Genomic DNA, 144,179 nt, shown 5'->3' with positions numbered 1-144,179 from the left:
GTTGGCATCTGTATAAAATGTACGAACTCCAGATATGGGCTTTTCCCGTACAATTCGAGGCAAGATCCAATCAGCTCTCTTTATAAGATCAATTCTATCGCTTTTGGGATATTTGCTGTTAATTTCTCCCAAAAAATTACTGCAAGCTCTTTGCCAAGGTTCACTTTCTATCCATAATTTTTCAAGGTACAACAATTTCTGCTGGGTCTATTCCTGCTAATTGACAAAGTCTCAATTTTCCTTTCCAAATCAAGTCAGAGATTTTTTCCACATAAGTTTTTAATGTTTTGTTTGGTTTATTTGGTAAAAATATCCATTCTAATATAATATCTTCCCTCTGCATTAATATTCCTGTAGGAGAATGCCTAGAAGGTAAAATAACCAAAATGCAATCCAGCTTTGGATCGATACGATCCACGTGCCCTTCATGTACTTTCTTTTCTACCAAGGCCAATTCTTTCTCAGCTTCAGGTGATAACTCTCTTGGACTGTTTAAGTCCTTGTCACCTTCTAAGGTTTTGAACAAATTATGCAGTTCGTCATTTTTTACCCCAACAGTAGTTCGTAGATGCGAAATATCTCCAAATAATCTTTGAAAGTCATTAAGAGTCTGTAGTCTATCTTTCCTAATTTGCACCTTTTGGGGTCTAATTTTTTGTAGCTCTATTTTATATCCTAAATAATTAATAGAATCTCCTCTTTGTATCTTTTCAGGAGCAATTTGTAATCCCCAGCAAAGCAAAATTTTCTTTACCTCTTCAAACATTCTTTCTAAAGTATCTGCATTTGAGTCAGCTAGTAAAATATCATCCATATAATGATAAATTATAGATTTAGGAAATTTTTTACGTATCACTTCCAATGGCTGTTGTACAAAATATTGGCACAGAGTTGGGCTATTCAACATTCCTTGTGGGAGGACCCTCCATTGAAATCTTTTAACTGGTTGAGAATTATTATAAGTAGGCACTGTGAAAGCAAATCTTTATTATTTTAGAAGAGTTATGACATACCATGTACATGACCCCCCGCTTTTGAGTGTGGAAAATATTTTAGTTAAATAATGTGTCCAAACGTGTCTGGAGGGTTATTTTGTTCACTAAACTTCTGTTGGCTTTCTTATTATAGTCCATATAGTTATTTAAGACTCTTACGATATGACATTAAGTATTTCTCATTTGTTCAGTTTTTTGTTATTTAAAATATGTCCACCTAAATTTAGGTATAGCAATCATAATATAAATATAATTTCCTCACTTAGTGTTCCTTGGAGTACTTAATTCACTTAGTATTCTCTTAGCTGTGAGCTTCAAGCGTAGTTTGAAAGTGCCATTAACCTTTAAGACCAATTCTAATCTGCGGTGTAAACTGCTAACACCCCAAGTTGAGTCCCTCAAGTTCTGACAGGGATGTTTAATGGAGGACGTGCGGGTGAGCCTGTCAAATAATGCACTTGGATATGCAAGTCTGGACCTCAGAACAGTTTCAACTGCAGGTACACGTCTTGTTTAATCTACTCTCTGCCATAATAAAGGCCGTAAACTGGGCTGTGGAAGACGGCTCAGCAGGTGGAGCAATAACCAGGAAACCCGACCACCTGAGTTCCCTCTCTGTAACCCACCTGAATGGCATCTATGGCAAGATGGGAGGTGGACACAGAATTGCCTGGAAGCTTGCCAGCCAGCTAGCCTCCACTGTGCAGCACAGCAGCAGAAACAAGAGACCCTGGTTCCTAAGCTGGAAGGAGAGCTGACTTCCCAGAGCTGATCCTCTGACCTCCACACATGCACACCTGCACTCACACACACAGAAGCACATGTGTATACCATGAACTGAGTGCCTTCAAGAGGAATTTGTTTTGTCACAGTCTTGAAAATGATTTTGGAGTCAGATATCATGGGGGCCAGAAGGTTGCTGTCTAGGGAGGGTACTCTCAGGTTGCAGATGGCCATACTCTTGCTGAATCCTCAGGTGGTTGAACGATCTCATTTTGAGATTGCCAGCCCTATGAGACTATGACCTCATTTCACCTAAGTCTCCATCAGCTTTATCTCCAAATATGGCCGTTTGCATTAGGGGTTAAGTTCCGACCTCTGAAAGGGGAACACACCTAGGTACTAATGGTCAGACTTTAGACAGTGTCTGCAGTTAAAGAATGCTTGAGATCAAGGACACAGAGAAGGAACAGCAAAGACCTGGCACCGGCATTTCCCAGGAATTCACAAGGAACCAATGAAGTGAATGCCTGGGAGGAGGGTTTCAAGGGGACATTCTGAATACTGTCCACTCTTGCCAACCTGCCTGTCACTCTTCACAAGTAGAAAGGTCAGTGGGAGCTTAGTGATCACTGAAGCTGGAGGACCAAACCCAGAACAGAATTGTTGAAGTACGAATGTGTGGTGGAAACTTAGAATCCGGAGAATATATGAGTTTTGAAGATTTTGACTCCGAAGGAGCCTGAGAAATGATAGCACAATAGGTGGAGGGGACTGAAAAGTTTAAAGGAAGGTTTTGTTTTTGTGTTCAAGGTTAGAGGCTTAACTGGAGCATTTCCTCAAGATAGCTCATAAACAGCAAACAAGAATCAGATACAGAAAGCAAATAACACACTAGGAATGGGCAAAATATTATGTAAATTTTTTTTTTTTTTTTTTTGAGGAAGAGGAGGAGGAGGGTTCTTTTGTCAGGCTGTCCTGGAGCTCACAGAGACCTTCTGCCTCTCAAGTTACTGGGACTAAAGGTGTGTGCTACCACACTCTGTAACACCCTCTTCTGACCTCAGCAGGTACCCACACTTACACATGCACATATTCACACAGACACATACATAGAATTTACTAAAAAGTAAATCTATTTTTAATTGCTACTAATTATTTGGGAAATACCAGGCAGTACTAGTAATCTAATGAAAATTTAAGACAAAGATATTGATCTTTATAGTTTTAATGTCAGAATCTAAACCAATGTGTTCTTTTGTTTTTCAAGGTTGGAATACACACTAAAGCATGGTTTATTGCTGGTATCTTCATGCTGGTGACGGTACAAGTGTCCTTCTGGGGGATTCTGCAACACTTGGTGCATTTCACACAACCTGAACTTCAAAAACTTATTATGAGGTCAAATCTTAATGTATTTGCTATTACTACTATTGACTGACTTAAATCATAAACATATTAAGTGTTTTTTATGTTTTACTTTCTGTAGGATTCTTTGGATGGTCCCAATATACAGTTTAGATAGTGTAAGTATGTTTCATTGTATTACATTAAGAATTCTTGGGCTGGAGAGATAGCTCATTGGTAAAGAGTACTTTGCTCTTCTAGAGGACCCAGGTTCAATTCCCAGCACCCACATGGCAGCTCACAACTATAATTCCAGTCCCAGGGAACCCAATTTCTGATCTCTGTAGGCACTAGGCATGAACATAGCACATATGCATACATGTAGGCAAAATACTCATGCACATAAAATAATAAAGTAAATAAATCTTTTTAAAAAATCTTTTATGACACCTTTTTTTCTGGTTTTCTGAAACAGGGTTTTTCCATGTAGCCCTGGCTGTCCTGGAACTCATACTGTAGACCAGGCTGGCCTCATACTCAGAGACCCACCTGCCTCTGTCTCCCCAGTGAGTTGCTGGAATCAAAGGCGAGCACCGCCGCCGCCACCACCACCTTGCTTCTCTTCTGACACTTAACTATGCTTACTAAAGAATGCTTAATAGCCAGGCAGCAGTGGCACATGCCTTTAATCCCAGCACTCGGGAGGCAGAGCCAGGTAGATCTCTATGAGTTCAAGGCCAGCCTGGTCTACAGAGCAACATCCAGGACAGGCACCAAAACTACACAGAGAAAGCCTGTATCAAAAAACCAAAAAAAAAAAAATGCTTAATAAAGTAATAAACACAAAATATTGACTTTTAAAAAGAGATTGATAGTGAAATTTTTCATTTTTTTTGTGTTTTTGTTTTTTTTTTTTTTTGGTTTTTTTTTTTTGAGACAGGGTTTCTCTGTGTAGCCCTGGCTGTCCTGGAACTAACCCTGGAGACCAGGCTAGACTCAAACTCAGAGATCCTCCTGCCTCTGCCACCTGAGTGCTGGGATCAAAGGTATGTACCACCACAACCCAGATTTTTCTTTCTTTCTGTTTTTACTTATTATTTGTTTTTATATTTTTGAGACAGGGTCTCACTATGTAGTTCTGGCTGTCCTGGAACTCACTATGTAGAGCAGGTTGGACCCGAACTCACAGAGAGCCCCCTGCCTCTGTTTCCCAAGTGCTGGGATTAAAGCCATGCACCACTGCAACTGGCCAAGTTCACTTATTTTAGTGTTGGTAAGGAAGATATTATAATGAAAAATGCAGATATTTCAAATATTTTTAATATGTAGCTGTTTTCCTTGCTCGCTTGCTTAAATTTAAGATTAGGCTCTTAATCTTTTAAAGAATGAAATATTGTAATTACCCTCATCCATACGTAGCCACAAGAGAATACTTTCCCACCCCAGGCATCAAAATGTACTGATGCTCAATTCCCTTATATAAAATGGTTAGCATCAGCATAGTGTGTCCCCCTGTCCTTATGGTCAGCTCTAGATGGTTTATGACACCTGATAGAATATCAGTGCCGTAGGCAGGTAAGAGGACCTCCATGAGTTCGAGGCCAGAGTGCAGACCTGGGGTCAGGGGCTGTTACAAATATTTCTGCTCCAGGGTTGGCTGAACCCATAGATGCAGACTCTCATAAGGATGCTGATTGTTCACTATCATGCTTTTTAGTTACTAAGTCTTTTATTTGTACCCCACCCCACCCCAAAAAAGAAAATAAAAGGAAAAAAACACTTTCCACAGTAGACACAACTAAAGAAAATGGCTTTAGCCAGATGTGGTGTTGCATGCCTTTAATCCCATCACTCAGGTGGAACTCTTAAGTTGGAGGCCAGCCTGGTCTACATAGTGAGTTCCAGAACACCCAGGTTACATAGACCCTATCAGGGGAAAAAAAAAAAAGAAAAGAAAAAAGAAACAAATGCCTTCAGTAGCATTTTCTGAATCAGTAGCATTTCTCTTTAACATCTGTGCTTTTCCATAGTGGTTGGCCTTAAAATTCCCCAAAGTTGGAATATATGCCGATACCTGTAGAGACTGCTATGAAGCTTACACCATTTATAACTTTATGACCTTCCTTACCAATAATTTAACAATTCGGATCCCGAATATAATGTTACACCTGGAAGCAAAAGATCAGCAACAGCATCCCATTCCACTCTGCTGCTGTCCACCATTGGCGATAGGAGAGTAAGTGTGTTTGGTTTTGATGGGCCTCTGTGTGGGTCTTAAATATCAGTCAGCTCTCTGCAAGGGGTGGGGACAGTAGGCAGAGCCCTTACGCTATGTAGCACGAAATACAGTTTGAAAGATAATAAAATACATTTTTACAATGTACATGTTGAGAGGTTTTTTTTTGTTGTTGTTTTTTGTTTTTTTTGTTTTTATTTTTACATTGCTTACCCCAATAGAAAAGTTCATCAATGTAATGAGGGAGAAAACCTTAGAAAATGTTTAATCAGCATCTTTTTTACAGTTGGGAATTGAAGCCTAAATGATCATGCACATGATCACGCAGCTAATTGTCTTGTACTTGTCTCCCTGCTGAGACAAAGTCACTGACAAAAGCAACTTAGGAACACAGTTGAGGGTGCAGTCCCTTATGGTGGGAAAGGCACGTGGCAGGTGCATGATGTCATACTGCATCTGCTGTCAGGAAGCAGAGAGGAAAGCCAGAACACAGCTCAATGCCTCGTGTTCAGTCCAGGGCCCCAGCCTGTGGATGGCCGCCCACCCTCAGGGTGGTTTGCCTTGTCCCAGGAAATCTTTCTGTAAACACATTCACCAGGAAGCTGTATCCTAAATGTCAATGCTTTATACACATGCATGTGCACAAGCTCACAGTTCATTTGTGCCTCCGTTTTTCTCCTGTGTTAGTTAGAGCCATCACTATCAATTCTATCAGCAAAGTTCCTGAGATAATCAGTTTTATTTGACTCACAGACTCAGGTCATTTGGTCCTGTTGGTTTGCAGTGTATCATGGCAAGAGTGGGAAACAGGAAAAGACCAAGGTCCCAGCACCTTCTTCTGTTCCTTCTGTTCTGGGTTGCACTATAGTGGAGCTGAAGGGAGGCTTTAGGAGATAAAGTTATTAAATATTTTCAAAATGGTCTTCAGATTTCCATGTTGCCACCACATTCTTACCCTACTATCATTTAGGAGGACGGAATTGGCAGGATTCAATATAATTAGTGTCAGCTGTCAGCGTGATTTTAATTTGGAGGCTTTGCCATGTTCTGATGCCACTGAATAGTTGAGATGTTATGTTCTCTTTCTTCTGCAGAACGCTGCTCTTTCGATGCAAATTGGGAGTCCTGCAGTACACTGTGATCAGACCAATTACCACTCTTATAGCATTGTAAGTATGGCCTTCCCTTAGCTTTTTTTCTTTTATCTTCATGATACATGACTGGGAATATAGCTCAGTTGATAAGTGTATTTGCCTTGTATGCACAAAGCCCTGGGTTTAATTCTCAACAAGACAGAAAACAAGTGTAGTGATTCATGGCAAATAATCCTAGCACTTGAAGGTAGAGGCAGAAGAATTGAGAGTTTAATGCCAGACTAGGCCCTGTCTTAAAAACTAATCTATATTCTTAAATGGAAAAAACAAATAGAAAAACAATGTTGATTAATAGTGTAAATATGTATATAAAAGCTGGATTCCATTACAATGAACAATGCAAAGGATTGCCACGATTTTCACATTCTTTGAGAGCAGACTATACAACACATCAGAAAAACCAAAATTAGGCTTACTAAAGTAAACAGACTTACTGAAGTAAACAGATTTTACTAAAGTAAACAGACTCTAAATTTTAAGTGTTGCTACCACTACACCTTAAGAATGTGTTCAGGGCTGGAGAGTACTCAGTGGAGCACTCAGTGTTAACAGCACTTGGTACTCTAGCAGAGGTTTAGTGAAATCTAGTTCCAGAGTATCCAGTGCCCTTTTCTGGTCACCAAGGGCATTGCATGCACATTGTGCACAGGTATACATGCAGGTAAAACATTCACATGCATAAAATAAGTCTCTAAAGTGTACATATTAAGATAAGGTTTACTTGGTCAGTCATAAAGTTTATTTTTGCCATTTTTAAGGATATGTGAAATGGTTGGTGTCTACAATGAAGGGAAATGTGGTTTCTCCAATGCAAGGACTTACTTGGTTATAATAAATAATTTTTCAGAAGTGTTAAGTAAATCATCATTCTTCTTAATTGTACTAAATTTGTTTCTGTTGCTAAATATTATCAGGCACTATTTCTTGAGGAAAAATTACCTTTTACTTTGTACATGGAACTTGAAACAGCTTTAATGTATACCTTTATACAATATAGAAGTACAGTAATATGTTCATGAATGATTTGGTGACTTACATGCAGAGCTGTTTGCTCTTGTGACCCCACAGCCTTGTGGGGATAAGCATGATGTGCCTTCTAAATAAACAAAACATAATGCAATAGACCTATTCATTAAGAGGGAAAAGTCTAATTGGCATGAGAGGAGAGAGTTTAAATAAAAATGGAAGAGTTCACCAGGTGGTGGTGGCTCACACCTTAATTGGGAGGCAGAGGCTGGCAGATCTCTTAGTTCGAGGCCAACTGGTCTACATACAGATTGAGTTCCAGGATAGCCATGGCTACACAGAGAAAGCCTGTCTCAAAAACCCAAATAAATAAGCAAACAAAACAGCAAAAATTTAAATCTCTGGTCTATATTTAAAATTAAAGGAAAATTAAAAATGACTTTTTTTTTTCAAAAAAAAAATGAGTGCTGTTCTAGGAACTGAAAGGCTCTCTTAAGCTGAAGTGTATTTCATTTAAAGTCTTTTGGATAGTGCTTTTTACAGTACAGTAACAAACATTTCTAATACATAAATTATTAGAAGTTTATGATGGAACCGAGCATGGCATTACATGCCTTTAATCCCAGAATTTGGGAGGCAGAGGCAGGCAGATCTCTGAGTTTGAGGCCAGCCTGATCTACAAAGTGAGTTTCAGGATAGCTAGGGCTACACAGAGAAACCCTTTCTCAAAACACCAAAAACCCATCTCTCAGCTCACTGCAGGAGCACGGGGTTTACAGATGTGCACCACCATGCCAGCCTTCCCTGGCTCCTGTGACTCTAACTCAGGTCCTCACACTTGTGCAGCAAGTGCTTTACACACCGAGCCCCCTCCCGAGCCCCTAATTGCATAAACAGTTGGTCATTTCATGATCTAGATTTGACATTTACCTTTTTCTTGACATATAGGCAATCAGTCTTTATAGCTGTGTTGGTTAGGGTGGGAGTGATTTCTGAAAAGCGTACGTGGGAATGGCAGAGTGCGGAAGCTGTGGCCATGGGCCTGCAGGTAAGTAGTGCTGTCAGTGAACTCAAGAGGTTTTACTGTTTAAGCTGTTTGACACAGTGTTGCCCCAAATATCCAAACAGTGAGCAAGACTGTTAGCTTGCTCTATGGTGAGGAACAGGAGCCCTAGAGAAATGGCCCATAGGTACTGATTGTGTAATGGTTTTATTCCTGGTCTACATATATCTGCATGTTTCCTTTCAGTCCTTGGGAAACAGATTAAGAAATACTTGACTGAGGGAGGGCAAAAGAGATGTAAACCTTGGTTTGTCATGTTTTGAAGTGGAAAAAATGTTGAAATATGAATATAATCTGGATTATATTTTAAAAGTTGACACCCTATATAACTTTGAAAATGTTAGCATTTTGAAAAACTAGATTTAAAGCCAAAGATGATAAATATTTTTGTGGCTGTTGTAGGATTTTTTAATATGCCTGGAAATGCTTCTCATGGCCATTGCCCATTACCATTCTCCTACAAACCCTACGTGCAAGAGGCAGAGCTCAAGAAGGCTCTTGCTTTGGCTGTTTCCTGGCCATGTGGCATGTGTCAGATGTCAGAGGGATGTTTCTCAACAAGTAAGACGCCTGGGTAAGTAACAGCTGTTTAACTTCTGTTAGTGTGAGTGTGTCTATTGGGGAGGGGGAGCGTCTGCATGTGCAGGGAAGGTCAGAGGTGAACCTCGGGTGTGGCCCCTCAGGAGCTGTTCAGTTTGGGTTTTGGAACAGAGTCTCTCACTGTCTTGAGGCTCACAGATTGAGCTAGGATCGCTGTCCAGAGGGCCCCAGGTATCCAACTCTGTCTAGCTAGCACAGGGTCTGCAAGCATGCCCAGCTTTGGACCTCTGCTGAGGACTGAACTCAGGTCCTCAATTTTGTGTGGCAAGCACTTTGCAGATTGAGGTATCACCCCAACCCAAATACATAAGATTTACTCTAGTAATTTAAGAAATAAGAACATACTTAAAGCAGTACCATGATACAGGCTCTTCAAATTTGGGGAGGACAAAGAGCAGAACTATTTTTAGAATGGTAAAATTAACTTTTGGCTAATAAGTTTATATTGTCTTAAAGGGAAAACAATGAGAGGGCATAGCAACAAAAAAATGAGCCCTGACCAGTGACCTTACCACCTGCAGCCTCACGACTTCTTGCACGTAGCCCTTCACCTGCACGTCCCCCTTCACCTGCGCGTATGGCACGTCATGCACCCCTTCCCTCCTTCCTGCCCCCTCTCCTGCTATATACCCCTTGCTGAGGAGAATAAAATTTGCAGCTTGATCAGAACACGCTGTCTTGCTGTCGTCCTTTCGTGTCTCACCCGTCCCTCTCATTCTCTCCCGCAGGTGGGTCGCCCCCGTTGACACCCCGCTGGCCGGGGCATCAGGCCTTTGGACACTCGATTACTTTATTGTAATCCAAGTCATGTGAAGACATTGTCATTGATATCCCAGAAGAACAGGAACCTCCTGATACAGGCCAACATCGAGACTTAGAAGACACAGATACTTCACAGGATGCACTTTCGGAGGCCAACCTATGTGAAAATGTAATTATTAATATCCCAGAAGAGCAGAAGGAGCCCCTTGACTAATAAATTTACATATTATCTTAAAGGGAGAACAATGAAATGTTATCCATAAAAAAAAAAAGTTTTCCTGAAGACTCGGAACATTCTGAACACACAAGTTTGCTTTCCTGATCATCACAAAAAAGTGTAAGATGGAGGAATAAGTATCTCCTGTTGCTGGCTTCAAAGTTGGAGGAGACAGATCAATAGCAAGTGTTATGCCCACATCATGAGCCCCTCAGAGACCACCAGGAGTCTGAGTTCATATACAAAAGCAAAGAGCCTTTATTGCAAGCTTGAGCTTGGGCTCTCTGTCTCTTCCAACACAGCGGTTGGATCAGGGAAAGCCCTGAGCTCAGTTATGGCAGGGTTTTTAAAGAGTAAAGGATTGGGGGGGTAGGGGAATTCCAGATTCAGATGGGGTTTGAACTCCTGACTGGGCAGGAGTGGGCACAGAAGTCTTGTCAAACAAGGATTGATACTGGCATTGCTGCAAGGAAATTAGCAACTGATATACAAGTGATGTGAGCTGTCCTTAATGTTCTGGAGCATCTAGTACTTGTTTGTCTCAATTCTGATTGGTCCCCCACAGGGTACAGTTTGTGGCTTTTCCTGGTTATTGTAATGGTGAGGCCTAGTCCCAGTATTGTTAGTCTGCAGCCTATCATGGCTTCACTAATGTTAAGTTAGGCCTCTTCACAAGGAGTGTGTACATTCTCTGAAAACTTTGAACTGTCGGCAGCTGTTGTCCAGAAGGGAAGGAACAGGGTTCTAACAATGACTCCAGTGAACAAGAAGAGGAAATCTCCCCTAGAGCATCCAGAAAATAACACAGTGCTGTCAACCTCTTGTTTTCAGCCCTCTGAGACCCATTGCCCCAGATTCTGACTTCTGCAACAAGGAAATAAAATGAACAAACATTTAAGCCACTAAGTCAGTGGTTTTTATTATGACAGCAGAAAAAATTACAAGCAAGCAAGATACCGTGTCCCTCAAGTCTTTCTTCCTGGGGACAACTCTGAGAATGTGGGAGCATTGAAAGCTCTGACTGATTTTTATCCTGACCTAGAGATGGTTCCAGGAAATGACCAAGTTGGAAAGGAAAACACAAGCCAGTGTTCCCCTCTTTTCCTCTTTTTCCAGGAGAGGAACATGGGAAGTACACAGCAGAACATATACTGTACAAGATATTAGTTGTTTCTCCATGACTGCAACAAAATCCTGATGCAGAAAGACTTAACATGAAGAAAGCTTTTGGCTCACAGTTTCTGAGGGTTCCATGGCTGCTGGACTCCATGAACTCGGGAAGAACATCAAGAAGCAGAGGGAGGAGACACAAACTGAGAAGAAGTGTAACCATCAAGGCATGTCCCCAAGCACCCTACTTCTGCCAGCCAGGTTCCACTTCCAAAAGTTCCACAGCTTCCCACAGTAGCACTGCCAATAAGGAGAGCGCTTAATCACTCACATTTCCTATAGAAAGAAGAACAAGTAGACTCAAAGAGAAAGCCTGTCTCAAAAACCAAGAAGAAGGAGGAGGAAGAGGAGAAGGAGAAAGAGGAAGAGAAGAAGGAGGAGGAAGAGGAGGAGGAGGAGTCAAATCCAACCCTTATCTACAGAGGGAAGATGTTCCATAAACAGGTATTGTTTGCACTAGCTAAGCCTGGTGGACTCCATTCACAGCATGGAACACACAGAGCACTCACTTCCAAATGCAGGACACATGTGCACACACTCATGTCACGTAAATGAGACCATTCAGGATGTATGCTTATGTGTTTACTTACACAAGGGCACTCAGCAGCCCAACATATGTGAGAAAAGTAAAGGCAAAACTTCCACCTCCAAAGAGCATTCTCCTCATAGTTGAAGACAAAACTCACTCTTCACATTAGCACAAAACCCTCCCTCTAATCTTTTGTGAGAGCCAAAGTCACATTTCGGTTTTTGTTTTGTTTTGTTTTGTTGCGTGGTTGGTTTTTGAGACAGAGTTTCTTTGTGTAGTTTTTTTGGTGCCTGTCCTGGATCTCACTCTGTAGACCAGGCTGCCCTTGAACTCACAGAGATCTGCCTGGTTCTGCCTCCTGAGTGCTGGGATTAAATTCCCCTAAACAAGTTTGGTTGACCTAACTGCACTGGATGTGCTTGATCATGTGGGCAAGAGGCATGCAGACAGGAAGTGCATCAGGATGTATGCTTGCCCTGATTGGACATAGGCAAGAGGTACACAGGGAGGAAGTAGTATGTCAAGCTATATGCTTGCCACTGACTGGACCTGATGGGAAATACTGTGGCCTTATGGGTTTGTCTTTTTAAGCCTCTGCAAAATGTGACTCCTGGCCATTTTCTGGAAATCCAGGAATGGACCTGGCCAGAGTCCATTGTCCTAGTCAGTGTCTAATTAAAGCTTGCTTCAAATTTGGCTCAAAATTGTGGTAGTGGTCTTATTCTCCTCCGGCAGGATTAACATCTCCCCTTGCTTGTACAAGTCAAAGATTTCTTTGGGGGTCACCATGTAATGCACAAATAACATTTCATTTTTATTTAAAATCATAAAAATTTTCAGTATAACTTTTTCATTTCTCATGTTGTTTTTTTTTATAATATACGGAATCATCATCCTTGTCACAAAAACTTTTCCTCTCAACTTTTCTAGGTAACATAATTTCTGCTAAGTTAATAGGATTTTTCCCAAATCAGATGTGATGGCTCAAATCTGCAATTCCAGCCCTCGGGAGGCTAAGGCAGGAGAATTACAATGCTTGAGACCAGCCTGAGATACAGAATGAGACCCTGTCTCAAGACACACACACAGGGTCGGGGGGTTCGTTTTCATTTCTTTTAGCCTGCACCTTGATGCTTGACAAGTGTCACTTAAATTGGTCTGAAGACAAAACGCTGATGGAAATAAATAAGAGCTGGGCTGTAGTTAGTGCTCAGTCGGTAAAGCAGTCGTCCAGCACACGTGAAGCACCAGGTGCAATCCCAGCACTGCATGAACTGCCCTTGGCGCTGCGGCCCTGTAACCCCAGGACTTGGGAGATAGAGAAGGATCAGAAGTTCAAGGATCTTGGATATGTAGCAAGTTTGAGGTCAGCCTGGGATACAAGGGAGCCAGAAAGAGAGAGGAGGGAAGGGGAGAGGAGAGGACAGGAGCAGAAAGGAAGGGAAGGAAGGAAGAAGGCTGGAAAGCCGTCATGAGAGTACTAATTTTTACACGAGGTAATTTATTACTACAGTAGGTTGTTTACACCTTCACAGTATCCCATCCTCAGCTAATCACCTTCATTACAGAAATCTACCGGGCAGGAGAAGGCACTTTGTCAGTTTTGTTGTGAGGAAACTAGAGAAGCCGATAGTCACGGATCCAGTATCTCTAGTAGCACACCTTGAGGATAAGGGCAAGGGAAATTCAAATATTCATTTAAATATTTGTCTCAGAGGTTTAACCAAGGAACAAACAAAACCCAGGGTAAAAGTGCGTGTGCCGGGGAAGTGAACCAGAGGAAAAACTGGAAAAGTAAAGCTTGTAAAGCATAGGAAGCCATCAGAAACTGTTCAGATAAGTTCTGCGAATGTGGGGATGGTGTCTGGAATGAAGAAATCAAGACCAAGGAGAAGCATAAATCCAGGTCAGAAACACAGGCGACTGACCTAGGATTACAGCTCCCAGTGTGTGTGCCGACAGAACACAGGCTGCTGGAGCTCACAGAAGTGTCTGAGATACTTTAATCTGTATCTTAAATTTTGGAAAACAGATACAGCTGTCACAGAATACACAAATGTCTACAATTAAACTGTGTGGGCATGCATACTTTTCCCTTCCTTTTTCTTCTGAGGGCTGAAATACCTAAGAAATAGAATAGTTAGGTATCTTTGCTATCACTGCTGGGTGTAATTACACACCTTTAATCCCAGCACTTGGATGGCAGAGGCAGGCAGATCTCTGAGTTCAAGGCCAGCCTGGTCTACAGAGTAAGCTCTAGGACAGCCAGGGCTGTATACAGACAGACTCTCTCTCTCTCTCTCTCTCTCTCTCTCTCTCTCTCTCTCTCTCTCTCTCTTTGTGTCTCTCTATTTCTCTCTCTCTCTAGTATAATATTATATTATATTAATGTAATATTATATATATATATAATATTTCTTTGCTGAGGATATGGGGGGATCAGAACTTCTACATTAGAAACATGCTAGGCAAGGGCAAAGATGCAGCTACTCAGGTGAGAATTAGAAGATTTCATGGGAAACCAGAGTAGAACAAAAGCAAGGGGCCAGGGCCTCCAGCCTCTATGTACCGAGGGACACAGCTGAGGCCTTTATTCTCAGCCCTGGCTTTACAGGCCCTTGTTCTCTCTCTCTGAATTCATCACAGAGCCCTGTAAAGTCAGCAGATCTTGCTTTAAAATCAGTGACTATCAACTGTGGGGCATGGTGGCACACACTTTTAATCCTAGCCCTGAGGAAGCAGAAACAGGTGGGTGTCTGTGAGTTCCAGGACAGTGTGGACTACACAGAGAGACTGTCAAGAATGAAAGGGAAAAATAAAGAAAAGGAAGGAAGGAAGAGAAGAAGGAAGGAAGGGAGGGAGGGAGGAAAGAGGGAGAGAGGGAGGGAAGGAGGGAAGGAAGGAAGGGTGAGGGAAAGAAGGAAGGAAGGAAGGGAGGGAGGGAGGGAGGGAGGGAGGGAGGAAGGAAGGAAGGAAGGAAGGACATCTTCAAAATAAAGCAGAGCCTTTATGAGTGAACATATTTAAATGAAAAACTCACTATTTCTGATTTCTCTGTTGCTGTCTAGATGTTTCATCAAAAATGAATTCCAGCTCAAAAACACATGCAGAGTCACGTCTGCATCTGACACCTTTGTCTCTTCATTGCCTTGGTTTTTAATAATGGCTCTTAATAATTCAAGAATTTTAGCTTTTTCTGAGAAACTCACAGTCTAAGAAAAACAGACAAACATTTAATGGCGGTAACAAAACATGAAGGATGGTGCTAGAGCATTTGAGACAGCTTTCAGAAATTATGTTAAAAATGGTCTTCCATGAGAAAGAACGGGGAAGATGACTGCAGGCAGCAATGAGTGTGTGTGGCTGAACATACAGAAACAGCCCCTGCTAGACTGTCATTTCCAAGAAGTAAATAGTAATGACATTTGGTTACAGAGCAAGAGTTTCTCTTATTTTCTGAACTTTAACAATACACAAGGTATTCACTAAAGATTAGGAATTCCTCCTAACCAGCTGTTTTAGTTTCGACCACACAAAATTTGTAGTGCCCCTTTAAGGAAAAGTTGCAAAATAGAGATCATGGAGGAATAGGGAAAAAGACTGTGGAAGTCAGTCTCCAGGCTCTGGGTCACAGTGTGACAAGAATACACTATTCCATCTGTATCTCTGGGAGACTCGGGACCGCAGCATTTTGCCCACGTGGCCAAAAGGCAGAATTTCCCTGGTTGCAGATGATGACAAACCAAATATTTAAACATCAAGCAGACTCCAAGGTCAGAGAAAACAGCTAATGTTTGGGCAAATCAATCACTTGAAACTTCTCATCTGTGAAACAGAAAACTGCCTGTCTCTCGGTACTTTTGTGCAGATCAACTCATATTGTTGCTACATGACCACACGTGTTCAGTAACCAAGCAAGAGGCTTAGTCATCCCTTATGTCCTATATAATCCCTGAGCTGCATGGTGGTGTAATTTACACAGTGTGATCACGCAGTCTATGTGCACGCATGGCAGAGCTCCTAAGGCCAAATGTTCACGTGCAGGGGCATCCATAAAAAGCAGGTCACAGACTCCTCCCCTCTTCTTCTCCTTCTTCCTCTCTCTCCATGCATAACCTTCCATAGGCCTAAAGCACATTCCCCTCTGTTCCTTCTCCTAATAAACTCCTACAGTGGGTTTTGTCATACCTCCTGGCTTTTCTCTCACAGCAAACAGTGCTGCTTAATGAATAATACAGCACCACATAAAACTAACACTTGTAGGTAAAGAATGTAGGATAGTGTTGATGACGATATAGGCCATATATATTTGTCGCGTCCGCCTCGACCAGCAAGGAAGACGCAACCCCAGGCTCTTCTCCAAGCAGTTTATTCAGGAACCTTGAACAATCTTCTGACCCCGGGGAAAGCCATCTTCTTATCTCTCCTCCTCTCACTCTCACTCTCTCTCTCTCTCTCTCTCTCTCTCTCTCTCTCTCTCTCACTCACTCTCACTCTCTCACTTACTTCTTGGGAAAGCCAGCCCATGCCCTTTATAGCCACTGGGCAATCAACCCCGTAGTGCCACGTGGACAATGCCGATAGGGTCAGACATATGCAAGCAAGCCAGATTAGGTCCAGGTGCGCGGAAGCAAGCCAGAGCCTAGCCTTAGCCAAATAAGGAGCACCTGCCATCGGGAAGGCGGAAGCCGGATGCCGGCGCCATCTTTGTGGCGCGGCAGTACACGGCTCTCTACAGCACTGTGTTATTTTCTAGGGGAGAATTCCTCTTCTTGTTCACTGGAGTCATTGTTAGAACCTTGTTCCTTCCTTTCTGGACAACAGCTGCCGACAGTTCAAAGCTTTCAGAGAATGCACACAATGTAAGTAAATTGGTTGCAACTCGGTGGGTTTAGTCCTGGGTTTTGGCACCAACAATGTAAGTAAATTGGTTGCAACAACTCTGGGGAAAGGTGTCCTGACTACCTGGGGAGTCAGGCAACACCTTGAGCTGCTTAGGACAACTCTGATGGTTGAAATGCAAGGAGACAGTTCAACCCTGGAGGGTGAGGTATCCCGGACACCTTGAGCTGCTCAGAACAACAGCTCTGCCCTGAAGGTGTCCCAGACACCTGGAGCTGTTTAGCACAGCTCTGACGGCTGGAACTGCAAAGAAGCAGCCCAACCCCAGAAGGGAAATTTTCTGACTTCTCGGGAGAGTCAGGCCTGGAACTGCTTCAGCAGGGAAGGGTATCTTGACTGTTCTAGGAAGTCAAGGTATGCCTGGTGTGATTGGGGGATGGTGTCCCCGCAGTATATAGCAATCCTGCCCCTCTCTGGAAGAGGTGCTACATCTGAGCTTTGCTCAGCTCCCACTTAAGGGGCCTTCCTAGCAGAGCTCTGCTTCTCTGGCCTAAGATGTTGATTCTTTTGCTTCACTCTATACAAAGGGAAACCCCCTGGAGAAATGTAGCAATCTCCTCCGGCTCAGGAGAAAAGTATTACTTTTCAGCTCTCTCTTGATCTGTCCACTGGGGGACTCTGCAAAGAGCTGTTTAGCTCCTCCTTGCTCTGCTCTTTCAGCTCTCCCTTGTTTTGTCCACTGAGGGACATCTCAGCAAGGATCTTCTCTACGCCAGTGAATGAAGATCTTCTCACCCAAAAATCTTTCAAGAAAGAAATTTATTTGGGAGCTGGAGAGATGGCTCAGAGGTTAAGAGGATTGGCTGCTCTTCCAGAAGTCCTGAGTTCAATTCCCAGCAACCACAACCATCTATAATGGGATCTGCTGCCCTCTTCTGGCATGCAGGCAGGAAACTGTACATATATAATAAATAAGTCTAAAAAAAAAAGATTTATTTGAGAAGAAGGAGTCTAGGAGAGTAGCTGCCTCTACCAGGGTGGAGAGAGCAGCCTTTTTTCTAACTGACCAGGCATGGCAGTTTACATAGGAAATCTTGGGGGTGGAGTCAAACAGAGGCCTAACTTAACGTTAGTGCAGACATGATAGGCTGCGGACTAACAATACTGGGACTAGGCCTCACCATTACAATAACCAGGAAAAGCCACAAACTGTACTCTGTGGGAGACCAATCAGAATTGAGACAAACAAGTACTAGATGCTCCAGAACATTAAGGAGAGCTTACATCACTTGTATATCAGTTGCTAATTTCCTTGCACACCAGTATCAATCCTTGTTTGACAAGACTTCTGTGCCCCACTCCTGCCCAATTGGGAGTTCAACCCCCATCTGAATCTGGAATTCCCCTACCCCCAATCCTTTACTCCTTAAAATCCCTGCCACAACTGCTCTCCCTGATCCAGCCACTGTGTTGGAACAGACAGAGAACCCAAGCTCAAGCTTGCAATAAAGGCTCTTTGCTTTTGTATATGAACTCAGACTCCTGGTGGTCTCTGGGGGGCTCATGATGTGGGCATAACACTTGCTATTGATCTTTCTCCCCGAGCTTTGAAGCCAGCAACAGGAGATACTTATTGCTCCATCTTACTTACTTACGTACTGCTCTGTTTTTATTTTTGAGACAGGGTCTCATTATGTGGGTCCTGGATATACTGGAACTCACCACATAGATCAGGCTGCCCTTAAACTCATGGATATCTACCTGCCTCTGCCTCCTGAGTGCTGGGATTAAAAGTGTTTGCCACCACGTCTGGGATTTTACTTATTTGTTTTATTTGTGTGTGTGTGTGTGTGTGTGTGTGTGTGTGTGCGCGTGCGTGTGTGTGTGTGTGTGTGTGTGTGTGTGTGTGTGTGTGTGTGTGTGTATTATGTCCACATACCACAGTGCATTGGTGGAAGCCAGAGGACAACTTGGGGGTGGGGGGATTGGGTCTCTCCTTCTGCTATGTGGGTCCCAAGGATCAGACTGAAGCTTGGTGGCAAGTGTCTTTATCCTGGGAACCATGTCCTGGCTTCATATCTTGAGGTTCCTAATCAACCTGCAAAATCCTTTTTGTCCTGAAAGATAACATAGTCACATGTGCAGAAATCTTTGGAGATTCATTGTTCAGTCTAACACACCTAGTGACATTCAAAATGATGTGACTCGGAAACAGTCTTCAACTTCTATCCCTCTGCCAGCACTCAGCTGTATATGTGATGTGTCATCATCCAGGCTCTGTGCCCTGTGCATTCACTGGGAAGTGTCTGGGGCTGGAGAGATGGCTCAGCCATTAAAGGCTAGGCTCACAGCCAAGAAGTGTCTAAAAACAACTCTTTCATAGCATACAGGATAAGAGGAGGGACACAGTTAAAGGGAAGGGGATGAGTAGAGTTTTCTTTCTTCTCCCTAGATGGAAGAATACAGCAACTCATGATCCTGCTGAAATGTTGCTCGGGAAGAATCAGTAGAGCAAAGAGCTACTGGGTCGGCTACTGAAATTAGCCCTCGCCTCTGTTCTTCCCTTCTGCTGTAGTAAAAGATTTGGCGAAACACATGACTACCTTGCAGCCAAGCTTCTGGATAGCATTGGGTTGCCCTGGTCCGCTTGCTCCTGATAACTGGGAGGGAGGTCGAGGCAGCCAGCTGTGTGGGCTTCATGCTGCATTCTGGGTTCCCTGTTCAGAAACTGTTGGCACTGGTGACTTCTTGAGTTGACTCAGGAAACTCTTCTGTTAGCAATGAGCTTCACTCCCTCCTAATCTCCTAGTCAGACCCTGGAAGAGGAAGTTCAGACGCTTTGCTGCAAATACTGGGACAGGGCATTTTCAGTGAGTTTCCCCTGACACCCAGACAACACAGGGGAAATGCTGCCACGTTTGTATTTCCTCATTATAATGATGGGAAACCGAACTTTTAGGGGGGCAGGTGGCAGAGCCTAGCTACAGAGTCAAACAATTATGTTTACTACAATGTGGTATAGAGAAAGAATGGTAATGAGAATGCTATGAAGCACAATCAATGGCCGGCCCACCGAAGATCCGCTTTTCACAGGAGAAGGAATAGCTTGAGATCTGCCTTGCAGTAGCTCAGAACTAAGCACATGTACAGACAGGTGAAGGCCAGATGCGACTGCTGAGGAGCCCTGCACACATACACATGTGCACACACACCATCAAAATTGATAAAGATTTGATTTGAACAAGAGAGACCTCTTAATTAAAAGAAGTGATAGTTCATCAACCAGTATGACCATTCAATTTAAATTAACTTATACCACTAACAAATGCTTTTCATTTGGTCAGATATAACTTGCCAAAATGGAACCTCCCCAAAGTTAGGCTTGGGGAAAGGTTTTTGTTTTTGTCTTTCAGGAGAATGAAAGCTAAGGAATCAAGAACACTGGACACATGAGACATCTGACCAAAAAGGACAAATCATCCAGAAAAAAATGGCCCAAGAAAAAGAGTAAATTGACCTACTGGTATATCACATATAAAGTTTCCTAAGTCTTCCTAAATGTTTGTTTCTGCTCTTCTCTAAAGACATTTAACACAAATGGTCTTTATGAAGTCCCAGTTCAATTAAAAATTAAAGCTGACTTTGGAGTTGGAGCATGGCTCTTTCCTTCTCTAACCCCAAGCATGCTTGTTAAAAGAAAATGCAAAATCTCTGTATCATGTCAGAAGAGCCATCTGATATGGGACAGAAGAAAACCAAAATTAAGGGACTATTCTTTTTTTTTTTTGGTTTTTCGAGACAGGGTTTCTCTGTGTAGCTTTGCGCCTCTCCTGGAACTCACTTGGTAGCCCAGGCTGGCCTCGAACTCACAGAGATCCGCCTGGCTCTGCCTCCCGAGTGCTGGGATTAAAGGCGTGCACCACCACCGCCCGGCAGGGACTATTCTATTGCCACTCATCTCCTAATTCTTTGGTTCTATTTTTGATTCTTTAAAACTTTTCTTAAGGTATGAATTTTATATCAAAATTCATAAGATATATATACATATATATTGAGCTTTTGTTATGATATTAATGGTCCTATAGAGTACTAACTAATTCTAGAAAAAAGGCTTCATCCAGCTGCCTATACATGTTTTTGTGTTTGAGTCTCTATCAGTTTTCTGCAGGGAATCATGACCAGGCCTAACAGCAAATTTGAAGTCTCCATAAAGATGATGGGGCCCCACAACAACAATTCCATCAGGACAATGATAATACCACTAAGCTCACAAACACCACCCAAAGATTGGCTTTGGACTACAAACTTCTCAGGACAATTTTGAGATGGCTAGCTGAGATGATCCAGCTTCACAGACTATTCAATTGAGGACTTCAGACAAGCCCTGCACTTTTGCATTATGCAGAGACTGGACAACAAAAGATACAGCTACCTCTCCCAGAACTTGAAAATTAACACAAAATTTTCTTTTCAGGATCCCCTAAAGATGCCTTTGCCCTGCTGCGGGCCACAGGAATATATCATAAGAACTCAGCTGGTTATGGCAAAGTCCCTACCTGGAGGGATCAAGGATTTCCTCCAGAGGAAGCCAAATCCCAAGGAGTTTTTGGTGTTACTTGGCTTGTCATATATCAGCTGTCTTCTGTTATGAAAATCATGTGTGCCTTCATAGTTTTCCCAATTGACTTTTCCCTAAGAAGGGCTAACAGTGTGGACTGATCACTCTCTGGACATACACATTCAAGGTATTTGGAGAACAGCCTCAGGAAAGGCTTTCTCTCCCTTGGCCACTTTCCTTTTTTTTTTTTTTTTTTTTTTTTTTTCTTTTTTCTTTTTTTTAGATTTATTATGTATACAGTGTTCTGCCTGCAGGCCAGAAGAGGGCACCAGATCTCATTACAGATGGTTGTGAGCCACCATGTGGTTGCTGGGAATTGAACTCAGGACCTTAGGAAGAGCAGCCAGTGCTCTTAACCGCTGAGCCATCTCTCCAGCCCCCCTTGGCCACTTTCAAGGACTAGCAGTAATAACAATTCACATGCAAGTCTCCTGATTTAAGATAAATTCCACAAGGAGACACCGCCTAGGTCAGGTGGACCTTAAGTAATAGCTTTACACAATTTAGCTCAGACCCTCCTTTCTTACAGCCTTACTAACTTTATAGACCTTTAACTCTTTACCTAACCACTTCTAGGAATATTTAGATAACTTTCTGTGCTGACAGCTATGCTCAGCCAGAACCCCAGTTCAAGCCTCCCTGTAATTATCATCATTGGCAGCATCTGGCCAGGTCCATCCCCAGATGGAGGAAAGTACCTTATCAGAGATACCTCTGTACTCTTTAAGAACAGACTTAAGCATCCAGGCTACCCGTTTGAGAAGGCCTGGCGGATGTGCCAATTAAGCTTTACTTCCTCCTTTTCCAAACCTTACCTCTAGTTCCAGATCTCCCTTTAACTATCATCAGAGGCATCTAGCTGTACACAGGTTGCCTAGCGACTGAGCACACTTTCCCCCACCCTGCAGAAAAAACGGCAGATAGCTTGGACAGATAGGAGCCACAGGAAAAAAGAAGACAGTTTTATTTTCTCCCATTGACCTAGCAACTTATAGATTCTTAACATTTTCTACCAATCACGTTTAAGACTATAGTTGAGCACATAAGATTCTCTCTTCTTAGATATTACCTGAATTTAGCCTTTAGTTAATTCATTTCCTCATTAGTCACTTCCCTTTGGGGTTGCAAATGATAATTAACAGTTATTGCCTCTCAATGTGATTCTTATCACCCCTCCGTTTGACCCTGGAAGCCTGGCTTTATATACCAGGACTCCCAGGGCACAGAGGACGTATAAGAGAAAAGAGAATGGAAGAACTAGATGGGTGAGAACTTGAGAGGAACAAACTGAGATGGGAAAGAACTAGACTGAGGCCGGGCGGTGGTGGCGCACGCCTTTGATCCCAGCACTCGGGAGGCAGAGCCAGGCGGATCTCTGTGAGTTCGAGGCCAGCCTGGGCTACCAAGTGAGTTCCAGGAGAGGCACAAAGCTACACAGAGAAACCCTGTCTCGAAAAACCAAAAAAAAAAAAAAAGAGAACTAGATTGAAGGGCTAGAAGAGAGTACTAGAGGAATGAGATGGAAAATGAGGAAGAGTCAGATGGGGAAGTACTAGCTGGGCAAGAACAAGATGAAAAGGACCTAGATGAGGCAGAGTTAAGATGAGAGAATTAAGATAGAACTTAGAGGGAGCAGTAGATAAATATAGAGAGAAATCAGGCAAGAAAGGAGGTAGGTACCAGAACAGAACTGAAGCTGTGTAGATAGGATGTTATGCCAGAGGAATTAAACCAAGTGGACTAGAGAGCTCAGTGTGCTGACATTCTATTTCCTGAAAATAGTCCTCGCCGTTAGTAGTTCTCTCTCCTGAGCCCCTGGGATGTATAATATTAAGGCTGGTCCCTCTAATATTATACAGGATGCCCCTAAACAGCAGGAAGTAATTTTAAGAACACAACGCCCACATTCCCAAGACTTTTTGGTTTTTCAATGGGTTTTGGATAATTGTCATTGTTTAGGATAGTTGGTTACAAGTTTTTATTGTTAATGGTCAGTAAAAAAGTTAAAGAAAGGAGATTATATTTAAGGTTGTTTGAAAAAAAGGAAAAGAAAGAAAAAAAGAGGATATAGATAAGAGGTAGATTATTTAATCTACTCTGATAAAAAAGATATAGAGATGATAGAATAAAGGGTAGATTATTGAATCTACTCTGAAAAGAAAAAAGAGAGGATATATATATGGTATAGACAAAAAGGTAGATTATTGAATCTACTTTTAAAAGGCAACTACTAGTTTTAAATATTTTACATTGGATTGGATTTTGTATATTGTATACAAATTAGTATATTGATACCAATTTGAGATTGACTTTGTTAGAATATATTGTACATATATTTCTGATCTTGCTCAAGGTATTGTACCTATACAGTTCACTTAACAATGTAATGCAATTTGCTAACCCTTGAAAGTTATTATTACCAACTTACTAGGATATAAAGAAATGAAAGGAGGTTTGGGGATTTAGCTCAGTGGTAGAGTGCTTGCCTAGCAAGCGCAAGGTCCTGGGTTTGATCCTCAGCTAAAAAGAAAAAAAGAAAGAAAAAAGAAATGAAAGTTAGTAATGGAACTTATAGTCATATTAGGTATATTTTCAGGTCAAGCAGAGATATATTTTAGATAGACAGGTCATCTTCAAACCCTTCAGAGATCTACAGAATATGGCATTTAAGATGTTTTAATAACATAGTTTTGTTTTTTTTTTTATGACTATGAGACATGTCTGCTCCTGGCAGAACCAATCTACTTCAGAGAAAATGATGGACATTGAAGAAAATTCATATGGAGTTTGCTTTCTTTGGGGCACAAGTTAGCCACTGGGCAAGAAAGCGCCCTCACATCAACTGCTGACAGGATGCTGTCCAAAATGGATGAACAGGACACAAAAGAAAGGACTGTCTATCCTTGCCAAGACAAAGTAGAAAAGGTCTTTAGAAAATCCTGCTTCACAAATGAGTCTGTCAGATATGCTAAGCCTGTAGGCCAAAGATGATGCACCAATGTTGCGGAGAAACCTCGGGTGATTGTCCAGGCAGCTGGCTTTTTCTATCATAACTCACATTTTTCGGAAGTTGCTTGTTTGCACTTCCTGTTTTACTAAGTAATATTATTTCCTTCTCCAGTCTCTGAGGGAGTTGAAGGTTAGAAAGTTATAATTTTCCATGTTAAGAAATTCAGAAAAGAAACTCACTAGAGGTGTTAAGTGTAGAAGTTTGAAAGACATCAAAAGATAGTTTTTCATTGGTAATACAAGTTAGGATAGAAAGTGAATTAGGTACATTCTGGACTCACCAAAATAGGATAGATAATGAAGTATTTTCTCTGAATTTGTCAATGCAAATGGACTAGACACTGTTGATGTATTTATTGCTTGTATATATTGTATATAGTAATTGTACTTATTGTATATAGTTTTTCTTATATTAGTCATAACTTTATTTTTATTTTAGACAAAATAGGGGAGATGTGGTGATGTATTGTGTCCCCAATATATTGTGCAACCTAATAAAGTTTATCTGAGGATCAGAGGAAAAAGCCAGCCACTATAGTAAACATAGAGGTCAGGCAGTGGTAGCACATGCCTTTCATCCTATCACTCGGGAGGCAGAGATCCATCTGGATCACTGTGAGTTCAAGGCCACACTGGGAACAGACCCAGGGTGGTGGTGCATACCTTTAATCTCAGCACTAACCATAAAGATCTGGAGGTCTACACAGACAGACAAGAAGTGACAGAGCTGGGCAGGAAGAGAAAGTGATGTAGCTGGGCGGAGAGAGGAAGTGAGATGGCAGAACAGAAAGGCATATAGGCGTGGGTATACAGGAAGTAGGTCTCTTTGGAGGCTGAGGTGTCAGTGAGGTGAGGTTGTCTGTGGCTTTTCCTATTCCTCTGATCTCTCAGGTTTTCACCCCCATATCTGGTTCTGGGTTTTTATTAATAAGACCGTTTAGCAATTCATGCTACAGTTGCCCTCAGTGTTTTCCCTGCCTTTTAATTCTTTACCTGGCAGGGAAAACGAACCCCTCTAGACTCCTAGACTGTATCAGTCTCACTAAATTGCTCTGACCAACCTTGAATTTACTTTGTAGCCATGTTGGCCTCAAATTTTTGATTCTCTAGCCTCAACTTCCTGAGTAGCTAGGATTACAGGCCTATGCCTCAAGATCCGCAACAATTTTCTCCTGTTTCATTCCCTCCTTTCTTCATGTATGTACATGTACTATGTCAGGTCCCCTGGAAATGGAGTGACAGAGAGTTGTCAGCTGCCATGTGGGTGCTGGGAACTGAAGCCAGGTCCTCTGCAAGAGCAGCCAGTACTCTTAACCAAGGAGCCGTCTCTCCATCTTTCTTGTTTGGGGTGGATACTGGGGGTGAAACCTAGGGTTTTCAAATGCTAGGCAACCATTATTCTCTCTAAACTACATCTCCAGCCCATGCCTTTGTATCCTATAGTGTGTCTGTGAATGTCTGTGCAATATGCAGCAAATAGCTTCTGCGTCTGATCGCATCTGAATGACTGTAGAGTGCTGGGGTGACCAAGGCAACCTCAAGTCAACGATTTCCCTGTTTTAATCTTTTAGATCTATTTTATGTATATGCATGTTTTGCCTGCATGCATGTAGGTGCACCATGTGTGTGACTGGTGCCAGGGCAGATGTGAAAAGGGGATCAGACTCCCGAACTAGTTACAAGTACTTGTGGCCACCATGTAAATATGAGAAACTGAACCTGGGTCCTCTGCAATAGTAGCAAGTGCTCTTAACCACCAGAGCCAACTTTCCAGCACCCCCACCCCCCACCCAATGGTTCCCTTTCCAAAAAAAGAAAAGAAAAGAGAATTGTATTTGTTCACTGTGTGCGCATACACACTTTTGCATACCAAGCCACTCCTGGGGAAGTCAGAGGAGTCAGTTCATTCTTTCCACTATAAGGCTCCCAAGGACTGGACCCAGCCTGTCAGGCTTGGTAGGAAGTATCTTTACCTGCTAAGCTATTTCAGTGGCCCTCTTTTTTCTACCAGTACTGTGTATCGAACTTCAAGGCCTCCCAAACATTAAACAGGCACTTCTGCATTGGTTTACAGCCTCAACCTGTAGCAGTCCCTCAGGCCTTAGCACAATTGACTCCATGATGGAAGTACCATTCAGGCACTTAGACAGAACATAAACCCAGCACATAGACAACACCACCTGCCAAAAATAAAAACAAAGACCCAATCCATCAAAGTGCACAGTTCTTCTCTGAATGAACTAACCTTGTTTTTTGGCTCCCGTTTTTGTTAACTGAAATACGTCAACCCAGGATATGTTTTTTGTGTTTAGAAGCTCACCCTGAGAAAGGCTCAGGGCTACAGTGGGATCCTGAAACCCTGCTAATAAAGACTTCCTATTGGTTTAAACCCATGTCCAAGGAGTCTTCTCTGGCAGTGCTGAGTTGTGACTGTTTCTATGTCTCTGTTGACTGTGAGTGGCTGTCTACAGACGTAAACTCTCTGTGAATGGAAGTATTTGTGACACCTTTCCTCCTTCCTCCCCCCCTTCCTTCCATCTTGGAAATAAAACTCAGCACCTTGAACAGGTGTAGCAGCCATCCTACCAGTGAACTGCAATCTCAGCGCAGTCTATGAAGTTTAAAACATGTCTTTTTTTTTTTTTTTTTTTTTTTTTTGGTTTTTCGAGACAGGGTTTCTCTGTGTAGCGTTGCACCTTTTCCTGGAACTCAGTTGGTAGCCCAGGCTGGCCTCGAACTCACAGAGATCCGCCTGGCTCTGCCTCCCGAGTGCTGGGATTAAAGGCGTGCGCCACTACCGCCCGGCTTAAAACATTTCTTAAAAGAGTTCTTTATAGCTGGGTGTGGAGGTAGAGGGGTGTGGTGGAAGAGGCCACCAAATTACCACCAAATTACCACCACTTTTATAAAAACTTTATTATTAGCTAGTCTCTTGTGTAACATTTACACAACACACACACACACACACACACACACACAGTTCAGAAGGCAACACGTTAAATAAGCACAGTTTCAATATAACTGTGATCATGAAATCTGCATCACACAAACCGATTTCCTTGAGAGCAGTGTGTAAGTCCAGCTGACCTTACTTCTTAAAATAAGTGCTCACATCTTAGAGTCAGTTATAATAACCAACCAGCATTTCAACAGCAAGAAGCATTTCTGGAAGCTTACTTTCCCCATTAAGACCAGGAGATACTTTATGCTCATTTAAAATACTTCAGGATCTGAGAGCAGTAAAGGAAGAACCAAGTAGAGACCCTTGCACTGGAGCAGGACCACCCAGGGTGCATGTCACACACTCCCGGGCCCTGGGTTCTAGCTCTAGTACCATTAAAGACAAACGGACTCTTAGCACCGAGCCATTTCTCTGTACATAGGAACTGTGACCCTCATGCTGGGATCTGACCCAGGGCTGTGTGATAGGCAAACACTCCAGGCACATTCCACAGTCATAACCCAATTTTCTAACATCTGTCATGAACTAAAATGAAATTTTGTTCCCCAATATCTTTTTCAACTGAAAGTAGCTAACTTTTGTGTATGTTTCATAAGGTTTACTTTTAGTATCTGTCTAAATGCCAATGGGAAGACCAAACTATGTCCACCGGGTTTAGAGTGTTTCCAGTCCTTTCTTATAATGGGCATTACATCCCAGAAGGCAAGAACACTTCTACCATTTCTTTAGAGTACATTCCCAGAAAAAAGACTGCTGGTCATGGAGATGAACATGAGAGAAAGCTCTGGAGACAGACCTCATTTATTTCCGTTATAAACTTCTTCCTTCCTTCCTTCCCTCTCTCCCTCTTTCTCTTTTTTCTTTCTCCTCTCTCTCTCTCTCTCTCTCTCTCTCTCTCTCTCTCTCTCTCTCTCTCTCTCCCTCCTTCCTCCCTTCCTCCCTCCCTCCCTCCCTCTCTCTCTCTCTCTCTCCCTCTCTCTCTCTCTCTCTTTCTTTCGTGTTTTGAGACAAGGTTTCTCTGTATAGCCCTGGCTGTCCTGGAACTCACTTTGTAGACCAGGCTGGCCTCAAACTCAGAGATCTGCCTGCCTCTGCCTCCCAAGTGCTGGGATTAAAGGTGTGCACCACCACTGCCTGGTGAACTCTTCTGTTTTTATTTAAACTCTATTCTCTCATGCCAATTAGACTTTTTCCTCTCACTGAATAGGCCGATTGCATTATGTTTTGTTTGTTTAGAAGGCACACCATGCTTATCCCCACAAGGCTGTGTGGTCACAAGAGCAAACAGCTCTGCATGTAAGTCACCAAATCATTCATGAACATATTACTGTACTTCTATATTGTATAAAGGTATACATTAAAGCTGTTTCAAGTTCCATGGACAAAGTAAAAGGTAATTTTTTTCTCAAGAAATAGTGTCTGATAATATTTAGCAACAGAAACAAATTTAGTACAATTAAGAAGAATGATGATTTACTTACTAGTTGTGACAAATAATTTATTATAACCAAGTAAGTCCTTGCACTGGAGAAACCAAATTTCCCTTCATCGTAGACACCAACCATCTCACATACCCTTAAAAATGGCAAAAATCAACTTTATGACTGACCAAGTAAACCCGTATCTTAATACGTACCCTTTAGAGACTTATTTTATGCATATGAATGTTTTACCTGCATGTATACTGTGCACAATGTGCATGCAATGCCCTTGGTGACCAGAAAAGGGCACTGGATACTCTGGAACTAGATTTCACTAAACCTCTGCAAGAGTACCAAGTGCTGTTAACACTGAATGCTCCACTGAGTGTTCTCCAGCCCTGAACACGTTCTTAAGGTGTAGTGGTAGCAACACTTAAAATTTAGAGTCCGTTTACTTCAGCAAATCTATGGAAAATTACTTGACTTTGGTCACTAACAGAGAAACGTTTTTCTAGATATGTATGATATGATTATTCCTTTTTTTTTTTTTTTAAATGTATACAGTGTTCTGGCTGGATATATGCCTGCATTCCAGAAGAGGGCACCAGATCTCATTACAGATGGTTGTGAGCCCCCATGTGGGTGCTGAGAATTGAACTCAGAACCTTTGGAAGAGCAGCCAGTGAGTGTTCTTAACCTCTGAGCCATCTCTCCAGCCCATGATTATTCCTTTTAACTTAAAGAAATTATAAACTGAGAACCATTAAGCTAGAGAATAATCATCAAGTTAAAAAAAAAAAACAAGGCCTAATTTTGGAAAACTTGACTGATAATTATTCACTAAAGGTCATCTTTTCCTGTAAATTGCAGGTAGGTATCTGAAGACCCAGACACCCCCACTCCGCATGTAAATTTTACCATAAGTATTAAGTTATATGCTAACCCAGTTTCTAAGCAGCAAGGAAATAAAGCATAATTTCATAAATAATGAATTTATAAATTCTAGCTCAAAGGCTAGTAAAAAGTTAAACTCTTTTTTTTTTTAAACATGGCTTTCTTTTATAAATTGATTTATTTTGGATTTTTTAGGGGGCAGTTTCCCAGGTAGTTTAGGTTTCATATTTTGACATCAAATGTTTTTTGTGTGTGTTTATTTGTTTTTTGTGTGTGTTTATTTTGAGTCTTGGTCTCTCTATGTAGACCAGGCTAGCCTCAAACTCACAGAGATCTGCTTCCCTCTACCTCTCCAGTGCTGAGATTAAAGGTGGCACCAGTTAAAGACAGGGTTCCTAATAAACTCTTAACAAGGTAGAAAATAAATCTGTGTGGTTAACTCAACTGAAGGAGTTTTTTGTTTTTCTGATATGTTGTACAGTCTGCTCTCAAAAGGATGTGAATCTCGTGGCAATCCTGTAGGGAAAAGGGGCTGGCTAAAGAAACCCACCCTGACCCTGGAGCTCAGAACCAGGGAAAGAAACACAGCCTGGGTCTGGGAACTGAACCAGAGAAATGAACACTTTATCCCCAAACCCAGAAACAAGGAAATATGCCCTGACTCTGAAACCAGTACCAAAGAAACACTCTTGGTCCCTAGAATCAGAGTCAGTGAAAGAAATGTGCCCTGGCCTTAGAATTAGTGTTTGAAAAAAAAAAAGGCCAGTGAAAGAAACACAGTTTGGCTCTGAAATCTGGGCCATGTCTGATCCTAGCCCACAAAACTGACCAATCCCTGGGTGACTCCCCCCGTCCCCAAGAGATCCTATATAAACTGTCCTGCCTGGTCAGTTGGTGGCAGTTATCTCCACTCTGGTGGAGGCAGTCACTCTCCTGGACTCCTCCTTCCTACATCTCTTTCTCAAAAGAGCTTTGGGTGTGAAGATCTATTTTTCTCCACCCGGTCCCACCTCCACTTGTAGCGGCAAAGTGTTCAGAGATGAAATGTTTTTCTGACCCCCAAGCATTAAAGGCTAAGGGACTCTGTCAAACAGACTAAGAAAGGGTAGAAGTGCTGGACTCTCTTACCTTTTTCTTTTTGGTCAAACTTCCTAACACACAAGGTAACAAAGATCAGCATGCTAACTACATAAGTAAGTATGACCAGGGGTCGGATCCATCGCCTCCAGTTGCTCAGATTACACACGCTGGGCATTTTCATAAACAAATATCAATGCCAATGTCTTCACATGACTTGGATGCAGCGGCTGCATTCTGTAAAGTAATCGAGTGTCCAAAGGCCTGATGCCCCGGCCAGCGGGGTGTCAACGGGGGCGACCCACCTGCGGGAGAGAATGAGAGGGACGGGTGAGACACGAAAGGACGACAGCAAGACAGCGTGTTCTGATCAAGCTGCAAATTTTATTCTCCTCAGCAAGGGGTATATAGCAGGAGAGGGGGCAGGAAGGAGGGAAGGGGTGCATGACGTGCCACACGTGCAGGTGAAGGGGGACGTGCAGGTGAAGGGCTACGTGCAAGAAGTCGTGAGGCTGCAGGTGGTAAGGTCACTGGTCAGGGCTCATTTTTTTGTTGCTATGCCCTCTCATTGTTTTCCCTTTAAGACAATATAAATTTATTAGCCAAAAGTTAATTTTGCCATTCTAAAAATAGTTCTGCTCTTTGTCCTCCCCAAATTTGAAGAGCCTGTATCATGGTACTGCTTTAAGTATGTTCTTATTTCTTAAATTACTAGAGTAAATCTTATGTATTTGGGTTGGGGTGATACCTCAATCTGCAAAGTGCTTGCCACACAAAATTGAGGACCTGAGTTCAGTCCTCAGCAGAGGTCCAAAGCTGGGCATGCTTGCAGACCCTGTGCTAGCTAGACAGAGTTGGATCCCTGGGGCCCTCTGGACAGCGATCCTAGCTCAATCTGTGAGCCTCAAGACAGTGAGAGACCCTGTTCCAAAACCCAAACTGAACAGCTCCTGAGGGGCCACACCCGAGGTTCACCTCTGACCTTCCCTGCACATGCAGACGCTCCCCCTCCCCAATAGACACACTCACACTAACAGAAGTTAAACAGCTGTTACTTACCCAGGCGTCTTACTTGTTGAGAAATATCATCTCTGACATCTGACACATGCCACATGGCCAGGAAACAGCCAAAGCAAGAGCCTTCTTGAGCTCTGCCTCTTGCACGTAGGGTTTGTAGAATACCTGGCAATGTACACGGGCAATGGCCACAAGGAACATTTCCATGCAGATTATGAAATCCTACAACAGCCACAAAAATATTTATCATCTTTGGCTTTAAATCTAGTTTTTCAAAATGCTAACATTTTCAAAGTTATATAGGGTGTCAACTTTTAAAATATAATCCAGATTATATTCATATTTCAACATTTTTTCCACTTCAAAACATGACAAACCAAGGTTTACATCTCTTTTGCCCTCCCTCAGTCAAGTATTTCTTAATCTGTTCCCCAAGGACTGAAAGGAAACATGCAGATATATGTAGACCAGGAATAAGACCATTACCAATCAGTACCTATGGGCCATTTCTCTAGGGCTCCTGTTCCTCACCATAGAGCAAGCTAACAGTCTTGCTCACTGTTTGGATATTTGGGGCAACACTGTGTCAAACAGCTTAAACAGTAAAACCTCTTGAGTTCATTGACAGCACTACTTACCTGCAGGCCCATGGCCACAGCTTCTGCACTCTGCTACAAGTGGAGGTGGGACCGGGTGGAGAAAAATAGATCTTCACACCCAAAGCTCTTTTGAGAAAGAGATTTGGGAAGGAGGAGTCCAGGAGAGTGACTGCCTCCGCCAGAGTGGAGATAACTGCCACCAACTGACCAGGCAGGACAGTTTATATAGGATCTCTTGGGGGACGGGGTGGGGGTGGGGATCACCCAGGGATTGGTTAGTTTTTTTTTTGTTTTTTTTTTTTCCTGCCCAGGGATTGGTCAGGTTTGTTTTTTTTTTTAATTTTTATTTTGCAATACAATTCAGTTCTACATATCAACCACAGATTCCCTTGTTCTCCCCCCTCCCGCCCCCCTCACCTTCCCCCCCAGCCCGCCCCCGATTCCAATCTCCTCCAGGGCAAAGCCTTCCCCACACACTGAGATCAACCTGGTGGACTCAGTCCAGGTAGGTCCAGTCCCCTCCTCCCAGGCCGAGCCAAGGGACCCTGCATAGGCCCCAGGTTTCAAACAGCCAACTCATGCAATGAGCACCGGACCCGGTGCCACTGCCTGGATGCCTCCCAAACAGATCAGGCCAATCAACTGTCTCACCCACTCAGAGGGCCTGATCCAGTTGGTGACCCCTCAGCCATTGGTTCATATTTCATGTGTTTCCGTTCGTTCGGCTATTTGTCTCTGTGCTTAATCCGACCTTGGGCTCAACAATTCTCGCTCATATAAACCCTCCTCATTCTCGCTAATTGGACTCCCAGAGATCCACCTGGGGCCTAGTCATGGATCTCTGCATCCAGATCCCTCAGTAGTTGGATGAGGTTTCTAGCACGACAATTAGGGTGTTTGGCCATCCCATCACCAGAGTAGGTCAGTTCGGACTGTCTCTCGACCATTGCCAGCAGTCTGTTGTGGGGGTATCTTTGTGGATTTCTGTGGGCCTCTCTAGCACTTTGTTTCTTCCTATTCTCATGTGGTCTTCATTTACCATGGTCTCCTATTCCTTGTTCTCCCTCTCTGTTGTTGATCCAGCTGGGATCTCCCACTCACCCAAGCTCTCTTTCCCTCGACCCTCGCCCTTCACTACCCCCACTCATGTCCAGGCTGTTCATGTAGATCTCATTCCATTTCTCTGTCATTGGGCGATCCCCGTGTCTTTCTTGGGGTCCTGTTTTCCAGGTAGCCTCCCTGGTGATATGAGTAGCAGTCCAGTCATCCTTGTTCCACATCTAGTATCCTGCTATGAGTGAGTACATACCATGTTTGTCTTTCTGAGTCTGGGATACCTCACTCAGGATGATTTTTTCTAGATCCATCCATTTGTCTGCAAACCTCATGATGTCATTGTTTTTCTCTGCTGAGTAGTATTCCATTGTGTATATGTACCACATTTTGTTTATCCATTCTTCAGTTGAAGGGCATCTAGGTTGTTTCCATGTTCTGGCTATTACAAACAATGCTGATATGAACATAGTTGAACAAGTGCTCTTGTGGTGTGGTTGAGCATTCCTTGGGTATATGCCCAAGAGTGGTATAGCTGGATCTTGGGGGAGATGGATTCCCAATTTACTACTCAGGACCCCAAGAAAGACACAGGGATCGCCCAATGACAGAGAAATGGATTGAGATCTACATGAACAGCCTGGACATGAGTGGGGGTACTGAACACGTTCTTAAGGTGTAGTGGTAGCAACACTTAAAATTTAGAGTCCGTTTACTTCAGCAAATCTATGGAAAATTACTTGACTTTGGTCACTAACAGAGAAACGTTTTTCTAGATATGTATGATATGATTATTCCTTTTTTTTAAATAAATGTATACAGTGTATACAGCTTTTTCAGAACTCAAAGCAGTTGCCCACTGAAATCCTGAATAAGTATCGATAGCGTGGTGTACATATTTCAGTTTTCCAAATTCTGCAAAGTGAAACACGTCCATCTGCCAGATTTCATTCCTTTGAGTACCCTTTGGGTTACATCCTGCTGGTAATGGCGTTTGATTGTAGAAGGAACAAGTAGGACATTTCTTTACTATTTCTTTGGCTTGTTGCCAGGTTATGGAAAAATCCTTTTTTAAACCTTTACTATTGACATGATGTTTTTTATGAAATTCTGAGGCCTCCAGCACATTTCCTATTAATAACTTATCAATTTCATCATTGCCTTGTGCTAGAGGGCCTGGCAGACCAGTATGGGATCGAATGTGAGTTATATATAAAGGATGACTCCTTTTCCTGATTGTATCTTGTAATTGAATAAATAGTGAAGTTAATTCTGAAGCGTCAGGGATAAATTCTGCAGTCTCAATATGTAATACTACTCTTTCAGCATACTGAGAGTCAGTTACTATGTTGAGAGGTTCTGAAAAATCCATTAATACCAACAGAATAGCATACAATTCTGATTTTTGAACTGAATTATAAGGACTTTGAACCACTTTACTTAAATTTTCTGATTTGTAACCTGCCTTTCCTTGTTTGTTGGCATCTGTATAAAATGTACGAACTCCAGATATGGGCTTTTCCCGTACAATTCAAGGCAAGATCCAATCAGCTCTCTTTATAAGATCAATTCTATCGCTTTTGGGATATTTGCTGTTAATTTCTCCCAAAAAATTACTGCAAGCTCTTTGCCAAGGTTCACTTTCTATCCATAATTTTTCAATGCCCTCCTTAGTTAAAGGTACAACAATTTCTGCTGGTTCTATTCCTGCTAATTGACAAAGTCTCAATTTTCCTTTCCAAATCAAGTCAGAGATTTTTTCCACATAAGTTTTTAATTTTTTGTTTGGTTTATTTGGTAAAAATATCCATTCTAATATAATATCTTCCCTCTGCATTAATATTCCTGTAGGAGAATGCCTAGAAGGTAAAATAACCAAAATGCAATCCAGCTTTGGATCGATACGATCCACGTGCCCTTCATGTACTTTCTTTTCTACCAAGGCCAATTCTTTCTCAGCTTCAGGTGATAACTCTCTTGGACTGTTTAAGTCCTTGTCACCTTCTAAGGTTTTGAACAAATTATGCAGTTCGTCATTTTTTACCCCAACAGTAGTTCGTAGATGCGAAATATCTCCAAATAATCTTTGAAAGTCATTAAGAGTCTGTAGTCTATCTTTCCTAATTTGCACCTTTTGGGGTCTAATTTTTTGTAGCTCTATTTTATATCCTAAATAATTAATAGAATCTCCTCCTTGTATCTTTTCAGGAGCAATTTGTAATCCCCAGCAAAGCAAAATTTTCTTTACCTCTTCAAACATTCTTTCTAAAGTATCTGCATTTGAGTCAGCTAGTAAAATATCATCCATATAATGATAAATTATAGATTTAGGAAATTTTTTACGTATCACTTCCAATGGCTGTTGTACAAAATATTGGCACAGAGTTGGGCTATTCAACATTCCTTGTGGGAGGACCCTCCATTGAAATCTTTTAACTGGTTGAGAATTATTATAAGTAGGCACTGTGAAAGCAAATCTTTATTATTTTAGAAGAGTTATGACATACCATGTACATGACCCCCCGCTTTTGAGTGTGGAAAATATTTTAGTTAAATAATGTGTCCAAACGTGTCTGGAGGGTTATTTTGTTCACTAAACTTCTGTTGGCTTTCTTATTATAGTCCATATAGTTATTTAAGACTCTTACGATATGACATTAAGTATTTCTCATTTGTTCAGTTTTTTGTTATTTAAAATATGTCCACCTAAATTTAGGTATAGCAATCATAATATAAATATAATTTCCTCACTTAGTGTTCCTTGGAGTACTTAATTCACTTAGTATTCTCTTAGCTGTGAGCTTCAAGCGTAGTTTGAAAGTGCCATTAACCTTTAAGACCAATTCTAATCTGCGGTGTAAACTGCTAACACCCCAAGTTGAGTCCCTCAAGTTCTGACAGGGATGTTTAATGGAGGACGTGCGGGTGAGCCTGTCAAATAATGCACTTGGATATGCAAGTCTGGACCTCAGAACAGTTTCAACTGCAGGTACACGTCTTGTTTAATCTACTCTCTGCCATAATAAAGGCCGTAAACTGGGCTGTGGAAGACGGCTCAGCAGGTGGAGCAATAACCAGGAAACCCGACCACCTGAGTTCCCTCTCTGTAACCCACCTGAATGGCATCTATGGCAAGATGGGAGGTGGACACAGAATTGCCTGGAAGCTTGCCAGCCAGCTAGCCTCCACTGTGCAGCACAGCAGCAGAAACAAGAGACCCTGGTTCCTAAGCTGGAAGGAGAGCTGACTTCCCAGAGCTGATCCTCTGACCTCCACACATGCACACCTGCACTCACACACACAGAAGCACATGTGTATACCATGAACTGAGTGCCTTCAAGAGGAATTTGTTTTGTCACAGTCTTGAAAATGATTTTGGAGTCAGATATCATGGGGGCCAGAAGGTGCTATAAAATGGGTAAGAAAACAGAGTTTAGGAAACTAGTAAGGAGCCAAAAAATTCAAATGATAAAAGAGAATGAGAAGGTTTTATAAATTGAATATGTATTTCCCTCAATGTCATACCTGAAACCGATTCTCAAAGTTCACAGTCTTTGTTGTTTGAATCTTAAATGTTCTTAAAACAAAAAACCCTGAGCCAGATATTGGGGTGAAAGCTGAAAGATCAGAGAAGCAGAGCAAGCCACAGCCAACCTTACCTCGATAATTCCACGAATCCTCTGACTGTTTGCCTCTGCGTCCTCAGCTGAAAGAACCCCAGCCAAAAAGCCTTTAGTTCCTGTCTCCTCACGCCTTATAGACCTTTCTCCGCCCACCCATTAAAGGCTGTGTGTGCTTCCCAGTACTGGGATTAAAGGTGTGTGCCATCACTGCCTGGTTCTGTTTCTCTCCTAGACTGAGTCAATGTCATGTAGTCCAGGGTGGCTTTGAACTCACAGAGATTCAGATGGATCTCTGCCTCCTGAGTGTGTTTTGATGTATTGTGTCCCCAATATATTGTGCACCCTAATAAAGTTTATCTGAGGATCAGAGGAAAAAGCCAGCCACTATAGTAAACATAGAGGTCAGTCAATGGTAGCACACGCCTTTAATCCTATCACTCAGGAGGCAGAGATCCATCTGGATCTCTGTGAGTTCAAGGTCACACTGGGAATAGAGCCAGGCTTGGTGGTACATACCTTTAATCCTAGCACTTACCATAAAGGTTTAGAGGTCTGTACAGACAGACAGGAAGTGACAGAGCTGGGCAGGAAGAGGAAGTGATATAGCTGGGCCGAGAGAGGAAATGAGATGGCAGAACAGAAAGGCATATAGGCGTGGGTATACAGGAAGTAGGTCTCTTTGGAGACTGAGGTGTCAGTGAGGTGAGATTGTCTGTGGCTTTTCCTATTACTCTGATCTCCCAGGTTTTTACCCCAATATCTGGCTTCAGATTTTTTATTAATAAGACAGTTTAGCAATTCGTCCTACACGAGTGCTAGAATTAAAGGTGTGTGCCACCATTGCCTGGCTCTCTATGTTTAATCTAGTAGCTTGTTCTGTCCTCTGATCCTCAGTCAATTTTATTAGGGTTCACAATATATCACCACCAGTCTCGCCCTGCCCAGTTAGGGAATCACAGACTATCACACATCTGCTAAACATACAGCAGACACATACACACACTACTGACAAAAACACACCAGTGATGTAGTGCCGGAAGACAAAAACATGCAGCAAAAAACGGGGTCATTTTATTCGGGAAAAGTATTCACGAGCACACGCACACATATGGAGAGAAGAGCAAGCCCGGAACACACACTTCAAACAAGTGATACAGGAAGAGACATTTCAGAAGGTGACACTGGGGCCTTTGCATTTCTGTTCTGTCCTCCTTCAAAGTGTTAAAGACACAGACACTGTTTTTAAAGCTAAAACCTTCACAGGTTTGTGTGTGTAAGGAAAAAAATCAAATAAAAACTATTTAAGTAAGTAAAAGAACAGCTGTGGGGTACTTAACAGCCACACTCCCACTACTCCCTGGACCACTGTGTCTGGTCAGAAACGACCTTAGAACCCAGGACTCTCGACGTCACAAAACCAAACTTAAAACAGCTGCACACCACCCTCGAGAAAAGGGGAATTAAAGGGGAAGCTTCGACTCCATTTTCAAAATTCATGCTGAAGCACCCTTCCTTCAGTCTTCTCCCACCCCACCTCACAAAGGCGCAACCTAGAACACATGTCATGAACACCATTCTTTCTTCAAGACAGTAGGAAGGGATGTATTTTACAGTTCTCTTCGGGCACTTTACACACATCTTCCTATCATCCCCAACACACGCACACACAAACTAGGGCGCTCCACCTGCGGCCTTCCTCAGGCCTGTTCTGGCTTTAAAAGGCAACCCCTGAGCAGGAAGTGTAGCTCGGCAGTACAGAGGCTTGTCTAGCATGCGCCAGGTTCTAGGGCCAATCCCTAGCATCCCCAAAACAAAAGACCTAAATGTCTCTGTCTCAGGAGTCCTTCAGCCCTTGGTGAAATGGGATATGCCATTACCCTAACACAATGGTTCTCAACTTTACGAATGCGGCAACCCTTTAATACAGTTCCTTACGTTGTGGTGACTCCCATCCATAAAATTGTTTTCGTTGCTACATCTTAACTGTAATTTTGCTACTGTTATGAATCGTAATGTAAATATCTGTGTTTTCTGATGGTCTCAGGTGACCCCTGTGAAAGGGTCGTTCAACACCTCTCCAAAGGGTCGTGACCCACAGGTTGAGAAACACTGCCCTAACAACTTTAATTTGAAATTTAGATTATTGGGTTTAGATTATCGCTCATTTTAAGGAAAACCATTTATTTGAGAAAATACCATGACAAAGAGAAAAATAATGATCTAGGCTGGAACTTTTGCCTCTGCACTTACATACATAATAACATGGCAGAATTTATTACTGCAAACAGTTTCATCTAAACAGCACACATTATCTTACTTCTACTGTCACAGTGAATGTTCATGTAAAGCACACAGCACAGCACAGACTCTCAACAAACTCTAGAGAGCTTTTCCCATGCATTTGAAAAGAATTTTTCAAACGGGAATTTTAATTTGCTGCTAATCATTTCTTCTTAAGTAGAACTTCATGTACATTCAAACAGTAAGACACAGCTGGGCAGTACTGGTGATGGCGTACACCCTTAACCCAGCACCCACTCAGGAGGCGGAGGCAGAGGCAGGTGGATCTCTGAGTTCGAGGCCAGCCTGGTCTACAGCAGGAGTTCCAGGACAGGTCTGCACAGAGAAAGCATGTTTTGAAAAAAACAAAAACAAAAACAAAAACAAAACAAAAAGTAACACTTCAAAAGGAAAAAAAAAGGTAAGACTTCATACATTACATGAAACAATTTAGGAAATTCTTAAAATTCTTAAAAGTAAGAATTAAGGGCCGGGCATGGTGGCACACCACAGAGGCAGGCGGATTTCTATGATTTCTAGGCCAGCCTAATCTACAAAGTGAGTTCCAGGTCAGCCAGGACTGCTAAACAGAGAAACCATGTCTGGGATGGGGGGTGGAGAGGAGACAAAGAATTAACTTCTTGATTTGTTTTACCTGAAGACTGTTGAAATCCACTTTCATAATTTCAAAGCACTCTGTCAGAGGCAAATACCCTCCAGGGATCCGACTCATCTTCTCAGTTGTATATGGTTCAACTGCTTCTCCACTATCTACAGCAGAGTAGGCTGGGCTCTGAAATTTCACATTTGCTGGCAAATGGACACCAGCAATGTCCGTAGTGCCCACTCTGGTAAGAGTGTAAGAAAAGGAGAGGTAAAAGATGGGTTGTTTTTTTTTTAATTATCAAAATCATTATCTAACAGTTGAGAAAATATAAATATAAAATGATGAAGTCTATACTAAAATGAACAACTTTGTAGGACTGAGAGATGGTTGCTGTTCTTGCAGAGGTCCTGACTCCCAGTCTGACTCCCAGCACACACCACCTGTAACCCCAGCCCCAGGGGATATAACACACTCTTATGTCCTACAGACACCCCATACACATGGCAGACAGTCACACAAACACACGTGCATAAATAAAAACTGAAAAACTTTAAAAAGGAAAATGTTTAGAACACATATTCAACCAACGATTCATATTGAAATGTACACCTGAATTCCAGCAGGTTAACAGAAGACAAACAAAAATGAACAAACACCGAAACTTCACCCAAGAGGACAACCAAACAGCATAAGAGCATCAGTGATCACCAAAGCAATGAAATCAAAACCACACTACATGCCACACCCCCACAATAGGAGCAGTCAACAGCCAGGGTGACTGAGGACACTGTCTCACATGACTGTATCTATTGGTGTTCTTTAATGAATTAAATTGACACACCGAGGCATTTATAGACATAGAGTTGACAGTCAACCAGTACATCTCCCTTCAAACAACTTGGTAGCTGGGGTCTGTCTGTCTGTCTGTCTGGTATCCTTGTGCCTACCAACCTCTAACCATTTTTACTATTGCCCTGTAACATGAACAAAGATTAATGAACAATTCACAGCAAAGATGAGCAGTAGCTATGGTCTGCTAATCAGTTCAGGGTGATTTTTATTTCTTTCCTTTATTCATCAACACTACCTAAAATATCTTTATGTTACCTTTATACAAGAAGGAGACATCTTTGAATGATTAAAATTCCATTCTGCCCAATCACTGCATTAATGAACTTACTAAGAAAACCAATACTAAAATTTATCTTCACACTGGAAATCCTTACTTGAATCCTTCAATTGAAATCAATCTGAACTTAGTATTTTTCTATACAAACTTCTCACACAGTTAAACGACAGTGAGCTGTATGAAAACAATTTCCATTTAGAAAAAGCTGGGCCAGGCAGTGGTGGCGCACGCCTTTAATCCCAGCACTTGGGAGGCAGAGGCAGGCGGATCTCTGTGAGTTTGAGGCCAGCGTAGTCTCCAAAGCGAGTTCCAGGAAAAGGCGCAAAGCTACACAGAGAAACCCTGTCTCGAAAAAAACAAAAAAAAAAAGAAAGGAAGGAAGGAAGGAAGGAAGGAAGGAAGGAAGGAAGGAAGGAAGGAAGGGCGAGCGAGCTGGGTTTAATCCTGGAGTTCTTCTTAAAAGAAGTAAGACTAAACATTATAAACACGCACTAAGCCTTGAAGTAGTAGTTTTAGGGGTTTTTATTGGGGGGGGGTTAGAGGGAGGCTTTCTGAGTCAGGGTTTCTCTGTGTAGCCCCGGCTGTACTGAACTTGCTCTGTAAGCTCCTGGGCTCGAAATCAAAGATCCACCTGCCTCTGCCAGCACCCGCACTCCCTCAGTGCTGAACTAAAGGCGTGCACCACCACTGCCCGGCTTGGAGTGTTCCTCTAGCCACTCACCTGTGGTGTCTTCGGATCTCTGCACACTCTACTGCCATCCCAAATATAACAGCACTTGCTGGGATAACTTTCCCATACTGTCCACAGTTTCGCTTTTCTCCTTTGGTCTGAAAATATAACAAAAGTCACATCATTCCATGTACAAATAAGAGAAAGAGAGAGAGAGAGAGAGAGAGACAGAGACAGAGACAGAGACAGAGAGAGAGAGAGAGACTTCGTGTGTGTGTGTGTGTGTGTGTGTGTGTGTGTGTGTGTGTGTGTGCAGGCTAAGGAATTTTTCCTTTAAAAAGTATTTTCACTGTTTTGTGTGTGTATATATAAATATATATGTTATTTAATGTTTAGAATACAAGTACAAAGAGGTAGAGAGGTGTAAAACTGTATCAGTTCAGGATACAATTTAATGAAAAAAAAAAAAAAAGAGCCCAGTGATTGTGGCACATGTCTTTAATCCGAGCACTAGGGAGGCAGAGGCAGGCAGATCTCTGCAATCAAGGCCAGCCTGGTCTATAGGTAGAGCTCCAGGACTGCCAGGCTCCATAGAAAAATTCTGTCTTGAAAACAAAACAAAAACAAAAATGGAGGGACTGGAGAGATGACTCAGAGGTTAAGAGCACTGGCTGCTTTTGCAGAGGACCAAGGTTCAATTCCCAGCACCACAAGCAGCTCACAACCATCTCTAGCTCCAGGCCCACAGGATGCAATGCCTTCTGACCTCCACAAGCACTGCACACATGTGACAAGCACACACACACATCCCACAGGCGCACACACACTCAACAGGCGCACACACACTCAACAGGCACACACACACTCAAGAGGCACACACACATCCCACAGGCACACACACACTCAACAGGCACACACACATCCCACAGGCACACACACACACTCAACAGGCACACACACATCCCACAGGCACACACGAACTCAACAGGCGCACACACACATCCCACAGGCACACACACACTCAACAGGCATGCACACATCCCACAGGCACACACACACACACTCAACAGGCGTGCACACATCCCACAGGCACACACACACTCAACAGGCACACACACATCCCACAGGCACACACACATACTCAACAGGCACACACACATCCCACAGGCACACACGAACTCAACAGGCGCACACACACATCCCACAGGCACACACACACTCAACAGGCATGCACACATCCCACAGGCACACACACACACACTCAACAGGCATGCACACATCCCACAGGCACACACACACTCAACAGGCACACACACATCCCACAGGCACACACACACTCAACAGGTGCACACACATCCCACAGGCACACACACACTCAACAGGTGCACACACACACACTCAACAGGCGCATACACACTCAACAGGCGCACACAATTCCCACAGGTACACACACACTCAACAGGCACACACACTCAATAGGTACACACACACTCGACAGGCACACACACACACTCAAAAGGCACACACACTCCACAGGCACATACACACTCAACAGGCACACACACTCGATAGGCACTCACACACTCGACAGGCACACACTGGCAAAACATTCCAACAGAAAAGTAAATACATATTCAAAAAACAGGAGAAAAAAAAGCAGATGACATAGAGCTCAGCAGTAGAGAACACTGGCCATGTGTGAGGCACCAAGTTCAAGAAAAAAGAAAAACATCAAGGTCATTATCTATTTGAAAAATAAACTGCTGTTCCATGTTAAATACATATCATCTTCTATAAACAGTGGATTTTATTCAAGTCCCCTGATACAGCCAATGTATACAGTGAACGAACTGTACTATACATACGGCACATGGGCTATAGCAGAGGAGTTCAGTGTTCTGTCTAGTAGCCTTAACTCACTGAGTACCTTAAAATATTACCGAGCTAGTATTACTACCCTCTTTTCTAGAGATTTGCCAAAATTCCAAGCATTAACACTGTAAGATTCAAAGTACTTCCCTCTCCAACAACTACACTCAAGAATTTTAGTCAATACTTACCTGGCAGGGGAGATACCATGATCACGAAGGTGGTTTTCCCAGGGCGAGGCTTATCCATTGCACTCCGGATGTGCTGACCCCTGTGATTTCCCCAAATGCGGGAAACTCGACTGCATAATTTGTGGTAGTGGGGGACTGCGTTCGCGCTCTCCCCTTAGAAAAAAAAAAAAAAAAAAAAAAAAAAAAAGAATTTTAGTCAGTCCCTCCACAAATAACTTCATTCATATGACTCCCTTCTCATTGAACTCTTATCTGTAAACCTCACTGGTACACGCGGTGCGCACTGTGTTACACCGCCGTACCTCACTGGTGCACGAGGTGCGCACTGTGTTACACCGCTGTACCTCACTGGTGCACGAGGTGCGCACTGTGTTACACTGATATACCTCACTGGTACACGCGGTGCGCACTGTGTTACACTGCTGTACCTCACTGGTATACATGGTGCGCACTGTGTTACACTGCTGTTGAATGCTTTCTCTGGTTTCTTTTCAGGTACACAGACATATTCTGATATATTTCCAGTCTTGCGAACATTCTTGGGCCTCTTGAAATAATAAATTCTTAATCAGATTTGAGTGTTTTCACGTAGCTTACCTTTGGTTGCAGAAGTAAATGCTCCCATGCATGAATTAAACTCTCCACAATTCCTTCTCCAAACACACCTGCATCCACAGTTTCTGTTACAACTAGGGACACTCTATAGAATGATGTTTTAAAGATACATGTAAGTAAAATGACATGCTATTTCTATAAAGCTGTCAAGACAAGAGAAAAAGGCAAACATGTTATAGAAAATCCCTATGTGAACTTTTCTGATACATTTTATTTTAGTATCTTCCCCCGAATCCTGGTGTCCCTTGGGCTCCTCTCTTCTACATCAGCTCCCTTTCCTTGCTCTAGGTGTAAAGGGGTTGCCTTCTCAGACTCTCATTCACTGCCTATGTCCTTAAGAGTAACCGGTACCCACATCTTTACTAGTCCCTTCCTTAACATCAAACACTGAGCTTCTAACACTCCAGACAAATGTTTTTCTCCCAGCCAGAACTTGGGATGTGGAGACAAAAGGATAATCTTTGACTATGTCGTGGGTTTGAAGCTAGCCTGGGCTACTTGAAACCCTGCACTAAAAAAGCAAAAGCAAATCAGGGAGGGAATACATCCAGATTCTCTACCATCAATGACCCTTCTCAAAATGAGTTTTTGTTTTGTTTTTGTTTTCTGGAGACAGGGTTTCTCTGCGTATCCCTGGCTGTCCTGGAACTCATACTGTAGACCAAGCTGGCCTCAAACTCAGAGATCCTCCTGCCTCTGCCTCCCAAGTACTGGGATTAAAGGCATGCACCACCCCACCAGGAATGAATTTTCTTTTTGAGCTGTCTTTTTTTTTTTTAAACATGTTTGTTTTGTGTGTGAATACATGTACACACTCTTTCTGTGGGTACGGGTGTACCATAATGCACATGTGGATGTCTGAGATGGTTCTCTCCTTCTACCTTGTGTGTGAATACATGTACACACTATTTCTGTGGGTACAGGTGTACCATAATGCACGTGTGGATGTCTGAGATGGTTCTCTCCTTCTACCTTGTGGATTTGAGGGACTGAACTCAGGTCATGAGGCTTGGCAACAAATGTCTTTACCCAGTGAGCCACCTTGCCAGTCATGATTTGATATGCAAATAACATTTAATGCTGACAAGAACCTTCCCTCCCAAAATTCCATCTTGACCGTCCACATTACACGTATCTGACTGCGCCTCTCCTACCCCTTCTCCAGTCTTCACAAACCTACCCCAGAGGTCCGCTCCTTTCCTCAGTCATTCATTCTTTCTCAGAGCCTCTCCTACCCCTTCTCCAGTCTTCACAAACCTACCCCAGAGGTCCGCTCCTTTCCTCAGTCATTCACTCTTTCTCAGAAAGAAGGTTTCCCCTTCTCTGAACTTCTCTAGCTTTCACTGCTGGCACTGTTCACTTCTGTATCTAAAGATGTACAAAAATGTCATAAATGGCCCTTATGCTCCTCTCCAGATGTGGAGGCATCTGAGAGGTAGGGATGACTTGGGTATCCTCCACAGTACCTAGACCCAACTATACCTACAGACAGAAAACATTCAATATTTATAACTGCATACACTTAGAATATGAAAAGTACCTCAAATCGTCTAGTCCTACAACTTAGTCCAGAAATCTGCTTATGGTCAAAGTGAACAAGTAAGAGTCTGAATTGAAATATCTATTTCACCTGCTTCAAAAGCACTCTGTGAGAAAAATACATATTACAGTAACCTTAGCTTCATGCCAGTCCAAATCTTATGTGGAAGCCCTAATCGTATACTTGGAGACAGAGCCCTTAGGAGGCAATTAAGGTTAAATGAAGTCACCAACATGAGGTCCTAATCCAGCAGGACTGGTGTCCTACTGAAAGAACCAACACTTGCATTAAGTCACACACAGGAAAGGTCACACGAGGACACAAAGAACAGGTAGCCAACTGCAGCCAGGAGGAACCCTACCTGAAAAATTATGTGCCTGTTGTTTAAATTCTGTGACCTTAGGCTCCTAAGACAACTTAGGACAACGTTTCTGTTTTGTCTAAAATGAGTATACACCTGCATTGACAATCTGATACACTTCTTCTCTAACAAAGACCACTGACAAGTGTAAGTACCATGCACACATTACTAAAACTAGAAGAAGTCTTAAAAATCAGAGTTCAAATAACAATAGAGTACCAAAAACTTCTTTACATGTAGACTACATTTAAGTAAGCCAAAAGACAGACAGCACGGGCAGTTACATCACAAGTGTTACATTATGAAAGGGAAAGTTCAGCCGGGTGGTGGATCTCTGTGACTGTGAGTTCAAGGCCAGCCTGGTCTAATGAGTGAGTTCTAGGACAGCCAGGACTGTTTCACAGAGAAACCCTGTCTTGAACCATTTTTTTAAAAAGGAAAGCTTTAAAATGATGGGACAGATGACGTTCAAATCCCTTCTAGTTCTAATCTTCCATTGCTCTCCTGCCCACAGTGAGACGCAGATGAAAACCTAAGGCTTCTCAGACTGCACGTACAGTATCTGAAGGCCACAGGAAAACACTCTGTCAACTGGCACTTCTACACTTTCATTTTAATCAAGGATAGTGATGAAAATGGGATGTCTGCTCAGTGTGAACTGTTTACACTTTAAACAGTTACTTAACACTGCTGACCTACAGGAAGTCTACCCACTTTTATGGACAAAAAAGCATGAGTTTATGTGATGTGTTAAAGAAGGGTTTTTGCTAACTTCCTCAGTATCAATTTTTCTTGAGTTCTTTAGATACTTTTTAAAAAGTATGTTATTATAAAATCCTGTATCTTATTAAACTGGCTGATAACCGTACCACAAAACGAGGATGTTAATACTTTTTTTAACATAAGAAGCTAGAAATGCATCTTAATGTTTTGGTGAGTTATAAACACACCTTTCAGGAATGTGTTTTGGAATCTCTATATCAAGTGACTTCATGTGGAGGAGCTGAATCCCAGTCTCCATCTTGTTTGCCGCCACGATGTCACAGGCGAGCGCATACATGGTCCTGGACAATTCACAGGCGTACACGGAGTGCGCACCAGCTTGTCTAGCAAACATGCTGCAAGAGAAGAAAACCCACCGTGAATACTTCCAACGTCTACAGTTATCACTCCAAACACGAGGTCTTCCTTCCCTTCCTCAATACAACCATCATTTCTTCTGCATTAAAGATTAGGGCCAGCAAGATGGCTCAATGGGTAAAACATCTGCCACTCAAGTCTGACAACTCAAGTTCAATCCCTGAAACCACAGTGGAAGGAGAAAATTGACTCCTGAGAGTTAACTTCTGGCTTGCACATGCACACTGTGGTGCACAGGCTTGCACATGCACATGTACACACAAAATACACCACACGTACACACAGATTAATAATAATCTAATTAGGCCAGGCGGTGATGGAGCACATCTTTCTTTAAAAGACTTATTTATTTATCATGTATACAGTGTTCTGCCTGCATATTTGCCTCTAGGCCAGAAGAGGGCACCAGATCTCATTATAGATGGTTCTGAGCCACCATGTGGTTGTTGGGAATTGAACGCAGGACCTTTGGAAGAGCAGCCAGTGCTCTTAACCTCTGAGCCATCTCCAGCCCCCTGTGGAGCATATCTTTAATCCCAGCACCCAGGAGGCAGAGGCAGGTGAATCTCTGTGAGTTCAAGGCCAGCTACATAGCAAGTTCTAGGACAACCAAAGATACATAGTGAGACACTATCTCAAAAAGGTCTAAAAAAAAAAAAAAAAATCAAGATTAAAAAAAAATAATCATAAATGAAGCTGGGCATGGCGGCGCATGTCTTTAATTTCAGCACTCAGGAGGCAGATGCTGGCAGATCTATGTGAGTTCAAGGCCAGCCTGGTCTACAGAGGGAGTTCAAGGAAAGCCAGGAATACAAAGAGAAACCCTGTCTCAAAAAAAGAAAAATAGTAATAAGCATCATCATAATAATAAATAAAAAGAATGAACTAGCATACTTGTTTAAAAACAAACCATTCAATAAAAAATGGCATCCACACATTTTGTTTTGTTTTGCTTTTTGCTCTTTTGAGACAGGGTCTCTCTACATTGCATTGGCTGTCCTGCAACTCACCGTGTAGACCAAGCTGGCCTCAAAGTCACAGAAATCCTCCTGCCTCTACCTCCCAAGTTCTGGGATTAAAGGCATGTACTACCACACCCAGCTCAGTATCCATACAATTAAGACACAACTGGCAAGAAGTTTGCTCAAAGGCTTTCTAGATTCCACCAAAATGTTAATATAAAAAAATACTCTAAAATTCATTATTCAGAATTTCAATAACCCCAAGTTTTTCTTAGTTTTCTTGAACTTTTGATAAGTAAAATCATAGTAAAAAGTACAATACTAACAGTTGCATCAAGCTGGGCGGTGGTGGCATGTGCCTTTAATCCCAGCACTCAGGAGGCAGAGACAGGGAGATCTCTGTGAGTTGGAGGCCAGCCTGGTCTACAAAGTTAGTTCTAGGACAGCCAGGACTGTTACACAGAGAAACCCTGTCTCAAAAAATAAAAAAGAATAGTTACATGAATAACTCTAACAATTATGAAAAAACAATTGCCATTTTTATATACCAATGTTACAATTTTGCTCTCTAACAAAACTGTTCTGTCATGTAAATATAATAAAGAAAGAATAATTACAACAAACCTCAGTATTCCAGTTCCTGTGCCAATATCCAGAACACTTTTGGAGCCCAAGCACACGGCCTTCTGGATGGCTGCATTATAAACCCTGTTCCTCTTGGCGTCATTAAGCATGATGAAGTGCCAGCGCTCCACCAACCAGTTTGTAACATGGTAAAAGTTCTCCTTTGCATCACTGAAATCAGGGTTGAGCTTCACTGCTTTATGAAAATACCCAGCTGCCTCATCTCGAAAGCCCATTCTAGGGGAAGATATGAAAGAATACATTCACCTCTACATGGTCAATTACAGTGCCTCTGTTCACTCACTACCCCAGATCCTAGAGCAGTCTACCTCCAGGCAAAACTTTCTCCTTCTGTGAGTATGGCACTCTCCTGACTTCTTTTATGAATCTCTACCTAGGCATCTCAGAGGGCCTGTGTGTGGAAATGAGGCATCAAAGGCATTAACTTGTTCTGAATTGAATATGAGCAGATAAAAAATAAAAGACAAAGGGGAAATACTATTAAGTCATCTGAATGCTGCTTCTCAAACTGTGGTGAAAACCTCCTCATCACTGTTTAAAACAGTTAATCATAGGCTGACTGCACTGCCCATGACTAGACACTTCTCACATCCCATCGGACTTCAGCAGCATCCAAACTGGTCTCTACTTTGTTCACCCTATGAGCTCTCACTTGAGCAGACATGGATTTCTACTACTATCAAATTCTCTACACAGCTGTCATGAATCAGGAATTTACGGAGCACACATTCAACAGATCAGAACAAGTAGAATTCTCACTCGTTTCTTCCCAAGCACCGTTAGTCACCATCCATTCTAGAGAAGCTTCATCGTGACTATCATTCTAGGCATGGCTAAGACAAATGGGACAAGTAACAAAAGGGAGATGCTGGTTAGATTGTAGGCACTCATGTTTTAAAATTAAAATACTTAAGGTCAGTATACGTTACTTCTTTGTTACCCCGAAGGGAGAGGTATCTTGTTTATATTCTGAGACTGCACAGAACAACACATCACAGAAGAAAACACATGGTATTAATGTGAACAAGCCTCACCATGCTGAACCAAGATGTGTAACAAGGAAGACTACTGCTGAATTCATTTACTTTATCAGAACCGCAGAGATTGTACACACTCCCTTCTCCACAGCCCTGGCCCTGCACAGCCCTTGGGAGTAGGAGACAAAACTACTAGGTTGATTATTGTGCTGGTTTGAATGTAACTGGCCCCCATAAGTTCATAGGGAGTAGCACTACTAGGAGGTGTGGCTTTGTTAGAGTAGGTGTGGCCTTGTTGGAGGAAGAGTGTCACTGTGGCAGTGGACTTAAGGTCTCATATATGCTTAAGCCATGCCCAGTGTCTCAGTTCACTTCCTCTTGCCTGCCGATCAAGATGTAGGACTCTCAGCTCCAGCACCGCCACGTCTGCCTGTACACTGCCGTGTCCCACCATGATGACAGTGGACTGAACCTGTTGTAAGCCAGCCCCAACTAAATGTTTTCTTATAAGAGCTGACTTTGTCATGGTGTCTCTTCACAGCAATAGAAAATCTAACTAAAATAATTATCACTGGCTAATAGACTCTAGATATATTTAAGAGAAATTCTGTGGGCACTAAGGCACTTTTCAGCTCATTACTAACAACATCAATGATATGAGAGAAGACAATGGTGCAGAAATGCATGAGAACATCTAGAAGGAATATAAAATGAGGTTCATTTATCAAATTCTTAAATCTGAAATTGCAACTTGCCAATTTGGCAGAACCATGCTCTTTCCCCCATTACTTTACAACTTCCAAATTCACACGCAATGCTAACTTTTCATTGTAGTCCTGTAATTTCTCAGGAATGTGTATGGTATGTTGGTGTGCACAGAGTTCACATGGCAGGCCTGATGGGTGCCCTTTGAGAAACTACTTCCAAGGCTGACCTTTGACTGTCACGTGGGTACTTAGACTGATGAGGGTTTTCACTGTTTTAACTGATAATGAGGGATCCAATGTGCCTCCATGTTTATATAAGCAATGTGACTTATGCTGCATATGGCTTTTAGTCTGGGAGTCTAGAGTCTGGGTATGCACCACAGGGAGGTGGAGACTAAGTATGCAACCTCCAATAAAAACCCTGTGTACCAGATTGCAAGCCCAGCGCCACTTTGAGATCTTTGGCAGCAGTTAACTCTGCAGCTCACACACGATTGAGCCTGTATGATAATGAGTATTCAGAGACGGGTAATGCCTGGGGGGCGCTCACCAACCTAAGACAGAGCGCCTGTGTAGCCTGGGCAGGCATCTCCATGATGGGTAAGGTGACCTGCTGACGTCCCACCCAACCTAAGTCAGAAGCTCATTTTTTAGTAAAACGGGGACCTGTAGGACCCTGGCCCCAATTTTGGGTAACTTTTGCCTTGCTTGCTGACCTTGACCTTGATATCCTCCCTATGCTAATTCCCTGCTGGGTTCCACCCTCCTGAATGCTTAAGGGAAGTTCTTTGTCTGTGTATCCCGCATAATGGGTGTTAACAGCTTAGATGCAAGATTAAAAAACATCTGTAGCGAACTTCTGCACTCTGGGGTTCTCCCATTGTGCTGTAAGCCTGTATTTAAGACCTCCTCCTCCTTCAATAACGGCATTCGGCTTGTTATCTCCCATAAAAAAAATAATAAAATAAAAAATAAAAGTAAAAAAAAAAACAATCCTGTGTACTAGAGCTCCCCAGCCTGCAAGCACGTGACTCACTGCGGAGGTGGGAATGTACACTGTGACTTCAGAAAGGAACCGAAGAAGACTGCTCTTGGATTCTTTCCGACTTGCCCTGTATTCCCTTTCCTTCTGCTAGTGTTGCTTTCCAATCAAACTAACTAAAGACAACCAGTTCCTGACTTACTACCAAACGCACCCACTTCGCCTGCAATGTGAAAGCATATCTGGCCTTTAACAGCCACCAGTCAGTACAAGGTGCAGGAAACACCGCAGAAGGGAAGTGTTCTGGTCCCCTGTCCTCAGGGCTCCCTGTGTGCATGGGAGGAAACAGCATCCCAGGGCATGGCGCCAGCAGCAGTGATGGCAGCTTACCTAGGACTCCACCCAGCGGAGTTTCATTAACAGTACGCTCCAAATTTATACTTCCCCATTAGGCTTTCTCTGGCACCCCAAAAGGAAAAATTCTAGCAAGTTCTAAAGAACAGATGCACCAGTTTTCTGGCAAGGCATCCTGTGAACCACAGCTGTGCCTTTTCAAACAAGGACTGGATCTGAGTCCAGTAAAGAAACCTCTCCCTTCGACAGTTCCTCAGTCCCAGAGGTATGACTCTTAAATAATATACTGTAAAACTGCCACGGCCCTGCAAGATGGCTCAGCAGGTAAGGGTTCCTGCCACTAAGCCTGAACACCTTAGTTCAGTCCCCAAGGCCTACATGGCAGAAGGAGAGAACCAACTCCCAAAAGTTGTCCTCTGACATCCACATGCAAATCATGGGACATTACCCACACACATGTACAAATGCACACATACCCACATGTGCACACACAAAATAAATCTAATTTTAAATTGCCAGATTACATACCATCTTTACTATTCCTATATTCTTTTGAGTTCTCCTTATTACTAACTAATCACTCACTCCTCCGATCCTGTTATGGTTAATTATGTACAATAAACTTTCCCTATTTAAATTATTCTATCTACAGGCATAGTGGTGTATACATGTAGTATCTGGCTGAGACATCACGTAAGCCCACAAATTCTAGCCCAGACTGAGCTGGTGGTAAGACTCCATCTCAAACCAAACAAAGTAAGTTAATGCATAATTTATACTTGCTTTGGACTGATAAAGAATAATCTTCAACAAGTAATAGTTAAGTCACTACAAACCTGAAGAGATGCTCTCCCATACTATTGCAAATCACTTCATCATCAGGAAATAGTTCCAAGGCCTGCTCATAGCAACCAAGTAAGTCTTGTATTCGACTGAGTGCATCAAGCTCTTCAGCCCACTTGAAAAGTGTATACTGAAAAGTTTCCTTTACAAACAAGAAAAAAAGTACAAATTAGTAAACAAGAATGAAGAACACACAACTCTAGCTGAAGAGTCCAGCAAATGGAACTATAGCAGAAATGAATGATGACCTGAAATTGCTAATTTTTAGAAAGACTGTTTGCCAAATGTGGTGGTTTGAATAAGAACGGCCCCATAGGCTCATATATTTGAATGCTTAGTCCCCAACAAATGGCACTTGTTTGAGGATTAGGAGGTGTGGCCTTGTTGGAAAAAGCATGTCACTGCGGGTGGGCTTTGAGGTTTCAAAAGCCCAAGTCCAGACCAGTGTCTGTCTGTCTGTCTCTCCCACACCCCTTCCTTCACTCCCTTCTTGCAGATCAGGATGTAGCTCTAAGTTACTGCTCCAGTGCCATGCATGCTGCCAGGCTCCCCCACCATGACGACCGTGGACTGCACTTCTGAACTGTAAGCAAGACCCCCATTAAATGCTTTCTTTTATAAGAACAGTGACTAAGACACCATATAAGCACATGCAAATATATATATATATATTATATATATATATATTATGTAGAATTAGGCAGTACGATCTTTCTGTAAACATCTGCTCTTAGCTGCCTCTCTCCTGTCTGTGATTTGCAGTAGCTGTGCATCAGGAGTGTCCCTGGCCCTCTTACTCAGCCCTAGTGTACAGTGCACTGTCGCATATGTGTTAATGATGCAACATGTATATGTCTACTCAAGACCTTGTTTTCTGGCCCTCAGACTCTGGCTGTCTCTACCAGTCAGGCACTGGATCTCCAGTCATCTCATCAATCAATGAGCAAAGAACTAGAACTAATACTCAATGATGAACGTGAATTTTGCTGCTATCCTCACAGAATCCTGTAGGCAGAAATTTAACAATCTTTAAAAAGTTCAAAATGTTCTCAACTGCCCCACCACATTCCCTTCACAGGCTATAAAGATATCATTCAGTCTCAAACCACAAAGTCACTATTTACTGCTATCCTGTTGTATAAGTTTCCTCTGAGACTAAAACATTCCATCCTGCAGAAAAGCTCCTTAAAAACAGAAGATAGCTGGGCGGTGGTGGCGCATGCCTTTAATCCCAGCACTCGGGAGGCAGAGGCAGGCGGATCTCTGTGAGTTCGAGGCCAGCCTGGTCTACAAAGTTAGTTCCAGGAAAGGCGCAAAACTACAGAGAAACCCTGTCTCGAAAAACCAAAAAAAAAAAAAAAAAAAAAAAAAAAACAGAAGATAAACAACTCAAGATAGCTTCAGGAAGTCCCTGAAAAGGACCAGGTTCACTACACCCCAATATAACAAAATTACATAATATTGTTATGATTATAAACAATAATAGTGCTGAGCGTCACTCAGACAAGCCTTGTAAAGTCTCCTTATAAGGAGACTCTTGAGATCACACCAACTGCCTGGAACAAGCAGAAACCAGCAGGTTTAGAGCAGAGTCACTTGCAAAGGATGCTCTCGAGTCTGGTGGGCTGCCAACAGGTTGTGCAGAGTGTTCCAGTTTCCAGCTTTGTGAGCTGTCATCCACGGTGGGATGGGCTTGGATGACACAGCTGTCTTTAAGTTATTTCTGTCCCTGTAAGTAACCCCAATAAACTCAATGGTTCACTAAGTTGGACTTTAATGGTATCCATATTTTGGTCTGTCATGGGATCCCTATCTGGGGCAAGTAGACATACGTTGTGTCCCCCAAGTTTTATCACAAAACATCCTAACTCCACTATCTTTAATCTGCCACTTCCGGACAATCTCTACTGCTACAGCCTAGCCTGACCCTTGGTCAGTTGGTGGAATGCAGCAATTGCCTCTCACTGCAACCGAGCTCAGTCTCCTCTTCCTGCATCTGTTTTCCATGATATTGCACTATGCAAAGAAGGCAGGCCCAGACATTCCACTTCTCAAGATAATAAACTTTACACCTAAGAGTTAATATCCAAATGAAGAGACTCTGGCCAGCCTGGGCCTGGCACACATGGCTCTGGCAGGCCTTGCCCTTCTCCCCGTTCCCTCTGCCTTGCTAAAAACTGTTAGATTACATTCCTGAAACTAGTCACCAAGGTCTGTTCCCTTATTTGGCCACTTCCTCCTCCTGAGGCTGACTATCAAGGTCCAGCTATCAAAGTATTGAAGTCCAGCAATCAAAAGCCCCCTTTGGCTCACCTAATGAACATGTCCAATTAAAACTAAACACCTCATCCTAACACAGGGTCTCCCCTTTACCTTTATAAACCACCTTTTGCCTCTGGGCCACGTCTGTCTCCTCTCTATCCAGAGGCAGTCCTATGTTCCCCTTGGGATAAATCCCCTCCCTCTCCCTGGTCCCCTCCCCTCTCCCTGTCTTCTGTCTCCTGTCTTTGTCTCTTGTTCCCCACCCTTTGTCCCTCTGGGGCAAATAAATCTCCTTCGCGCTGAGAACTTGGTCTTGGGGTGTCCTGAGCCGATATTGGTCCCTTTTACTGCACACACGTGGCACATATACATATATACAGGCAAATATTCATATATATATTAAATTTAAAATTTTTAAAACATAAGTGGTTTAATGTTATTTGTTTTCTTACTCTTTGTCCATTTGGGGGCCTGCCACCCAGTCCAAATAAATCACATATGGAGGTTTATTCTTAATTATGAATGCCTGGCTTTAGCTTGGCTTGTTTCTTTCCAGCTTTTCTTAACTTTAAATTAACTTGTCTGCCTTTTGCCTCTCGGCTTTTACCTTTCTCTATTTTTGTAATTTACTTTCACTCTTACGCCATTGCTGGAGAAATACGAACTTCGTTTCATACAAAACAAGCCAGTTACTGAGTCCTACTGAGTGTTGGCCATCACCAGTTTGTTTTTAATAGAAAATGAGGATGAATCACACACAACCTCAAACTCATTCATGTAGTTGAAGCTAACCTGGAACTTCTGATTCTCCTGCCTCTACCTCCCAAGTGCTGGGATTACAGATGTGTGCTGCTGCACTAGGTTTAGACCTCACACGTGCTGAGCACAAATCCACCAACTGAGCTATGTCTCCAGCCATACAGTCAAATTTTACATTTATTTTTTTCTGTGCTGGGAGTGCAACCCAGAGCATCACACTCAGGGCCATTCATGGCAAGCTGTTGTACAGGCCTATCCTCCAAGCCAAACAACTGCCATCTTGGAGGGGAGTTTAGCTGTGTCCGCTTGCAAAGATCCTACCAGACGGACTTGTTGACTGTTTACATCTCTCCTAGAAAGGCGGGCTGGGTCATGAGACCCTCACTGAGTATCCTGCGGTTCATACCACCTGTTGTATGCGACACTGCTCTAACTGCATGGCTTCAAGTAGAGTCTAGAGCTATAGTTCTCAACTTTCCTAGTGCTGCAACCCTTTAATACAGGTCCTCATGTTGTGATGACCCCAACCATACAATTATTTTTGTTGCTACTTCATAACTACTTTTGCTATTGCTATGAATCATAATGTAAATTATCTGATATGCAGATATCTGATCTGTGACCCTTATGAAGGGGTCATTTGAACCCCAAAGGGACCACAACCCACAGGTTGAGAACCTCTGGTATAGAGTGTATAAACCAAGGAAGACAGTGGAAGGTGGCGGGGAGTCCAGCAATGAGCTATGAGAAGGCTATCATCCCTGCTGGGTAAAGGCTTTCCAGTGTAGCCTTTTGTGAGGGGAGCACCCACGTCCAATAAGTAACCCCTCATCTATGCTCTGTAAGTAAGTCCAATGAACTCACTAGTTCCCCAGAGACCTCGGTTTGTTGTTGGGATCTTAGGGAGAAGGGCAGATATTGGCTTATGTCTTCCCCTGGATAAGAATTTTACCAACACAAGCACTCCTCCAATGATCTACACTCACAGCCAAATTTTATGTGTACTTTCAACACCCACTATTTATCTTGTCCATTCACAGAAGCAGCAGCTAGAACTGCACAAAGAAAAAATGTGTTGATTCTACTGCTGTCTACACACAGGAGCAAACTACCCAGAATGCTATCATATTCTGAGGTAAACCAACAGGTCCTGAAATTTCTGTGAATTACAAAAGCCTAATGCTACTGACATCTAGTGGGCAGAGGACAGACCATGCTGCTAAACATGAAGGAAGACACAGGACTGTCTTGTGCAAAATGTCAACAGTGTCAGGTTGAGAAATTCTGGGCTAAACAAAGCAAGATCGTCCACAGCTTAAACTGAATGTGCAATTACATTGCTTTTTGACACTGAGATTCTAATACACGAAAATGTACAGTAGTTCAACAGGGTAACTGTTGCACATAAGATGGATCCTCAAATAAAGATTCCTTTAGGATTGCACAATTTATCAGTATTCCTTCTACACTGGATAATACAAAGCCTCCAAGGCAGGGCTAATTAGATTAGATACTGGAGGAGAGAAAGGACTATCCAGTCTTATTAGCATTTAAAGAGCCTTTGGAACCTTAAGTGAGGCAGAAATTCTGAAACAGATGTGAGACGACTTTTGACTTGTTACTAAAACCTGGCTGCAGGAGAGCCCAGTAGGGAATCGACTCCCATAGTAGTCAGATGCTCGAAGTTTCTTAGTCTCTGTCTCTGACACACACACACACACACACACACACACACACACCACCCTGTTGTCACTGTTAAGATCGCAAGGTTTGACAGGCACTCCGGGAAGGAAGGCCTCACCTTCACGTCGTCTTTGAGCTCCGGCGCCAGGCTGAGCACCAGCAGGTAATGGGCATAGGCAGTGCCGAAGTCCTGGGCGCCCAGACAGTGCTCAGCGCTCTGCAAGGACCGCGCCACCAGCCGGTCCCGGCCGGCCGCCCCTGCGCCACCCCCGGCGCCGCGGCGGGGTCTGGGCCTCGAGTTCGGCATGGCTGAGTCTCCGCTCGGAAGCCCTCGAGGAAGATGCCCTCCTCCGGGAACAGAGACCCTCGACGTCTCGCTTCCCTGGGACCCAAGGCAGCCCCAGGAGGCGCAGGAGGAAAGCGCGCTCGGCCCTACACAGAAGGGAGCTCCGCCTTCTCAGGCTCGGGCGGAGCTGCGCACGCAACGCGAGGCGGCGCACAGTGATGACGCCACGCCGGCGCTCGCTCGGGGGAAGCCCCACCCCCCACCCCAGCGCCCTGGAGACCGTGAGCTGTGAGAGTCTTGGCCTTGCGGTCAGGTTGATAGGGCGGGCTGAAACCGACGGGTTCGTCCTCTCTCCCTGAGTCCTCACTGAGCCATCTCTCCAGCCCCTCTGTCACTTCATCATCATCATCAACAACAACAACAACAACAGTGAGCACCTACTCTGTGTTCAGCGTTTCATTCTAGACCTGGGATAGAAGAAGTGACCACATTTAATAGGCTAGTTCCAGACTTTTCAGATTTGCATTAGAGGGGCAGCTGGTCGACTCCGGGGCACTGTGTTCTGTCACCTCCTTTTGCTTCTTGGTTTACTCTCTCCATCTACTCTTTCATGTGCTTCTTAGTCAGCTCTGGATTCGTCTTCCTGACCAGTGTTCTGTAAAGTTCAATCGCTTTTTGCAGTCCGCATTATCTCTTGTTGTTGGTTTCAACATTTCCTAACTCTAACCATTATATCCTGCCTTAATTAAGTCTGGCTGAGAAGTGCTGGGCCCAGGCCTTCTTCAGTGTCCTCCTGAGGAAATTCCTTCTTCTCCTGTCCTCCCCCCTCCCCTCCCCTCCCCTTCTTTCCCGAGGGAATGTAAAATAAATATCAGGTGGTTATTATACTCCCCGGGCATTTGGGAGCACTGTTTGAAATAAATTTCTAGCTAGTTGTAAGTGTTAAAATGGCTTCATTGTGATGGTTAATCCTAATTATCAATTTGACAGGATTGAGACGTGCTCAGGAGATCAGTGAAGTGCACCAATGGTTATAGACTGTTTTCAGAGAGGCCTGACCCAGGGAAGGAGGCCTGCTGATGTACGCCCTCTGATGCACAGTCGATGTTAGACAAGTCTATCTGGAGTGATCGAATGCCTTTCTCCTCTTCATGAGCCACACTGCCCGTCTGCTGCTTGATTTCTCTCCTATGGTGAAGTAGTTTCATTACATTATATTGCCTCTAAGATCAGGCTCCCACCCCAAATCCTTTAAATTAGGCCTGGACTTGAGAATCCGAATGCTGTTAGGCATTTGTGAGGCCGTTGTTGTGGAAGTATAACCAATGTTAGCATTTAGGCATCTGCACTGGCCTGCCCTTAGGGTCCTGACAGGCTACACCTCAGCTGCAGCCACTAAGAACACCCCCTGTGTGCATTCATTATGTTTCCTTATAAAAGGTGGGCCTTGTACACCTCCCATCTCTCTCTCCTTTCTCGTCCGTCCGCAGGGACTGATCCCTGCCCCCTTCCCTGCCCCTTCTCTCTCCTCTTCCCCTCAGTAAACCTCCTACATGGGCCCTGTTCTATGGTGTGACTCCTTTCCGCCGTTTTTAAAACACAACAACCAGAGCATCTGAGAGAGTCAGAAGGAAATTTAATGAAAGTAAGAGCCAAATAAATAATTCTGTAGGACCCAGTTTTTTAAGCCTGTATTTAGTTACTACCCTAGAATTGCCAAGTTAATTTTCATCAAGCAGTGTTGCCATCCTTGTTTATGATGTGAAATTGAACTGGAGACAGGGATTGAACTGGCCCATGCATTTGCCCCCAAAACCTGACCGTGACTCTTTACTCCCAAACACACGTTGATTCTTCAGGCATGCATGCAAACACCTGAGTGCATGTCCCTAGCTGCCTGTCTTTGGGGTGTGCTCTTTGTTGGACTGTGTATCCTTTGCACACAGGAGTGCCTGCTCTTGCCACTCTGTACCTCCAGAGATTATGCCAAACACCGCAAACAGTTCTGACATGCCTGAGAGAGAACAGGCCTGATCCCTGGTAGAGTTCCCCTAGAATGGGTGTGTGACATGGAGTTGGTCACTCAGTGTGATGCCTTTGTTCCTTGGACAGTCAAGTGAAGATGTGTCAGGTGTTTTCAGATTGGGCAAGCCTCTGACCTCATCAGGGTCCTCTGGGAGGCGGCTACTCGTGGAGCCAGTCTGTCACCCTCCCTCCACCTGAGCAGCCTTTCTGATCTCTGACACTTCTCGGGTTATAGGAATTTGAGCAAGTTGCCAAAACTGCGTCTTCACGGCTGTGTGTGCGCAATGCACGAGCTGTTAGCTGAGTTGATGTAATAGCGCATGCCGCACGAGCTGTTAGCTGAGTTGATGTAATAGCGCATGCCGCACGACCGCACGAGCTGTTAGCTGAGTTGATGTGATAGCGCATGCCGCACGACCGCACGAGCTGTTAGCTGAGTTGATGTGATAGCGCATGCCGCACGAGCTGTGAATGCAGGGTGGTCCTTGGAGCTCCTTCCATTGTGAGGGCCTGCACTTGAAAACTGAAGGAAAACCTTGAAGATGCCACTAAATTATGGATCCTGGATTGTCCTTGGGCCAAATACAGTTCTGGTGGGTCCTAAAAAGTCGCAGAAGGGCATGTGATGACAGAATTCAGAGTGAGGCCATTGGTGCTGCGACCCGTGAGCTAAGCAATGTGGGCATCCTCTACAAGGTGGGACCCTAGACCCTTCAGAGGGAGTGAAGCCCTGTGTGTACTTTGATTTTTAGCCCTCTAAACCATTGCATGACTCACTGCTTTTTCAGTTGTTAGAGCACATGTTCTTGACCTCCATGAACTGAGTGATAATAAAGCCACTGTACTGTGGTCACTTTTGTAGTATCACTGATAGGAAACACATGTTACCTGTTTGATCTTTGCGTGGTGTGTGCGTGTGTGCGTGTGCGTGCGTGTGTGCGGGTGTATGGGCATGTGCGTGTGCCTGCTTCTACTATAAGTAAGGTTTTCTTTAACAAAAGAACCTGTCCTCCGACAGTTGGAAAGCCAGTGGCCTGGACGTTGCCAGCATCCCTTTCCCGTTTGGTAGTTGGTTGTGGCAGAGGCTCCATTCTGCCCCCAGCCATAGTTGCTCCTTCTGAGGAATGTGTACACTGCATCTGAATTGCACATGGTTTAGGGAAGATTGATGGTGCTATTTTTATAGGGGGACGTCCAAAGAGTTTTTATAACTAGTAGATTATTTTGTATTTGGTTGTTAAGTGGTATGCTAGGTTTTAAGTGTCCTCTTCAGGTGTATGTATTTGTTTTGGGACATATGTTCCTTTGTAGGTTCAATCTGATGTCCCTTTACCCCAGCAGTGTGTCATTTCCAGTCATTCCAGTGACTTCAGATACTATTTATTCTGTGAATAAGAAATTAGTTCATAGACCACTCACACCACTCAGACTTCGGAAGTTAAGGCCATGAACACTTAACTCGATGTTACCAGATACTGTTGGCCCTTGAGTGCTCTTAGCACAGTCTCCAGTATGGCCTTCAGGCCTAGACTAGCTCAAGAATGCATTGTGGGCTCACGAGGATGTTTGCACTATTTTTTTTTTTAAAGCTTGCAAAATGAGTTATTTACTTTCCTTTTTTTGACTTGTAGAAAGAAGCCACAGTGCTCTTAGTGTATGGTGCTGCTGCTGCTGTTGTCAGAAGACATGGAAGTTTGAAGGCAGCTCACAGTCCTGGAGGGGTTTTGTTTTACTTCCAAGTTTCATGGGTTAATATCAGCATTATTTCCTTGGCAAGAATCTGACATGAAACTACCAAGTTCTTAGAATTTGCACCCTGTTCTATAAATCATACATCGGTGGATTTGGGTTCTGGCTTGAATGTGCATGATAGGCATCAGCTTCCTTGGTGGACTCTTATGCAATTGACAGTCTGATTGTTTAGGTTTCTATATGCCAAGGAATACAAGCTACTTCTAGGTGCAGTTTCTCTATTTAACAAGGGTGGTGGAGCCCGATATGATTTGTAAAATGCCTGCACTTTACTGGGTATCGTAGTCAGGGTTGCTGTTTTTGTGATGAAACACCACAGCCAAGGCATCTTGGGGAGGAAAGGGCTTGTTTGGCTTATACTTCCATATCACTGTTCATCACTGGAGGAAGTCAGGACAGGAACTCAAGTAGGGCAGGAACCTGGAGGCAGGAGCTGGTGCAGAGGTCATGGAGGAGTCCTGCTTATTGGCTTGCTTTCCCTGGCTTTCTTCGCCTGCTTTCTTATAGAACCCAGGACTCCCAGACCAGGGGTGGCACTACCCACCGTGGGCTGGGGGATGGTCCTTCCCTCCACTAATTACACAAATGCCCTGCAGGCTCTCCTGCAGCATGATCTTGTGGAGACATTTTCTTTTTTTCTTTTCTTTCTTTTTTTAAAAAAGATTTATCTATCTATCTATCTATCTATCTATCTATCTATCTATCTATCTATCTATCTATGTAGTGTTCTACCTGCATGTATGCCTGCAGACCAGAAGAGGGCACCAGATCTCACTATAGATGGTTGTGAGCCACTATGTGGTTGCTGGGAATTGAACTCAGGACTTCTGGAAGAATAGCCAATGATCTTAACCCCCGAACCATCTCTCCAACGCCCCTCCTTTTTTTTTTTTTTTTTTTTTTTTTTTTTACATTTTCTTAATTGAGGTTCCCTCCTAGATGACTATACCTGTGTCAAGTTGACATAAAACTAACCAGCACACTGAGAAAAGCATGCTATACTCATTGTTCATTTTCTTTTCAAGTTTAGGATGATGGAGTATGCCATAGTTCTTCAAGCATCCCACTGGTACTTTAGATGTTGGGAGTAGAAACTGTGGGAGATTTAGGGGTATGTGCTAGTCAGGTCTAGGTTGTGTCAAGTTGGCAAGGGAGAACCTTAGTTCCTCCATCATTTTGGCCTGTGGGTGTGTCTGTGAGTCATTCCTTGATTCTTCATGACAAGGGGGTGTCTGGCCCTGGGTGGGCGGTCCTCTGTTGTATGTGAAAGGCAGCTGCACAACCGTGGAGAACAAGCAAGTCAATAACCGCAATCCTCCCCAGCCTGTGCTTCAGTTCTGCCTCCAGGTTCTTCTCTGCGTTCCTGCCCTGGCTTTTCTTCATGATGAGCTTTCTTCCCCAAGTTGATTTTAGTTAGTGTTCTCTCACAGCAACAGAAACCCTCACTAGGTAGTGAGTCTTTCATGGCCAATGTCACACTTTGCAACTTCAGAGTTGCCTACAGGAGCGTAATCAGGGAGGCCAGGCTCTGACTTTGTCTGTTGTTTCATGGTTTTAACTAAACGTTGTTAATAAGTAGATGGATCTGCCATAAAGAATCACTTTTCTCATGTAGAAAGTTACCATTGGCACACAGAGGCCATCGTGTGGGGGTCCGGGGGCTTCCCAAACCAGATTGTGAGCTGAGGCTGTGAAAGGATTTCTTAGCAGTTGTTAAGAACAAATGTATATCAACAAGTGTGATAAAGGAGAGAAAACCATAAGCATTGCTGGACATGTACTTCTACCAAGATGAAATCCTGAAGGAGGAAACCTGAGCAGACACAGCAAACAGCCTGGACACTTGCATGCTTCCCAGTTTAACCATCAGGAAATAGAAAACCCGTGAGCAGATCAGTACGCAGCGGAAGGTTGAGTCAGCAATTAGAAACCGCCCATCAGAGTGAATACCAAGAGCATGGTGTGGTGGGTGACTCAGTCCTGCGAACCTACTGTCAGGAAGTTGAGGCAGGAGGAATCACTGTGAGTTTTAGGCTGACTTGGGCTGTGAAAGAGAGATCTGTTTCTAAAATGAAATGAATAAATGTTAAGCCTTAGGGCCAGGCAGTTTTACTGTTGAACATCATAAAAACAGTGAAGACCACTTCTTTAGTTATTCCAGGAAGTTGAAGAGGAAGGAATTCTTCTCAGTGTGTTCCACAGGATCGCATTCCTTTAACATCAAAGCCAGGCCAGGGCGCAGGGATGAAATGGGCGGTGAGATGGCTCAGTGCGGGGAGGTGCTGTGCACAGTCCTGACAACCTGAGTGTGACCCTTGGATCCTGAAAAGTAGCAGGAGAGAGCTGACACCAATGTTCTAATCCCACATGCGCACCTGCACTCACACATGTATACTTTAAAACCAAAACGATTGAATCGATTCAAGAAAGAATAAAACTGTAGGATATTATCTTTGAACCTAGATGCGCAGATTTCAACAAAACACTACCAATTCCAGTCTATGGAGTATTACAAAGATATGCACTGTGATCAAGTAGAATTTATCACAGGCATGATTCGGCATCTGCAAATTAATATGTATATGAAATCAACCAGTGAAGAACAAAACTCTATAGTTCTTTATATAGAGGAAGAGCTTGGTAAAAGTCAGCATTCTTTTGTGGTGAAAACAGCGTTAGATATTAGATACAGAAGCAATGTACCTGAACGCGATCCAGAAGACAGGCCGCAGCTGTCATTGTCTCTCATGGTGAAAACAGCGTTAGATATTAGATACAGAAGCAATGTACCTGAACGCGATCCAGAAGACAGGCCGCAGCTGTCACTGCACTCGGGAAATGCTGACAGCTTTCTAAGGTCTGTAACAAGTCACAGGCCTCTGCTCTCACCACTTTCATTGCTGGAAGTCTTGGAGTCATCAGAGAAGCAAAAGCAGTGAGATATTCAAGTTACAAAAGAGGAAGTCGCATTGTCCCACTTGCCACAGGACCTTCGGTATGGAGAACCTTAAAAGCACTCTCGGCCTTCTTAGACCAGATACACAAATTCAGCAACATTGCAGGACATGACACTGGCGCCACAGTGCCAGGGTGAACGGTGGTGCCACAGTGTCAGTAGTGAACGGTGGTGCCACAGTGCCAGGGTGAACGGTGGTGCCACAGTGCCAGGGTGAACGGTGGTGCCACAGTATCAGTAGTGAACGGTGGTGCCACAGTGCCAGGGTGAACGGTGGTGCCACAGTGCCAGGGTGAACGGTGGTGCCACAGTGTCAGTAGTGAACCTGCAGAAATGGAATCTGGGCAGAGGACCTGGGAATAATGTGAAATGCCTTGGAAGTTGAAATGGCGTCAGGAAGGGACTTGTGTGGAGGTCTGAGACACTCTGAGCAGTCCAAAGATGTCAGCTGCCCTGGTTAGGTTCTTGATCTATCTGTAAATCTTAATACGCCACACACATCAGTACCAGCCTGCCAGCTCATGAGAAATCAGTGAAATAATAGTGGAAGTCCGTGTCAGTAAAGGAAACTTTCCTCCAGTGGCCTCCTCCTGTCCTTCCCTAGTAGAGGACTGGAGCTGGCCTTTGTAACTAGTCATCAGAAACTGGTTGGGTTTCACATGTGCTGCTGCTAGAGAGAAAAAGCTTTTGATGGGCTACATTAAATTTACTAAACTGAAACCACACCTTCTGTTGTTTGGAAAAGCAGCATAGATCTGAAATTGGAAAAATACATGAATTTAAAATGTTCTCAGTAGAGGTGGGGTGTAGTATGCACAAGCCCTGGCTTCCTTCTTCACCTCAAACAGAAAAAGGAAAGCTAAACTATTCTAAGCAGTGGAAAAGTAGTTACATTTGTAATTGTTAAAAGGAGCAGATTTTGATGTGGTCAGATGTTTAAATGGTACAAACATGAGCTCCATCACTAGAAGATCAACCAAAACTGAAAATAAATTCGTTAAAAGAAAAAGAAAAGCCTAAATGTTTAGCACAAGGAAGGTATTACGTTTGGGAGGAGCAATGTTAGATTAGCTATGCAAATAACATGAGGAATTATAAAAAAAAAAATTTTTTGTTTTTTTTTGAGACAGAGTTTCTCTGTGTTACAGCCCTAGCTATCCTGAAACTCACTTTGAAGATCAGGCTGGCCTCGAACTCACAGAGGTCTGTCTGCCTTTGCCTCCAGAGTGCTTAAAGGCATGGGCCATCATGCCCAGCTGGAATTAGAACATTAATGTTGCAAAACTGTTATTTAAAAAGTATCATTCTATAACATTTAATTCTGTCCTTACAACATACTGTCTTTAAATGGAAGACCTTCGCTCTTTCAGTGGTAATCTGGATATTGAGGAAACAGCTTCAGATTATATGTATACACGCTCAGATTCAAAGGAACATTTTTAACAGCTTAAATGCATGCATACAGATATGACTGACTTGCGTGATGCTCTTCTCTGTTGGGGTTGGATGGGGTTATGAGATAGTTTCTCTGTCGTCCAGTGTCCATGAGCTCATTGCAATTCTCTTGTCCCTATCTCCCAAGTCTGGAATCATAGCCACGGGCCGCCATATCTGGCGCAGTGTGTTCTGACAGCTAAGTGAATAACAGAGGTGTCAAAAGTGAGGCTGCAGTCCACCAGTACTTAAAAGAAGTGCGTGGCATGAAGTAGAAGAGGAAGCCTCCATCATGTCTTCTCTACAGTGAGAGCGTTCTTCTTCCTCTCCCAGTTGTGAGAGTTACCTCCATGTTAGTCTTCTGTGCTTCACTCGTGCGGCTATGTAGGATGTTCGTTGTTCTTGTATTTGGTGCTGTTCGCAGATAGTCCCGACTCAGTTTCCAGGGATGAGTCTTTCTGAGAGTTCTCTGTTGCATACGGCAAATATCCATGTGCAAGAGTTTTATCTTAGAAATCTGCCTAACTTTCTGGGTCATAGGACTTCATCAAATTTACCTGAAATTGCTAAACTACCAAAGCAATTATGCCAATTTTGCCAGCGAGAGGTTTGTTTCTTTATAGACTTTGGCATTTAGGAGACTCAGCTGTCTGAGGTCTTTGTTTTAGATTTCTGACCACTGAAGACGGAGCACCTTTTCATGTGGCTACAGGCCACTTTAATTTCTTTCACTTCCTCTTGTGATGTGCATGCTTTGCCAAATTAAGAAAAAGTTCAGTTTTTAAAGCAGTTATTTATATTTTGCGGTTGTATGCTTATTTTCAGTCCTCTTTAGAGTTTCGGCTTAATCAGCATCATTAGTCCTGTATTAGTCAGCTTTTTCTATGTGAGGAATTATGCCAAAACCTTGTTGGGGTGTTGGTAGTGGGGGGTTTTGGTGATGGCAGTATCAGTTCAGAGGATGTGGTTAGCTGTCTAGATTTTCCATAGTCCTGAGGAGTGCTATCAGATGGATGCTAATTACCTTGTGAACTTCAGAATAAATTCTGCCCTGACTGAGGAAAGTGCTGAGAGATGTGCAGTGATCAGCTGGGGAAAGCGGGCAGGGGTAGGGTTACGGTGGGTTTTCTAGTGTGGGAGGGAGACAGGTGACCCGGGCATGTGCCAGATGGAGAGCGATGGGTTGGATCATGCCTTTTCACATGCTGAGTGGTGCAACCCTAACAGTCTACCAATCCCAACAGAAATGGATTTTGTGGTAGTCCTTGGCTTTAAAGCAAGGGCCCTGTTCATCTCTGTGCCTTTCTTTCTAGGTCTTTCTGCAGCCCAGCGGAAGTTTGCTCATTCGCTCAGAGACTTTAAGTTCGAGTTTATTGGGGACGCCGAGACTGATGATGAGCGATGCATAGGTAAAAAAGGCATGAGGTCTGGTTTGCTTTCCTCTGCCACGCCCAACACAAACTCATCATGCCTTTCTCCTTACAGATGCTTCCTTACGGGAATTTTCCAACTTTTTGAAGAATCTTGAAGAACAGAGAGAGATCATGGTGAGTATCAGGAATGTGAATGTACTGATGAGCAGATTTCTAGGAGGGGACAGTCTGGGCTGTGAAGCTGGACAGAAGTTTTGATGAACTTAGTGCTTATAATGGGGGAGCTTTGGATGGGGTTTCAAAGCTCTGGTTTCTGGGTCCATGGTGGTTCTGGTAGTGATCAGTTCTTGGGCAAGGTTCTGGACCTCAGGCAGTCTTTTTTCACTTGTAAAGTAGAAGGTGGGTGCTGGTTTGCCTTTTGTTAGCAGAGCCTTTGGCTTATGTAAATGCCATGCAGGGGCTGAACATACCCTAAAGCTGAAGGAAGAGATGTGCACTTGGAGGTAGAGGGAGTGGAAGGATGGTTTTGAGCCGTAGCTCTGAGTTTCTAGTCTGTGAGGGTGGACAGAGCTCTGGGTTTCTAGTCTGTGAGGGTGGACAGAGCTCTGGGTTTCTAGTCTGTGAGGGTGGACAGAGCTCTGGGTTTCTAGTCTGTGAGGGTGGACAGAGCTCTGGGTTTCTAGTCTGTGAGGGTGGACAGAGCTCTGGGTTTCTAGTCTGTGAGGGTGGACAGAGCTCTGGGTTTCTAGTCTGTGAGGGTGGACAGAGCTCTGAGTTTCTAGTCTGTGAGGATGGACAGAGCTCTGGGTTTCTAGTCTGAGGATGGACAGAGCTCTGGGTTTCTAGTCTGAGGATGGACAGAGCTCTGGGTTTCTAGTCTGAGGGTGGACAGAGCTCTGGGTTTCTAGTCTGTGAGGGTGGACAGAGCTCTGAGTTTCTAGTCTGTGAGGGTGGACAGAGCTCTGGGTTTCTAGTCTGTGAGGGTGGACAGAGCTCTGGGTTTCTAGTCTGAGGGCGGACAGAGCTCTGGGTTTCTAGTCTGAGGGTGGACAGAGCTCTGAGTTTCTAGTCTGTGAGGGTGGACAGAGCTCTGAGTTTCTAGTCTGTGAGGGTGGACAGAGCTCTGAGTTTCTAGTCTGAGGGTGGACAGAGCTCTGGGTTTCTAGTCTGAGGGCAGACAGCGGTATTGGTTTCTAGTCTGTGAGGGTGGACAGAGCTGAGACCTGGCTGGCTCTGAAGTTCCTCTGCAGTGACATAGTGTGATCCTGATTCTAATGAGGGCTGCTTCTCCATGCAGCATGCTCTGAGTGCCTGGTGCTTTGTGAATACCTGTGAACTCAGCAATGACATTTCAGGGGGGATTAGATGATATTTGCCTTTCTTGTAAGTTTGTGTGTCTTTCCCAGTTAAACAAAGACTCACAGTGTGATTACCACCGGGTTTCCACATACTGTTCTCACTGCCCCCCTCCCCCACCTACCATTTTAAAATAATTAGAACTTGCAGAAGACACTGGGTTCAGTGTCCCACAGAAACAATATAATAAAATACCGTTCTTGGTTCTCCAGAATAAACACTGCCTAGAATTACGCTGATGTGTGAGTGGGTTCCGAGGTGATAACGCTACTGGTACTGAGCACGGTAACTGGAACAGTTAGCCATGACTGTATGCTGGCGTTGCTCTCAGCTATTTACCTCACTTTAAGTCTTTTGGTTATCATGCCAAGTCTGTAAAGAAGATAATCCCTCCACTCTGTTTTATAAACTGAGGCACATGGTCTGCCCAAGGTCTCATGATGAAGTAGGAGCTAGAACCCTGAGCTTCCCCGATTACCCTGTAGCCAGCTGCCCACCCACATGCTTTAATTTCCCAGGTGGTGGCTAGTGGAGTTTCTGTCAGGAGCATGTGCATTAGGGTCAAAACCAAAGGATGGAATTCATTTTGATTTTAGGAGTAGCACAAACACGTTTTCTAAAATCTCATAATTTGCACTATGCCCTACATTCTGAGATATTTTCTGGATGTTAAAAATTCCACAGAGGGTGGGCAGAGGTGGCATTTTATCCCAGCACTTTTATCCCAGCACTCGGGAGGCAGAGGCAGGTGGATCTCTGTGAGTTTGAGGCCAGCCTGGTCTACAGAGTGAGTTCCAGGACAGCCAGGGTTACACAGAGAAACCCTGTCTCAAAAATGCAAAAACAAAAACAAACAAAATCCTTGCACGGAGCTGGGACGATGTCTCATTTGGTAAAGTGCTTGCCACACACATGTCGTGATTCAGGTTAGGATTCCCAGCACACATGCAGGAAGGCCAAGGGTGCATCAGTGTGCACATGCCATCCTAGTGCCTGAGGGGTGGAGACGGGAGGATCCTGGGGCTTGCTTGCTAGCGAGGTACTGAATTGGTAGTGAGCTGCAGGTTCAGTGAGACCCACCCTCAAAAATGAAGGGGAGGAGGTAACACCTGCCGTCAACCTTGGGCCCATGTACACATCTGTGTAAACACATGGATCTGCAAACAGGTGTGTACACCTAAGAACATGTACACAAACATACTCAGAATTTCATGGTGTGCATGTGAAGGTAGTGTTATCACATGGGCTTTTCCTGGCACACACTGGTAAGTTCAATTAGTGTTTGTATAATGTTATAGTCACTCATTTCTCAGCTGTTCAGTAAAAACTAAATATGACATTTGATCCAAATAGTGCCACGAGACCACCTTTCCACACTGTGAAGTGGAGGCATGTGGGGTGGTAATGGAATGTCTTTTTTTTTTTCCTTTTGGTTTTTTTGAAACAGGGTTTCTCTGTGTAGCTTTGCACCTTTCCTGGAACTCGCTTTGTAGACCAGGCTGGCCTCGAACTCACAGAGATCCGCCTGCCTCTGCCTCCCGAGTGCTGGGATTAAAGGCATGCACCACCACCACCACCGCCCGGCTGGAATGTCTTGGTTTATGTTACATAAGAGCTGTGTGCATGTACTTTCTTTGATGTTTAGACATTCTTTTCTGGGATCTCGAGCATGTGGCCAGCATTTATTGACATTTTATGTTCTTTTTATTGGTTGGAATCTGAGGGCTAGGTAGCAAACTTTGTGAAGTACCTGCATCCACAGTTTTATTTGCTAGCGAGGGAGGTAATGAGTAGACATGTGCCATCAGGCAGTGAAGAGTGCTATAGTTCAGAACAGAGATGGGTAAGGAGCTGTGGGTGAGCTGGGCAGAGAGGTAGTGGTTAAGTGTTGAGGGCCTTTTTGGTAAAGGACTGTTAGATATCCTGGTGTGTGCAGGAACGGGGTTCTAGGTAGAATGGGGCTGGAGTTTAGACTTTTACAGAAATACCATGTGACCACTCTCTGCCTTGATGGTTGAGTTTTGTATTCAGTTTCTTGGAGTAAATCGATGAGGTCAAGAAACTGGAATGTGGTTTTAGATTCTGATGTAGATAGCGTGGTTCATAGAGATGCTGCTAGCTGACTGATGATTTAATCTTGGCTGTGGTGGCAGCTGACCATGTCTCTGTCTGAGGTAAGAGGAGTGTAGGAAGGTTGGGTTCCTGGGGCAGGGCAGATGTGAGAGTAGGATTGTGTCTGTGGAAGGCCTTGAACCCCAGAAGAATGGTACAGCATGTTAAAACTGACATGTGGGCCAGGTGTGGTGGCGCACACCTTTAATCCCAGCACTTGGGAGGCAGAGGCTGGTAGAGCTCTGTGATTTGGAGGCCAGCCTGGTCTACAGAGTGAGTTCCAGGACACAGAGAAATCCTGTCTTGAAAAATGAAACCAAACCCACCCAAACCTACAAAACTGAGACGTGGGACCGAAATACCTGCCGGAGAGGAAGCAGTGGGAAGCCACAGGCACCCGACGATGTGACCAGGATACTCCAGTTTAGTTTGGGAAATGGAAAGCATTACTAGAATATAGTGTTAAATTACTTGTTCTCAGCACTCAGCGTCACATCTGATCCTGTTTATCCCGTATTCCTAATCCCCCTGCTGCCATTTTGACTCAAAGCCCAGCATCGGGTCATCTCATGTACGAACATACACATTTCAAGTACGAATACCTCAGGATGTGTGGGCGAGTCTCACTTTAACAACAACATGGACAAAACGCCTTTATTCCAGGAAACAGTTCAGGGTCAGAGTCATCCCTTCTCTGTCTCTCTCAGTAGCAGTTGGTCCCTCTGCAGCGTCATTCAAATAGATGACATTTGATGGTAAATTTCCAAGTCACTGCAAATTTGTAGGGTTTTCACCTTTTCCCCTAACCAGAATTTATAATTTATGTGTTTTTGGGGGGGACAAGGCTTCCTTGTAGCCTAGGTTGTTCTCAAGCTTGTAGTCACCCTGCTTTCCCTCTGAGTGCTGGGAGATAGCAATGCATCAACACACGCAGCCTTCTGAATGCTGGAGGATAGGCATGCACCACCACATGCAGCCTCCTTAATGCTGGAGGATAGGCATGCACCGTCACATGCAGCCTCTCCAGTGCTGGGCGTAGATGTGCACCATCACATGCAACCTCCTGAGTGCTGGAGGATAGGCATGCACCGTCACATGCAGCGAGCCAATACTCTCTACTGGCATCTTTAGAAGTAGAAGTCTCCCAAGGCACCATAGAGTTGGCAGTGAAGTTAATAAAAGTTGAAAGGCGTGTGCCATTTATCCAACTGACATTGAGTGATTTTCTGTGATCTTCTGAGATCACCTCTTTTGAAGCAGGAAAACTGGATAAAATCATCATGTGTCTTTGAGATCTTTTGAAAGCTTTTGAAGAAATGGTTGTGACATTTGGAGACCAAGGCAGCTGTAAACTTAGAATGAGAACAGATATGCAAGAAACGTTCAATGTGGCCCTGGAGAAGAGCTGGTAATTAGCAAGTTAATTAAAATAGACAAAGGTAGGAAGTGTGGTCATCAGGGAGAGGCGGTCAGCTAATCCTGTGGCTGTTGGGGACAGGAGCTGTCCTGAAGCTGGGAGCAGTGGCCTGAGGCCCAAGGAGGTCCTTAGTGCTCTTGGGCAGCAAGGAGGGGCCTGAGCAGCTAGACTGAATGCAGGTGCATTCTGGGAACTCAGAACAAAATTCAGTCTCCAAGCCTCTTACAGTTAGTGTAAGCTGGCAGCTAAAGGCCATGGGTGGGAAAAGAAAGCAGAATGAGCCAGCTGTGAGATCCTTTCTGAGAAGGTTAGTGTAATTTTAGTGATTATTAAATCTTCAAAAATAATCAGTATTTTCCATTGTCTGACATTAATTAACAGTGAAGCATGATCATTGGAAAATAAGCATGATCATATTCATAGTTAAGGCTAAATCAGTAAAGGGAAAAAAAGTTAAAATCTGTAGAAGGCTAAGACCAAAGCCAAATGTTGTAGAAAGTTTTTTTACTGAACAAGTATTCTGTAGGACTTTGGGCTTTAAAGGGTAAATACACGTGTTTAGAAGTGCAGCCATCGGCCAAGAACCCCATCCGATGAAGCTGACGGCCATATGCTCTTGTGCCTTGTGTATGCCTAAGCGGGGCTGTGTTTAGTTCAGCCAGTACCACTGTGTGCTTACTACATCCAGGGGCCGGTTGTGACAGCAATGACAGCTCTTCCTTGTGTAGTGGATATCCCCGGGAGATGGGCGAGAGCCTGTGTACTCAGTCACTTTGCAGTAACAGAGGCACGGGAATTCAGGGAGGTCTCCTGGAGAGCGGGTGATGAGCCATTAGCCAGTTAAGCCCAGATGAGCTGGAATGCCGGGGCCTCCTTGAGGGAAAACTAGTTCCACTTGGGAAAGAGGGAAGGCTGTTTGAGTCTGCCATGTCCTCTTCCGTTGCTATTAAATAAATTCCTGAGATTGTGGGTGTGGCTTAGCGGTGGAGTGTGCTCAGTATGAAAGTTCAGTCCCTGGTCAAGCAAAACTAGGAACTGAAATCCAGTGACTCACTGGAAAGGGAAGTAGACAGAATACCGGTTTAGGAAAATAAGTCACTATTTGCCTCCACACCCAGAGTTTGGTCTCCACGAGTGGACATGCCCCACCCTCTAGACAGATATCACAGTGGTGTCAGGAAAGGGCTTCTAAGTGAGTAGTTTTTCTCCTAGTGTTTCTAACCTGACTGTGGATGTGAGGAACCTAAACTAGGGAGCTGGGCCTGACCCAGCCAGAGGCCAGCACTGGCAGGCTTGTGTCTGTGCATGCTGTGAGGGAAGCGCGGCCAGCATTCCTGCGCTGCTCCTCCGTGTGGCCTGACAGCACACGGTGTACTTATCTGAGGTGGGCAGCTGTCCAGGAGTCTAGGGACTTTTAAAATAGTGCTGCGGCATTTATGAGCATCTCCGAACGGCCCTTCACACTGTGTTTACTTCTCTGAGTAAATCCTTTGAACAGACTGATCTTGGTTTTCTTGCCAGCCTGCAAGGGCTCAGTTTCTGAGGATTTGGGCAAATCAGAGTAAGGGTGTGGACCAGAGGGTTAGAAAAGCTTTGAGGAACAGTGCCTTTGGGAGATGGAAGGCAGAGCTTTCCAGTGGTGTCCAGAGGTCCTTAGACATCAGTGTTCAGTACCTCCTTTTTATACTGGAAGTGCGGGACAGGCAGGACAACTTGTCTACCTAAAAAATATATTCTCAGCTCTGCTACTCTCGTTTTTGTTCTAAACTATTACTGTTTTTCTATAAGAGTGTTTCATGATGTCACTGAAATAATGTTCATTAAAGTAAATGAATGTTTTTACTCTTTGGGAGAAAACTTGTTCGCATTCCTTCTTAGTGTGTGTCACAGCAGGTGTTCTCTACACATGGGGACTGGGCCAGCATCACCTTCCTGTAGTAAGGGCTGGTTTCCATGACAACTGGACAGGATTTGGAATCATCTAGGAGACCTGGTGGCTTGACCATGGGTGTGTTTCTAGAAAGGATTGACTGAGGGGGCAGTGTCCACCCTGAATGTGGGGCGCACTGTCTGTGGGCCCTTGACCGACTGGAGTGAGGGGAGAAAGAAGAGGCTAGCTGAGAGCCAGTGCTCAGTCCTGGGGGAGGTGTGTGTGTGTGTATGTGTGTGTGTGTGTGTGTGTGTGTATGTGTGTGTGTGTGTGTGACCACTGTTTCATTTGCCTCCGTGCTTCTCCACGCTGCCTGTGCACTCTTACACCTCGAGCCACAATGAACCTGTTTCCCCACAAAGTCACTTCTCTAGGATACTTTGTCACAGTGTCAAGGAAGTGATTAATATCCTGGGGGATGTGCTAGAAGTGCCCGTTCTCAGGCTGCACCCCAGACCTGATGAATTCCGAAATCTTCGGGGATGTGTTAGAAGTGCCCATTCTCAGGCTGCACCCCAGACCTGATGAATTCTGAAATCTTCGGGGATATGTTAGAAATGCCCATTCTCAGGCTGCACCCCAGACCTGATGAATTCTGAAATCTGAACCACTAGCCCATGAAATCTCCTTTGCCTTAGAGTTAGTTCTCTGTAAAAGTTAAACCATGGTTTTTGCTGGCTTTATGCCACCCGGGGGATTAAAAGACTCAACAGGTGAAGTTTTTATCTGTCGTTTTCAGAGGCTGGAAACTATACCCATGTCTGATTTGTCTTAATGCAGCAGGCTTCTACTTGCTAGTAGTTTTAGTGTTGCGTGATAATGGTTAGTGTTGTTTATGCATGTGAATGTGTGAGATAAGTGGCATAAACATCAGGCATTATCGGACAGTCTGTGCCTTCTGTTTACTCTTACAAGTCATATTTATAATAACAAATGTGTAGTCCATTCTGCAGATAAAAATGACACGTTTGTCTGTGATTCTATTGGCAGGGATGTTTACAATGGGAGAAATCGTAGCCGTCCTCATGAAGACATTTCTTAGTTTGCTTTAAGAGCTGCCCATAACAGTGCCAGGCATAGTGGAACACACCTTTAATCTCAGCACTCAGGAGGCAGAGGCAGGTGCAGATCTGAGTTTGAGGCCAGCTTGGTCTATAGAGCGAGTTCCAGGACAGCCAGGGTTACACAGAGAAACCCTGTTTCAGAAAACCTAAAAGACAAAACAAAAACAAAAATAAAAAGCCTAGAACTTACTCGTGACTTAATTTCACAAAGACTTGCTTCCTGTCTTTGGAGATGATCTTTACCATTTGATATATTTTATCATTTTATCCTGTAAGCCCATTACAGTCTAGCTAGATATGCATGCTACGCTGTAAATCCTGCTGCAGGAACGTCCCAGGTGAGGATTTATTTTTACATATCTAGAATACTTGAGGAATTTAAGAATTTGGGAGAAGCCTTGTGCCATGAGTCAGAATCCTCTCTGTTGACGACTCATCGTTGTCTGTGACCCTCCAGCCTGTCCTCCTGAGATTCTACTTCCCTTTTGGAGCTTACGTTTCCTCTATTTCATATCCTTGGGGTTTCTAAGGAATTGTTTTACTTTGGATTCTACATGCATACTCTCCTCTCTCTGTCTCTCTGTCTCTCTGTCTCTCTGTCTCTCTGTATCTCTGTCTGTCTCTCTCTCTCTCTCTCTCTGTCTCTCTCTGTCTCTCTCTCCCACTCTCCTACCCATTCACCCACTCACCCAAAGAGACACCAGAATATTTCCAGTTCATTCCTATAATTGCCTAAACTTGGCTATTTTTGTGAATCAGCTGGATCTACTATTTCATGGCACGTACTTTTTGATGCGCTAGGGCATTTGGATCATGCATGAGTTGGGAAAATAGGAAATTGGAGCCCACTGAAGTGAGTGGTTTGTTATGCATCACTGAGTTAGGAACCACTGCTCTCTTTAGGACCCTCAGACAAGAGAAACCTTGTTTCTTCTTTCTCTTCAGCTGTTTGTAACTTTTGTCTTGTTCTCCACCTCTTTTGGGGGCGCATAGACTGGAGAGTGAATCCTGGGCCTTGTGCTCACTAAGGACACGTCCTCTGAGTGGTCTACATTGTCAGCTCCTTCCCTCCAACTTTGAACCCGAGTGAAATGTGTATAATCTCATCATGTGGCTGCCGTGCACCAGGCAGCAGCCTGAGGAGATGTGAATTTGGGTATCCGCTTCTTGCCTGTGTGAACAACTGCAAGCTGTCAGTATTCTAGCTCAGTCATTAAATAAGGGCTGCTTACAGAGGGATGACGAGTCTCTGTAGCTGCTTGGAAACCTTGTTTAGAGAACTTGTTAAGTCAAGGAGGTTCCATAACTTCTGTCTCAAACGTGGGTGCTACCACCTTGGGAGTAAGTCCAGGATATTGAAGCGGGGTACACTTTAAAGAAGTGATATGCCTCCAGTATTCTTGGAGGCACAAAGATAAAAATATTTGTGGGGGAAACCAGATTTTCATGACTAAGATGGAAAGTGATTTAGAAGTGTTTGGGCTCTGAAGAAGTTTTAGAAATATCTTAATACAAGTAGTTTATTTCCTTTTTCATGTGTATACACAGTGATGAAAATAAGCCAACTCTCAAGGAACTCTTTCAATAAACTAAAATATAAATGCTGAGTTCACATATAATTAGACTTATTAAACATTTTTTTTTATAGTATATGAGATGCTGGAGTGTTTTCTACATTGTGGTATCTGTAGTTGATAGAAATGGTTTTATATTGATGGTGGGGTTTGTTTGAGGTCAAAGGGATTCCCAGTGGCCATGATACTGTGGAGGACTCTGGGAATTTTGCCAGTCACTGGTGATGCAGGGAAAGGGAGAAGGTTGTGGACTTCATCGCGTTAGTGTGAAGGCCAGGCTTCCTCCAACTGCCCACAGCTTGTGACCACCCACTGCATCACCAGGGAAGGGGACTGGGTCCTGATGGACAGCCTCGTTCAGCTTCTCCTGGAGGTACCTTGCAGCCTGATAAGCACAGTTCAGCCTTCCTCTCTCCCTGTCTTTCTTGGGGTCAGATCTGTATCCACAACCCAAAGGTCTTCCTCCAGCTTTCTGGGCTCCCTCTTCTCTCCTTCTCAAACCCTTCCCCTAATACAGTTTTTGGATTTCTAAGCTTTGGTTTTCTGTGTCTTTGTATTAGAGGATTCTGACTAGGAAAAACAAATTTTGTAGCAGAGATTTGTTCATGGGCACAGTTGTGTTTGTTATTATCAGCATCAGTAGGACATTTTGTGTGTGTTCTTTTAATTGTCTAAGTTGCTAAAGCTTCATTCTTAAAGCAGATAGTTTAAAAGCCTGCTCTGTGCTTGGCCGTGTTCTAGCACCTGAGGATGCAGTGGGGAATTGGCTTCTTGTTCCGGACAGGTGCTTAGCTGGTGGCCACCCAGGAGGCTGAATACCAGTCTGGCCTTTCAGCCCAGGTGGTGGCCTCTTCCCAGTCAGGGGTGACCCAAGCATCCCAAGAGGTTGGAGATCAGGATCCTGTTTGTCATTGACTAGATGCTTTCTTTGAAGAGTGCGCTCTCTCTCTCTCTCTCTCTCTCTCTCTCTCTCTCTCTCTCTCTCCCTCCCTCCCTCCCTCCCTCCCTCCCTCCCTCCCTCCCTCTCTCCCCCTCCCCCTCCCTTTCTCTCTCTCTCATCTCTTTTTAAATTTAGCAGTTTGTTGCCTTATTGAATATGCTTCTAGCTTTGTCCATATTATCCCTGATTTAAGAAACTATAATTTTCTTTTTTTTGACTTAAAACAGGAAAGCCCAACTTTCAAATTCTGTCTGATGATGCTTTTGTAGCCTGTAGCCTGACAGACTAATCCCTCACTTATTTCCATGGTTTTAAATTCCTTCTCATAGTGTTCTGCCCAAGTATTTATTTTCTTAAAAAAATAGAAGCAGGGTCCTTACTGTCCCACACGCAGAGAGGAAAGAGGGCCAAGGTTAAACAAGGTTAACCGTCCCAAGTGTCCTTATTAGGCTCAGGCCCTCTTGAAGGCACAGCAGCTTTTGAGTTCCGGTTTTATTATTTACTAAGCCTAAGTTAAAACATTATTACCAACAAAGGGCATCAGGTTTTTAAAGTTACAATCAAAGGACCAGTTTTTTCCTTCAGAGTCCATTATTGATTTGCTCTGTTCCTTTCCCTGTTAGCCAACATTTGCCAGGCGTGTGTGTGTGTGTGTGTGTGTGTGTGTGTGTGCGTGTGTGTGTGTGTGTGTGTGTGTGTGTGAACCTAAAGACTGGAGAGCACAGACTCTAAAGGTGTGTGTGTGTGTGTGTGTTTGTGTGTGTGTGTGTGTGTGTGTGTGTGTGTGTTTGTGTGTGTGTGTGTGTGTGTGTGTGTGTGTGTGTGAACCTAAAGACTGGAGAGCACAGACTCTAAAGGAATCTTAAACCTCGGTAATGCGGACTTGTCTTCCATTTTCTCTTTTGCTGTTTTAACCTGAGCCTAGGCCACAGCCAGTGTCCGGGAAGTTGGTCTGGAACCGAGGCTCTCAGAACGCCAGTGCTAACCCTCTTGTTTTGTTGGTCTCAAGCTAATTGGGATTTAGGATTGGAAACTGACAAACATTCTCACTGGATACTTTTTGTTCTTCGTGGAATGCAAGCAGAAATCATTAATTGGGACCGTTCATTGTAGGGATGCACCCTGCACCAAGGTGGCCGTGGACTGAAGCCTTGGGCTTTCAGGAACCTTGTGTTCTAAGCTCCTTCCTGATTTCCAGGTTGATACCCTGTTGAGTGTGCAGCACCCCTGTCCTTAGGTCCTAGTTCTTCCTGTGAGCTAATTAAAATTCGCACCATTTCGCCCTTGGTGGTGGTATGCACCTTTAATCCCAGGTAGAGGCGGGCAGATCTCTGAGTTTGAGGTTAGCTTGGTCTACAGAGTGAGTTCCAGGACAGCCAGGGCCACACAGGAAACAGTCTCAGGGAAAAATTCTCACTGGCTCTAATGATTTTAGGCTAGTGGGTTCGAGCTTTACTGTACAACTTAATATTGTTTTTAGTTTGTTTCCCTACCAGGCCTAAGAGACCAGTTTAAGCTGACCTTAAAAACAAAATGCTGTCCTGGGATTTATTTGGCAGCTGAATTCCTTCCTGGGCAGCACTCTCTTTCCTCACAGGTGTGAGGTATGGAGTGCCCTTCCTTCCTTATGGTTGACGGTATTTGGATAACAAAGGGAATTGTTTTCTCTGCGGTGAAAAGATAGAACTAGTTAGGGCAGAGCCAAAATGAGCCAAGGGCACCCTCCGTCCCCACGGTGGCAGGGCACTTTGAGCACTGCTGACATGAAGACTTTCGTACCCTCTCAATGCCAGTCTGTGACTCTGTTCTTTTATTAGTTCAACCATTTTGATATTCTCATGGAAATTTGGATGTACCTTGATAGGGAAAGCTATAATATAGGAGAGCAGCCAGCTAAATGGAGAAAAGGATCACAGCATGAGTGTGGATGGAGAGGATTGAACTGTTTAATAACGACTTGGTTCAGCTGGGGAATATTTGTATGGCACTATGTATTTCGTTGTATGGTTACACACGACAACACTCTTTGTGGGAAGAGGGGGACTGATACATGGGGGCAGTGGAGATAAGGGAGGGGTGGAAATGACCAAGTGCGATGATGCCTTGTGTATGAAGGATGTCATAATGAAACCTAGTATCCTGTGTGCTGAGTGACGATAACATGTAAGAGCAATGTCGACTTTAGAACTATTTTACACGTGTTTCATAAAGAGTTGTTTAAGCTCTGATGCTTAGGCAGCAGCACACGAGTGTGCCACTGGCACACGTAGTCTGGCAGCACAGCTTCTGAGATCGCTGTGGTGGCCACATCTGAGGGTGTGCCTCCTTTTTGTTTTAAGGCACTCCACTTTCTTAAATCTTTCTGATGCTTTCAGAGGGAATATCCTCTGAAGCCCCAAGGGCCTATTGACAGCACAGGTGAACAGGTTGTTAAAACTGAGCCCCGAGGTGCATTTCCATGGTTGTCTCAGTGTACCTGCTAGTCTTGTTCCCTGTGTTTCAATCTCATATTCTCTTTGTCTCTGTTTCTCTGTGTGTGTGTGTGTGTGTGTGTGTGTGTGTGTGTGTGTGTGTCAGAGAGAGAGAGAGAGAGAGAGAGATTTCACAAGCAAGCAGCGCATGCATTTTGTGTGGATACATAGGTAGGGTGCTGGTGGAGGGCAGAGGATAACACTGTTCCCAAGGAACCATCCATCTTGCTTTATTTGGTGGCAGGGTCTCTCGCTGGCCCAGAGCTGTGGATTTGGCCAGTCTGGCTGGCGTGCTTCAGGGTCCCTCCAGTCTCCGCCTTCACAGTCCCAGGATTATAAACGTGTGCCACCACACCTGGCCTTGTTCTGGGGATTGTTATATTTCTCTTGTTTTGTAACCCAATCCAATTTGTGATCTCAAAGTATCTGAAAGTAGATTTGATAGGCACTGTTTTGGGCTAGGGTTCTTCAAACAGTTGTTTGGTGATCCAAATAATGAAAAGTGGGATGGGCACTTGAAATTTGGGTTTGATCCTGGGGACCCACGTGGAGACTCCCGCAAGTCCTCTGACCTGCACACGTGTGATGTTACATACACCCACCTCCCCAATAATACATGAAAAAAGAAAATTCAGTAATAAAAAGCACATTCCCTGGGGAGATTTACAGAATAAAGTCTTTAGATGTAGCAATCCTTTTTTGGAAAAGTATTTCTCATTTTGGGAAAGTTGTTTTGTTCAGATAGATAAATCCTTGGCCCCCTTTCTTGGGGTTCTGTTTCCGGAAAAGTAAACACTGTCTCAGCTCAGTGGTTCCTTTGCTGCTGTCTGTGACACTGAAGTAGAAAAGTGGAGTTTTCCCTTTAGTGCAATAAAACAAAGTGTCTGGAAGGTCGTGGGAGAAAACAGTGGAAAGTCTCTTATGCCCTCAGATTATGCATTCCTTTAGTGGTCACAAGCGCTTGGAATCCAGGCCTTAAATAATGAGGGCTGTGGGGAGTGAAGATAATTCCTTCTGGTTCTTTTATGCGCAGGCTGGCTAATAAGGTAGCTCCTTATTAGAAAGACATGGTTTGGTGTCTATCCCAACTGGTTCTCTGTTTCACCTGGGCCTTGCTTTAGAAAATTGTTACTAATATTACCAGGGTATGTGCTTCCTAGTCACGCCATTTTACTGTGTGTGGGTCTTTGGCCAGAAGTCTTATTCTCTTCGACTCTACAGCCTCACAACTCGCCTTTGATCGCCAAGGTGGGAGGAATTGCCAGCTGCTACGGAGGGTCCCATGCTAGAACCCGGCCCTGTGCTCTGTCACCGTGCTAGAACCCGGCCCTGTGCTCTATCACCGTGCTAGAACCCGGCCCTGTGCTCTGTCACCGTGCTAGAACCTGGCCCTGTGCTCTGTTACCGTGCTAGAACCCGGTCCTGTGCTCTGTTATTATTAGCAGGTTTCTTAGCCCCTCTTGAGCTGGAAGGTTGCCCAAGATAAGTTTCCTTTTCCTTTTCTGTTTTTGACACAGTACTGGTGATTTGATACTGCCTACCAGGTACTCCGCCATGGAACTACGTCCACAGCCATCTTTTTATATTACTATTATTATTATTATTATTATTATTATTATTATTATTATTTGGTTTTTTGAGACAAGGTTTCTTCGTGTAGCTCTGGCTGTCCTGGAACTTGTTCTATAGACCAGGCTTGCCTTGAACCCAGATCCATATGCCTCTGCTTCCTGAGTGCTGGGATTAAAGGTGTGCTGCACTACTGCCCAGCTCATCTTTCAGTTCTTTGAAACTATTCAAGATTTTTAGAGCCAAATATCTAATGAGAAGAGCTCTAAAGCCAGAGTCCTCATTGGAAACACCACTGAAAAGTCTATAGTCATTTTAATCTTCACATTGTGCTGTGAATCTCTGAGTCTGGAGTTTGCTGTCTTGCGAAGTAACATGGAAATACGGTTTGTGTCTTGCTTTTCCCCAGCTCATCTAGAATCCCAGGATTGAGGATAAATTAGGACCTGAGGTTTCTTGGGCTAACTTTCTGTGGAGAAGGCCATGGCAGACATTGGCTGGACATTGGATGCTAGCTTCTTCATGTTTATATAGAGGTAGTTAGTCACGTCTCCCTTGGAAGGCAGCTGGGTCACTAGGCTCTTAATCAATTCTTGTAATGGAGAGACCAAACACGGAAGCTCCGTGACTCTACCCATTACATCTTGTTTTGCACTTTGAGCAAATCAAAATCTGTTTTCTTCCTATCATTTAAATACTCAAAGACAGTCTTTGTGTTCTTCTAAATGTTCTCTCTTCCCTGTTTCCATTAAACGCTGCTGCCTGTAGTTAGTTCTCTCCACCCACCTTGACTTGCGCAGCAGGTGCCTTTCCCTGCTGAACCATCTCACTGGCTGGATCCTCTTTAGCATCCTAATTAGGAACATCTCTATGAAGTATTTTGCTGTCCTGTTGAGATGGGTTCTTTTTAGACGTAACTGCAGAGTTGAGCCCCATGTGTAGCAAGGAACAAGGTTTGTTCCTTCATCGTCTGATGGGACATGTTTGGTTAAGTGAACATTTTAGGACTCAAAACTCATTACTGAATTCACACAAACTCTCAAGATGTCCCGTACACTTGAGCAACTGCCTTTCAGCACTCGAGTCCAGCAGCTTTCTCAGACTTCGTGGATCACGTTTGAATCCCCTTTTCAAGTGTGAGAGCTACTGAACGGTAGTGCTTCAGCAGGCATTCTGCTGGCCCCAGTGTTGGGTCCAGGGTCTCATAATAATGGGGGACAGACCACCAAAGTCTATTAAACCAGAAGCAAACTTTATTCCAGAAAATAAAAATTAAAAATAAAAAATAAAAACAAAAACAAAACACCGTGGGGCACAAAAGCTTATCAGCTAGCTGAGACTGCAGCCAATGTTGGAATTCTGGGGCTGTGGCCGTGGAGGCGGGTACTGGCCCCCTCTTATAGTGTCAGGCACGGGGTGCATGCTAGGAGTCACATAGAAACAACTATTAAAAGTTAACTTTGGTCCAGGCAGTTGTCAGCTATAAGGCCAAGGGGGTTAAAAGTTAACCCCTGGCTGTTGCAGAGGAGCTGGCTGTAAGCAGACAGCCATTGTTAGCAGTTAACCTTTAGAGTGATGACTGTCAGCTTTCATCTCTCAAGCTTATAATTTTGTATTCTATATTCCCGGACCCTTCACCAGCCTCTGTCAGCAGCAAACGTGGGAGGCGTCTGTGGAGAGTACAGGCTGATGGGGTGGCTCTCCAGGCTGGGTTGGCAGCCTGGCCCAGGGGCAGGTCCATCTTGCCTCCTGTGTGTGTGCACGGTTGGCTGGGAACACAGCTGCTTCTGCGCATCACTTTCTGCCCGGGGCTGATTTTGTGCTCTGGTGCCCGGGGCCTCAGAGCTGCAGATTGTTGCCTGGCCTTGCATTGAAAAGGTTGGCTGGTTGCTGCTATCCGACAAGGGCTGAGTCCTTAGCATGTTTTGTGTTCCTGGGGTTGCCTTTTGTTTGTAAGACCATCTAAAGCCCTTCCCAAGGCTCAGGAATGAAGGGATTCTGCGATTTCTTTCTACCAGAATGATTGATTACAACATCCTTTATGTGCTTGTAAAATCACATTCTGTATTTGTGCTTTTCATCTCATTTTTGACACATGGAAGTCTTTCTCATTATCGTTAATTCAGTTGTCTTTAATGCAGAAGGTGTCATCACAGATGGCCTTGGGAGCCGGAGGGTAGTCTGTTGAAGATTTAGTACTCATCTGTCTCTGGGGAGGAGCAGTGTTTGGTATTAGGAGTACTCATTTGTCTGGGGAGGTGTAGTGTTTGGTATTAGGAGTACTCATTTGTCTCTGGGGAGGTGTAGTGTTTGGTATTAGGAGTACTCATTTGTCTCTGAGGAGGTATAGTGTTTGGTATTAGGAGTACTCATCTGTGTCTGGGGAGGAGCAGTGTTTGGTATTAGGAGTACTCATTTGTCTGGGGAGGAGCATGTTTGGTATTAGGAGTACTCATCTGTCTCTCGGGAGGAGCAGTGTTTGGTATTAGGAGTCCTCATTTGTCTGTGGGGAGGTGTAGTGTTTGGTATTAGGAGTACTCATTTGTCTCTGAGGAGGTATAGTGTTTGGTATTAGGAGTACTCATCTGTGTCTGGGGAGGAGCAGTGTTTGGTATTAGGAGTACTCATTTGTCTGGGGAGGAGCATGTTTGGTATTAGGAGTACTCATCTGTCTCTCGGGAGGAGCAGTGTTTGGTATTAGGAGTCCTCATTTGTCTGTGGGGAGGTGTAGTGTTTGGTATTAGGAGTACTCATTTGTCTGGGGAGGTGTAGTGTTTGGTATTAGGAGTACTCATTTGTCTGGGGAGGTATAGTGCTTGGTATTAGGAGTACTCATCTGTATCTAGGGAGGAGCAGTGTTTGGTATTAGGAAATACGAGTAATACTCTACAGTGACAACGCTATATTTCTGTGAAATAATGAAGGTAACGTGAGATTCCATGGGGCCCCCAGTCTCTTTTGAGAGAAAGAAGAAAACAAAACAGCCCTTGTTCTGCGACCAGCAGTACTTACAAAAATGACTGTTGGCTTACTTTGTTCTTAAAGAAAGTATTTTAGGCTGTGTTCTAGAGTTACCGACTAGACTTTCCGGGGGTTGACAACCTAATGATGGATTTTAAGCTTTACCGAATGCTTTCAGTTAATGAACAAAACAAAGCTGAGACCCGTGTGTACTGTTGGCTGTGCCCGCTCTTCCTCTGCTTTGGGAGCTTGCTGTTGACTTCAGCAGGAAGAGGCCCCCAGATGCCTTCCATCTTCCTTTTTAGCTCCTGGTGGCCAGGCAGATGTCTGTGTATCAGACCAGTTCTCTAAAGGAAGGAAAATTCCATGACCTAAAATGACTCTTGAGCTAGCTTCTGGGTCTCCTTTTTTGAGGGGTGTTTGCTGTGGAGTCCAGGGTTTGAGGAGACTGTCACACACCCGTGTTACCGATGTCTGTCATTCCTGGAGCATTTCCTTGGTACTGTTTTGATGGTGACAGATGACATCTGATGTCTCTAGCCTCCTGTGGCCCTCTTGCATTAACACTGAACTGCTAGGAGCTCCATGCCTCAAGCTGCTGTTTTTCTTTCCACTCGGAGGAGCTTTCTGAGTTTTACCTTTGCCTGGAAAGCACCTGTTGTCCCCTCTAAGCTTGGTCCCTGCTCATGCTCTCTCACTGAGGGATTTACTTCTTTGTGACTTGGAGATGCCTGCAGCTCAGCTCAGCTCAGCTCAGCAGCATCCCAGGTACCCCAGCTTGGGATGCTGATGCATTTGTATCTCTAGGAAATGCTTCCATCTGGGATGAACCTTATCTCTCATCTTGTCTCTTCATTGTGAGAGAAAAATCCTACAATAAGGCAGGTGAAAACTCAAGCTCACTTCTCCAGCAGGACTTGAGTCCTGCCCAGGGATGTTCCTGGTTCCATAGGCAGTGATCCTCATTTGAAGCCTGCCTGCGCCCCCCCACCCCCCATCTTCACATTATTCTCAGGCCTGAACTCTCTGTAAACGTTGTTGTCTTGTACCTCACAGAGAAATAACCATCTGTAGTCCTTCCCACAGCTCCTTCATGACGTCTGCAGACATAGGGATACTGGCTCTCGTTAGAAGGAAAGGAAAGATCTCAGGACAGGGTAGCTCCCCATGCAGTGTCAGCATTCGGGGGTCTTCCCATGTCCTGTGTAGCCTTTCAGCCTCTTTTGTGGGCTCTTCACAGGACACATGCACATGCTCTCATCTCTTATGTACTGATTTCCGTCTTTAAAGATGAAACAAAACACCCCAGGAGAAGTCCTACCTCTTCCTGTGTGCTCAGAGTCATCATGGTTGTCCCTCTGAAGAATGGCTGTTCCCAAGATACTCCCACCTTTCCGTTATGATCACCTGCTGTCTGGCCTTTCCCATAGATATTGCTAACATGACTGAGTTTACACAGTGTCCTATAGACACAGTTATATGACATCTGTTCCAGCTTTTGTGTCTGGATCTATCCTACTACTGTGTCTGAACGACCCTATAGATTATATGTTTTCTGCAGAGGCTGGCATCTCAAGAGAGAAGTCAGCTCCCATTGTATGCTGGTGTAACATTTAACAGATACATATGCTCACACAGCCACACCTCCTCCTTCATTTATCCAACACCATGCTTTAGCAGCATACTCTGCCTCACATTTTCACACGTTTTGGTTCATGACTGCTTGGCTCCTTTGCTTTTGTGCTGATGCTGAGCAGCGCATCATGGCAGGATGGTCAGGTGGAGCAGAGCTGTTCAATTTATGTTGAGCAGGAAGCCCAAAAGAGAAGGGGCTGGAATTCCAGTCTCCCCTTCCCAGTGACCTGCCGACTTCATCCACACCTCCTCTTGTTAAGGTTCTGCTAGTGCCTCTGCTGCTGATGGACCCTTCAGCGGATGGACTTTTGAGGCCATTAAGGATCAAAACAGTAACAGTGCTCTCAGGTAGCTGTTTGCTCATACGAAATCTGGAAGCAATTACAGATACTTCCTTTTTTCCCCACACTCAGCTGTGTCTCAAATCTACTTGCTTCTTTTTGTGTCTACATCTGTGTGAGCCACCGTCCTGTCTTGTCTCCTGGGGAAACCTCCTGGGAAGAGTTTCTTCTTCCAGTCTCCCCCCTAAGTCCTTTGCTCAGAGCAGGGGATCTTTAAAACAGTACAACAATCAGTCTATCAGTTCTCTGTTTATAACCATCCAGTGCCTTCCATCCCCTGGGGTTCTCCCTGCAGGTATTCTGGCCTCTGCTGGCACTCAGCTCCCCTGTCCCTCCAGTGTTGTATGCCCAGCCACACCTCCCCTTTGACATGGGCTGTCAGAGGCAGTACTTCCTTTTGCTTTAATCCTGTGCCTCTGCTGGCTCCAGGCTGGAATCCGCTCCTCTTGATCCTCATGTTCCCGATTTCTTCTCCTCTTTCAGCTCATAGCTTCTGTGCCACTGCTCTGATGAAGCTCATACTGAGCACATTCCTCCTATTGCCTCGATGAAGCCCTTGCCACCCTTGGCCCACACTTTCCACTGGAAATTTGCACGTGTTCCTCCCCCACTAATCAGCAGATTTCGTGAGGGCTGGGGGGCTTCTCATTCTTGTGTCCGTCTCACAGCCCCGGTGCTCGCACCAGGCTCTGGTAAGATGGCTCTCTTGGATGGGGAGTCCCCACTTGGGACTTTGACTGCACTGTTCTCTGGGGTTGTTGATCCCTGTATCTCTCGTTTGTGACCATAGATTTGTCAGCCTCTGTTACACTGGCGTGCTTTGCCAGGCATCCTTCTTTCCTGAGCATGTCAGCCTCTGTAGAAGATGTATTTATTATGTATGGGTTTATTCTGCAACAGTAATAGGCTAGATCTGGAGAGAGAAGCTTTTAAAATGACACAGGTGTCATATATATTTCCTTGAAAATTATACTTATTTATTCAATTTGTATGTGTGATGGAGGGGCGCACACATACCACTGTGCATATGTAGAGATCAGAGAACAATTTGGGGAGTCAGTTCTCTCCAACCGTATGGATCTTCGGGATTGAACTCCGGTTGTCTGGCTTGGTGGCATGTGCCTTTGCAGGCCCAAGTATCTTAATTTCTGGAAATGGTCTGTGGATTGGATCACCTTGAAAACTGTTGGCAGATCCTCTGATGACTGCGTTCTGAGATACAGCATGGGCCATCCCAGACCTTACTTGGCTGGCCAGGACCCCTGCTCCATGTCACTCTGTGTCTGTTGTCTTCAGTACAGGAGATGCTCTCTGGATTGTCACTATTTCCAGTCACGTGGTCCTAAGTGTGGAACATTTGAATTTAACATTCAGAATACTTAAAATGAATGCGTTTGGAAGATGAACCCATTCTGTCTCTGGACTATTATTTTCCTTTGGGTCTGTTACCTAGCTCTTGTGTAGCAAAGTAGCAAATTTTCCAAGTGGGTGAGTAGTACTCAGGAGGAGCCCTTGTGTTTGAAGGGACATTTAGATATTTTGTATTTACATTGTATTAGGAGTGTTTACTTTAAAAGAAATCCTTATGAAATAAATGAGTGCAAAGGAGCCTGTGGTTAAATTAAGGATCCCAAGGCCAGGGAGTATAGCCCCTGGAAGAGCACTTGCCTAAACTGCTAAGGGTAGGGCAGGGCACTGGATTTGATTTCTGACATGTTCCTCTTAAAAGCATTTACCATTTTTTTCCTTTATTTTAAGCTTCAGTTCTTTTTCTCTTCCTTCCTCCCTCCCTCCCTCCCTCCCTCCCTCCCTCCTTCCTTCCTTCCTTCCTTCCATTTTGGAGGGGGCTTTGTAAAAGGTAGATGACACATTCTTGCATAGTGTTTTAAGGTCTTTCCATCATTCTGGATATTTCTGCATCTTGGAGTTGGAGGCTGAGAAAGCCACTGTTCAGTAGCATACTGTTACCAAGTATGCTTTCCTTAGGTAAATAATCCTTTTATTTGCGTTTTCAGCATTTTGTGGCTTTGAATAAAAAGCCTAAGTGAGTCAGGGTAAGACATGAGTGAGATTGTGGTCGGAGTGCACGTGGCCTGTCACTCTCCCTGATGTGACACTTGCCAGCAGGCCTGAGCACTTGGTCTGACTTCTGCTAATGTACCTTCCACCCTCACCAGGACAGGAATTGTCAGTGGTGACGTCAGACTACTCGTATAAGAAGAATACGCACAGTTCTGAGTCTTTCCTTAGTGCGGTCTGGTTACCAGTGAAGGAACGTCATTGAACTTTAGATTTCTGGGGAGGAGGTGATCTCAAACACGAGTGTTCTTTCTGTAGTGGGTGTCATAGAGCCCTTTGTTCACTCATAGCTGGTCGTGGAGAGCTGTGGGCTGAGTTGCGTGTTCTCTGCCAGCTGCTTCAACTCTCTTCCCTAAAAACATTTACAGACATGGAGCTCTTTAATACGTTATACAGCGCCTTAGTTGTTATATTGGCAGAATGAGATCAAACAGCTAAACATGTTGTTCACTTTACTTCTGGTGGAGTGCAGGAGGGAAATGAAGTACTGTGTCTTCCTAATGCTGTGTTCTTTTGTTCTTACTTCTTCTTCTCCAGGCATTGAGTGTTACTGAGACCCTGATTAAACCCTTGGAAAAATTCAGAAAGGAACAACTCGGAGCTGTAAAGGTTGGTGTCTAACTTGAGCACACTTGTAAACAGACCACGCTGGCGCCGTAGCTGCTGCTGCAGTCTTTATTCACGTTTGGCAGCGTGGCGGGCTTGCAGGGGAGACCATCTGTTGTTTGATGTTTTAATGCACTTTTCTCCCTGGGGGAGGCGAAATTGAAAACAAAACAAAAACACCTGGATGCGGAGTAAAACAACTAGTCATCTCCTTTGCCTAAACCTTTCCGGGGAGCTCAACTTTCCCTCTCTGGAGAGAAGGCGGTCGCTCTGCTGTAGTCACAGCTGTGTGCACGCCTCTCTGTTGTAGGAGAACTGTGACCATGCCAGGCTTTGCTTAGGGACTCTGCTCCCACAGGATGTCCTGGAAACTAGGAAGAGGTTACTGTTGTTGGGATGTGATTTCCTTGACTCTAGCAAAAGTGTATTGAGCTTCTACTATGTGCAAGTGTTTATTGTAACAGTGACCTACAGCTTCACAGGGAAGGATCTGGGACGTAGCCAGGATTTCCCGGAATAATATAGCAAGCAGCTTTGCCACAGCAGAGTCTGAATGTATTTAGCAACTTCTAGAGTTTGTGATCTCAGCCTTGAAGTTAACCTAGCAAAATAATTTCCACCAATCTTTTTCTTTGTCTTTTTTAATGTGAGGGAGAAGTACCCTTTGTGTCTTGTTGGCCATTCTTGGCCTAGACCAAAGAGAAGAGAATAACTCATTTTAAGTAGGGAAGAGAACTGTCTTGTTTGCCACTTTTCATAGGTAGAAAAAAGTCAAAATCCTTTGGAATGAATAAACCTTGTACGTCAGTAGCTGTGACTGCACAGGTAGGCCCAACATACTCCAGTAGTTTTGTTTGCTATTTATAGACTCCTTCCTCCTTTAAGTCCTGTGTCGTATTGGTATTTTTATTTGGTCTGATAATGTACAGAAAGACTGTAAATTGAGGACAGTGGGTGTCTGGGGGTGCCCCACCCCTTCTCCTGACAGTAAATGAGCTGCAGCTTCCTGACTGCAGCGGCTGATCGGATGCACCTTCCCACTCTTGGACAAATCCTTGCCTTTCCTGTCCAGTGAAGGACCTGGTGTCCTGCTCTCCTCTGGAGTCTTCTAGTTTGAAGCTTGAACATGCTTCTGTGTCATTGGCAGGCACTACATGCTTACAGCATTCAGTTCATGCTTTCATTAGTTAGTGGGTGAGGGAGGGCAGGGGCTGTATTGCCCTAAGCAAGTGACTTAACCAGTACATGGCTTATGTTTTATTGTCCCTTTACCCCGCTAGGTTTTGTACATTTCTTCCTTCTGTCAGTGCCTTTCCTGGCTCCAGGTTTCCCTCATGTTCCCTCTTGTTTGTTCAGTGAAGCGACTTGCAAAATAAGCAGCCCCTTAAAGGGAGAGATTCCTGCAGTGATGTAGCGTATGACTCAGGCTGGGTAGTAACCAAATGCTGCCCGGAAGGCCATTGATTTACAGTTTCAGTGTGTTTCTGGCAGTAGGTTTTGAAGGATTTAGCTCCATTCTTGGTGAGTACAGTATGTGGAGTTGCTGTCTTGTCTGTTGATATCCCCGGAGAAACCAGATGGGACCCTGGGAGAACTCCCCCCTTTAACATAATAAATAGAGGTGGTTCCCTCTATAATGTAGTAACACAGAAATGGTGATCTCTTGCATCACACTGTTAAATCTTTCAAGACCGTGCATCATTTTTCTTTAACCTCCAGAATTCTCCACCTTGCCTTTTTGTAGAAGATGTCTAGAAAAGAGCTTGTTTGGTTTATAATAATTCTGTGAGAACCAAAGAGGAACTTGCAGTTTAGGTACCTGCTCACATGCCTCTGTGCGCGCGTGCGCTCGTGTGCGTCTGTACGTGCGTATGCGTGTGTCCCTCCCTGTCTGCGTGTCTGCTTCCTGGCCACCCAGTCCTGTTTTGACAAGCACACACTTGTGTTCCGTTGCAATGTGCTTTAAAAAACCTTTCAACTCTTAGTTTGTGGCCGTTTTGACAACCATCACGGAGCAGTTTTCGTGTGGAGATGAAAACAGCACATTTAGAAGTTGACCACATCAGGGTTTTTAGACGTCGTTGTCAGCGTTTAGCTCCTCTCCTCTCCTCCTTTTCCCGTGTGCTGATTTCACCCCGTTTGCTTTTCTGTGGAGCTCTTGGTTCCCTCTGTGCCTGCCTTCTCTAGTTTCTAGAAGCCTTAATTACACGTTGAACTGTGGTGTAAGTGTAATCTAAGTTGCTAGGTGGTTTTTGTAAATTGGATTTTTAAAAACCTCCGAGGTGCTCCTGACGATTCTGTTGTGTTTTGATGTGCCTGCCTTGAGTCATGTCTGCTGGGTTTGGGCTTGTTTCTGTTTTGAAGACTCTTCTGTGTTTTCCTGTGTGTCTGCTGGAGTCAGACCCTGGGTCCTGGCGCTTTGGGCTGTGCTGCAGTGCCCGTGGGAGTTTACTCGGGGTTGCTGCGCTTCTGAACTCGTTCCCGCTTTTCCCTTTTCTGTACAGAGTTGGCTTTTATCTGCAGTGCGCCCAGCACCTTAAAAGCCATCGCTTACTGGAGGCAAAGTACAATGAGTAAAATGTGCAAGGACTAGTGGGAGAATCGAAAATTGTTTTCTCAGACACCTCACCAGTCGGGTCATAGTGCAAACTGGGTCTAGAACAGTAGCAGCAGTGTGTTAAGTGTCAAATAGATGCCACTAAACTGTCCTGACGGATTATAAGACAACCTCGGAGAGAGCAGAGTTTGATTTTACCCAGTAGACCCAAACTTTTAACACAAGACATGAAACAAATGTTTGCTTCATATTATTGTGACTTTACACTTCACCCCAGGACCAAGCTTGCAGTCACATTTAGAAAACATTTCTTTCTAAGAATATGTCTAATGAGCATACTTAATTAAAAACTGACTGGCCCAGATTTTGTAAATAATTGCAGAGCATGAGTAGAACCAAACCTCCCCGAGTACCTTATCATGTCAGGTGGTTTGGAAAAAGCGGAGTGTCGCTTCAATTTAATCCTGTTACTTTTCCTTTGCTTATAAAGCACATATCCGTGTCTGTCACACAGCAAATTAACACACTGCCTGGCCTTCAGCAAGGCTGTGGGAGAGTAAGAGACGGGAAAGTGGTGGGATACGCTGAGCTGAGGTCTGAGCTGAGGTCTGGGATCTACCCCAGATGGCTGTGGCACACACTCGGCCCCTGCAGGGAGACCACCCCAAGTGATCTGTGATTTGGGACCAGCTACCTCAGGCGCTGTTCCTCAGTTTCCCGGTCTGTCTCAGAAGGGGATTTCCAGAATTAAAAGGACCTTGAAATACCCACTGTGTGTCAGGTTTGGGGCCAGATGCTTATGGTTGCAGTTGCTGCCTTCCTACTTGTGGTTTACTCCCCATGGCTTGCCAAAAAAGATTCACTCAGGTTTTTAATCCACTCTTCATTCTGGAGTGCCAGTGATTTGTCTGCAGACACTGGTTAGGTGAACCTACAGCAGGTATTCAGGTGCTGTGTGGCTCTGGTCAGTGTCAGGCCTGTGATACTGTGCTGGCTACTCATTTGTCCTCTGACAGCGCTGGATGAGGGGCCGGGCATTGGATTGGGGTAGGGGGCGGGAGAGGGAGTGACTTCTCTCTTTAGAAAGGCTAAAGGCAGTTGGAGGAGGATTGTAAATGGGGCTGGGTAGCTCATTGGGATGCCAAGTGTGAAGAGAGGAAAGGAGGAGTTAAGGGAGGTGCACGCACTTGTGTACACACACACACACACACACACACACACACACATAAACACACACACAGACACACACACACACATAAACACACACACACACACACACACACACACACACACACACACACACACACTCAGAGTGGGAAAAGGAGTTGCTTCCTGGAAATGGGTCTGACCCAGCAGTAAGATGTTGTTGCAGCTTGGAGCTGGAGCATGGGGTCAGAGCCAGCAGGATCCTGCGTAGGGGAGTATGTAGGGAGGGGCAGGGGACTGTTTAAAGAGGTCCCTTGGTGATTGCTGCCTGTCTTTGCGGCCTTGTGTCCTGTGTGGAGTATAGTTCCCCTCCTTATTAAGTAAAAAGAGAAGAACTGAAATCCCCTAAGGAGGTGTTGAAATCATCTAGACTACTCAAACATTGAATGTTATTTAATGTGTACAGCTGGAAAGGAAAACCTGTTTCCCAAGAAAAGTTGTAAAATGTAGACAACGACACAAAGATATTGAAGTGAACATAATAAAAACACCTTCCTCTTCCAAAAGACACCAAAAACTCTGGGGTGATTTACAGATATGTACATATTTTTATTATTATTTCCTGTTTTCATGGAAGCGTTGAGAATGCCTGATCCACGCTAACACTGGCTGCAGTTCCCCTGATGTGATGTTTACCCCTTTAACTGGAGTGCTGTCCACGTTTTGGAACTCTGGAGTGTCTCTTTGGGCTTTTGCCTGTTGTTTGCTTAGGTGGTGTGTGTTTTATTTTAAGATCTGATGACAATCTCTTTATTATAGCTTCATTTTTAACTCGTGACTTTTTCAGCCCATCTGGAATTAATTTTGATATGGGTGGGGCTCTGTTTCTGTTTCCCAGTTAAATAGTTACAGCAATCCCACTAGTTAAATAATGCATTTTAAAACGGTGTGCTTTCTGCGGGGACCTTTGTATATATTTTCTTTCTTTCTTTCTTTCTTTCTTTCTTTTTTTTCTCGAGACAGGGTTTCTCTGTTTAGCCCTGGCTGTCCTGGAACTCACTCTGTAGACCAGGCTGGCCTCGAACTCACAGAGATCCACCTGCCTCTGCCTCCTGAGTGCTGGGATTAAAGGTGTGTGTCACTGCCGCCCGGCTATATTTTATTTTTTAATGATATTTAAGAGTTCCACTAATTTGAGTTGTGGGCCTTAGGTTCATGAATTTCCTCTTCCTATTATGCATTTATATTGGTCCTGTTTTATCCCACATTACTATTTTAAGTCACATCTCCACTTTTTTTATGTGTGCAATTTTATAACAGATAACTTATAGATAACTTCCTATGAGCCGTATTTAATCTGTAAACAAAGTTGTCTGGCTTGCTGGTGCGATACTTTAACCTCTTTTCCAGCCAGTCACACCTCACTGGAGGACCGACTGGCTCAGACTCTCCCGAGTTTATAATGTCTGCTCCCTAAGAAACGTTTGCTTCTCGCAGCGAAGTTGAACTCCAGGATTCTGCTGCCATGTGTATTCTATCCATCTCCTGTGTGCAGCGTTGGAAAGAACGTGTTCCATTCTCACTGGTTGCTCCCGGCCACAGTCCTTAAGATTGATATAACTTTAGCACAAGACATGAACACAAAGAACAGATGTGCTGCAGCCACACTCAGAATAAACGCAGGGGAAATAATTGTCTGGGTTGAGGTTCCTGGAGCAGAGGCTGCAGCACCTGTGCAGTGCTGTGGAACGTGGCCAGCCTGAGTTTCTTTTCAGTAGGTGGGTGTGACTGGTTCCTAGATAAAACTCTTAGTTAAGAAAGCCTAAGCTGGCGGCGGTGGCGCACACCTTTAATCCCAGCATTCGGGAGGCAGAGGCAGGTGGATCTCTGAGTTTGAGGCCAGCCTGGTCTACAGAGAGAGTTCCAGGACAGGCACCAAAACTACACAGAGAAACCTTGTCTCGGAAAACAAACAAACAACAACAACAACAACAAACAGAAAAGAAAGCCTTTGTGCTGCTGTTTTCTTTCATCCCCAACTTTACCCACACATTAATTCACACACTCATGTTGCTGAGTGTGCTGGGGGTTTTGGCTGTTGAATCCAGTTCTGTGATTTGGATGGAGTCAGAGAAGCAAGTAAAACTTGGCCTAGTCCTCGCCTGTAAAGACTGTACTCCTTAGGATGGAGTTATGCATTGTGGACACGCTGTGGTAAATGCAGAGGCATGGCTTGCCCTTCCTGACTAAGTGGAGGGGCAGGTCCCGAGAGAGTGGTGTGTGGCTGTCCTGCAGGTGTACAGCACACTGAGTGGGCAGGGCGTATCCATGCCATAGTACGCTCTCCATGCTGTCGGCTTTCTAAATGGGTGGTGATGTGAAGGCAGCGATGTGGATTGTACTTTATTTCCTGCTGTTAAAATAGTTGACAAGCGTAAGGAGAAACAGAAAAGATAGTAACCAACTGTAACTGTAATCAGTACCGTACACTTACAGAAATGCTGTACACTGAGAGAGAAGCCTACCCAGGGCCTAAGACAAAGAAAGTGCTTCCGTTTCAGCAGAAGCGTGACAACTTGGAAATGTGAGAGGAAAGCTGCCTGACTCCTGCTTTGTCCCTCACACACCCAAGGACCATGGGCTCTCCACAGATGAGTCAGCACAAAATACTCCCAGATCATTCTGAAGAAAACTTAGGTTCTCCTTGTCAGACCTTTTGGGAGATTACTTATTATTTTACTTTATATATCTGAGTGTTGGGCTTACATGTGTGTTTGTGAATCATGTGCGTATAGCACTCACAGACAACAGAAGAGGACACCAGGACCCCTTGGACTGAGTTGCACTTGTGAGGCTCTGTTTGGGTTCTAGGAAAGGAACCTGGGTCCTCTGGAAAAGGACCATCTCTCTGGTCCTGAAATTTTTGTTTTCAGGCTTTTCAAGTTGGTAGTTAGAACTGGGAAGAAACACCAATTCCTGAGTCTCTCCTTCATCAGAATGGGGACTAACCTATGGTCTTAAGTGATGACGCAGAGGCTGTGATGTCCTAGGCTCCCAGGACTCAACCTGTAGCCCTGTGCAGTGGGGACGTGAATGCCAGGATGCAGAAACCACATCCTTTGTTTCATCTTCCACTAAAAGAGAAAACTGGCTGGAAAAGACTAGGGTAGTTCACTATCTTTGATTTAGAAAAAAATAGAAAATAAGGAAGGAGATGTGCCTGGGCGTGCTGAGAGTAGGGGGGTTTGGTGCAGATGGACTTATTTCTAACATCCCCAAGACAGGCTTCAAAATGTTCGTTAGAAGTGTGGGAGCCGAGCGAGGGCTGCTCTGCCATCTTCACCCGCAGAAGCTGGTGACTTGTTCTCTCAAAAGGCCTTTGTAGCAAAGCAAAGCAAATCCTAGCTCAAGGCCGTGCCCGTGTGTGGAATCGACCAAACCGCTCTCCGTAGTCCGTCAGCATTGTGTTGGGGTCTGTTGACCACTGATGCTGTGCTAGGTGGTGTATGAATCCTTGTAAGGTCAGGAAACTCAGTAGCAGTTCTGGGTAGAGTGTCCTTATATTCATATTGGACTATTAATGACTTTCTTCCCTGAGATGTTCTAGAATTATTATGAGTAAAAATCTGTGTGGCTAAACTGACTGAGTCTAACATGAATTTCATCTCTGCGCAAAGTCCCGAGAAAGCTTGTTCCTTGAGCTTAGCCCCTTATGTGTCTTTCTTTTTTGTGAGAGAAGAGTGAGGTGATTTAACTCCGGTGAAAAGTTGAACATAAGGAAAGGGTTGGGAAGAAACTCCTGAGAGGACGGATGCAGGAGAGTGTCTCCGTGGCCCCGTGACCCTGGTGCCGACTCTGATCCGTAGCAGTGGCTTGGGGACTGGAGGCTTGGGGACAGGGGGCTTGGGGACAGGAGGCTTGGGGACAGGAGGCTTGGGGACAGGGGCCTTGCCTCAGCAGTGCCTTCACAGTAGTGCTTCTTCACTTTTTTTTAAAAAAAAAACATTTTTTGTATTTTTAGCCTCCAGTAGATGTAACTGTGCATGTGATTTATGTGTGTTATGTATAATCAACATTGCCTGGTTTTTCTTTGTAGGAAGAAAAGAAGAAGTTTGACAAAGAGACAGAAAAAGTTACAGTCTAATTGATAAACACTTGACTCTCTCTGCCAAGAAGAAAGATTCACATTTGCAAGAGGTATTCTTTTCATGTTGCTCTTGATATATGTAGTGACCTCTTTCTTTTTAAAAATTTCTTTCCTTGTGAAAACTTCACCTGAGATTGTATAGACATGGGGAAAACAGATACTGCAATGAATTAAGAGCAGAGTTCTGTGAATGAGGCAACAATGAATGTCTTCCCCCCCCCCCAAGCTGAGGACCGAACCCAGGGCAAGCGCTCTACCACTGAGCTAAATCCCCAACCTCATGAATGTCTTACAGTATTGATCAAGTATGGAGTTATAGCAGTAACTTTTAGGCTCTGAGTTTTTCACAGGAGCAATGTTAGTATTATAAAGAATTTACACAGCCAGGCGTGATGGCAACACAGACGCCTTTAATCCCAGCACCCAGGATGCAGAATCTCTGTGAGTTTGAGACCAGCATAGTCTATAGAGTAAGTTCCAGGGCTACGCAGAGAAACCCTGTCTTGAAAAACTGAACAAACAGACAACCCCTGCCCCCCCCCGCCCCCCCACCCCCGCCCCATTCTTCTTTGCAGGGACAGGCCTATTCTTGGCTTTCGGGTCTCCTTGATGAACTGAACTGAATGAGCTCACACACTGTTTTATGTATGTGATAGCAGCATTAATCTAACTGAGCGCTGAGCTGGGGGGGGGGGTCTTGTTGGAAAGAGTGAGTCTGTTCTACTTGTGCTAATAGACAGGTAGTTTTTTTTTTTTGGAAAGCAGTATGTAAGCAGAAAGGAATTTATATCTTACCTCTCATTTTCTCCATTTCTTTGTAAATTTCTAGACTATTTTCCTCTCTCATAGGCTTGAATAGAAACTTCATTTATTCACAATATGGAACATAGACTTTTAAAAGATTTCTTTGAATTTTTAAAAATAATACATGTATGTATATGGGAGATATATGTGCACATGAGTGCAGGGGCCCACACAGGCCAGAAGAGAGTGACGGGTCCTCTGGAGCTGGAGTTACAGCTGGCTGGGAGCTACTTCCTAGAAGTGCTGGGAACTGAACCTGTGCAAGAACAGTATGCACTCCTTTGTTCAGAAAAAAATGGTTCTTTATCCTTGAGATAAACACATGTGCATACATGCACACACAGACTCCCCCCTCACTCTGACACCACATACACATACACATGCGCGCGCGCGCGCACACGCACACACACACACACACACACACACACACACGTGCACACATACACTGTAGAGCCATAATACTCCCTATTTTCCCCCAGCTACCAAGGACCTCAGTACCTTCCCTTAAACACCTAGCCTTCTCCTCAGCCCCAGATCATGGAGTTGATTAGCAATAATGTGGCACGTAGTTGAGGTTGTAACTTAGAACAGAACACTGCCTTCCTCCCTTTGTTGGCTTTTGAGCACACATGAATCCGTGCCTAATGCTCTGTTACATATGTGCTTGTTGACATATCATCTGGATGATAATAGTATGAAACCAGCTTTATATACAGACTGCATGTGTGCATACATCATTGGCTTGACATCTACAAGTGACAGTTTGTAGATGTAATTCTGAACGGTTTTATTAAATAAGAAACACAGAGCCAAATGCAGAGTTGAAAGCCCAAGAGGTCAGAGCAGCAGCCAAGAGCTAAGACCAAGACCGACTTCTTACCCCTCACTGTCTGCTGCCATCCTTCCCCTCAGAAAGAGACCTACTTCCTGTGTGTCTGTCTTTTTATTGATTTTCTGTTCTGCCTTCTCATTGGTTGTAAACCCAACCACATGACCTCCTCGTCCACAGACCTCCAGGTCTCTATGGTTTGTATATGGTGTGTCTCCATGCTGGCTGTGTCCTTGAACACACAGAGATTCTGCCTGTCATGTGATTGGGATTAAGGGCATGTGCTACCACTGCCAGACTTCTGCTAAATGGCTTGCTATTAGCTCTGACCCCCAGACAACTTTATTTATTAACATACAAATAAAATCACATTTCAGCACAAATAAAATATCACCATATTTCCCCTTTCGATTCTAATAAAAAGAAAACAGGAAAAAAGTTATAACTAATATAAGAAAAACTATATACAATAAGTACAATAACTATATACCATATATACAAGCAATAAATACCTAAACAATGTCTAGTCCATTTGCATTTGACAAACTCAGAGAAAATAATTCCATTACGTATCCTATTTTGGTAAGTCCAAAATGTGCCTGATTCACTTTCTATCCTAACTTATATTACTAACAGAACTATCTTATAATGTCTTTCAAATCTATACACTTACACCTCTTTAGTGAGTTTCTTTTCTAAAATTCTTAATAAGGAAAACTATAACTATCTAATCTTCAACTCCTCCAGAGACCCAAGAAGGAAATATTACCTAAAAAACAAACAAACAAACAAACAAACCCAGGAAGTGCAAACAAGCGACTTCCAAAAAAATGTGAGTTGATAGAAACAGCCAGCTGCCTGGACAGTCACCTGAGATTTCTCCGCAACGTTGGGGCATCATCTTCAGCCTATAGGCTTAGCGTATCTGACAGACTGATTTGTGAAGTAGGATGTACACAAGGTCAACAGTTTGACCTCACATTTGGTGAGAGCAGTCCATGTACCAGAAACACCTGAATTCCACTAGTGTCATGTCATGATTCAGGATTTTATTTTTATTTTTTTTTAAACGTTTAGTGGGGGGAGGTGTTAGATCAGTTTTTTTTTTAAAGATTTATTTATTTATTATGTATACAGCATGTATGACTGCAGGCCAGAAGAGGGCACCAGATCTCCTTACAGATGGTTGTAAGCCACCATGTGGTTGCTGGGAATTGAACTCAGGACCTCTGGAAGAGCAGTCAGTGCTCTTAACCTCTGAGCCATCTCTTCAGCCCATGATTCAGGATTTTAAATTCTGGAAATTGTTGATGTTTTTTGAATTCATCTGTCCATTCTTCTTGGCTTGTGTGTGTGGCTTCAACAATTTCTTTTGTGTTTCTTATACCTTTGACATTTGGATGACATTTACTACTTTATAAAGAGAAAAATAGCCTTTATATCACTTAATCCTCACAACAATGCTTGAGGTGTAGGGCTCTGTTCTCTTCTTATTGCATTCTATGTAGGAAGCCATATGGTGGGTTCTCACTGCCCCCCAAGTCTGTTTTGCAAGGACAGTGGCTGAATTTTATGCCTACTGGTCTTTGTTACCTCTCTTCTCCGTTATCTCTACTTTCAATTATTTCAAAGACAATTTTTATGCCTCAAGTCACTTTCCACCTCCACATCACTCTAACTAGCCATCTACTCCTGAATGTTCCTTGTGTGTAATGTAGGAGGCATCTTCAGCTCCCACACTCCACTCTCATCCATCAGCATGTGGCCCCTTCTCATGCTCCATTTTCTTTTGAAAGCTCTGCTGATGGCGCATCCAGAAGCCGTGGGACCCAGGACCCTATGTGCTATGCATTGCTCACTCAGGGCAGACAGGTTTCTTGCTGGGGCGCTTTGCATTTCTTCTTCTTGCTGCTTAGAATATGGTATTTTTTTGTTTTAATCTGGTGCATTGGTAATTGAAGTCAGGGCCACGTACATTCCAGGAATACACTTCACTACTGAGCACACCCTAACCCCTGTCCAGTGTGTTCCAGCCCAGATCCACCAGTCTGCCTCCTTCAGATACTGTCCCAGATACCCTTTACTCAGGCCATGTGTTAGGAAAACTTCTTCCTGCTGTCTGTAAGGATGACCTTCTTCCTCTGGCTTACTGTTTTTCTTCCTCTTATTATGTACTGTTGCATGGCTTCTTTCAATGGCTATAAGCCCTGTGAAAGCTACAGTCTTGCTTTAATTCGGTCCCCTGTCTGCCTAGTAGTTTGTATGAGCATACAAACAGGATGTGTGCACAGTGAGCTATGGCTTTGGCCGTGTCTCCAATCCCAAAAACAGTTAAGCTGCAAGTCATGAATTTGAAGAGGCCCCAAAGATGAATGGTTTCAGTTTCCATTTCAACTGACCGTCTTGTCTCTCTTGTTCTGTTTATTCTTCATAAACATAGACTTCCATTCGAAACAGCCTTCTTGCAAGCATGTAGACATTAGAAGGGAAGAGGCATTTAAAGAGGAGAAGGCTTGGTTCTGAATGCTCATTGCTTTTTCGAGCTGCTAATGTGTGGCTGATCTTCATCGAATTGATTTTAGTTCAGGAGATTAATTAAGGTTGCTGGGGATGACCCTGAGCAGAGGTGCAGAAAGGTGTGGGCGTCATTCTCAATTCTTGTTGAAAGAGAAGAGCAGAGTCCTGTAGTGTTCCCTGCTGACCACTTTGTTCTTCTCCTAGGAGCTGCTGCTCCCACTCTATGGGTACCATGCACAGGAACTCTCACCTTCCCTAAATTCCAGGGCGGGGGGAAGATTTCCATTTTTCTTTTTTTTTAATGTTTGTTTCCCTCCAGTAGACCAAGGGTACTATTTCAGTTTAAATATCACTGGAGAAGTAACACTTTAATAATAATTTTATGTGGGACTCATCTTCTGTCTTCTACTTGTGTAGAGCTCCAATTGGGTAATAAAATGCAGTTGTTTATCAAAAGCAAACAACTTTGGCTTAGTATATGTGTTACTCCATTTTGTGTTGCTGTTACAAAACACACATGGATGTGTGGTTTATACACAAAACAGATTTGTTTAGCTCGTAGTTGTGGAGATCTGAGAGCATGACATTGGCATCTGCTTGGCTTTGATGTGAAGGGCCTCACCATAGCTATGTGCTTCATGTGATGATGTGTGTTTAAGAGACTTGGGAGGTGCCAGGCTCCTTAAAGCAGCCTAGTTACTTGGGAATTCCATGAGATCTTCATTAATCCCTTCCAAAAATAGTGCCTCCATGACCTGATAACCCTGTAGCAAGGCCTCATTTCTTGACTCTATCACCCCAAGAATGACATATCAGAGGCCAGGCTTTCCAGTACATTAAAGTTTGTCTGGCACAGGTAAGCTACATCCAAATCATAATATGTGGGAGAAACTTAGTGAGAGCATTTTAGACTTGGGCAGGGTGAGAGTAATCATTCTGTACCCACAAGTACAGCTAGAATATTGTGGTATTGTTGTAAGTTATGAGCGAACTGTGACCTGGGGACTGTGGTGATTGAATCGTAAAGCACATGGCCCAGTCCTTCTGGATGTCCAGAACATTAGGGGTGGCGATGGAAGATGACCAGCAGTGTGAGGCGAGTGCCACAGCAAGAGCAGCTGGAGTCATCCCATCTCACACATAATCCCCAGTGGTGATAAACGAAGGAACACTCCTTTGCGTTTCTTAGCTGCTCAGCATGATTGCAGGGTTTTAGCTGTGGGTTCCTCTGTTGGTAGGTGAATAATCAGACTGATTATTGGGGTGTAAAGTCATGATTTTTAGGTAGAAACTCTCATTTGGTAACTTTACATTTAAACTTTATTTTACTTAGAGCATTTTAATTGTTTTTAGAAACTCCTGAAATTTTGTTGTACACTCTTTATCTTCCAGTTTGTTTTAGCTGGAACTGTACAAGGTCGTTGGCTTCTTAATGCTTTACTTGGCTGTGCAGCCCATTCCCACCCTTGTCTCCAGGGCTTACAGGAACCCTTTGCCTGTGAAGACTCCCCCAAGGCTTCCAGCAGCACCGTCGTTCAGACGGTCACTCTGTCTGTCGGTTTTAGGTAGTTCATGTATTTGGAGTTTCTGTTTTTATGTCTGATGTATTTAGTATGAGAGGTTAACTGTTCACCCTCCCCTCCCCTCCCCTCCCTTTCCTTTCCTTTTTAGACAGAATTTCTCGGTGTAGCCCTGGCTGACCTGGAACTCGCTCTGTAGACCAGGCTGGCCTCCAACTCTCAGAGATCTGCCTGCCTCTGCCTCCTGAGTGCTGGGATTAAAGTCGTGTGTCACCACTGCCTGGCTGCTTTCTTTTCTTTTTAAAGCCACAGTCTTGCTGTGTAGCCCAGGCTAGCCTCTCACTTGCCCTGCTGCCTTAGCTGTGGTTACAGGAGTTCATGTCACCACTATGGTTTGCCTCCTTTTGTTATAGTTCACTGTGTGGTGTGTGGGGAGTGTGCACACCTGTGTGCAGAGGCCAAAGCAAGGGGCAGGACATCGGGTGTCCTGCTCTAATTCTGGCTGCCCTGTTGCCTTGAACCTGGGGCTATGCTGAAGGCCAGCAAACCCCAGCAATCCTCCTGCCTCCACCCCCTGAAGGAGAAAATGTAGGCATGACCTGTTGGCACACTGCGCCTCTAGATAAGAAGCACGGCCCACCATGCCCCCGAAGTCAGAACTCTGAGTGGCGTGAGTAGCCGGTAGCTGGCCTGTGGACGAGCCTGCACTCCCCATCTCCTTTATGTGCTGCTTCTGTGTAGAGACCCTGGTGGTGTGAGCGCTCACTGTCTCACAGTCCATAGGCTTCCGCTGTCTGAGTGGTTGCTCATGTGCGATCAAACAGATGCTGTTCCCTGAAAACCTGCTCTGGAGTGGTTTATCTCTGCATCCTTTAGTGCCCACAGCCATTGTGGTCTTGTAGGGGGACGCCTCCATTGCGACGCCCCCCCCATACACAAAGTTTGTGTTAGAGGCATGTGTATGGCCACACCTGACATTTTATGTAGGTGCTGGGGTCCTCGTGTTTGTTCAGCAGCCATTTTTAACCACTGAACTAGCCTCTGGCCCATTTCATTTTAAAGGGCGGATTATATCTCCGTGCACATTTTTCCTGTCCATAGAATCTTCAGTTGTTTCTACTTTGGAGCTGTTGTGAATAACACTGCTGTGCTCGCGGCTGTACACTGCTGTGCTCGCGGCTGTACAGGGCTGTGCTCCTGGCTGTCCCATGTGACACCGCTGTGCTCGCACCTGTACCATGTGACACCGCTGGCTGTCCCATGTGACACCGCTGTGCTTGCAGCTGTACCATGTGACACCGCTGTGCTCGAGGCTGTCCCATGTGACACCGCTGTGCTCCAGGCTGTCCCATGTGACACCGCTGTGCTCCAGGCTGTCCCATGTGACACCGCTGTGCTCGAGGCTGTCCCATGTGACACCGCTGTGCTCGAGGCTGTACCATGTGACACCGCTGTGCTCCAGGCTGTACCATGTGACACCGCTGTGCTCGAGGCTGTCCCATGTGACACCGCTGTGCTCCAGGCTGTCCCATGTGACACCGCTGGCTGTACCATGTGACACCGCTGTGCTCGAGGCTGTCCCATGTGACACCGCTGTGCTCGAGGCTGTCCCATGTGACACCGCTGTGCTCGAGGCTGTCCCATGTGACACCGCTGTGCTTGAGTCTGTCCCATGTGACACCGCTGTGCTCCAGGCTGTCCCATGTGACACCGCTGTGCTCGAGGCTGTACCATGTGACACCGCTGTGCTCGAGGCTGTACACCGCTGTGCTCCTGGCTGTACCACGTCTTTGTGAGTCCGTGTTTTCAGGTATTTTGCATATGTACTCCAAAGTGTGTTTGGTGGATAACAGCATCATCCCCTTTTTATGGTGTTCGGACCTGCCGTGCTGTTTTCTGAGGTGAGCACACACGGCATATTTATTGCCCTCACTAGTATTCAAGGGTCCCGGTTTGGCCTCAGCAGCACTTCTGCCTCCCTCCTGGCAGCCGCCGGGTGGATGTGAGGTGGCGGCTCATTGTACTTCCCTCATGGCTGGTCCTCATTGCATACGCTTTTCCATCTGTGCAGCTCTGTTGGAGACAGGCCCGGATGAATGCTTCAAAAGAAAATTAGCCAAGTTCTAAAATTGCGTTGCTTGATGCCTCTCAGGATGTCTTCCGGGATGAGGTTTCCCACAGTCCTCTCTGGCACTGTGTTCCCTCTGTCCTTCCCATCGAGGCAGGATAAGTTGGAATAGTGTTTGAATAGTCTCCTGACCAGCTGGCAGCCCCTAGGCCCTGGGGATCTGGCATTATGTGGGTTTAGGAAAATGCCTACCTCCACATGGGCCTGAAGCCCTGGCTGTCACGCCTCAAGTGTGGTCCCTCATCCAGTGTGGAGGGAACTGGAGCTTCCCCCGTCTTCCAGTGGCAGGCTGACTCCATTCTTAGAGGGCTTGCTCGTGCTTAGAGTGTTGTTGTTGGGACTTTTGACCCAGTTCCATGAAGAAGTGTACCCCTTAATCTTCAGTCTTTGGGGGTCATGCAGCTTTTCTTTAGAGTCTGGGGAGAGTCAGTTCAGACTTTTGTGTGTGCTCCTGTGGCTGGAGAGAACAGTCACATGTTCTAATACAGGTTTATAAAAGCAGTGCCCCATGGATTGGAGTTCACTGACCTGTGGGTTGAGTTTGATAGTCCCTGTCTTGGGGTCAGCTGACAGTGGTTGTTTTTTTTTTTTTTTTTTTTTTTTTTTTAAGATTTATTTATTATGTATACAGCATGTATGACTGCAGGCCAGAAGAGGGCACCAGATCTCTTTACAGATGGTTGTGAGCCACCATGTGGTTGCTGGGAATTGAACTCAGGACCTCTGGAAGAGCAGTCAGTGCTCTTAACCTCTGAGCCATCTCTCCAGCCCGACAGTGGTTGTTTTAACACAGGCAGATCTCCAAGTGGAGCAGACACGCCAGCACTTCTACGAACTCTCTCTTGAGTATGTGTGCAAGCTGCAGGAAATCCAGGAAAGAAAGAAGTTTGAGTTTGTGGAACCGGTGAGTAGCAGAGCAAGCTTTGCTGTGGATCCTCGGGAATAGTGTTGGGAAAGACAAAGCGAGGCCTCCTCCCTTGGAACAGGTGGACACAGCTAGTCAGAGTCTAGGAAAACATCTAGATGAGGGGAGCCTTGTCCGCACAGCCCCAAGCGAAGGGTGCACTTCCTACCGTGGTCTCCCATGCAGTCAGCACGGATTCGGTCACCCTCTGCCACTGCAGGGAAGGTGAGTGACAGTGCTAATCTTTATGACATAATAGTTTTCAGTTTCTTAGAGTAAGTTTATGTGTTTAAACGGGCTTTTGTTTCAAACATTTATATTTCTAAGTCATGCTGCAGCATGTGAGTAGCTAACACTAGCTTTTAAATTTATTTTAGCTCTACTTCATCTCCTGTGTGTACTTGTGTGTGGGTGTATGCGTGTGAGTGCAGGTGTCAGTGGAGCCTAGAGGTGTCGGGTCTCCCTGGAGCTGGGGTGATAGGTGGCTTGCCACTCAACGTGGGTGCTGGGAATTTAGTTGGATTCCTCTAGAAGAGCAGAATGTGTTCACTGAGCCATCTCTCCAGACCCTGGAAACACCTGTTTTGTGATTATATAGATGTCTTCTAATAAGTTCAGTTACTTACATATTATTATGCATATATCGGGTGTGGATGTAAACATCTTAAGTGTAGATGGCATTTCATACAATGGGTTTTAGCAAAATATCACCTGATAATTTTAATATAGTTTGCATTTGCCCTTGCTTTATCCATTTAGTTCGTTATCTGCAAGGTGAGAAACAAAGGAATAATCAAACAATACTTAAAAGAATATTCAGGAATAACAGAATCAACCTGAATCAAATAATCAGAGGAAATTTAACCTGACAACGTTCTTTTATGTTGAAATAATTGTAGAGTGCGTGATTGGTGACGTCATTGTTCCCCCTCACTCTACACAGTACTCAGTCAGACACCCATGCCGCCCAGTGCAGCCGGTAAAGGAATGGAAGGGGAGTTCAGTGATTCACCAAACAAGCGACTGAAGGGTGTTGATCCAGACTGGCCGTTCCGCACCAGGGCCTTTTATTGCTTATACCTGCAGCATTCTGAAGAATATAAATTCAGGATTTTAAATTTCTTTTCCCCAGTCACTTTTACTCACTTTAGAGATATACTTACCTGTGGGTAGAAGCAGCTCCCTTCTAAGAAGGGGTCGGTTGGGGTTGGTAGAAAGCTAAGGTCTTAGTTTCTGACTGCCCCGACTTCCCATCCCTGGGCACCTTTGCGAAGGTTCCTGGAAGCTGTTAGACCCTCATGCTTTCTCTGACCCGACCTTCCTGTGTGTTGGCTTGGCCTACAGTGCTCAGGTTTCAGTTATAAGTGACGGTCAGGATTCTCTTGACTGATGAGGTGCAAGTGGATGACTTAGAGTTGGATTTTTCTTGGAGAACAGTACATAAATATTGTTTAATGATGCTGGTATTTGTGAACAATAGCATTCTTCATTTTCAGCACAGACCAATGAGTAGGTAATGAATGGCCTTACAAGTTTTTAAGTTCCTGTGACTTCTTTGAGGCTCCTTTCTGTCAGTGGAATGGGACCGGGAGGTGGTTGGTGTCACCTGTGGTTCTTATTTCCTCTATTATCGGTTTCTTGGTGTGCATTAATGCTCCCTTTCTCCTTTATCGTAGATGCTGTCCTTTTTTCAGGGAATGTTTACTTTCTACCATCAGGGGCATGAACTTTCCAAAGACTTCAATCACTACAAAATGGAACTACAGATCAACATCCAGAATGTAAGGAACGGAGAGCGAGGACGTTTGGGTTGTTCCTCCTGCTCACTGTCTGCAAGGCCTTAAGACTAGGCCGTACTGGGAAAGTGGGGTTGTGTTGCCACCTAGTGGTCAGCTCCTGGTGGAACAAACTTCTCTTCAGCTAAGGGAGGCTCAAGAAATTCTACCCTTTGGAGGCTTGTCCTGACCTTTCTGTGGGCAGGTCTCACGGTAAACTTTGCTGTGTTAACTCTGAATCGTTTGTGTGAGAAACTGCAGTCCTAGCATCCCACCTAGGCTTGGATGTTAACGGTTGGTTACGGTCCCTACACCTCAGGCATGTTCACGGATGTGTTGGTGTTCACCGATGTGTTGGTGTTCACCGATGTGTTGGTGTTCACGGATGTGTTGCTGTTCACGACTGTGTTGGTGTTCACCGATGTGTTGGTGTTCACCGATGTGTTGCTGTTCAGGACTGTGTTGGTGTTCACCGATGTGTTGGTGTTCACCGATGTGTTGGTGTTCACCGATGTGTTGGTGTTCACCGATGTGTTGGTGTTCACCGATGTGTTGGTGTTCACGACTGTGTTGGTGTTCACCGATGTGTTGGTGTTCACCGATGTGCTGTTTACTTTCATCGCTGTCCTTTGTATAATGTGTGCTTTCAGCCTGATCTTGGAAAATGAGATTTAGAGATTCTCACTAAAGTTCTTTGACGCTGAGAAGATGGCTCCGTGGGTAAAGCTCTTGCTGTGTAACCCCAAGAACCTGAGTTTGAATCCCCAGAACCCACGTAGAGCCAAACAGACCTGCAAATTTGTGTGTACAAGTGTGTTCTGGTGACCTCAGCTTGTTGGTGTCGGTACCAGAGTGAGTTAGTGTGTGTGGGTGCACATGCAGGCCACAGGCTGACATCTTATGTCCTCCTCAGTTGCTCCCCACCGTATTTTGAGACAGGGTCTCTCCTTGAGTCTGGAGCTCACTGATCGTCTAGGGTGGTTGATCAGAGCTGCGGAGGTCCACTTACCTCACCTCCCTCCTATCCTACCACGACCCCTACCCCTGCAGTGTTACAGACATGAGACAGACCTTTATGTGGGTGCTAGGGATTCAAGTTCCATCTTTGTTGGCGCAGCAGGCACCTCACTGACGGAGCCTTGTCTCCAGCCCACTTTTAATGAAATGATTTGTTTTTCAGAGTACCTTGCAGGCTGTAAAACACGGTGAAAACAGCACCAATTGATGAGATTAGATTATATAATGACCTTCACTCCCAACTGGGTGTATAATTGTAGAATTAACCTTTTCTTTCTAGACTTCATCATCAACTTCAGGGCTGATCAGATGAGAATTCCGTTAGGTCTGGTGTGTGCTTTGTGGGACTAATGTAAAATGAAAGCATAGGATCCCACTTAAAAACAATGAAGACTTTCAAGCTGGTGGATCACCTAAGCTGGTGGATCACCTAAGCTGGTGGATTGTTAAGCTCAGTGTGGTGGTTCTCCCTTGTCATCCCAGCACTTGGGAGGTGGCAGCAGGAGGGTCAGGAATTCAGGGCCAACCTCAACTCTGTAGTGAGTTTGAGGCCATCTTGACTCACGTGAAGTCCTGTCTTAGGCAGCACTCCCAACCCCATCATATAGTAGAACATCCAGCCTATCAGAAGATCCTGTAGCACAGGCAGTATGTGACTGTATAAGCCACCTGCCCATGAAGCCATCTAGATGTATCTCAGGCTCTCGAGTGACAGAGGAACACATCAGTCTCCTGGGCTTTGACCAAACTATCCTCACATCCCTGGCTATGGAGAGAAGACCTTTTATAACGTATCTGCCGGGACGAGGGAGACGAGCTTATGTATACCAAAATCAGTCCAGAAACACTCAGCATGCAAGGGGGACTGAGTCATATTGAGTCATGAGACAATGATGAGCAAAGCCCAAAGATAGGCTTAATCTACAAATGTCCCACAGTGACCTTGAAATATGTTGATGAACTAAGAGCCTACACATTTGCCAACAACACTCATTCTTTGTTATGGACAAATGGACACGTAACTTTCTGAAAGGGGAGATTATTTTCTATATATTTAGGAACCCAATGATATTCATTCATCAGGGAATTGCCCTCAATCCTCAATCTTCAGCATATTCCTGATTCCAGCTGCCTCTGTAAATATCCCTCTCAGTTTTATTCTGGTTGTTCCTGAGGCTACGTGGGTGCTGCTGTTTCAGACTCTCTTTCTTCTGCCTCATTGGCAGTACCAAGGGTACTTGTTCTGTGTGCTCCAGCCCTCCTTCCTCCCCAAGGATAGAACCGAGGGCACAAGCTAGCCAGGTGCTCAACCAGTCCTCTCAACTATATTCTTGGCTGGTCTCGCCCTCTTGGGTTGAGTCAGTACCCGGCTTTATCCTCCCAGCCGGTGCCGAAGAGTGCAGGCGTGGACCGTCTGCCCTGCCCTGCCCTGTCTGGCTTTCAGCCACTTTCCCCCTCTGAAGTCAGGCCCCTTCAGGTCACACACTGTCCATCCCTTCCCTCGCTGTACTTCCGAAGTGCGGCCACTTACGTTTGTCTTTTTGGCCATTCATCTTATTCCCTGGTGATTTAATATAATAGCAGAATACTGACTATGTAAAGCTACACATTTCTGAAAGAAAGCCCTAGTTATCTGTCTATCTATCTATCTATCTATCTATCTATCTATCTATCTATCTACTTTTTGAGCTGAGGATCGAACCCAGGGCCTTGTGCTTGCTAGGCAAGCACTCTACCACTGAGCTAAATCCCCAACCCAAGTTATTTATTTTTTAATGTGATCACTGAAATGATAAAACCGAATTTTAGGGTTAGGTATCTTTACATTTTAATAGTATAGTTAATTTTGTCAACTGTTCAGAATTTTAGTATAGTAATAAAATATTTTAAATTTAAGATGACTTTTATAATCAGGACGAGATAAATTTTATTTAAAGTCGAAAGCAACCTATTTCCTGCCCACGAGCCATGCCTTCATATTGTAACAATGGCCTGACTCACTCTTTACCCGTCTTCTGTAGTCTGGAGTACTAACCAGAAAGCAGGAGAGGAGCGGGGTGGCTTTCAGGAAGTCGTTTTCTTTTCTTCGGAAGAGAGAAAACTATCAAAATTAAAGGATACATGAAATCACTAACTTTGCACTTTCGAGATCCTGTCCCCAGAAGACTCTGGGGTGAGAGAGACTGGGCTGGAAGTCCTGGCAGAAGGAACAGATTAAGGATGTCAAGCTGAGTAGGAAGAACCTCTGGACGGTAATAAGCATGACTAGGAAGTAGTTAAGAATGTGGGCAGATAGTTTCCCTTTGGTAGGAAATAATTATGGGTTTTGACTAGCGTAGCTATAAAATAATAAAAATTATTTCCCTCTGCTGCTGTTGTGCTAAGTGACTTACTCCACTGTGTACAGAGGGCATAACTTCTGAGACACAGGGATGCACAGGAAGAGACGTTCTCTTCTTTCAGACCCTCTCCTTGGAGGGCAATGCCGTCAAGGGGCTTGAGAGTTGACTGAGTTCTCGGCCTGCTCTGGTCAGCTTCAGATTTAATGTGGGGCTAGAAAATGGGCCACACCTGGTATATCTGGGGTCAGTAAGTGCAGGATTTGAGGGAGCATCCTGGCAAGGCTAGCTGCCCTCTCTGGACTTTAAAACTGGTGGGGAACACGGGACTCTCACTAAGGGTAAGGGCTGAGATTTGGGCACTGCTGGCAGACCTTGCCTCTGATGCTCGGGGTCCAGAGGTCCCCAATGTGCTTTGCTCTGTATTTTTGTGTATTAAGACCTGATTGACTGTTCCCTACGATCTGCCAGCTCACTCTTTCTTTTGTATCCACCTCCATGTGTATAGAATTCTTGAGAAGAGGTGCGGTGTTAGTGAAGTGTGTCTGTCTGTCTGTCTGTCAGGGGACTCTACTTTGCTTTTTTTGGTAAGCTGAAACCCTCTTCATTGCTGTTAATCACCCTCTGCCTTCTTTTGCTCCGTGAATGATGTCATGGGGCTGAGGTGGAAAAACATGACTAGAAGATGGTAGTCTACTCTCTTGCCCCCACCTTCAAAGGCTTATTTGAGGATGTCTTAGTTGCTGCGGTAAGACACAGTGGCCTCGACAACTTGCAGAAGAAGGGTTTATTTGGACTTATGGTCCCCGAAGTTTGGAGTCCGCGATGGTGGAGCAGAGGTGGCGGGCGCTGAGGTTTTACACTGTGGACCAGAAGTACAAACAGAGTGCAAACTAGGAATGACAGTCAAAGCCCCGGGGACCGACTCCTGTGGCCTTCTTCTCGGGGCGCGTCTGGAATGGGGCCCTGAGCTGGAGATCCCCAACAGAAAGGGAACATTTGTTTTGAGACAGGGTTTCTCTGTAGCCCTAGCTGTCCTAGAACTCACTCAACACCCCCAACCCCTCATTAAAGGGCATACAAAGTTTGTTTGTTTGTTTTTTTTCCTATATTGGCTCTTAGTTTCTGGAAATAGTCTTCCTTTTTACAGCCTCCCCATGTCCATAGGAGAAAGGTACCATTCTGCCAGCTTTTCTATTTTTTCACCCTTATGGGCTTTGACAACCATTTTCATGGTAGGGAGGAGAGAGGAGAAATTTCAATAATTTTCTGTCTGGGCCCCGTTGCAGTTTCACATCAGCAGGTTTTTGGGTTTAATGTAATTATTTTTTACTCTGGCTGGAAGAAATGTCCATAAACTGGGTTGTGATGACTCTGGACGACTATGACAACTCTGTTGCTTCAGCTCACACACACGGTGAGTCAGAGCCCGCTTGACAGATATTGGCAGCATGTCTCCCGGGTTTCTGAAATGTGATTAGCCTCTTTAGATGCGTGGACATTATTTGCTGGTGAGCTCTTCCTCCTCCTCCTCCTCCTCCTCCTGCTCTTCCTCCTCCTCCTCCTGCTCTTCCTCCTCCACCTCCTGCTCTTCCTCCTCCTCCTCCTCCTCCTCCTGCTCTTCCTCCTCCTCCTCCTCCTCCTCCTCCTCCTCCTCCTCCTCCTCCTCTTCCTCAGGGAAGAAATGGCCTTGTCTACTGTAGTTACCAGTCTGGAGGAATGGGCACTGACTTTTTGTTAGCTTGCAAAGAATAATTCTTTTCAGGTTCACAGTGCTCACGTTGCTGCTGTGATAGAAACAGCACGGGTCAGGTTGACTGTTTCCAACACCTTTTATTTTCCAGGTGGGTGGATACTTGATGGCTTATCTGCTCCTAAAATCTAAGATGTCACACCAACAGGAATTTTATGGTGGGGAGACCTGCTCCTGTGGTCTGCACTGAAGCAACCAGGTCTTTTTCATGGCCCGTCCTCTGTATTGGCTACTTTACCACCCGATTTTGTTGTCTTTGAATATAAATCTCAATAAGGAGACACACTGGAAAGAATAGGATTTTTTTGAGTTCTGCTGATTTAATTTTAGTTACACAAAGTCATTAAAATATACGCACACAAAAAAATCATAGAAGTTGGAATTTATCTCTTTTTTTTTTTTTTTTTTGTTTCAGACACGGAATCGATTTGAGGGAACCAGGTCAGAAGTGGAAGAACTTATGAATAAAATCAGACAAAACTCCAAGGACCACAAGCGAGCAAGCCAGTTCACAGCAGAAGGCTACCTGTATGTCCAGGAGAAAAGTAAGTGTTTTAACACAGGGTGAGTGGCTGGTTAAAATCCATGTTACAGTCTGAGCTCTGTGCTTTCAAGGGCTTCCCATGAGTGCAACCAACAGAGAGTGAAAAGATTTGAGCAGAACGGTAAAAACCAAACCATGCCACTGCATCTGTGGAGTATACACACACAGACAGTGACTCATGTTTGAGACATCTTACTGCAGAACTGAAGTGGCCTTGAATTCCCTGGATAGCCCAGGCTGGCCTCAACCTACATCTTGGAGTCCTGCTATGTGCTACTACACCTAGCTCCAGAGTTTTCTTTTTCTTTTCATTTCCGGACCAACACAGTTTAGCGGTTTCTGTAGCATGTGCATTATTGTATTACGTCCTGTTAGTAGTTGGAGAGGGTGTGTGCAGGCCCTATGATACTGTGATTAAGACAGGAGAGGCCGCCGGGCGGTGGTGGCGGCGGCGCATGCCTGTAATCCCAGCACTCGGGAGACAGAGGCAGGTGGATCTCTGTGAGTTCAAGGCCAGCCTGGTCTACAGAGCTAGTCCAGGACAGGCTCCAAAGCTATAGAGAAACCCTGTCCCTGTCTCAAAAAAAAAAAAAAAAAAAAAAAAAAAAAAGAGGCCAAAGAGTCTGGTGTCTGTGAATCATATCCCCACTGACACCTGGGAAAAGTCTATTTGAACCATTGCAATACTGTGATGGTTGGGAATTACCCCAGTACTGTTTCTGTCCGCTGTGATCTTGAAGGCATCTTTAAATAAAAATCCATACTTTTTTTTTTTTTTTAATGGGTGGATGTGTGTGTTGAGTGTGTGAACTACATGTTCCGGAGCCCAAAGAGGGTGTTGGGTCCCCTGGATCTGGAGTTTTGGATGGTTGTAAACCAAACCCAGGAACTCTGCAAGAGCAACAAGTGCTCTTAACTGCTGAGCCGTCTCTCCAGCCCCTTGGTGCGCACATTTCTGCTTTGGTGTTCTCATGGTGTTCTCTGACCATGCTGCCATGCTGTCGCATGCTGTGTTCCAGGAGTCTGTTTCTAAGGGAGCCACGGTTGGAAGTACAACATCCAGGAGCGACCTTGTTACCGGCACCTTTCTCCTATCTCCTCTTCTCACTCCTTATCAGTTCCGGCTTATCAGTGCTGTGACTGTTTCTCTGCCATTGTCTTCCTGTGTCCACATCGCCACATCCTCTCCCACCTCCTCGTAACTGTGCCACTCATATAAGTCAACGGGGCCATCTTGTTCCTTCAGATCATTCTGAGATAGGTTGTTTTTATTAAAGTTATTAGGAAAGGGGTTAGAGAGATGGCTCAGCAGTTAAGAGCACTTCTTGCTCTTCCTGAGGACCAGGGTGCACTGCCTAGCACCCATACTTTGTGGCTCACAGCTGTTTTCTTTCTTTGGTTACGTGTGTCAGCTTTCTGATGTGCACACTGACCAGCTGGAATAGAGGCTTGAGGGAGCGGCAGTGCTCGCTACACATTGCTGTGCTTCCTCTGTTGAATCTGGAACGCCTGAGTAACTCCTGGGTTTTCTAGCACGTGAAAAGCGTGCGTTTCTTAGGATTTAGTTATGATTTAGTTATTGAGTGTGAGTGTGGATGCTCCATGCAGTGGGGCATGTGTGGAGGAGTTGGCCCTCTTTTTCCACTGTGGGATTCTGGGACTGAGCTTAGGTTGGCGGGTTTGGGCTGTCAGTACTTCACACACACACACACACACACACACACACACACACACACACACACACACACACACCCCTGAGTGACTTTAACTCACATTTATCCACTGAACATGTCTTCAAGTCAGGTCTCGAGTGTTCTGAGGGGCTCCCTGCTGCCGCCGGTCCCTCCATTCTGTTGGCTCCTGCATTTTATGCTTTGCCTGGCTGAGCTGTGCAGTAATGTGCTACCACTGTGCATGTCTGCCTCCTCATGAGGAAAACCACAGAGATCTGTGCTTTATTTTAGGGCCGGCTCCGTTTGGGTCCAGCTGGGTCAAACACTATTGCATGTATCGGAAAACAGCCAAGAAATTCAACATGATCCCGTTTGAGCACAGGTCTGGGGGGAAACTGGTAAGTACTTGACGTTAGTTTTTGCATTTTTATGAGAGGTCCTTCTTGGGTCTGTCATTTCAGTAGTTTCATATTGACTATTGAGAAATCTGGTTTTAGGATTAAAATCTTTGTCTTGTTTCTAAATCGTACTCCTGGGTCTTTACAGTTAGATTTTAAAACAGAAATCATTGTTTTAGAGGGGGAAGGTAATTCCTGCACTAAGCTGTCGTGACTCATTGATCACCCATATTTATGCAGGAGATCCAGCTTGTTCACATATTGTATATTCACAGTCTTCAGAAACTGGAAGGGGAGGTGATCATTCAGTTAGGCACATAGTTTTCACATGGTTGTTCCCTGTTTAGCTAGCTGCTCATCCCAAAGAGATGAATAACAGAGCCAAGCCTGGTAGTAAGACCTTGGGAACGGGCTGTGCAAGGGAGGCGACCTGCCTGGCCAGTGAACAGTCGCAGGAGGCGGCTCCTAGCGAGCGTCGGTCCCTGAGCGTGAAGCTCTTCCCACTAGCAGTGAGCATAACTGGCCACACAGTCTAAGAACGCAGGGCAGTTTGTTGCTTGCTGGGTGGTTGGATGACGTTTTGCTTAGGTGAATTCAGAATGAATCTAAACTGACTTCTATCTACGTACCCTTTGCTTCTTCCAGAGACAGACAGACAGGCAGGCAGGCAGGCAAACAGACAAACAAACAAACGTTAAAGCAGGCAGTAAGAAGGAGCCTCTGTAATGCCGTGGAGAAGAGGCTGAAGCAGGTGCCTGTCACTTGTGGAAGGCAGGGCTTGAAGCATTCGCTTTGAGCCTGAGTTTGCAGGTTCTCAGGCGTTCCTACCTCGCGATTGCTTTCTATGCTAGGCTCCAAATGATGACCCAGTGTGTTATAGAAATAGCTGTGATGTTCTGAATGCACACCGTGGGTCTTTTAAAATATTATTTACAGATCCTCAATTTCTGGAAAATCCTAAGTATGGACTCAGACTTCTATATTATTATTATTATTATTATTATTATTATTATTATTATTATTATTTGGTTTTTCGAAACAGGGTTTCTCAGTGTAGTTTTGATGCCAGTCCTGGATCTCACTCTGTAGCCCAGGCTGGCCTTGAACTCACAGAGATCCCCCTGGCTCTGCCTCCCAGTGCTGGGATTACAGGCGTGCGCCCCCACCGCCCGGCTGGATTAAAGGCGTTGCTCTTTGAGAGCCTGTGATGCCTCTGTCTCTGCCCCAGTTCTGATGCTCTTAGGAGGCCGGTGGCAAGAGACGAAGTGCCATTGTAGTAGAAGGGAAAACGTGAGGAAACAGGGTGGCTCCCTTAGGAAGCAGGAGTACCTCCGTGTTGGTGGATAAACACGTGTGATCTCAGCCCTTGGTGTGCTTTCACGTCAGTCCTTATGTCACCACAGTGTTTATAGGCTAGTAGTGGTCACACCGTAGTGGTCACACTGATATGGACACAGGGTGTAATATAGTGTGATACTAAAGCAGATTTTGACTCTACAAAAGAGTGTGTCGACAGGCAGGCCATCCTTGAGTGCCTGGACACTGCTGGTAATCTGTCCTGCAGTTAGCATTTGTGAAGTCTGCTTAACGGTACGTACCATCATCAGGAAGAACCAGAGGGCAGGACCAAGCAGCTGCTGAGTATTGTGCTTGTTTGCAGGGGGATGGAGAGGTGTTCTTTTTGAAAGAATGCACCAGAAAGTATACCGACTCCATTGACAGAAGATTTTGCTTTGATATTGAAGCTGCTGACAGGTAAGCTATTGGAAGTAATTAGATATGACATTAAAACTCATTTGATTTTTTTAAATGAGTTGTAGGAGTGATTTCTGTGAACTAGAAAAAAATGTCATCTTTTTGTGTTTCCAGGCTGTCTTCCTTATAAACTGTTGTTGGTCACTGTGTAGTAGTGGGGTCATAGTTCTTTATCTTGGCCAGAGACTGGAATCATTCTAACTGGTCCTGTCACCTAACAAGACATGTTGAGCATTTCCTTGTTGATGTGCTTTTGATTGACAGTGGGAAGAGAAGAACGAGAGTGTGAGTGGTGTGTGGTCGAGTTACAGTGCGTGTTGTAGTAGTGTGGGGACAGTATTCCTTCCTGTGCGTGTGCGTTGAGTGTATGTTCTCGGTGTGTGGCAGAGGTCTAGACAGACCCTTTCCCTGTCGTCAAAGGCTTTTCTTACTAAATAACTTACAGGCATTCAGTTTTACAAGAGTCTTTGGAGGAAGGCAGAAAGAAAAGAGAGATGGTTCCTGGTGCTGATGTTCGTGTCCTCTGGGAGCACGCTGCTGCCTGGACGGCGACTCCATGCCACCCCTGGTGTGGTTGTGGTAGTTTGTAGATAAGGCTGTTTGATGTATGTGTAATACAAGTTTTCCAAAGGAGAGGACTAAGAACGAAACTGTTCCAGGTCACCCTAACTGTTGCTGCTTTCTTCGTCTGATCTAGCGGATGCTGTGGAGCTGCTGCAGAGGGAAAGGCCTGTGAGTGAGTTCACTGAAGACCAGCTGCATGACAGTGTGCCCTTGAGCACCCTGACAAATCTGTCAGTACTGTGACGAGGACGTAGAAGGAGGGTTTTGCTGAGATAGTAACAGAAAGAGTATTGCTTGAAAAGAGGCTAAAATTTAAGTCACTTATGAACTGGTCAGTAACCTGTAAGACCCCTCGTGTGTTCTCAAGAAGAGCATATGCCCACAGCTGCCCTCTACCCAGTCCTTCCTGGTTCCGGGGTATTTTCTGTCATGTAATCCCCCCCCCCCAAATGAGAAAGTGAAGCTCCAGTGCTTGAGTGAGGCCCTGGAGGTCTTGTAGATACCAAGTGGAAGGGCTGAGATCTGAACTTGTACTTTTAACCTAGAAAGGCCAGTCTAACTACTGTGAGGTCAGGCTGCTTCTGAAATAATCGACACAGACGAATCAGAAGTCTAGTTTGCTAGAGAGCAGGGATCTCTAGTACTTCCATGACCGTTTCAATTCAGTTTTCACGATCCTTGCTGAAGCTCCTATTTTTGGTGACATTGATGATGCTGAATGAGCTTTGTGGGCCGTGATCTTTATGTGATTGTAAATTATAACCTTTTCTGCTACTCAAAAAGATAGCTGAGGGATTACTACTACGTCACCTTTATACAGAAAGAGTAATGTGGTGATACTTTATTTGTGCACCCCAATAAAGTTTATCTGAGGATCAGAGGAAAAAGCCAGCCACTATAGTAAACATAGAAGTCAGGCAATGGTAGCACACACCTTTAATCATATCACTTGAGAGGCAGAGATCTGTCTGGATCTCTGTGAGTTCAAGGCCACACTGGGAACAGAGCCAAGTGTGGTGGCACACACCCTTTAATCTCATTACTAACCATAGAGGTCTGTACAGACAGATAGGAACTGACAGAGCTGGGCTGGAAGAGGAAGTGATATAGTTGGACAGACAGAGCAAATGAGATAGCAGAACAGAAAGACATATAGGTGTGGATATACAGGAAGTATCTCTCTTTGGAGACTGAGGTGTCTGTGAGGTGAGGTTATCTTGTTGCTTTTCCTATTCCTCTGATCTCTCAGGTCTTCACCCCTATATCTGGCTCTGGGTTTTTATTTAATAAGACGGTCTAGCAAGTCGAATACAGGGTAACTTTTTGAGATAAGATCTTGTGAGGTGGATTAGGCTAGCCCACAGTCTCTCTTTCTCTGTCTCTCTAGTGCTGGGATAACAGACGTATACCCCATCTCTGACTAGGATAATAACTGGAACTGAACTTACAGGAAACCTCTTCTAGTGGTTTTAAATTTCTTTATAAGATTCCCTTTTGAAATAAAATTGACATTTACACGTATGTAAATCAGCTTTAAAGAGATTTTCTTATTGAAGAGAAGATGCCCCATTCTTCGAGCTGCTATTCTTGCCGGTGTCCACATCAGTCTGTAAGGTCGGTTACAACCAGAGCTCCTGCCTGCCTGCCTCCCTCCCCCTTCTTCCCTCCCTTTCTAAATAGAATCTCAGGTAACCAAGTCTGGTGTTTAGCTCCCCCTTTCCCCTGGCTCTACTTCCTAAGTGCTTGTGGGTTCCAGGCGTGTGTTACTGTGCCAGGCTGTGACCCATTCTTTACTGATGCCAGCCATTGCTCCCATCCTTCCTAACTCTGGTTGTTAGTGGGACTGTGGTCCCTCCCTGCGTTAGTCATGGTTCTCTAGGGGAACAGAACTTATAGAATGAATCTCTCTACATATAGGGGACTTACAGGATGCAGTCCTAGCTCATCCAACAATGTTTTCTGTGAACAGAAAATGTGGTGATACTTTATTTGTGCTGAAATGTGATATTTTATTTGTATGTTAATAAATAAAGTTTGCCTGGACATCAGAGGTCAGTGAGCCATAAGCAGAGTCAGGCTGTGGTAGCCCATGCCCTTAATCTGATCACATGGCAGGCAGAGTCTCTGTGTGGTCAAGGACACAGCCAAGCGTGGTGACACGAGCCTTTAATCCCAGTACCAACCATAGAGACCTGGAGGTCTGTATAGACAGGCAGTGATGAGGAAATCATGTGGCTGGGCTTAGAGCCAATGAGAAGGCAGAACAGGAAAGCAATAAAAGCAGAGGTCAGACAGGAAGAAACTCTCTCCGTGGAAGCTACTGTGTGGTGGTAAGATAAGGTAGTCATGGCTGTTCGCTCAGTCCACAAGGCTGGATGTCTCAGCTGGTCTTCAGTATGTGCTGGGATCCCAAAGAAGTAGGCCCCAATGCCAGTGAAGGAATGGATGTGCTGGCAAGGTGAGGGCGAGCCAAGAGCAAGAGTTTCCTCCTTCATGTCCTTGTGCAGACTTCGGCAGAAGGGGTGGCCCAGATTAAAGGTGTGGCCTTCCCACCTCAAGATCTGGATCAAACATGTCTGTCTTCCTACCTCAAAGGTCTGGACTAGAAGTGGATTCACCCACTTCAAACCAAGCACAAAAGGCCTCACAGGTGTGCCCTCCATTCCTGGATTGCAGTTCATTCCAGATGTAGTCAAGCTGACCACCAGTGATAGTCATCATACTCCCTTGGTGATGTCTGTTGCGTACTTCCCTGCTCCCTTTAATGTTTGTTTAAATAAATGGAGGCCAGAAGAGGGCATCGGATCCTCTGGAACTGGAGTTACAGATGGTTGTGAGCTGCCAAGTGGATGCTGGGAATTGAACCTGGGTCTTCTGCAAGAACAACAAGTGCTTTCAACTATGAGCCATCTTTATAGCCTCTATTTATTTTTATGTTATGTGTTAGAGTGTTTGGATGGATGGATGTGCACCATATGCATGCTGTGCCGGAAGGGGCCAGAAGAGGGCGTCAGATCCCCTGGAACTGGCATTAAAGATGGTTGTTAGCTGCCATGTGAGTGTTGGGAACCAAAACCAGGTCCTCTGCAAAAGCAGCCAGTGCTTTTAACTGCTAACCCATCCTTCCAGCCCCACCTATGTTTTTTTTATTAAATGCCATAGAGATATTTAAAGACTGTGTGTAAAGAGAATTTGTATACTATCTGTAGTCATTGGTCCCACCATTCCTTGCCTCCACCCACTTGCCTTTAAATTTCCTAACAGAAATTTTCAGTTTTGTAACCAGTCTTCATTCAGACTGATACTGCCTCCGTATTATCTCATGTCTTTAAAAAACGTTGTTACCATGCTATCAGTGAGCCCTTTTCTTCTTCTACTGCCTATTTATTTTGTTCCATAATCAGCAACATTCTTCAGAAAGCTGTCATGTTGATGTCTCAGATGACTCTCTCCTGTCCTGTCAGGCTGCGGGACAGGCTTTTGGGGCCTCCTCCCCTGCGGGTTCGTCCTGGAGGTCTTCTGTGCGGTGCTGTCTGCTCAGGGCCCCTCTCCCCATGGCGCAGTTGGCTCGGTTGCTTCAGGGACACTGTGCTTCTGACTCTCCTCCTGCCGCTGCCCTTTTTGTTTTACCTGGTTCTCCAGCTCTTGTCCCAGATCCTGTGGCACTGGAGTTTTCTGGGTTAATCTTTGAACTCCTTTCTTCCTGTAGCATTCCCTTACGACCTTGTCTAGCTCCATAGATATATTGGTGATGGCTGGATGCGTTTCCCCTCCTAAACTTCAGGGTCTTCTCTCTGGCCACCTTTCTGTATTCCTGCTGGGATGGCTCCGAGGCATTCACAGTTGGAGGTCATGTGTTGCTGCTTCTTTTACAATTTTTCCAAGGATCTTTTAAATTCTCGTTGTTTGGGTGCTGCTGCTGGTGCTGCAGCCCAGGATTTTATATGCAGTGGGAAGTACCAAACCACTAAGCCATTCGCCTCATTTCAAACTTTTTTGTTTTGAGGGGAAAGTATCCTTTGTTGATGGGATCCAACATTTTATAGATGCATATGAATTCAGTCTTAAAAGTATTATTTGCTTAAGTCTTACCTTTCCCCAACTCTCTGGTTAATTTGGAAAATTACTTGTAATCATAATATATTTTCTTTATGATTTCCTTAGGTTTTCAGAATGAATCCCATTTTTATTTTTAGATTAGAGTCTTAATTGCTTTTGGCTTATTTCTTCATTTCTCATTACAGAAATATCTATTTGTATTTGTTTTTACCAGTAGTGGTTTAGGGTGCAAGATCCTCTCACCCCAAAAAGTGGAGCAAACGCTAGTGGGTTGGGGCTGGAGGGATGGCTCAGTAGTTTGTCAGAGGATTGGAGTTTGATTCCCAGCACCCAAATAAGGCAGTTTACAACTGTCTGCAACTTCTGTTCTGGGGGATCTGGCGCCCTCTTCTAGCCTCCATAGGTAGTGTACTTTGGTGTACGTATCTCCACCCCAACATAAACACATAATTAAAAAAAAAAATCTTAGGAAAAAAACTAGTGGGCTGGATATGAGGGGCGAATGTATGTTGAAATCTCTGTAATTCTGAAGCCCTAAGGTAGTACTTAGAAGTTCAAATGTGATGGGCCCTGCTTTTTATTCTCCCGATTTCTGTCCCAGAAGACTTCTAGGAGTTACAGGTAACTTGTTCTCCCTCTGTTAGACTATGCATTCCATGAGAGTGGGGTCCTGTTTCACTTAGCAGTTCCAGATGGAGTGCTGTGTGTGTGGTGGACATTCACCGCTTTGTACTGTACACTTGCTGCTCAGAGGAGACAGGACTGGGTCAGATTCAGTCAGCAGCAGCTCTCTTCTGCACTGCACTCGGGCAGCCTGAGCCCAGGCTTGCATTCTGCTTAGAGAAAAATAAATTTACCCCATTTTGGAGTGTGTGGGCATTGTAAATAAGATTCTGCACAGTTCTTGTTGGAATCTTTTGAATAACAATTTCATAGCTGATTGCATTCCTTTAATCTAAATTTTGCCTTCTTTCCAAGTATCTGTTTTGTGTTTTTGAATGTTAGAAGAAGTGCCATTGTGGTGAGACTCCTGAGCTGGGCAGATATTTGCTCTTCTTGCACACGAGTCAAGAGCTTCTCTACAGTTGTGGTCTTTAGTTGAGATCAGGTTGGTTAGATTGGTTAATTTTGAAAAGAGTCAGCAAGGCTGTAAATAGTGTTAGTTTATCTTTTTCTTGTTGGGGATTCCACAGGCAGCCAGGTCAGGGTTGATGCTAACATTGTGTGTCGGATCCTGCTTTCTTGGGCCTGGCTTAGTTTCTCAGGTGTCTCAGGCTCACGGTGCCTGCTCCCATTTTCCTGATAGTTACAAACATTTCCAGAGGTTGCTCACACTGGCGCATCAGTGTTCACAGTTACAGCTGGTCTCATAGGGCACATTCACATCTTGAATCCATGTGTTGATGCTTAGGTGGCTCACTACTGAGAACTAAGGGGTCAGGGAGCAGCAGGGAGCTAGGTGGAGATCAACAGGCCATTCTTACTGTTTCCTTTTCTAGGCAGATATATACACTGTCTCCCCCTCCCTCCCCTTCACAAAAAGGAAGCTTTGAATATTTTCTTTGATAGAGAGAAACATTTAAGAGCATGTGCTAAAAGACCATTAAATATACCAAAAGAAGTAGAAAGTTGAATGGATTTTTGTAGGATTCTTAGAACTAATAATTAAAAGATATAACATTCAAAAGTGGGTAAAAGTTGTTTTTCTAGGAAAATACACATGTGCCATGTGCATATAAGCACAGAAAAAGATCTTGAACATGATTAGTTACTTGGGAAATGCAAGTCAAAACCACACTGAAGTAATATTGATGTCCACTGGGACAGCTGTATTAATGAGGTATATAGCAAGTGTTGCCAAAGGTGTGGAACCATGGGAGCCTCATATGTTAAGATGGGATTATGAATGGTGTAGCTGCTTTGGGAAACAGTTTGGTAGCTCTTCCAAACGTAAAGCATTACATTGCCATCTGACTCAGAAATTTTACATTTGTATGCATATATGTCCATGTAGTTTATAGGTGTATATACATATATTTGAATGTAGTAAAACATATGTCTGTGCAAAACATTCAAATGATTATTCATGGAAGCATATTCATGGATCATAGGATCACCAAAATAGGAACTGATTGTTTCTATGTTGGTGAGTGGGCAAATAAACATGGTGCATTCCTACAGTGGACAGTGGCATCCAACTAGAAGGAAGAGTGAGTGTATGCTGGAGTGTTTGGAACTAACCTTGAAGGCGCTCGAGTAAAAGAAGCCTGTCATAAACTAACACGCATCATATAATTCCACGTGTGCACATGTCCGGAGCAGAGCCGTCTGTTTGGATAAGAGCAGAGTAGGGGCCGCCTAGGTCTGGGGGCTGCACAGAAATGGATGCCCGCTGGGGACAGAACTGTTCCTCATGCATGATTAACATGTTTTAAAATTGACTTCGGTGATGTTTACACAAGTCTGAGATACTCACAGTGAATGAGGTTTACGCTGTGAATTATGTCACAGAAAAGCTTCAAACACAAACAAGGGGCACAGACGCAAGTAAAGGACCATTTTAAAGTGACTCTAAACACGGCCTTCCTTATGCCAGCCGCATTTCACACACCACGGACTGTGAATGGGGAGGCCACTCTTGGTTCTGGAAATAGACTTTAATAGTTGTTTGGTTCAGCGCAGGCCGCAGTCTATCAGGAGATGTAACTTTCTTCTATGGAAGACACTTACCCCCCACCCCCACCTCAGCGCTTTGATTCTGTAGCTTGTTGGCATGTCTCCCATGTGCTGTGGTGTACTGGGGCCCTCCCGTCCCCTCATATCAGCCTGATAAGTAATTACTCTTCTGACCTTTCTCTGGCACATCACATTCAGGATGTGCTTCGGGACGCTTCTGCTTTGCTAACCCATTGCTGTAGACTTTGGTACTTGTTGTGGTTTTACTGAGTCCATGTGTGTCACCCCTGAAAGTAGGGTGAGGCGCTTCTTACCTGTGTGATTACCTGTTCAGGTTTTAGTTCCTCTGATCACTGTGGTGCTTTCCTGCGACTCTGAAGCATTAGGTGGTGTGGAATGCTTGTTCACCAGCGACTGAGTCGTCCTCCGATTGAGAGAGTTAGAGCGTGTTTCTTCTAGACGTTCATACAATTGGCTTGAACAGTAGTGAGAATGCTTGTGTTACACGTCCCGTGGAGTAGTCACTGTTAGCATCATCTCACCCAGGCTCATGCACAACCGTTAGTTGATTCTGAGGGTGGTGATGAGCTAAGAGTAAAAGAATAAATTGATGAAAGGCCAGACTTTTAGCAAATGTGCAGGGTAGAAGGGCTTCTAAAACTTTGCATGGGAATGGAGACACTTTAGTGGCTTAGGCTAGCGGACCAGTCTTACTAGAGAAATTTTTTTTTTTTTTTTTGTCTTTTGAGACAGGATTTCTCTATGTTGCCCTGCCTGTCCTGGAACTCTGTAGACCTCTGTAGATCAGGCTGGCCTTGAATCAGAGAGCTACCTGCCTCTGTCTCCTGAGTGCTGGGACTAAAGACGCATGCTGCCACACCTGACTCAATTATTTTCTTTTTTTTTATTCTTGTTGAAGTGAGGTTTGCATTCACAGCGTTGCAAATGCTATACAAGTGCTTTGCCATTGAGCCTCTATGCTACAACCCTGGTGTTCCCCCGACCTTTGCTGAGACAGGACCTTGCTGAGTTGCCTGGGTTGGCCTCAAACTGCTCTTCCTATGTACTCCTGGAGTTACAGGTGGATACTGTTGCATCCTGCTGAGAAATGATGTCTAAATACATTCTTTCTGTGTTGGAGACTAGCTTTGGGCATGCTATACATATGGTCTATCAGTGAATGGCACTCTTAAGTCCTAAACTGCCTTTTGCAGAGTAGGTAATAGTTGGGAAACTCAGAAATAGAAGTCCAAGGCCAAATGAGTCACGGGAGGTGCTGAGCTGAGCCCTGCTGGTCAGCAGTTCTCAACGTGCAGTGTTGTACATTTGGCAGCGTCTAGAGATACCTTCAAACTGATCAGTTTGTGTTTGAGGGTGAGGTAGGGTTGCGAGGAGGGTTGGGAGCAACAGTAGGTGGTGGTTGGGGGTTAGTGGATGGTGGGGGAGAAGGTAGACCATTGCTGCAGACATCTCGTGGGCAGAGGCTTGAACCGCATCCAGGTGCACGCTGCCATCTGTTCAGTACACAGTGGCATTACAGTTGAGAAGTTGCTGCGTTTGCTGAGACAGATGCCAACAATGTTTGCAGGATTCTATTGTTTCATGTCAATGTATGTATGCAGTATGTATTTCATTAACAGTGCAGCTTCACTTTAATTTGGCTACAGTACAAATAATGACTTAAAGGCAAATGGCGAGTCTTACAAAACGTTTAAGTTCCTGTTTAGAGAGACTAAGAAAGCTAGTTATTTTTTTTAAAAAATTCTTTGCAGAAGGTAGAGCATGGACCAGGTAGAACTAGGAACATTTCCCGTGCTGAGGCTTCTGTGCTTTTCAGGGTACACAGTTTTCTACTGAAAGTGATGATATTGATAGTGGGGCATCAATAGCCATATTTTTGATTCTGGTACTTAAAAAGGAAATCCGAGTTTTCATTAGTATGGGGCTAGTCTTGAAATGTGTGCTGAAGGGCAGTGCCATAGGGGATGAAGAAATGATTGGCTTTGTGAAGAAAGCATTTAGCACCAGGGTTTTATGGGGACAAGCTTTCATTTTCCGTTTGTGAGGTAAACACCCACAATGGGAGGGGCTTTACATACTGTGGCTATGACTCCTTTATCAAATATAAAAAAAAAATCACTGGTAGAACGTTCTACTCTATGAGATCTTTGTGTACACCAAGTTCAAAAGGAGCTTTCTGTTTTAACAAGTGGAAACCGCTGTAATTCATGTACAACTTGCAAAGATTTGGCAGTGCTATGGATGATAAGAGTCATATTTATTTTTCTCATACAGATAACTAGTATTTCTAGCACCAAATGTTGGCGTAGACTTCAATCGGATTTAACTCTCTTGATTCTGTTTTCAGTAATGCTTTGGCTAGGTGCCGGTCAGTAGTGAGGGACAGGGACACAGATCCATGCTGTCACCCTTAGCAGTCTGAGGAGCTCCCCAAGTCTCTCAGGGACCTCAGCTCAGCCAAGCCAAGGATTCGTGGCTTTGACACAGAAAGGAATCTCAGGACTAGCCAACATGAAGCGGAATCATTCCATTAAAAATAGAAATGTGCACACGGAACAAAAACACGCCCAAGGACATGGGTGCAGGCTTCTGAAAGAAGAGTCTCAGTTTATTCAAAGACATTTTCTGGGGCTGAACAGATGGCTCAGTGGTTTAGAGTAGAGAAGACTGGGTTCAGTTCCCAGCACCTACATGTCACAACATCTGTAGTTCCAGCCCTAGGGAGTCTCATGTTCTCTGCCAGCTTCTGAGAGCACCTGGCATGCCTGTGGTGCACATACATACGAATAGGCAAACATAACAATAAAAAAGGAAAAATTTAAATATATGGGTCAGAGAAATAGATGCATAGGAAAAGTGTAAGATGTACCCAGGTATACCCAGGATGGGCTCTGGAAGGAGAGTCCCAGTTCAACGTCCTCGCATTAGCTATCTGTACCATTTTGCTGACTCTCAAGTTACATCCCATAAGATTGCTAAGGACACCCCCAGCCCAGATGTGAAATTATAGGGTGGCTCCAGGGCTAACTTGGATGGAATTAAAGTCTGATAACAAAACCAGGAGCCACTCAGGGTGCACAAATGGACAGGTTGTCAGCTGCAAAGGGAGAAAGGCTTCACCAAGCTGGTAATTGTGCTAGAATGCTTGTTTCTCAGCTAGTGGGAGGCTTCAATTAAATTCCTCTCCTGCCTCAGTTTCCCCTTCTGAGCTTTCAGTCTTTGATCTTAGGGATTGTTGAGGACAGAGGATCTGGAGAAGAAGATGTCGTCACCTAATACATCAAACTGAACACACAGTAAAGCATAGAGTAGTTTGTTATAATGGAGAGTGGACCCAGAACAGCAGGACCTCTGCACCTTTCCTTGAGGTACCTTGCAGCCACAATGCTAGCAAGCAGCCAGAATTCAATGCAGAATCAGGAATTCATTTAATTTGGGTGTAGATCAGAGGACTGAGGACACCATGCCTGAGCACTTGCCCGAGAGCATGCCTCGAAAGCCACCAGGTCTTGTAAGATAGTTGGGGAGTGTGACTTCATGGTCTGTAAAAAGAACATACTAATAGTTACATACTGATACCATGACAAAACATAAAAGAATGATTTTAAGAAGGAATCCAGTGGTGGAATAAATTGAAAGGAAACAGTGTGAGTCATTGAGTGTGTCAAAGGGATCAGAAAAATGGTAAAGCAAACAGCAAAATAAGGTTGTCATTATTGAGACACTTGTGAGTAGGAGTTACCCCTGTACTATGAAGTCCATTTCTTGATTGAAGGGAACTCCTGAGCTTTAATGTTTTAGTAACACACCCCTCTCACCCAGTATTCTGGAGGTGAATCATAGGGGTGGTTGTACAATAATGTATTTATGTGTAAAAATTGCCTAGATAGCAAATTTTACATTATATGTTTTTTATTGTAGTTGAAATTAATGAAAACATTTAGTCCCTGTGATCAAGCGTCTGGAAACAGAAGAGGAGGTTTTGCGTTGGCACTGGGTGACCTGATGTTTTCCTGTTGTCTTGCAGACCTGGCGTCCCCTTGACTGTGCAGGCGTTTTCAGAAGAGGAGAGGAAGCAGTGGCTGGAAGCTCTGGGTGGAACAGAAGCTGTAAGAATATCAGAGCTTTATTTCCAATCCGCACAGCCGACTTGGTCCATTTCCAAGTTACCTTTGTTTTGATAACTAGTGTTTGAGAACAGTTCCTTGCTGGACTGGTGCTTAAACTCATCTGGGAGCCATGCAGCACTCTAGTCGATTATCTTGGGTGGCAATAGTGTACCCACGGCTGGGGCACTGCTCACTTTCAGTTCTGGTCCTCCTAGACTGTGTCCTTCTGATTGACTTTGCTTTGAAGGAGTCAGCAAAACTCTCAACTTCAGTTCTGCCCGACAGTTTTGGGTGGCAAGTACATTGAGGGACTGTCGTGTAGTGTAGTTTCTGGAGATGGGGCGGTAAGTACGTGGCAGCTGAGAACCACTGCCCACGTGTGCCTGATGTTTGATGGTGTATAATAGTATAACAGTTCCTACTTTGCAGTGTAGAGTAGCCTTAGAGACTGGGCCTCTGTATTGATATTGTTTCAAAGAATAGACTAAAGGTTGTGGCATGGCTTCCGAGGCACCTGAATTCTGTCTGGTGGCACTCAGTTCCAGCACTGCTTTCTTTGCTGTGTGCTGCTGGAGTTTGGGGCTCAGAATCAGGCAGATCATGTACTGAGTTGGGGGTTTAGTGAAGACAACTTCAGGAAAAAAAAAAATCACAGATGCACATGCGGTATGCCGCCATGTAAAGTGTTAGGAGTCTTAGGAAGCTGCTGGAGCAGGCACCACCTGGCGTACCAAGCGATTTTGAAGATTTAGGAGAAAGGATGATTTTTTGGAAGAGGGGTTCTACACAGTAGGGACGGAGGCCTCAGAATACAGCGTTATAGGGAGTAACACGGTGCTACTTTAGGCCAGTTGGACTACTGTGAGCCCAACTGCAAATGCGTTGTCAGAAGTGTAGGGAATGAGAGGCTGGCGGGTGGTGTGGGTGTGGTGGTCCTGACGTGTCTGAAAATGAAAGCCTAGCTACTGTGTTCTAAAGCTTGATGCTGTTTAAGAGAACGTATCACCCTGGAAGAATGACCCAGAATTAGATTTGTGTGTTGTCTTACCGTATCTGAGCTGGATTCAGACTCTTTTTTGTTGTTGTTTCTGGGTTTTGTTTTTTTTTTTTTTTTCCCCTGTGGTAAGGATGGAATCCAGAGTCTCACTGTGGTGAGCATGACCTCTTTCACTGGGATGTACATAGCTTTCATTCTGTTCATGCTAATTAGTTCTTAGAAGTGTTAGCTGGGAGTTTTGATAGTGGCCTGGAGAGGTGCTCCAGGGGTTAAGCGTGCACACTGCCCTTGCAGAGGCCGACACAGATCCCAGCACAGATCCCAGCACCCACGTTGGTCCGCTCACCACCTGTAACTCCAGCTCCAGAGGGTCGAATGCCTCTGGCTTCCGCAGACACCTAAACTCACACACACACACACACACACATACACACACACACACACACACACACACACACACACACACACCACACACACCCCTACACACAGATACATAATTAGAAAATTTTCTAAAGAGTTTTGAGGCTGGCCAGTGGTGGTGCACGCCTTTTAATCCGCACTTGGGAGGCAGAGGCAGGTGGATCTGTGAGTTCAAGGCCAACCTGGCTTATATAGAGACTTTCAGGACAGTCAGGGCTACCGAGAAAGATCCTCTCTCCACCAATAAAAGAGTTTTGATAGTATGGAGATATAGTTGTGCTAATCCTTTAGTCCTTTTTAGTAAAGACATTTCCTTAACCGTGATAATCTCTCAGAGCCTTAAGTAGTACTTTAGAAAGTGAACTTCCATAGCAAAGATACCACACAGTTGAATCTTTGAGAAAAGTGGGTTTCCAGTTTGGTTTAGTCTCGAACTCATAATCAGTTTGTCTTCCCCTGTCTAGAACCAGGCCATTAACAGACAGCAGCAAGAATGTGGAAAGACAGCTCAGTGATACGTTTGATGGGGACTGTAAGGTGTAGCACACTTCTTACAGGTACTGTGAGCCTTGCAAATAGTGAGTCAGTGCTAGGATTCTGAGAAGCCGGATCATTGTCGTGCTGGCTCAAACTAAGGGCAAGGATCATCTCCTACTGTCATGAATATCAGGAACAGTCAGGGGACAGGGAGCTAGACATTATTGGTTGGATTGCAGCAGTTTGTCAGCCTGTCTGTAAGGTGGAGCATTCCGTATACACAGACTTGTAACAAGTTCCTTAAAGACTGCACACTTTCATCTCATTTTGCCAGTTTGGCATGCCTCTGTAAGAGAAAAGTAGACCAGAGAAGTCCTGTTTGCCTTACTTACTTTTACATATAATAGCATATCATTAACCACGGACAGCACATCTCTCCTGCCTTCTCCTGCAGACTCCACATGGGGGTTTTCCCACACTGACTAGTTTTGACACCAGCTGGATCGTCCTAACAGTTCATTTCAACTCTGACACTGTTGTCTGGAGTGTTGGTGGCAGATCTTACAAGCTGGGCATTTGCATCTAGGTAACTGCCCCTGCTTCAGTTCTGCCAGTGACAAGTCCTGGTCTTTGTAGCAGTGTGGTGTGAATTGGGGATTGCCGCACCCCCTTCCTTGGGTGTAGTAATGGGCTCACAGTGCTTGGAGTGAAGGTACACTTGGCGGTGTCTTATGGAGCAGGCGCGCTGAAGCAGGGCGTAGGGCTGGGTGTAGTGAGGGTCAGTGTTGAAGAGCTCCCATGGGCCTGTGGGAGTGCCGCCACCCCAGCGTTTGATGCCCTCTGGGGGAAGCTCATCAAAGCCTGTTGGTTGATCTTACGGAGTTGAAACTCATTCCTCAGGTGGTCAGGGGATGAGGCCAGTGCTAATTCTTTCATCACGTGGAGGGTCTAGTTGCATCTTTATGCTACATAGGTTTTGTTTGCTAAGCTGCTTGTTGAGCATAAATTCAGAGCTGTCCCAAAGGGCTCTTGAATAGCAAAACATTTCTATTAGGAAGTTCCAGGTGTGTGGGAACTCTGTTCTGTAAAGCAGGGGCAAGACTAAATGTAGATTCCCTGTGCTACATTATCTAATATTGTTTATAACATGGAAAGTTTGCATGTTCTTACTTGACTGACTCTTACTGATTTGCTGAAAGTGCTGTTTTCTCCCTCTTTCTTTACCAGCTGTTCCATACTTTGAATAGAGCGATCCTCCCGAGACCAGAAGGAGGTAAGTGTCCATTTATCCTGTTGATCACCAACCCAAAGCTGTGCCTGGGGCTCCGTCTGCACCCTCTTTAACGCTCCTAGGGTAGCCCTCATTGCCCCCTCTGAGCTTTACTGTGAGTTCTCCTCCACAGTCATTTCACTGTTTATGTCTACAGACATGAAGGATGATGGGAATGTTTCCAGGAGCCTTTGGAAGGGGCGCTCTTTGGCTCTCTCCTTTCAGGCTTCCTCATCCTGTCACTTGTCATTCTAGATAGAGAGAAGTGGATTCTCCAGAACATAATGATGTTTGGTTGAGAATAGCTGGATGCTGCAAAGGTCCTACACGCTGTAGCAAACTATGGGCCTGTTCAGTAAGCGTGAGAAAAGGAGAACATTCTTAAGGCAAATGTGAGAAGAATTACTTCAGATATTTTGAAAAAATAATCCTTGGCCACAGTGAGTAATAAATAACAAGAGTGGCCCCAACCTGACAGTGAACCCCTAGTTGCAATGGCCACGACTATTTAGTAGCAGAGCTTTATTAGGAGGAAGCCTGGGAAAGGAGCACGTGCAGAGAGAGGGAAAGATGGTGGGGGGAAGAGACAGAATAGAAAGAGAGAGGGTGGGGTCTGAGTCACGGCTCTTTAAGGCACAAGTGGACCTACAGTGGGCCTACAGAGCTACACCACGCATGCGCTGACTGTGTGATCACTGCGTGACCACTCCGCAAGCACGTAGTCACCAGCGTACACTGATGATGTAAGACGCAAGACCCTTTGCTTAACTCCTGAACTGTGCATGTGCAGCAACAATTACCATGCCCAAGAGATCCATGAAACAAAAATGCCTCTGATATGCAAGCCCCTAGCCAAGGACAGATAGTTCCTGAAAGGCTGGAGGCTATTGTTTATGGGCAATAACAAGCCACATGTTTTCACTCCCTAAACAAGTTTATCTGACCCATCTGCACTGGATATGCTTGATCACATGTGGGCGGGAGGCTCACAGGCTGGAGGTATGTCAGGATGTGTGCTTGCCCTGAGTGGACTTGATGGGAAGTGCAATGAATTATGGATTTTCCTTCTTAAACCATTACAAACTGTGATTCTGGGTCATTTCCTGGGACAGGGGGTATGAACCTGGCCACTTGACCAGTATTTAATTAAAGCTTGCTTCAAATTTGGCTTTAAACTGTGGTAGTAGGCTTAACAGTCACAGCAACAGGAAAAGAAACTGAGACAAAGACTGGTGTTTGTTTGACACTTAGTCCCTGGCTGGTGGCGCTCTCCGGGAAGATGGGTCACTGAAGTCCACCCTTAGGGTTTAATAGGCTAGCCCACCTCTCCCTTCTTGACAAGAGATCAGCTGCCTCTGGTTCTTGCCACCAGGCCTTCCTGGCTATGGAGGGTTGTGTTCCCTAAAACTGTGAGCAGAAATAAAACCTTCTTCCCATAAGATACTTGTCAGGTATCTCCATAGCAACAAGAAAAGTAACTAATACAGGAAAGATCATTCGGATCACCACATGAGTTTCTGCTTCACCTGAATTATTTCATTTTGTAAGTTATCTTCTACTATGGGCATGATTTCCCCTTCCACAGGGTAACTTCTCTTTTGGTCTTTTTTTTTTAATCTGCTCGGTGCCTTGGCCTGACCCAAGTACCTAAAACAACTAGACTACATTGTTCTAGAATATTAGTTGAAGATGTGTTACATATGTTTATGTTGTAAAATATTTGTTTAATAATGCAAAGATGTGTTGCATTCTTTTATGTTGCATTGTCTAATTCCATGAAACTGTGTTACTTTGACTGTCTAAAACACCTGATTGGTCTATTAAAGTGTCGAATGGCCAATAGCTAGGCAGGAGAAAGGATAGGTAGGGCTGCCAGGCAGAGAGAATAAATAGGAGGAGAAATCTGGGAAGTGAAAAGATCAAGGAATGAGAAAAAGAAGAGGCCAGCCACACAGCGAGACATGGAATCAGAAGGAAAGAAAAGATATATAGAAACAGAAAGGTAAAGCCCAGAGACAAAGGGTAGATGGATTAATTTAAGAAAAGCTGCCTAGAAATAAGCCAAGCTAAGGCCTGGCATTCATAAGAAAGAATAATCCCCCGTGTATTTATTTGGGAGCTAGGTGGTTGGGCCCCCCAAAGAGAAAAAAAAGAGTAAAAACAACCAACAACAGTACATGAATGAAACTTAGAAGCTACATGATTCCTTGAAAGTAACAGGAGGGAAAGGACAAACCATAGAGAACTAAAATTTCTGCGGGAAATGAATGGTCCAGTGCCTGTTCTCTACTGTAGAATTCCTAATATGCCCAGCAAAGTGTGCCAGTTAGATCTTCATCAAGTCAGTGTTGGTAAGAGTTGGAGGGTGGGGCTGGAGCTATGGTTCAGTGGTTTAGAGAATGTACTGCTCTTCTAGCAGACAAGTTCAGTTTCCAGCACCCACGTCAGATGGTTTACAAACTTCTGTAACTCTGGTTCTGGGGGATCTGACTTTGCCTCCAAGAACATAATTCATAATACATGTAATTAAAAATAATAAAAACTTAATCTTTGGGGCTAGAGAGATGGCTCAGTGGTTAAGAGCACTGGCTGCGCTTCCTGAGAACCTGAGTTTGATTTCTAGCAACCACATGGTAGCCAACAACTATCTATAGCAGGATCTGATGGCCTCTGCTGTCATGCAGGCATACATGCAAATAGAGCACTCATATACATAAAATACACAAATAAATAAATCTAAAAAAATGAAAAAAATCTTTTAAAGGAGAGAGATGGAGAAGACACTAGGCAAGAAGTGTAGAAAGAACAAGAAAATAATTAAAGAAGCTGGGTGTGGTTATTTTTCTCATCACCTCTAAGATTAACCTATGGACGGTGACTACTGTAGCATGAATCTTTTTTTTTTTTTTTTTTTTTTTCCTTAAACTGCTCGGCCATTAGCTCAGGCCTACCATTGTCTAGCTCTTACTCTTTTTTTTTGTGAGTTTTTTTTTCAATGCCAAATGCTGTTTATTGAAGGAGGGAGGAGGTCTTAAATACAAGCTTACAGCACAATGGGAGAACCCTGGAAGGCAGAAGTTCGCTACAGATGTTTTACAATCTTGTAGCATGAATCTTAACAGGTCTTATTAATAAAATCAAACCTGGTGCCAGTTATTGTGGTGAATGCTGGAAGATCAGAGAGACAGAACAAGTCACAGCTACCTCACCTCGCCAGTTCCTCAGCTGATCCTGTTTCCTCAGACTGGAAGACTCTGAGTCCTCATCAAGAATGCGTCTCAGCTGAACTGCTGCTCCAAAGCCTGAAAGCTTAACCAGCTAAAGAGCTTCTAGTTTCTGGTCCTCACGCCTTATATACCTTTCTGCTTTCTACCATCACTCCCTGGGATTAAAGGCTCGCTTTCTGGGATTAAAGGCATGAGTCACCATGCTTGGCTATATCCTTGAACACATGGATTTCTGCCTCTGGAATGCTAGGATTAAAGGCGTGTGCTACCACTGCCTATCCTCTATGTTTAATATTGTGGCTGTTCTGTCTCTGACCCCAGATAAGTTTATTAGGGTGCACAATATTTCGGGGAACACAATACCACCATAGACTACAGTAAAAAGGAGAATGATAGTCTTCCTGCCTCTTCTAAAATACCTCAGATAACCATGAGCTACCAGATCTCACTAAAACAAGATGTAAGTAAACTAGGTTTAGCACAGATCATTTGTGCTTCTTTATGTAATATAGTTTACAGACACTGTAGGAGGTCTTTTGCAAAAATACAACTGACAAAGTGTAAGGCCTGGTTGTCATAAGAAACCACAATAGAGCTGAGTGTAACAGTGCACTCAGGAGGCCCTGTTCTCTGAGACAGAACCCACTAGCACCAATTGGACTAAGCTGCTCCCAAAGAAACAGAGCCCATCAGCACTGATTCGACCAAGAACTCCCAGTGGACCAAGACTATCAATTGGAACAAGAGAGGCACCCTCAGACACAGACACCACCTGCACTGAGCAAAGGAGAGATGAGTAGATTCCAGTGCAAAAATACAGGCAACAACATAAAGACCTATTTGACAGACACCATCAGAACCTGCAAGACCTGAACATACCAATGCAAAAGAAGCAGAAGAAATCAATCCTAAAAATGACGTTAAGAACATGATAGAGGCCTTTAAAGAGGACATGAAAAATTCCCTTAAAGAAATGGAAGGAAAAACAAACAAAAAAATTAGAAGAAATCAAAGAAAGACAAGAAAAAGCAATTAAACAGATGGAGGAAACAGTTCAAGATTTGAAAATTGAAATCGAAACAATAAAGACGACACAAACTAGCCGGGCGGTGGTGGCACACACCTTTAATCCCAGCACTCGGGAGGCAGAGCCAGGCGGATCTCCGTGAGTTGAGGCCAGCCTGGGCTACCAAGTGAGTTCCAGGAAAGGCGCAAAGCTACATAGGGAAACAAGGAAACCCTGTCTCAAAAAACCAAAAAAAAAAAAAAAAAAAGACACAAACTGAGGGAATGCTGGAAATAAAAATCCTGACTGAATGAACAGGAACTAACTATAGATGCAAGCATAACCAATAGAATGCAAGAAATGGAACAAAGAATCTCTGAAGTTAAAGACACAATGAGAAAATAGATGTGTCAGTCAAAGAAAACATTAAAACCAAAAAAGTCGTAACACAAAACATCCAGAAAATTTGGATGAAAAGATCAAACTTAAGAATAATAGGGATAGAAGAAGGAGAAGAATACCAACTCAAAGACACAGGCTGACAGAATGGATACGAAAATAGGATCCATCCTTCTGCTGCAAGCAAGAAACATACCTAAACTTCAAAGACAGACACTACCTCAGAGTAAAGGGCTGGGAAAAGGCTTTCCAATCAAATGGACTTAAGAAGCAAGCTGGTGTAGCTATCCTAATATCTAATAAAACAGACTTCAAACTAAAATAAATTGAAAGAGATCAGGAAGGACATTACATATTTGTCACAGGTAAAATCCACCAAGATGAAGTCTCAATTCTGAACATTTATGCCCCAAATACAAAGGCACCCATATTTATAAAAGAAACATTACTAAAGCTTAAAATGCACATCAAACCCCACACATTAGTAGTGGGAGATTTCAACACACCAATCTCATCAAAAGACAGATCTACCAGACTGAAATTTAACAAAGAAATAAAGGACCTAACAGATGTTATGACGCAAATGGACTTAATAGATATCTACAGAACATTTCATCCTAACACAAAAGATGAACCTTCTTCTCAGCACCCCAGAGAACCTTCTCAAAAATTGACCACATGCTTGGTCACAAAACAAATCTCAACAGATACAAAAAACATTGGAATAACCTCCTGTATCTTATAGGACCACCATGCCTTAAAGTTAGATTTCAACAACAACAAAAACTATAGAAAGCCACAATCTCAACTGAAACATCAATGGGTCAAGGAAGAAATAAAGAAAGAAATTAAAGATTTCCTAGAATTCAATGAAAATGAAAGTACAACATACCCAAACTTATGGGATATTATGAAAGCAGTGCTAAGAGGAAAATTCATAGCACTAAATGCCCACATAAAGAAGTTGGAGAAATCTCACACTAGTGACTTAACAGCACAACTGAAAGCTCTGGAACAAAAAGAAACAAACTCACCCAGGAGGAATAAACACCAGGAAATAATAAAATTGAGGGCTGAAATCAATAAAATAGAAACCAAGAGAACAATACAAAGAATCAATGAAACAGACATGCGAAGCCCACCCCTCCTCTTCTCTCCCATGCTCCAGGCCCATCAGCAGGTTCCCTTGTCCTCTGGATTCTACTAGATCTCACCAGCAGAGAGCAAGAATGGGTGGAAAACACCACTCCACTGGGTGGGTGTGTCTGGGCACAGGTCAACACTCTCTGTTCAGATGGCCTTGCACACAACCTGTCTTCAGATGGCCTTGCACACAGTCTGCCTTCAGATGGCCTTGCACACAGCCTGTCTTCAGATGGCCTTGCACAGAGCCTGTCTTCAGGTGGCCTTGCACACAGCTTGTCTTCAGATGGCCTTGCACACAGCCTCTCTTCAGATGGCCTTGCACACAGCTTGTCTTCAGATGGCCTTGCACACAGCCTGTCTTCAGATGGCCTTGCACACAGCCTGTCTTCAGATGGCCTTGCACACAGCCTGTCTTCAGATGGCCTTGCACACAGCCTGTCTTCAGATGGCCTTACACATAGCCTGATTTCAGATGGCCTTGCACACAGCCTGTCTTCAGATGGCCTTGTACACTGCCTGTCTTCAGATGGCCTTGCACACAACCTGTCTAACTCCACATTCTAGTGACACGTTGCACAACTGTCTCAAACGGCTTGTGTGTTCCTTGCTGACGCCTTTTGTAAATACTCCCTCCACGGAACTCTCCTCTATTCAGTTGATTTAATTTATCATGTGTTTTTAGCTGGAATCCTGAATGAAATAGTCAGAAATCATGTTTCAGATTGTGGGGCAATTAGTATACATTCAAAAACAGTTGTTGGGCAGTAACAAGAAGTGTGACTATTTCTCTTTATTAATAGTTTCCTTGATGAGCCTGAGGGGTACAGACCTTTGATACTATCTCTCAACTCTTCTTTAAAGTTATACGGCCTCACTTTTATTAAAATGACTCTTGGTTTATGTGCTGTCTTGGGGAGTGGAGAGCAAGCAAGCAACTTTGCCAGATTGACTTGAGTTGGTTTTCTATCCACCCACTGTACTCTCTCTCTCTCTCTCTCTCTCTCTCTCTCTCTCTCTCTCTCTCTCTCTCTCTCTGTGTGTGTGTGTGTGTGTGTGTGTGTGTGTGTGTGTGTGTGTGTGACAGAGATGGAGGGGCAGGGAGAGAAGAAGCAAGTAAGTCTGGTTTTTGAGTTTAATTCTTTTTTTTTAACTTGTTTCTTTAGTATTAGTGCTAGGATTATAGTTATGGTGAGTTTTAGACTTAGAGTAAACTTAGAGCTGGTGTTAGAAATAGGGTTAGATACAAACTTAAAAATGGAGCCATGTGAACACTAAATTTAAAGTTCATATGGTTAGGGTTAGGGACAGATATTGGTGTAACACTGGGATGTGGGTATAATTACTGTTGAAAATGATTTACAGTTAGTTTTAGTCCTAGTTTTACTACTTGGGTTATACGTCCAGTTAGGCTAGTTTAATTCTTATTGGGAAGGAATTCCCAGGACAATGTTACCTGGGTTCTATCAGCTTTTATTCTAGAATATTTTTTCAGGGGTGTTTATAGACAGCCTCAGGCAGGGAGCACAGATTTTCCTAAGCTGTAAGAGAAGACAATTTCTCCCTCCAGGACATGCTTGGTCAGGTTAGCTCGTGGTTCACCAGAGAAGACTGGACGTTCTAAGCTTGGAGTTTCTCAGCTATGCCCACTGTACCTGAAGCATACAAGTGGCCTCTTCACACGGCCTTTGGGACTTGAAAGACAAGGGGCACTAATGCAAGCCTGCTCCTGTTCATTCTGACTGCTGTCTTATGAGTAAACGCGGCCTGTGTTTCATGTCCTCTGCTAACACCTATAAATTGTAGGAGGCTAACTTGCTAGGTTAAGTGTCAGTCAGTCTCCTGTCACTATAACAAATCCCCAGATAACTAACTAATAAGGAGAAAGGGCATATCTTAGCTCACAAATGACAAGGCTGATGGAGTGGACCCATAGATTCTGAGGCCTCTGGCACTGTTGTTAAAACCACAGTAGGATGCACAGGGCACAGAAAACAGCTGATCCCACGGCCAAGAAGCAAATAACAGGAAGGGGCCCATTTGAGAGCACCACCACTGCCCAGTAGCACCATCCTAGAGACCAAGCCTTTCAACATGGGGGCCTTTGGGAGACATTCATCACTCAAAGTACAGCACCTTGCACATGTGGAACCAAAATAAGACCAAAATGCTTTCACCCCAAAACTAAAGGCCTAAGACTGCTCCTTTTTAGCTACAGGCCATAAGTTACTGGAACAGGCCAGAAGTTACTGAAACCAGTCAGTTCAGATTCCAGAAACCAGGAAGTGTAAAAGTACAGAGTCACAAGGTAGTCAGGAGGTAATGGCTGCCGGACTATGGAATGTCCTCTCCCTGGCCCCCTAGGCAACTACTTGACCATAGAATGTCCCAATCCTAGTTTCCATAGTGACTGTGTAATCACCAGATGCCCCCATCTGGGGGCAGCCAATGAGAAATGGTGGCGGGCAACTACCTCCTTAGAAGGAAAATTGAATTGTGATTTCTGGAATTCCTAGACACAAGCCAATCAGAATTGTACCCGTACTAGCACCCCAAATGATGTAACCTTGTGATTTTTCCCTTTAAAAACTGGGCTTTCAGATAGGTGGGCACTTCCTCCAGCCTCCACTGCATTGGATCTGTTGGACAAAGTCCCTGCCTAGGCTTGTATTGCATTTGGATATCCCGAAATTAAACCTTGCTTTTGCATTCCGGCCTGCTCGTCCTTGGTGGTCTCTCTAGGGGTTGCGATCTGGGCACAACACACACAGAATCATATCTCATGCCCTTCACAGCCCTTGCCAGCCAATGGCATCCTTTGATTAGTTTCCATCCTGAAGTTGGGTCATTTTGTACCAGGCCTGCTGTCCTATACAACTGTAACCACTTTCCCTGGAGATACTCTGGGCCATGAAGTGTCGCTCGTTGGTTTTTTCTGTGTCTCTGTCCTCCCGCCTTCATTGATTAGAGAGCCTAAACTCATTACACTGCTCTCCAGTAGCAGCCACAATCACAGGAAATGGCCTCTAACGCAGTGTGAAGGCCACAGCACTTCTTTTACCAATGCTGTTCTCGGGCCCCATTTGGAGAAATAAAGGCAGAACTTGACGCCTAGGTTAACAACACATGAAAAATCCACTCCCGTGCCCCTCTCTTCCTGGTCTTTAAGTTCTTTCCTCCAGGGCTGGGGAGATGGTAGTTAACACTGACTGCTCTTCCAGAGGACCTGGGTTTGCTCCCAGTAACCACATGGCAGCTCACATCCATTCCTAACTCCAGTTTCAGGGAATGTGATGCCCTCTTCTGTCCTCCATGGGCAGCAGGCACAGACATTCCTGCAGACAACGCACCCACACATATAAAAAATAAAATAAAAATTCTTTCCTTTATATTATGTGAAGGAAATGTCAGGGCTTGGCTACTTTCAGTGTGGAACCACCTGTTCTGTTAGCATGGCTTGCTGGAGTCTGGGAAGAGAATGCTGGGAGGATCCATCAGGGTTTTTTGTTTGTTTGTTTGTTTGTTTGTGGTATTGTATTCCCCCAAATATTGTGCATGCTAATAAACTTATCTGGGGTCAGAGACAAAGCAGCCACCATATTAAACATAGAAGTTAGGCAGTGGTAGCACACACCTTTAATCCTAGCATTCCAGAGGCAGAAATTCATCTGGGATCTCTGTGAGTTCAAGGCCACATTGGAAAGAGCCAGGCATGGTGACTCACACCTGTAATCCCAGGGAGTGAGCCTTTAATCCCAGGGAGTGGTGGTAGAAGGCAGAAAGATATATAAGGCGTGAGGACCAGGAACTAGAAGCATTTGGCTGGTTAAACTTTCAGGCTTTGGAGCAACACAGTTCAGCTGAGATTCATTCTGGATGAAGACTCAGGCTTCCAGTCTGAGGAAACAGGACCAGCTGAGGAATTGGCAAGGTGAGATAGCTGTGGCTTGTTCTGTTTCTCTGATCTACCAGCATTGACCCCAATAACTGGCCTCGGGTTTGATTTTATTAATAAGACTCTCTAAGATTCGTGCTACATTTGTTTGTTTGTTTGTTTGATTTTTTTGGTCTTGTTCCTATGGCTTGCTCGGCTTTCTTTCTTTCTTTCTTTCTTTCTTTCTTTCTTTCTTTCTTTCTTTCTTTTTTTTTTTTTAATGCCCAATGCCATTTATTGAAGGAAGGAGGAGGTCTTAAATACAGGCTTACAGCACAATGGGAGAACCCCAGAGGGCAGAAGCTCGATACCTATGTTTTACAATCTTGCATCTAAGGTGTTAACACCCATTATGCAGACAAGGAACTTCCCTTAAGCATTCAGGAGGGTAGAACCCAGCAGGGAATTACCATAGGGAGGATATCAAGGTCAAGGTCAGCAAGCAAGGCAAGTTACCCAAAACAGGGGCCAGGGTCCTACAGGTCTCTCCCTTTACTAATAAATGAGCTTCTGACTTAGGTTGCGTGGGATGTCAGCAGGTCACCTTACCCATCATGGAGATGCCTGCCCAGGCTACACAGGCGCTCTGTCTTAGGTTGGTGAGCGCCCCCCCCCCCCAGGTATTACCCATCTCTGAATACTCATTATCATACAGGCTCAATCGTGGGTGAGCTGCAGAGTTAACTGCTGCCAAAGATCTCAAAGTGGCACTGGGCTTGCAATCTGTGTGTTCAACACAGAAAAGACCAACAGAAGTCCTAACCCACCCATAGTCAGTAGGCTAAAGGCAACTGAGCCATTCCCTTCCTTAACGAGCCTTACTGCAAATTGGAGTCCTTGGAAGATGGTATCCCAAAAGCAAATGGTACTTGAGTTTTGTGCATGGTGACAGTTATGGATCTATTTGTAATCTTTTACATATTGACATCCAGTTATGCCAGCACCATTTGTTGAAGATACTTTCTTTTTTCCATTGTATAGTTTTGGCTTCTCTGTCAAAAATCAGGTGTTCATATGTGCGTGGATTAATGTCAGGGTCTTCAATTGGATTCCAATGGTCTGTATGTCAGTTTTTATGCCAGTACCAAGCTGTTTTTATTACTATAGCTCTATAGTAGAGCTTGAGTCAGGGATGGTGATTCCTCCGGAGGTTGCTTTATCATGCAGGATTCTTTTAGCTATCCTGGGTCTTTTGTTTTTCCATATGAAGTTGAGTATTTTTCTTTCCAAGTTTGTGAAGAATTGTGTTAGGATTTTGATGGGGATTGCATTGAATCTGTAGATTGTTTTTGATAAGATTGTCATTTTTACTATGTTAATCCTACCTATCCATGAGCATGGGAGATCCTTCCATTTTCTGATATCTTCTTCAATTTCTTTCTTTAGAGATTTAAAGTTCTTATCAAAAAGGTCCTTCACTTGTTTAGTTAGTGTTATCCCAAAGTATTTTATATTTTTTGTGGCTATTGTAAAGGGTGATGTTTCTCTGACTTCTTTCTCAGCCCTTTTATCATTTGTGTATAGGAGGGCTATTGATTTTTTTTTAGTTGATCTTGTATCCTGCCACTTTACTGAAGGAGTTTATCAGCTGTAGGAGTTCCCTGGTAGAATTTTTGGGGTCACTAATGTATACTATCACATCATCTACAAATAGTGAAAGTTTGACTTCTTCCTTTCCAATTTGTATCCCTTGGATATCCTTTTGTTGTCTTATTGCTCTAGCTAGAACTTCTAGTACTATATTGAATAAATATGGGGAGAGTGGACAGCCTTGTCTTGTTCCTGATTTTAGTGGTATCGCTTTGAGTTTCTCTCCATTTAATTTGATATTGGCTGTCGGCTAGCTGTAAATTGCCTTTATTATGTTTAGGAATGTTCCTTGTATTCCTGATCTCTCTAAGACCTTTATCATGAAGGGGTGTTGGATTTTGTCAAAGGCTTTTTCAGCATCTAATGAGATGATCATGGGGGTTTTTTCTTTCAATTTGTTTATATGATGTATTATATTGATAGATTTTCATATGTTGAACCATCCTTGCATCCCTGGGATGAAACCTACTTGGTCATGATGGATAATTTTTTTTTGATGTATTCTGTTTGCCAATAGTTTGTTGAGTATTTTTGCATCAATGTTCATGAGGGAGATTGGTCTGTAATTCTCTTTCTTTGTTGCATCTTTGTGTAGTTTGGGTATCAGGGTAATTGTAGCCTCATAAAAAGAGTTTGGTAGTGTTCCTTCTGTTTCTATTGTGTCGAACAATTTTTTTTGGTTTTTCGAGACAGGGTTTCTCTGTAGCTTTGGAGCCTGTCCTGGACTAGCTCTGTAGACCAGGCTGGCCTCGAACTCACAGAGATCTGCCTGCCTCTGCCTCCTTAGTGCTAGGATTGCAGGCGTGCACCACCACCACCCGGCTGTGTGGAACAATTTGAAGAGTATTGTTATTAGTTCTTCTTTGAAAGTCTGGTAGAATTCTTCACTGAAACCATCTGGTCCTGGGCTTTTTTTTTTGGTTGGGAGACTTTTGATGACTGTTTCTATTTCTTTAAAGGTTATTGTTCTATTTAAATGGTTTATCTGGTCTTGATTTAATTTTGGGATGTAGTATCTGTCCAGAAAATTGTTCATTTCTTTTAGATTTTCCATTTTTGTAGAGCACAGGTTTTTGAAGTATGACCTGATGATTCTCTGGATTTCCTTGTTGTCTGTTGTTATGTCTCCCTTTTCTTTTCTGATTTTGTT

The 144,179-nt window shown here is 44.2% G+C and overlaps 3 protein-coding genes, 1 long non-coding RNA gene and 1 other non-coding gene across 5 annotated transcripts; 3 read left to right on the top strand and 2 right to left on the bottom strand.

The window, feature by feature from the left end:
• Nucleotides 1-1,774: 1,774 nt before the first annotated feature.
• Nucleotides 1,775-10,057, top strand: LOC131911159 (transmembrane protein 184C-like). The gene is made up of 8 exons (XM_059263096.1): nucleotides 1,775-2,325; nucleotides 2,986-3,116; nucleotides 3,205-3,241; nucleotides 5,093-5,298; nucleotides 6,393-6,467; nucleotides 7,211-7,303; nucleotides 8,367-8,466; nucleotides 9,887-10,057. The coding sequence occupies exons 1-8, from the start codon at nucleotides 2,242-2,244 to the stop codon at nucleotides 10,055-10,057; spliced, it is 897 nt and encodes a 298-aa protein (XP_059119079.1). The 5' UTR covers nucleotides 1,775-2,241.
• A 29,554-nt stretch (nucleotides 10,058-39,611) lies between these two features.
• Nucleotides 39,612-57,815, bottom strand: LOC131911979 (protein arginine N-methyltransferase 9-like). Its single transcript, XM_059264449.1, has 7 exons — nucleotides 57,569-57,815; nucleotides 52,740-52,888; nucleotides 48,863-49,099; nucleotides 47,087-47,254; nucleotides 44,218-44,320; nucleotides 41,612-41,718; nucleotides 39,612-40,002 (listed from the first exon to the last, which is right to left on the bottom strand). Exons 1-7 carry the CDS (start codon nucleotides 57,755-57,757, stop codon nucleotides 39,738-39,740), a joined length of 1,218 nt encoding a protein of 405 aa, XP_059120432.1. The 5' UTR covers nucleotides 57,758-57,815; the 3' UTR covers nucleotides 39,612-39,737.
• Nucleotides 43,613-43,776, top strand: LOC131912156 (U1 spliceosomal RNA). The gene has a single exon (XR_009379562.1). It is a non-coding gene; the product is annotated as a U1 spliceosomal RNA (small nuclear RNA).
• On the top strand, nucleotides 57,756-130,498 carry LOC131911158 (rho GTPase-activating protein 10-like). The gene is given in 13 exon segments (XM_059263095.1): nucleotides 57,756-58,017; nucleotides 67,217-67,312; nucleotides 67,389-67,450; nucleotides 89,263-89,334; nucleotides 97,131-97,164; nucleotides 97,167-97,231; nucleotides 105,773-105,883; nucleotides 107,560-107,664; nucleotides 113,183-113,312; nucleotides 115,276-115,382; nucleotides 117,043-117,137; nucleotides 128,485-128,566; nucleotides 130,448-130,498. Coding segments are annotated over 13 exon segments (1,272 nt in total).
• LOC131912000 (uncharacterized) lies at nucleotides 87,602-88,963 on the bottom strand. Its single transcript, XR_009379491.1, has 2 exons — nucleotides 88,808-88,963; nucleotides 87,602-87,988 (listed from the first exon to the last, which is right to left on the bottom strand). It is a non-coding gene; the product is annotated as an uncharacterized LOC131912000 (long non-coding RNA).
• Nucleotides 130,499-144,179: the final 13,681 nt, after the last annotated feature.

The sequence above is a fragment of the Peromyscus eremicus genome, chromosome 5, assembly GCF_949786415.1.
Source record: "Peromyscus eremicus chromosome 5, PerEre_H2_v1, whole genome shotgun sequence".
NCBI lineage: Eukaryota > Metazoa > Chordata > Mammalia > Rodentia > Cricetidae > Peromyscus > Peromyscus eremicus.
The sequence above is the reverse complement of the archived record's forward strand: the minus strand, read 5'-3'. Positions and strand labels throughout refer to the sequence as shown.

Bases quoted from the DNA above. Each gene is read 5' to 3' on its own strand.
- LOC131911159 (XM_059263096.1), top strand. From the start codon at position 2,242: ATGCCTGGGAGGAGGGTTTCAAGGGGACATTCTGAATACTGTCCACTC. The intron at 3,117-3,204 runs GTCAAATCTTAA...TACTTTCTGTAG, and splicing joins CTTCAAAAACTTATTATGAG to GATTCTTTGGATGGTCCCAA. The intron at 7,304-8,366 runs GTTAAGTAAATC...CTTGACATATAG, and splicing joins ATAAATAATTTTTCAGAAGT to GCAATCAGTCTTTATAGCTG.
- LOC131911979 (XM_059264449.1), bottom strand. From the start codon at position 57,757: ATGCCGAACTCGAGGCCCAGACCCCGCCGCGGCGCCGGGGGTGGCGCA. The intron at 47,255-48,862 runs GTTTGTTGTAAT...CTTCTCTTGCAG, and splicing joins ACAGGAACTGGAATACTGAG to CATGTTTGCTAGACAAGCTG. The intron at 44,321-47,086 runs GTGTGTTTATAA...ATCATTCTATAG, and splicing joins CCAAAACACATTCCTGAAAG to AGTGTCCCTAGTTGTAACAG.